We start from the raw sequence: 144,179 nt of genomic DNA, 5'->3' as shown, positions 1-144,179 counted from the left end.
TACAGGTATCCCCGAAAGTATCTGTTGGGTTGACACAGATCGAGACTGGGATTTGTCACTCTATATGACGGAGAGGTATCTCTGGGCCCACTCGGTAATGCATCATCATAATGAGCTCAATGTGACCAAGTGTTTGGTCATGAGATCATGCATTACGGTACGAGTAAAGTGACTTGCCGGTAACGAGATTGAACGAGGTATTGGGATACCAACGATCGAATCTCGGGCAAGTAACGTACCGATTGACAAAGGGAATAGTATACGGGATTACTTGAATCCTAGACATCGTGGTTCATCCGATGAGATCATCGAGGAGCATGTGGGAGGCAACATGGGTATCCAGATCCCGCTGTTGCTTATTGACCGGAGAGTCGTCTCGGTCATGTCTGCGTGTCTCCCGAACCCGTAGGGTCTACACACTTAAGGTTCAGTGACGCTAGGGTTGTAGAGATATTAGCATGCGGTAACCTGAAAGTTGTTCGGAGTCCCGGATGAGATCCCGGACGTCACGAGGAGTTCCGGAATGGTCCGGAGTGAAGAATTGTATATAGGAAGTCCAGTTTCGGCCACCGGGAATGTCTTGGGGGTCACCGGTATTGTACCGGTGTAACGCCCTCGATGCGGCTATATCTCCCACGTGTCGAAGCACGACTTAGAGGCATAACCGCATTGAAAGCAATGTTGCAAGTGAGGTAATCTTCACACAACCCATGTAATACATAAGGGAAAAGAGACATAGTTTGCTTACAATCGCCACTTCACACAATTACATGAATAAAGCATTACATCAAACAGATACAATCAAGGTCCGACTACGGAACCAAAATAAAAGAAGAACCCCAAATGCGACAAGGTCCCCGATCGACCCCAACTGGGCTGCACTACTGATCAAGTAGAACGAAACAACGTAAAGGACAAGATCTTCATCGAGCTCCTCCTGCGCTTGGTTGCGTCATCTGCACGGACTCATCGGCACCTGCAAGCTGGTTTTGGAAGTATCTGTGAGCCACAGGGACTCAGCAATCTTGCACCCTCGCGATCAAGACTATTTAAGCTTATGGGTAAGGTAAAGATATGAGGTGGAGCTGAAGCAAGCGACTAGCATATATGGTGGCTAACATACGCAAAAGAGAGCGAGAAGAGAAGGCAAAGCACGGTCGATAAAAGTATGATCAAGAAGTGATCCTAAAACAACCTACGTCGAGCATAACTCCAACACCGTGTTCACTTCCCGGGCTCCGCCGGAAAGAGACCATCACGGTTATACACGCGGTTGATGTATTTTAATTAAAGTCAACTTCAGGTTTTCTACAACCGGACATTAACAAATTCCCATCTGCCCATAACCGCGGGCACGGCTTTCGAAAGTTCAAGTCCCTGCAGGGGTGTCCCAACTTAGCCCATGACAAGCTCTCATGGTCAACGAAGGAATAGACCTCCTCCCGAGACATTCCGATCAGACTCGGTATCCCGGTTCTACAAGACATCGTCGACAATGGTAAAACAAGTCCAGCAAGACCGCCCGATGCACCGACATCCTGATAGGAGCTGCACATATCTCGTTCTCAGGGCAACACCGGATGAGCGCTCCGTACAACTAAAACCAGCCCTCAAGTTTCCCCGAGGTGGCGCTGCAAAGGACTCTAGTTCGGACCAACACTTAGACGAGCACTGGCCCGGGGGGGTTAAAATAAGATGACCCTCAGGATGCGTGACTTCCAAGGGAAAAGGCTAGGAGGCGAATGGTAAAACCATGGTAGGGCCTTGTTGGAGGAGTTTTATTCAAAGCGAACTGTCAAGGGGTTCCCATTATAAGCCAACCGCGTAAGGAATGCAAAATCCGGGAACATAAAACCGATATGACGAAAACTAGGGCGGCAAGAGTGGAACAAAACACCAGGCATAAGGCCGAGCCTTCCACCCTTTACCAAGTATATAGATGCATTAATTAAATAAGATATATAGTGATATCCCAACAAGTAAACATGTTCCAACAAGGAACAACATCTCCATGTTCCAACAGGGAACAAACTTCAATCTTCACCTGCAACTAACAACGCTATAAGAGGGGCTGAGCAAAGCGGTAACATAGCCAAACAACGGTTTTCTAGGACAAGGTGGGTTAGAGGCTTGGTTCAACAACATGGGAGGCATGATAAGCAAATGGTAGGCATCGCAACATAGGCATAGCAAAAGAGCGAGCAACTAGCAAGCAAAGATAGAAGTGATTTCGAGGGTATGGTCATCTTGCCTGAGATCCCGCAAGGAAGAAGAATGAGTCCATGAAGAAGAGAAACGGACGTTGACAAACGGGTCCTCACAAACGCGACGTTATCGGAACCAACCCGAAGAAGCAAACACCGGAAAAGAAGCACACAACATAGTAAACAACCAACACATGAACATGGTATGATATGCGGGATGCGGTATGCGATGCATATGCATGATTTGACATGGAATGCATGAACCTGGACTCAACTTGGAAATCCAAGTGTGCCACTGGAAATATGAGATGAAATCGCTTGAAAACGATATAAAGAACGCCGGAATCGGAGTTACGGTTTGGAAATGGCAAGCAATTCAAATATGGCCACGTTCTACGATTTACAACAAGTAGCCATCTAAATGCAACAAGATGAACATGCTACAACACCCAAACATGGCATCAAAATACTTGGCAGGAATCCATTCATGAAGCTTAACAAAAGTCTAGAACTGAGCTACGGCCAATTCATCCATTAACAGGTTCAAACAAGCATGGCAAAAATGCAATTGGTAAACAGATTTCAGACTTAGTGAAATTAACACTTGTCTGGAATCTCAGATCAGGTAGCACTCTTTGGAGCAACAAAAACTACATGCTATAGGACCCGCACATGGACAAGTAAAGCATGGCATGGAGCTAATCAAAGAGCTTAATAAAAGTCCCTTAGTGACCTTGAGCCAAAAGGGATCAGAAAATACAATTGCAAGCATGTGAACATGGCAAAAACATAATCACATCACAGACTTAGTGAAAACTGGAGCATGCTGAAAACAGATATCAAGTAGGCATGTTTACGAGCTCGATGCACTCACTACGGAGCAAGGCATGACAATCTAAGCATGCACCCATCAAGAATACACAAAATGCAAGCTAGACATGGCAAGAACAATAGCATAGCATGCACGGATCAACTACAACATCATCAGCAAAATCGCTAACAAGTAGATAATCTGCCCAGATTCACGAAATAGCAAAAGTAGAGCTCGATAGACGCAAGCTAGGGTGCTCCATAAATGCAAACAAAGACATGGATGGATAGAGCACTACAAGATTAACAAAACATCCTTACTGATCATCCTCAAAATAGGCACGGATCACTAGGAAACAACATGAACATATGGCATAATGAGATAAACAGGTCAAGGACTTAGTGGAAATGCTAAGTCCCTGAAATCAGCATTAACAAGTGCCTCACTTTGCAAGCTTGTGCTAGTCACCGCACACATCACAAAAATACATGGGTTGCACCTATGGAAAGATGGCAAAACCCTTAACAAAACATATGTAGAGCTCATGGGCATATCATGCACACAATAATCATGGCAAAAATGACAAATATCTAATTGGAGCAGCAGATCTGACAATTATCTCAAGTAGCACTCTTCTAACAGCATTTCGGGCATCAAGATGAACTCAAATGAAAATGATACACTGATATGAAATGATGTACTCTCTGAGACGAACATTTTGATATGCTATATGCATGAATCGGAGCTATGGATGCAAAGTTACGACCCGTCAAAGTAAGCAACAATAACTAGGGTTAGAGAAGAAAGTCAACCGTGAAGTGGATCTGGATCAGGATCCAGATCGGGCGCGTAATCCGAGGACGGCCGGAGTGCACTGTAGCTCGTCGGAGTTCGTGAGGGAAGTCGCCGAAGAAGTGGGGACGGCCGGATCCGGGGCCGGGCGACGGCGGCGATGGTGACGCGCGCAGGCGAGGCGGCGAGGAAGACGGCGCCGGCGGCGAGTGACAGCGACGGCGGCCGGCGAGCGGGCGGCAGCGGCGCAGCTCCGGCGGACGGCCGGCGGGTGCGGACTCGGCGGCGCGGCGCCGGCGAGAGGAGCGCGGGGCGGCGGTGGCCTCGGGCGCGGGCTCGGGCGCCTCAGGCGTGGCGGCGGACGGCTCGGGCCCGGGCGGGTCCGTGATGGGCCGCGGCGGGCCGCGCGGTGGCGGAGGCGCGGGGCAGGTGACGTGGCACGCGGGGGTTGGAGGAGAGCGGCGGTGGGGCGACGTGGCGGCGTCTTATTCGCCGGAGCGAGGTGGCTGGCGGCGGTGGATATGTCCGGTGCGGCGTGGACATGTCCGGTGGCGCGATGAGGAGGGAGATTAGGGTTTCGTCCGTGAAAATGAACGGGGTGCACATATTTATAGGTAGAGGGAGCTAGGAGAGTCCAAATGAGGTGCGGTTTTCGGCCACGCGATCGTGATCGAACGACCGAGATGATGGAGGAGGTTTGGGTGGGTTTTGGGCCAAATTTGAGGGGTGTTGGGCTGCAACACACACGAGGCCTTTTCGGTCCCTCGGTTAACCGTTGGAGTATCAAACGAAGTCCAAATGGTACGAAACTTGACAGGCGGTCTACCGGTAGTAAACCAAGGCCGCTTAGCAAGTCTCGGTCCAATCCGGAAATGTTTAACCCCCACACATGAAAAGAAGGTAGAAATGACCACCGGAGGAGAACGAAGCGCCGGAATGCAAAATGGACAACGGGGAAAAGCTCGGATGCATGAGACGAACAAGTATGCAAATGAAATGCAACTGATGACATGATAAGCAATGCTTGACACGCAAGCAATGACAAGGTAACAACAGCGAATAACTGGAGGACACCTGGCACAGCGGTCTGGGGCGTTACAACCGGGACCACCGGAAGGGTCCTGGGGGTCCACTGGGTGGGGCCACATATCCCCATGGGCTGAAGTGGGAGGGGAACCAGCCCCTGGTGGGCTGGTGCGCCCCCCATGGGCCTCCCCCTGCGCCTAGGGTTGGAAACCCTAGGGGTGGGGGGCGCCCCACCTGACTTGGGGGGCAAGTCCCCCCCTTGGCCGGCGCCCCCCCTTGGAGATGGGATCTCCTAGGGCCGGCGCCCCCCCTAGGGGCCCTATATATAGTGGAGGGGAGGGAGGGCAGCCGCACCCAAGTCCCTGGCGCCTCCCTCTCCCCTCGTAACACCTCTCCCTCTCGTTGGAGCTTGGCGAAGCCCTGCTGAGATCACCGCTGCTTCCACCACCACGCCGTCGTGCTGCTGGATCTCCATCAACCTCTCCTTCCCCTTGCTGGATCAAGAAGGAGGAGACGTCTTCCCCAACCGTACGTGTGTTGAACGCGGAGGTGCCGTCCGTTCGGCGCTCGGTCATCGGTGATTTGGATCACGACGAGTACGACTCCATCAACCCCATTCTCTTGAACGCTTCCACTCGCGATCTACAAGGGTATGTAGATGCGCTCCCCTCTCCCTCGTTGCTAGATGACTCCATAGATTGATCTTGGTGATGCGTAGAAAATTTTAAAATTCTACTACGTTCCCCAACAGTGTAAGCGCGTGAACCATGGCCGCGCGGTCGATCGAACAGTGCGTCACGGTGTCGCGCTCGAAGGACATCCATCGAACCTTTTTGTCTGTGTGAAAACAATCCTCGAATATTACTCAACTTTTTTTCTTGTGAAAGTTCTTGACGCTGCAATATTTCCATATATAGGAATTTAGCTCCAGTTCGTGTTTATTTGGATTTGGACGTTTTCGGTACGCGCTAGTTTTTTTAATAATGATTTTGTGTGTGTGACTGAGAGAGAACGTGTGTATCTGTCCATATGTGTGTTGTGGCGGAAGGGCAATGTGGAGACGATGTGCATGTGATACAGACATAGAGAGGTGTGAATGTGCAAATGATCATGCATGAGTGAGACATAGACAGATGCCGATACGTTGTGTATACATGAGAGAATGGTCTTCTAGTTTACTTGTGTGTGTGTGAGAGAGAGAGGGAGAGAGAGAGACAGAGAGAGGAGCATCCGTAACACAACAACCATCTCTCTCGATTCGTCCGTCCCTCGCACGGTCGCATGCAACACATGCATCAACGCGCAGATTTTGACACCCTCACCCGGCCCCTGCCGACCTCAAGGCCCGCACAATCTCTTCGTGAATACCCATTTCTCTCCTTAGGTTTGTTTTCTCTCAATATCTGACACACACACACACAGAGAGACACATGCAGCACAACACAGACACACACACACGCACAAACACTCCCCCGAGCACACAATTCATCCCCATCCAAGGTTATACGGCAACCACTCTCGCTTGTGCTTCTTTGCACCCCAACATGCACAACACCTCAATATTCATAGAGGGCATCGAGCATATCGAAGACGGCAACCACACCGCGCTAGAGAATGCGGGGTCATTTAGAAGCAGGGTGATGTGACGACGGCTGACTGACTCCTCCCCCCACCCTCTCTCTCTCTTGCACAAAATTACCAATCCCTCTCTCCCCCGCACAAAATTGTCAATCCCTCAACACATGAGATCCTTCCCCTCTCGTCCATGTTTTTCCATCTCTCTCATCAAACATGTTGTCTCTTCTCCTTCCACATATACATAATCCAGATGCACACGCATCTCATTTATATTACATGTATCCATCTTTCTCACAGACCTAACTTCTTCCCCTCTCTTTCTTTCACTATCTCTCTCTCTGTCTCGTTAGGTTTGTCTCCTACTCTCTCGTCCACATACATACAATCTTTCCCGCCCTATCTGCTCCATCTTCAAAAGCTCTCTCTGCACGTTTCATTCACACATTGGGATATGTCAAAATGTTGCTTATATAATGGCTGATGTAGAGTTATGGTTATTTTTGTTGCATCCTACAAAGTAATAACTATGAAATGCATTTAGATTCTCATTTAACTGGGATTATGTGAGTTTGAGCATGTTGTGAAGTAATATAGACCTTGTATACATCTTGGGATTCGATAATGATTGTAACTATTGAATTGTATAGACCATTACATTCGAAGTCAATAGCCTAATATATTTATTTCACAATTTCAACAAATGATTAGTTCATTACAAACTAAGAAAACAAATGTGTACTCCCTCCGTTTTTATTTAAGTCCGCGTATTAGCATTGTTAAAAGTAAAGTATTGTAAACTCTCAGAAAGCTTATAACAAAAAATATTAACATATACAATAACAAATAAATACCATTAGATTCATTATTGAATGTACTTTCACATCATACATATTTGTTATGGTAAATGTTTATATTTTTCTATAAACTTGGTCAAACTTTAGGAAGTTTGACTTCGGTCAAACCTAACATGCAGAGTTTACTACTGCTACTCGCTAGTTGCTTAACCGAATCACTCAACATGCCACACGGGGAGTCCAGTGTCACAAAATTTTGAGGTCGGCGGGAAAATCTCCCGTGACCCTGATTCGAGCAGTGGGAAGTTACCATCATAGCCTTCGAAACAGGCCTACTCGCTAGTAACTTCAGGTTCACCCTACCTAGCCAACCCCACCCCGGCACCCAGAGTAGTACACCAGAATACTCCCCATTTTCTATCCCCACCGTAAAATAGACTTCTCCAAGGCACCTCAGCCTTCGTGCTCCTCCCCTTTACATCTGCGCACTCGTCCACTGCAGCGCATCTGCCTCATCGATGACCTTGTACGCCGCACTGGAGCCGGTCCACCGTCGTCGTCGTACACGGAGCCTCTACCCCGGCATCGTCTTCCACAGTCTCGGATCTTCTTACCGGAAGCCGACGCCAAGCGCAGAAGTACCACCGTCGTGGACAATGAACTGACTCCCGTTGCCGACCATGACTCACTGAGGCCGCCGCGGCCATCGTTGTCCTCCTCGATTTGTAATGTGTGTATTGAATCACTTAGCAGTACATGTGCAGTTCCAATTTTGTTCATACCTACCCTTCAAATTTCCTGGGTGCTATTGTTCCCGTAAAAGTAATTGGTTATAGCCTCCATTGTCCAACAGAATATCAGCTTGTAATTGTGTGTCGCTCCTGTATCACACTGTGCTTGGGTAGGTTTTTCATCTGCAACCAGTAGTGTGGCAAATGATGGAAAGGTTTTTAGAACTAGCAAGATGCCCATGCGTTGCACGCATCAAGATGCATTTGTATGAGTAGTTTATATTGTGGGAGAAAAGGACGAATGAGGGAAGGCCTTATTTGCAAATCTGGAGAGGGGTATGGGTATCTTTTTGCAAAATTCCCATTTGTTTCCTTCCTATCTGTCAGATATAAATCGGATGACCTATATTGCAAGAAAAAAGTATAGGGAAAAAAAAGTAGACAGTAAAGGAAGTAGAGATAAATATTAAATATAAAATATAAAATAAATATAACAGTAGAGAAGAGAGTAGAGATAGCATGTTGAGATTTTTAAAGCGTCGCACGTTTGCGATTCTGTTGGGGATGCTCTAACATGGCAGACGAGTGCTTTAATGTTGCCCACAAGATGCGCGAGTATTACTAGTAGTTTATTTTTCTTCCCATGTTTAGATTTTAAAACCACGAGTGCAAACATGCAGAGGAGCAATGAAGACCAAACACGGGATATTCGGGACATCTTCAAGGAGCGTGGCAAGTTAAAGAGGAGCTGCACTAAACCTATAAAACGAGCTTTGGTAAGTAACACCCTGTCGGTGTCAAAACCGGTGGATCTCGGGTAGGGGGTCCCGAACTGTGCGTCTAAGGCGGATGGTAACAGGAGGCAGGGGACACGATGTTTTACCCAGGTTCGGGCCCTCTTGATGGAGGTAAAACCCTACGTCCTGCTTGATTATTCTTGATAATATGAGTAGTACAAGAGTTGATCTACCACGAGATCAGAGAGGCTAAACCCTAGAAGCTAGCCTATGGTATGATTGTATGTTGTCCTACAGACTAAAACCCTCCGGTTTATATAGACACCAGAGGGGGCTAGGGTTACACAGAGTCGGTTACAAGGAAGGAGATCTACATATCTGTATTGCCAAGCTTGCCTTCCACACCAAGGAGAGTCCCATCCGGACACGGGACGAAGTCTTCAATCTTGTACCTCCATAGTCCAACAGTCCGGCCAAAGGATATAATCCGGCTGTCCGGATACCCCCTAATCCAGGACTCCCTCAGTAGCCCCCGAACCAGGCTTCAATGACGTCAAGTCCGACACGCAGTATTGTCTTCGGCATTGCAAGGCGGGTTCCTCTCCAAATTTTTAATGTTTGTTAAGCAGTGTCCGACCCCATAAATGTTGGACCTCTTGGCTTCATGCGCCCAATAAGGGCTATCTCCACGCGTCGAATGAATATGAGGAGCCAGGGCGTTTTTACATTCACCCCCTAGCCAGATAAATAAATTGTCTATTAAAGGGATGGGGATTCTTAGATCCAATCCACATCATCCTCCCCCAGCGAGAATCCATCGGAGCGCGCTTCGGAAAAATCCACTCCAGCATGGCCGACCTTCACAGCTCCTCTTCCCGCCCCCGTAGCCCTAAGCCCGGTGATTGGGAGAGGTGTTCTGTCCCACATAGTCGATTAGTCGAACTGCAGACTAAGGGATTTCTCCCTCCAGCGTATATGGTTCCTGTCCGAGCCGGGCTTGCCACCTACAATGGCGGGGAGCAAGCGGAGAGCTTCCCCAGCCCCTCTACGGGGGAGCGGGTATGCCTTTTTCCTTACTTATTAAGGGGACTCGGATTTCCAATTCATCTGTTCCTCCGCGGGCTCCTGGAGTTTTACGGCCTCCAACTGCATAATTTCACCCTTGCTTCCATATTACACATCGCCAGCTATGTTGCCCTCTGCGAGTTATTCCTGGGCTGCGAGGCTCATTTCGAGCTGTGGAAAAGGTTATTTTGCCTCGTCCCCCGCACAAAGGAGGGGTCACTTTATCAAGTGGGCGGAGCCGAAATATGGCGCATCGCCGAAACCGGATACCTGTCCGGTACTCCGAATAAGACGTCCGAGGACTGGCCTTCGGAATGGTTTTATATGGAGGACGTCCCCCTTCCGGACCCTGTTCGGCGGGGTCTTCCTGAGTTCAACAATGCTCCTCTGAAGAAACGCCGAAGCTGGCGCCCACGGAGCCCCCAGGAGGAAGACAACGGAGAAGTCCTTTACCTGATGAACCGGATAAAAGCGATGGCTCAATCAAGATTGACAGAAATCAAGGTTATGTCAATATGCATAATGCGGGGAGTGCAGCCACTTCAATATCGAGGGTACTCCCTGTGGTGTTTTAATGGGGAAGATGATGCCACCCGTTGCGGGCGTAAGGGTCCGGACAACGCTGCTGCTTTAGCAAAAATCATGTCCGAGCTGTTCAAGGGAGAGGAAGAGGAGTTCATCCGCATCTAGCCACGGGATAGATTCTCCATGTACAACCCTCCAAGCTGGGTGAGTTATATCTCCTTACTCCCATTCTTCCCACATTCTTTGTCGTAGTACTCACCTTGCCATTTTACAGCAGGAACCGCGAAAAGCCATAAGGGAGGTTAACAGCCCGTCCCCACAACCAGAGGACCCTGACCGGGCCCTCGGTCCCGGACTCGAAGAATACCCGGACATATTCGTGGAGCTGATAGACCGGCAGTTCTATCAATTGAGCTGTGATGACGCCATGGTGGCCATCACAGCCGACTATCCCAGACCGCTCCCTGCGTCGCTCGTAAGAAAAACCAAAATCCCAACTCCAAAAACTAGGATCCCCTTTTAGATACTTCACCTACCATATACATATGGTGTTTTACAGGGAAGGCATTCGGGACGCCGTGTCGAACCCGCAGCAACTCGCCGACAAGAGGCACCGAGGCCGGGTAGGCCAAAAAGGAAGGCGGTCAGGACGGAGATGTCGGCGCAGAGTTATGAAAAAAACCCTGCTCCGTGGTTGTCGTCTTTCTCAAAATGTAATGATGTCCATGTTTCTTTAACAGAAAAACGATCCCCAGAATATGTCCGGTGAGGCTGCCGATCATGCTTCCACCAGTCGGGCTCCAGGACTAGACATAGAGGCGGAAGCCAACATGGGGCGGGTGCCGGATACTCCCCTACAGAGGATGCAGATAGACTATCCACTACAAATTCAGAAGTGGAGAGCGCCATGAATCATAGGCGTCGCCGGGCCGTACTCCGTGACGCTTGCTTCTCACCAGAGGCATTTGATGCCTTCAATTCAGGAGACGCGTACCTCCGTGCTGTTCAAAATGGTCTAGCCAGAGCCACGAACTAGTATGTAAGGGATGTACGGGTAAGAAAATCTGACGATTATATGTATCAGTAGCCCCTGAGACTTGAAACAGTTAGCAGAACTGATGTAAGGATCACCTGTTGTGCAGGTTCTTACAGAGAAGAATACTCGACTGTCACAGGAGCTGGAGGAATGCAAGACCCAACTTTGGGCCGCCGTTGCCGCATTGAAGGAACCTAAAAAGTTCCCAGCCGGTAACATTTCTTTCAAAGAATGATAGGTACCATATAGCATGCAGTGTGGCTGCAGATCTAACAATAGATATTGCAGATGAATCCAGAGAGAATCTGGAGGAGCAGCATGTCGTACGATAGCTAAAGGCTGGCGAACGCGTGCTGACTGAGGTCAGGCGGGAGAAAAACAATCTCCAAGACGCCAGTACCAAGCTGAGCGTGGAACTGAAGGATGTTCGAGCCGAGCTTGCGGACTCCGAGAAGGAGAATAAGCGGCTTCGATGCGGCATTTTCAGTAAGTGCTTGGATGAACCCTTAAAAGGGGGGCGATGGAGAAGCTGGCTAACAGAATTATGTCTACAGGTATGCTGACGGGTCATCCCGGGGAGGAGATGCCCGGGTCTGCGGGGGATCTTCTACCCGAGCTCTCACGACTGCACGAACAAGTTCGACAGGTGATGCAAGGTATTGCCCAGGCCTTGTGGCCATCCGTCTCCCTACCAGAAGGCATTGGAGAGCTTGCGGAGAATCTCAAGGGAGCACGGCGGCGCTTCCGATTATGGAAGATATCGGCCTGCCGTGCCAGGGAAGCCTGTGCCATGGTGAAGACGCGGTATACCAAAGCTGACCCAAACCACATGGCCGAGGTTGGACCTGTGGGGCCCGATGGGAAACAGATCCCCGTCAGCTTAGTGTATGGGCAAGTAGAATTAGCCGCAAAGTATTCCCAACAGGATTGTAGGCTAGACAGCCTGTTGGATGGCATAGAAGAGGAATTTAGTCAGTCTACATGACTATGTAATCAAAGTGACATGTATAATGCCTTCTAGCCGGATTGTAAACCATTTGTCATGGCGGACCTTTTCGCTTCAACCTCAGGACCCAATAGTCCGGAGTGTGTCCGAATACCCGCTCAGTTATATAAGAGCTGGGGGATGCGTGGAAACCAGGCATAGGGGTCATTAGTGCTTGAATAGACAAGTACCCAACTAGTTATGTTATATTACATGGGTAGTAAGAAACATCTTCCAGGGAGAATAGTTCTGTTAGGGGTTCCTTTCCCTGGGTACACATGCCCTAAAGTGCATGTCCGGACTGCGAGAGGAGACGCAGGCAAAAACATCTGGGGGCACATATGGAAAATAAATAAATAAAATCTTTTGTTCACCGACCGAATATTCCCTTAAGAACGCTAGCTTTCGGCTTCACCCAGTCTGAGGTACACATCCGGCTGACCCGACAATAATAATCGCAGAGGTGCTCCCCTTATGCCCTAGCCGAATTAACGGGAACGTAGGGCATAAATACAAGAGCCAGGCAACCCAGCTTGGCCAAAACTTAAGTCATATCGATGCATATAATGGTGAAGAAAAGGTACATGCGGAAGAATAAACACATGTGCGGGGCATGAAGCCCAGATAAAATATTAAGCTTCTTTGTAGGAAGTCCCCATGTACAATGAGCGCGGTTAGCGCGTCTATAGTGTGCAAGGGAGGGACAAGTTGGCCCTTGAAGGCCTTGAGAAAGAATAAATGGAAGAAAGAGAAAAAAGACAGATAATGTATATGCAAAAATGGATAGAGGAAAGAGATGAACATAGAGTCCGGCGCTAGGCGTAGAATCTTCGGAGTCTGGCTGCGTTCCATGGGTTCGGCTCAAGTCGATTATTCGATGCATCGCACAGACGGTATGCTCCACCGGTCAGAACTTGATCAATAATGAAGGGACCTTCCCATTTGGGCTCGAGCTTGGTTTTTTTCTTCTCCGGTAGGCGTAGAACTAACTCGCCAACGTTATAAGTTTTGGCCCGTACTTCTCTGCTTTGGTATCTGCGAGCCTGTTGCTGATAGAATGCGGAACGGGCTTTTGCCACGTCGCGCTCCTCCTCTAGGGTGCCCAGACTGTCCTGTCGATCGAGCCCGGCTTCTCTTTCTTCATACATGCGCACTCGAGGTGAGTCATGAATTATGTCGCAGGGCAGAACCACCTCTGCGCCGTACACCATAAAGAAGGGTGTGTATCCGGTAGTACGATTCGACGTGGTCCGCAGCCCCCAGAGTACGGAGTCGAGCTCCTCTACCCAGTGCGTGTTAGACTCCTTTAAGGACCGCACTAGTGTGGGTTTAATGCCTCTCATGATAATACCATTTGCTCGCTCAACTTGGCCATTGGTTTGTGGGTGATAGACTGAAGCATAATCGAGCTTGATGCCCATGTTGCTGCACCAGAGTTTTACCTCATCGGTCATGAAGTTCGTGCCGTTGTCAGTGATGATGCTGTGGGGGACGCCATAACGGTGTACAACCCCGGATATGAAGTCTATCACCGGTCCGGATTTGGCCATTTTAACAGTTTTGGCTTCTATCCATTTGGTGAATTTATCCACCATGACCAGTAAGTATTTTTTCTTTTGGGTTCCCCCTTTAAGGGGTCCAACCATGTCAAGCCCCCAAACCGCAAAGGGCCAGGTAATGGGGATTGTTTGGAGGGAGGTGGGTGGCATGTGGCTTTGGTTTGCAAAAAGCTGGCAACCGACGCAGCTTTGGACCAAGTCCTGTGCATCTGCCCGGGCCGTCGGCCAATAAAAACCTGTACGGAAGGCCTTGCTTACAAGGGCCCGGGATGCGGCGTGGTGGCCGCCGAGTCCGGCATGAATTTCTGCCAAAAGCTTCCGCCCTTCCTCTCTGGAGATGCACCTTTGAAGGATTCCGGTAGTACTTTTTTTATACAGGTCTCCCTCGTGGACCCTGTAGGCTTTAGATCGGCACACCATGCAGCGTGCCTCATTTTGGTCCTCGGGAAGTTCCTGCCTAGTTAGCTAGGCCAGGAATGGTTCTGTCCACGGGGCGATGATGGCCATTATTACATGGGCTGAAGGTGTTATTTCGGTGGCAGAGCCTCCGATTATGTCAGAGTGTTCGGTACCGGGTATTTTGTCCGTGTCCCGACTATTGTTACCGGTGTCCCCTTTCCATACCACGGATGGCTTAAACAACCTCTCCAAAAAGATCTTGGGGGGGATCGCATCGCGTTTTGCGCTGATGCGGGCGAGGATATCTGTCGCCTGATTGTTTTCCCAAGTCACATGGTGAAATTCGAGCCCCTCGAACCGAGCTGACATCTTTAGGACGGTGTTTCGATAGGCCGCCATCTTCGGATCCATGGCATTGAAGTCTCCATTTATTTGGGATATTGCGAGGTTCAAATCCCCACGCACCTCCAGGCGTTGAATGCCCATGGAAACTGCCATCCGAAGACCATGTAACAGGGCTTCGTATTCGGCTGCGTTGTTGGAGTCTGTATACAGTGTCTGCATTACGTATTGGACTATATCCCTGGTTGGGGACGTCAGGACGACGCCAGCCCCCAAACCAGCCAGCATTTTGGAGCCGTCGAAGTGCATGATCCAATTGGTGTATGTGTCGTACTCTTTAGGTAGTTCGGCTTCTATCCACTCGGCGACAAAGTCGGCCAATACTTGCGATTTAATGGCTCGCCGGGGTTTGTATGTTATGTCAAACGGGAGGAGCTCAATGGCCCATTTGGCAATCCGGCCCGTGGCGTCGCGGTTGTTTATAATATCATTAAGTGGCACTTGCGAGGCTACTGTAATCGAGCACTCTTGAAAGTAGTGTCGCAGCTTCCGGGATGCCATGAATACTGCATAGCTATCTTTTGATAATGTGGGTACCGTGACTTGCATGGAGTGAGGACAGTGGATACGTAATATACCGGCTTTTGAAGGGGGAATTTATATCCGTCCGCTTCTCGTTCGACGACGAGCACTGCGCTTACAACCTGATGAGTTGCCGCAATGTACAACAGCATTGGTTCGTTGATGTTTGGCGCGGCCAGGATTGGGTTGGTTGCTAGTATGGCTTTTATTTCTTCCAATCCGGCTGTGGCACCGTCCGTCCACTCGAAGTGTACGGTGCGCCGAAGGAGGCGATAAAGGAGTAATGCCTTTTCTCCTAAGTGGGAGATAAAGCGGCTTAGAGCCGCCTCACATCCAGTTAATTTCTGGATTTGTTTGAGGTCTGTTGTGGTAGACAACTGTGACAGAGCTCGGATTTGGCTGGATTAGCTTCAATTCCTCTACTGGAGACAATGAAGCCGAGGTGCTTTCCGGCCGGTACGCCGAAAACACATTTTTCCGGATTGAGCTTGATGTCGTATTTTCGGAGGTTGTCGAATGTGAGCCTCAAGTCGTCTATTAGAGAGTCGACGTGCTTGGTTTTGACGACCACATCATCTACGTATGCCTCTACTGTTTTGCCGATATGTTTCTCCAAACATGTCTGAATCATGCGCTGATATGTTGTGCCGGCGTTTTTGAGCCCGAAAGGCATTGTGTTGAAACAGAAGGGGCCGTATAGTGTGATAAGTGCCGTTGTGTCTTGGTCGAACTCCGACATCTTGATTTGGTGGTAGCCGGAGTATGCGCTGAGGAAACACAATGACTCGTGTCCTGCGGTAGCATCGATAATTTGATCAATGCGGGGGAGGGGGAAGGGATCCTTTGGGCAGGCCTTGTTGAGGTCCTTAAAATCGACACACAGGCGCTAGGATTTGTCCTTCTTTGGTACCATCACCAGGTTTGCTAGCTAGTCCAGGTGTTTTATTTCTCTAATGAATCCGGCCTCTAATAACTTGGCTAGTTCTTCTCCGATAGCTTGTCTCTTAGGTTCAGAGAAATGCCGAAGAGTCTGCTTGACCGGCTTCAATCCCTTTAGAATATTGAGGCTGTGCTCGGCCAGCCTGCGTGGGATTCCTGGCATGTCTGAGGGGTGCTAGGAGAATATGTCCCAACTCTCGCGCAGGAACTCTCGTAGTGCGGCGTCCACAGCGGGGTTTAGTTGTGCCCCGATGGAGGCTATTTTTGTAGGGTCCATTGGGTGGACATGGAATTTGACTATTTCATCCACTAGTTTAAAAGAGGTGGACTTGGATCTCTTGTCAAGTATCACGTCGTCCCTGTCCACTTTGGAGCGTAGCGCAGTTAACTCCTCGGCCGAAAGGGCTTTGGACAATGCCTCGAGGGCCAATGTGGCTGTTTTGTTTTCGGCGCGGAGTGCTGTGTACGGATCACTAGCGAGAGTGATGATTCCGTTGGGCCCGGGCATTTTGAGCTTGATGTACCCATAATGGGGTATGGCTTGGAAGATTGTGAACCCCTCCCATCCTAAAAGGGCGTGGTATCCACTACTGAACGGGGCCACTTGGAATGTAATTTCTTGGGACCTATAGTTCTTCGGCGTGCCGAATAACACATCTAGTGTGATTTTCCCGGCACAGCGTGCTTCCCGACTGGGGATGATTCCTCTGAAGGTTGTGCTGCTTTGCTCAATGCGGTTCCAGCCTATTTCCATTTTTTGAAGAGTTTCGTCATAAATGAGGTTCAATCCACTGCCGCCGTCCATGAGTACTTTGGTGAGTCAAAAGCCGTCCACAATTGGACTGAGGACCAGTGCAGCTAGTGCTCGGGCTGTTCGGAATTTAGGTTCGTTACTGGCATTAAAGGTAATAGCTGTGTCACTCCATGGACTCATTGCTGCCACGTGGCAGATTTCGGCGAGGCTGCGGAGTGTTCGCTTGTGCCTATTATTTGATGCGAAGGTTTCGAAGACTGATAATACCGTATTGTTATCCACGGGATGATGCTCTGTGGTATTTGGGATGAGAAGATTCTCACCACTTCTGGCCACCTGCCGGAGTACCCAACATGCTCGAAGGCTGTGTGTTGGTGTGGTATCCGCTGTACTATGAATTTTGCAGGGGCCGTTGAGCCATCCCTCCAATGCGGTTCCATGCCCTGTAGAGGGTTTTTGTTTCTTTGTAACTAACTCGGGTGTCTTATGATAGTGCACCCTTTTACTTAGGACTAGGTGTATATTCTGAGCCGGATTATCCCAAAATTTCGTTTTGGTTTTCCAGGCGCTTTCCATCGCACAGTACTTTCGTACTATGGATGCCAAGTCAGCGAAGCGTGATATGTCACGGCGACTTAAGGCATTGAGGATTCCCTTGTCCGTGCAATTATTGAAGAAAAATGAGACTGCGTCTTCCTCGCGATAGTCCTTAACCTTGTTCATCACAAGGAGGAATCTGGCCCAATAATGATGTATTGTTTCATGGGGCTCTTGACTGATGTGGGAAAGATCGTTTATGTCTGGGTGGGTGGGTGGATTTGAGTCCGAACCCCTACCTGATCTGAGACCCAGGGGCCGAGGAGTTTCCGTTCTTGGAAGTTCGGATTCCGGGATGTTGCCCGATAAGTCTGGCCCGCTACCTGACTCCAGGTTCAGGGCTTGGGTGATGTTCTCCCGTAAACGGGTATCCGGCTCGAAGAGTTCAGGAATCCAGACATAGTTTGTCCTCAAGATAGAGGAAGAATCGCCGCATTGTTCCTCCACCACCGCAATATGATGGGTGACCGGTGCAGAGTTAATCTCCCTTTGATCGGGTTTAAGCCCAATCCAATCATAGTTTGTAGCGACCCCCAGGGCGACGACATGATCCAAGAGCTCGTTTAGGGAAGAGAGCTCCATTGGATCCATCTGCTCAGAAAATTCCGAGCCGACATGGAGGTTGTTTTTGATGACCCGAGAAGTCATCATCGGTGCAGCGGCCGAACATGCAGTCATGATGAAACTGCCTAGCCGGAGAGTTTGGCTGACAGCGAGGGCTCCCTGGCGGTAATGCTATTTTAACAATGAGACGAGGCATCCTTCCTTACGGCGACGGCACAGTGGAACTCTCAATGAAAGCACCAATGTCGGTGTCAAAACCGGTGGATCTCGGGTAGGGGGTCCCGAACTGTGCATCTAAGGCGGATGGTAACAGGAGGCAGGGGCCACGATGTTTTACCCAGGTTCGGGCCCTCTTGATGGAGGTAAAACCCTACGTCCTGCTTGATTATTCTTGATAATATGATTAGTACAAGAGTTGATCTACCACGAGATCAGAGAGGCTAAACCCTAGAAGCTAGCCTATGGTATGATTGTATGTTGTCCTATGGAACAAAACCCTCCGGTTTATATAGACACCGAAGGGGGCTAGGGTTACACAGAGTCGGTTACAAGGAAGGAGATCTACATATCCGTATTGCCAAGCTTGCCTTCCACGCTAAGGAGAGTCCCATCCGGACATGGGACGAAGTCTTCAATCTTGTATCTCCATAGTACAACAGTCCGGCCAAAGGATATAATCTGGTTGTCCGGATACCCCCTAATCCAAGACTCCCTCACACCCTTTCAATTACTTTCGTGTAGCCTCCTGTTCTTCGATGTGTATATGTTGTAGTTTCTGTTTCTCTTAAGCATGGTTTTCTTCGATGTGTAATAAGAAGAGTCTTAATCGTCCTAATGCTTTCGGTTTTTAGCTTGATGTAGGAAGCGGGTGTTCTCAGCTTGTAGTCTGTTTTTATTTTTATTTTCCTTTTGAATTCACTTCTCTGAGTTCTGTTTATCTGGCTTCTACTAAATGGATCTAGGTTGCTCCGAGTATTGATCTAAAAAGAAGTAACTTCATGTCAGGATGCAGTTCCTGCGAGGAGGGAAGTATGGTCAACCTCGAGATCATGTTTCCAAAATGAGGCTGGATTACACACAAGGTGCCAGTTCCCTAATGATGCTGGATTAGACACAAGGTGCAAATTCCCAGATGATGCTGGATTAGACACAAGCCAGGTGGAGTCGTCAGCTGTTCGTGTCCTCGTGGCATTTGTAAAGGCTGAAAGAAAGCATGTAGCAGCCCTTGAGAATGTAGCTGAGCTCCTGAAGAAGAGAAAAGAGCAATCAGATGCTCTCTTCACCCAAGCCAAAGAAGAGATGGAAGAAGCCAGAAATAAGCTAGCAGAGGTAGAGCAGGCTAGGTGTCTCCTTCTATCTAACACTGTTGTCAATATAAAATTTCCTTCATAGTAGCTAGGTTCAAATGTTTATCCAGTCAGCATGCCTGTTGTGATGTCCGTGCATCTACTGATGTGGCACAAAATGTTTTTTTCAGGTCATGTAATAACAACAATTACTTTCCAAACAATAACAGACGAAGCATTGGACATGGTATAGTTCACTCGCAAGCCCGACATTCCAAGTTCAACTTCCACATCAAACTCATGTTCACAGATATCTGCACATTCATACATAATGTCCACAACCATGATTCACTTCAAAGCCAAAAAAATGTGAGTAGAGTTATAAATAAAGAAAATCCTCTACTAGTTCCTGCTACCAGTGCGAGCACAACAAGTCAAGATCATGCGTAAATTAATTATATTTTAGTCATTTTTTGTGTTCTAAAATGCCTGACGGCTCGTGGAAGGACGTGTTGCCGGCACACGCGCGGATTCAATGAAGGCAGGCGGGGCAGTCTTAAGCTGGTTGCACGCGGCGAGGAGGCGTGCTCAGCCGGGCCTGCAGCGAGTGCGGCCCTCTTGGCCGGCCCGCCCGTTCAATGCCTGCGCTATGAGAGGTCGCGTCCGTGTCAGGGCAATCACTCCCTCTAGTCCTTTTTTGTTTGGGTATAACAAAATCTCTTTTTCCATTCACATTTTACAAGTAAAATTCGTGGACAAACTTTGACCCAAAGTACGATGGGGACTAGTAAACCAGAATGGCGGTAGTAGTTTTTTTTAATCAAAGAAGGGTTTCCCCTTCCGATTTTCATTACTGAAAACCAGCATCTAAATCTAAACCATAGTATTTTCCCTAGAACTACCAGGTTCAACATCTCGCAACATAAACCCATACAACCTCCATCGCAAAAAAAACATACAACCATATGCCAAGGAGGTACGTAGTACTATGAATTCCATTTTCGCTCCATACCAATCGTTCTAAAAACTACTTACTACTTATAATGCGCCATTGAAAATCGGAACTCTTAACCCCGCTAAAAAACAATATTTTAAACGTGGCTACTCGATCTATGGCAGCTGGCGAGCCACTGCGCTCCAAGTCGTTCACCTGTGGTCCCGACCATCACCTCCTACGGATCAAATTATCACGCAAGCTGACTATTCCTACAAAGGTGCTCCACCACGTACCCGGTACCCGTGAATGCAGCAATCATGCACCTAGGGTTTTAGGGTTTATTTGTTAACGTTGCCTTTACGTAACACTCATGTGTGCGAGACAGCGAGAGGCCGACTGCGTGCGTGCACCTCTTCTCTTCGTATATGTACTCCACCGTTTGTCTGGTGTCCAAAAAATTATAATGACCACTAGCAATGTGCCAATGTGTTGCCACAAGATCAAAGTAGATTAATACATATTCACCGATTTGATAGAAAAAAAGTCTAGTTTTGAAATTATATCACTAAAAATATGTTATGTTTCACTCAAAATATATTCCTTTGCCGGTTTTTATGAGATAAGGGAGGAATGTTGTTGGTTTCAAGATTCTAGAAGTGGTATATGTCTAATTTTTACTCTTACTAGCAAGATGCCCGTGCGTTCCACGGAACATCAAGATCTTGTGGGAGAAAAGGATGAACGAGGGAAGGCCTTATCTGCAAATGTGGTGAAGACTGCGGGTAAATTGCCATATTTTCCTTCCTATCCGTCAGATATAAATCGGACGGCCTACATTGCAGGATGGCAGGCCCACCATCATCACCAACTCTATTTTTATCCCTACTCTTATAAAAAGAATTGTCAATGATGATCGTGTGCCTGCCATCCTGCAATATAGGCCATCCGATCCATATCTGACGGATAGGAAGGAAACTATGGCAATTTTGCAAAAAGATACCCACACCCCTCTCCACATTTGCAAATAAGGCCTTCCCTCGTTCATCCTTGTCCCCCACATGATAAACTACTCATACAAATGCATCTTGATGTTCCGTGCAACGCATGGGCATCTTGCTAGTTGTTGCAAAAAGCCCATGTGTGTGTGAGAGAGAGGGAGAGTGGAGGAGGACGGAGTGCATGTGTGACAAAGACACAAGGAGTGTGTGTGCGATAGGTATCAGCTTAAAATGAGGGGATAGTGTGTGTGTGTGTGTGCACGATCGAGAGGGCGTGTCTCAATAACGGAAGAAAAATCTACATAGATACAAGGAGCGGGAGAGAGACATGTATGAGATGGTGGAAGCACGAGTGTGCGGGTGTATAAACCTATCTAGAGGCTAGCTAGTCGATAAATGTTTGCGAGAGAAATACGAGTCGGGGTGCGAAAGCGAGAGTTTTGTGTGAGAGAGAGAGAGACGGTAGTCGGGAAGGGGAGTGGAAGCAGGAGTTGTGTGTGTGAGAGAGAGAGAGAGAGAGGAGACAGTAGTCGAGGTTGTTTGATCGATAAACAAATGAATAATGTCAGTTTGGGATGGAGACGAAAAGGAGACCACAACAAATGTTGTGTCTACAGGAGAGAGATAGAGTAATTTTAGTTGTATGAGTCATATGTAGAGACATATAGGGTGTGTGAGAGAATCCCATAGAGAGAAAGACAAAGTGAAATACGAGTGGAGACTGTGTGTGTGGCGGTGAAAAAGAAAGCTTAGGTACCGAGTGATACCAGAGAACAATAGAGATGTGAGAGATAATGAAACCGTGTAATGTATAATGATAAGGAGAGTGTGACACTTCTCAAGGGAGACGTCGAGAGACCATGTTTGCGAGGATAGGAGAAACATGAAGTGAGCGTGCGGGTGAGCTGGAGAAAAGAGAGTGATAGCTACCTGAAGGAGCATGCATGCGAGAGAGATGGGCGTGAAAGGAGTGAACAAAAAAGGGATTCATATATTTGAATTCTAGATGATGATACGTGTAATCCATACTCGAACCAAAATTGATCTATCAAACATGCATACTCATATGAATTCACGCACATCTATGTTATTTAATATGTAGATATTACTGATCCATACATTTTAGTAGCAAATTGTTGTATTTGTAAATCATATTATACATATAAAGGAGCAGAATTCTTTGTTGTTCTTTTGAAAGTATATATAAAAAATGATGTATATAGAATGTAATTCCAATTAAAAATGGATCCCGCCCGAAAAAAAATAGAATACAAACGGGATTCTAATTGAGTTGGCACGGTAAACGTGCACTCTGCAAAATTTGAACGAAGCAGGAAAAGTCGCAGTAACCGCCCGAAACGAAAATCTTTGAGATGGAAATCACTACTGCCTATCCCTGACACGCAAAGCCTATCTGCTAGATTTCTATAGGTTTCGATAGGGGTAGGTTTGTAATTTCACCCAAACGTGACATAATCGCCTCTCACCCGGATTCATACATGGTGGGCGCCAAAACACAGTGTGTCCTCATCCAAAATCGACTCCCTCCCCGACTCATATTCATACACGGTGGGCGCCAAAAACAAACTCTCGCCGGCAAATATTCAGTGTATGCGAGATTACCGTCCTATCCCCAACCGACTAATGTTGCTGTGATGTAGTAGAAATTTGAAACGGGGGCTAAGTTTGTAAATTTCCTCGCATTTGAGACAAGCGCGCGCTAAATACATGGTTCCCCCCTTCCCCTCTACCTCCCTTTTCCCCATTCGTACTCCGTGGGCGCCAAAACACCCTCTCCACCCAACCCTCCTCCGTCCGCTGCCGTCCGCCACCCCATCCACCGCCGTCCTCCTCCATAATGCCGGAGCTGATACCCTGACGCTGCCATCGATTTCAAGAGATCGACCTCTCTCATCCACGGCTTCGGACCGGGATCCTTGCATCCCGTCCTCTCACTTCATCCCCGCTGTCGTCCACCTTGTCGGCGCCGCTCCTACAACCGTCTCGTCCACCGTGCACCGCCGCCACCGTCTACCCTCCTAGATCTGCTTCCACGCTGCCGAAAGCCATCGCTACAGCAGCACCGTCAAATTCCCAGCAGATGCGTACATGGCGCCGCACCAGAGGCGGTACTCTTTCGTATCTGCTCAACTTATTTATCGGGGCAAGAAAATAGATCACCACTTCTTTACTCTGATTTCGTGTCTTGGCTGCGAAGTTGCCTTTGTCTGGTTTGCACCTTTAGATCTACCATGGCAGGCTCAACACTATACTCCCAATGCTTATGGTTTCCCCTTTTATATTCCACACTAGTTAAATCATAGTAGACTAAATTTCAAAATTGTGTCAGTCGATTTTTCAGAGCTTGCCGGAGTTCGCCGGTGCGATCGAAGGGGCTCGGGTGGTTGTGGGGCCTCGCTGAACGAAGAAAACTCGACGCGGGTGGGGGTTGGGGCGGGGGTGGGGGTGGGGGTGGCGGAGGAACACAGGCGGTGGGGGGCGGTGGTCCGGTCGGCAGCCCGTGGGGTGTTCTGTATGGGAAGAATCAGAGACGAGGAAGAAGAAGGGTTAGGAGACATAGGATCTTCATCCAGCCGCCTGAAATGGTCGAGGGACAGCTGGGAGTTGCATTCTTAATGCACTCTGGTTCATCACGTGTGGGCACTGCGCAACCAACATTTTATTATCCAAAATCTGCTTGCTCTTCTTTACCATGTTCCTCTTCCGTTCTTCTTTAATATGTACTCTCTCCGTTCCTAAATAGAAGTCCTTGTATAGATTCCACCATGGACTACATATGGAGCAAAATGAGTGAATCTACACTCTAAAATGTATCTGGATACATCTGTATGTGATCCATAGTGGAAATCTCTACCAAGGCTTATATTTTGGAACGGATGGAGTATGATAGTAGCACAGTATGTTCCTTATACTGAAGATGAGCAGGGACATTTGCAGTGTAGAGGTCTATACGGTCGGTTGTGATGGACACTTTGAGCCTCTTTGATTCATAGGATCTTGTAAACATAGGAATAAGATTTGTAGTGGCCTGCCCGCTTGAATCCTATAAGAATAGCAAGGAAATGCGGGGAGTTGTGTCGCCTTTGAGAGTTACACTGATATTAACAGTACCGCACCTTCACTTGAAGAGAGCTGGTATCCGAAGCCTTTCTAGCCGTACCGGCAATACTAGCACATATATTCCAGCAAGTTCCACTTTGCTGATTTTACTCTGATGCTTAAGGTTTTCCCGTTATATCTACACTATGATTTGTGTAGCTGCTTTGTGTCGCACTAGCAGCAGTCCACTCTTGAAGCTAAACACTGCAATGACTTACAAAATTGGCACCAAGGCATTGAGTGCCATTCTGGATGCAATGAAAATCATACGCTCCCCACATGTTGATTCTTGTTCAGAATATGATCCTAATGACTATTCTAACCTCGAGGAGTCAAAGGAAGATGGCCTGTCCTGTTCACACGTCAAGGTGCCTGTTCTAATTTGGCAATGTTTTATTGATTGCGGGTATATTGCATATGTTATCTTGCATTTCTTCTACTTTGTTGCACTGCCATCTGCTTAGTTTACTCATCATATATGTCAAGATGCCATGCCCATCCATTATCAATACATATTCCATCTGTCATCATACCATGTTTTTCCACTCAAATGCTATTCGTGTGCATCAGAAATCAAAAAGGAAGAGGGTGATTGCCAAACCTGAAGGAGCACCAGCAAAGTCCTTGAAAAACGTGGTGGTGCCGGAGAAATCAGAGAGCACCCCACTTATATTGGTTGTACAACCAGTGACACAAAACGTAGGACCGACTCCAGCAGACTGTACCCATACTTCACTGGCCACACCACTAACCCCACCACACAGGACTTGCACTCCAGCAAAAGGTATACCGATTTCATTTGACATAGCACCAGCTGTACCACAGAAAAATCCCACTCCAGCAAAAAGTACAGCAAGTCCACCGGCCAAAGACCTATCCCAACTGCAGAGACGGCCAATTCCTATAGATTGGAACCCCATTCCATTTATTCCCAGTTTAAAAGATAATGCTTTCAATGTTGTTAGGGACTACGTGCATATATTCCCATCATGGAAAGATTATTGTGAAGACAAACACCATTTTCACATCTTCCCATCCAACTTACGTGTAAGTGCTATTATTCATGGTTATTATTTTCCTGTTTTCTGCTGATTGAACACATCAATGATTTACATTACATTGTTGTAACTAGGCGTGGTTCAATCTGGATAGTCATGACGAGCAAAGCTTGCTTGTGCTTTTCAAGGAAGCATTGCAGCAATATCGGTGTTACTTGAGGAAATCACACTTTGATGGCAAGTCTATAAATGAATTTCTGGTGATGTCTCCTGTGCTAAATTTAGAAGACATTGTATGGAAAAACCTTGTTATGCACTGGTCTCATTCCCAGGATGAGGTACTGTCTATGAAATCACATGACAATTTGAACTTCTACTTTTCCGCATGTGCCTTACAGATTTTTTTGCAGGAAATCTGCTTGAAGAAGAATTCCGGTTTGACAAGAACGACAGGATATCGCAAATATGCTTCCGGCTGCTTTGCTCTTGTTAGTACCTGTTGTCCTGTATCACTGTAGTTGCATACATACCTAGTTCATTATGTGACAGCAGTATGCATGATAGCTTGCTTATCAATTGTTCGCTCCAAATTATCTGATCTGTATGAATGGTTACATTAGTGTAGAATATATCCAATGCCAATGTTTTTTTAGCTCTGTGTTGTTCTTGTAAGTACATGCTGTCCTTTATCAGTGTACTTATAATGATAGGTAGTTGTTCATGTACCATCACTCTGCAGCTTATTTTCCTTTGCCCTCCATTTTCTACACATCAGATCTATATTTACTCTTACCATAAGGTTGGTACTAAAGAAGTTCAGTTGTGCATTGCTCTTGGCTGTACCTTTTGCCTGTATCGTTGCACTTACATTTATAGCTACTTGGTTATGTAGCATCACTCTTCATCTTATCTTAAATATTCTCCATTTTTTCGTATATTATCACATCTATATTTACTCTTAACAAAATGTAGAATAAAGGCAATGCTTTTGAAGAAGATTCTGTGGTAAACTTCTTGAATTGCCCCCCCGTCAGCATGGACAAGGCCTTTATAGAGCCTGTCTTCACCAATAATGTAAGTTTGTCCATCTCAAGCCTTGAAACTTTGTTGTATATATTTGGTTAGGCATGACTGCAACAGCTATTTATTTTTGGTGTTTGCATCAAATTGCTTGTTTAAAGTTTATTATGTAGTTCATAAACAAAAGTTTGTCCTTTCTAAATTTAAGTTTTCAGTTGTACAACCAAGTTCCTTCTTCATACCATGTAAATTAAACTATACAGAGCAAGTGATCTTCTTTTGCACTGCATGTATGCTTTTGTTCTTCATCCGTAATCCAGTGGTGTGGTGAACCTACCCACTACAGTACAATGTCATATTCTGCAATGTCTTAACTATGAACAATGTCATATTCTGCAATGTCTTAACTATGAACAATGTCATATTCTGCAATGTCTTAACTATGAACAATGTCATATCATTCTACTATTATTTAAACCGTCTCTTTATTTGCCAATGTGAAATGGTATAAATTGACAGCACACTAACCATTGATACTTATGAGTTCTTGATCTGTAATCCAGTGGTGTCGTGAAGCTGCCAACTCCTTCACAATGTCATTTCCTGCCATGTCTTAACCTGAACAATACCATATTGTGTTAATGCAATTTTAAACTGTGTCACTTTATTCGTGAGTAAGAAATGCGATGAATTGTCAGCACTGATACTTTTATGTGCAAAACCTGTCATCTGGCTGCTTGTTTATCTTTCAGAGTGAGGAAGATATAAGTGTTGAACAAGCGCAGTCTCATCATCTTGCTCAGCTGCTTGCGCTGTAGCTCCCCAGCACGGCTAACCTTTCTTGAACTCTATTGAAGTGCTGTCGGTTTTGTATATTATTTTTTCGGCATGTTTATTTGCACTGGTGGCGATCTTTGATGTCCAATGTATGTAATCTGATGTCTTCTTGTGCTTTATTATCATAGTGGTGAACTTTGATGCCCAGTGGATGTAATATGCCGTAATTTCTTTATTGTATAGTCTAGGTTTTTTCTTATTCACGATGATGCAGTTATTTTACTGTATATATATATCCCGTATTCGCAGTAAACCGGCCATACCGTAAAATTACGGTACATAATCGGGCTGTCATGCAATCACGATGTAGGTTGGGCTTGAAACGTGCCGAACAGCTCACAGGCCGGCAGCAGCCCGAAATGAACCCCGACCCATGATTGTGTGAATCAAATCACGGGCTTTTAACAGGCCAAAATTGTCTCGGTCCTTGTTTGGCCCAATCAGATATCGGCTGCGAGCAGGCCGGATGTAAACCGGGCCGTAGTTAGGCCCAACTATATGACGGGTTTTTAACAGGCCGAAATTAATATAGGGCCGAAATGTTAAACGGGCCCTTAACATGCCAAAACTAATATCAGGCCGAATTACTAAGTGGGTGTTTAGCAAGTGGGACCAAAAGCAAAGTGTCCAGTTGACGGGCTGAATCTGATATGGGCCATAATTGAGCCCAAATCCTCTTAAAGGGCCGGACCTGATCTGGGCCGTAATTTGGCCCAGAACATGGTAGGCTTTTAACGGGCCGGATCTCATATGGGCCACTATTAGGAACGGAGCATGGCAGGCCATTAATGAACCGGGTCAAATATGGGCCGGCATTTGTCCCAAAACATGGTAGCTAGTTAATGGGCCGACCTACTAGGGTCCTCAAAATCTTGTGGGCCTACAGCTGTGCCGGCCCATTAATGTCGGCGAAATCTCGGGGGCCTTTAGCTGCGCCGGCCCATTATGATCCGCAAGAATCTTGTGGGCCTTTACCTGGGCCGGCCCATTATGGCCCAGAAAATCTTGTGGGCCTTTAGCTGGGCCAGCCCATTATGGTCCGCAAAATCTCGTGGGCCTTTAGCTGGGCCAGCCCATTATGGTCTGCAAAATCTTGTGGGCCTTCAATTGGGCCAGCCCATTTAAACTTGATGGGCCGGTCCACGTGTCAACATATCATAGGCGCGTCTTGCCCATTGGATGAGTGACACCTGTGCCAACGCGGACCTGACATGTGTCTCCTCCAGCCAATGATGATTTTACACGTGGAAAATCCCCATTGGTCGGGGCTGTTAATGGGTTATCGGATCCAAAACCCGACCCAATAGCTTAACGGCGTTCCGTTATGGTGGATGCCACGTGTCGGTCACCCTTGACGAAAGCACTTCTGTGTCGCGCGATTTATCGTCATGGAAGTGGACACTTCTGTGATGATAATTTTGGTAATGTCATGGAACACTTCTACGACAACACAGGTATGACTATCTTGATTCTGTCATAAAATCGTCATGGATGTACATGCATGACAGAAAACGCGACCTACTGTGACAAACACGTATCATCACGGAAGTGTATTTTTTTGTAGTGTAAACTGGCAGCCAGATGGAGGTGTGTGTGATATACAGCATACGGTTCACTCAGATGAACTGTTTGTGATTAGGCAACACAAAAGAAACGGTCAGGTAGATGAAGGTGTGTGCGATATACGACATGCGGTTCACTCGGATGAACTGTTTGCGTTGAGACATGAGAACAGAAACGGTTCAACTTAACAAGATGTGTGTGATACGCGGCAAACAGGTATGCAATCAAAAATGTGTGTGAAGACCAATAATAACATAGACGGTTGCTGATAATAAGACGTGTGTGTTGTGCGATGGGATTGCATACAGAACAACAACAACAACACACACACACACACACCCCACACACACACACTTATAAGGACATGCTTGCATAACCAAATTAAACATCCACTTACATAGGTGGCTACTACAACCATGGCATTTGCACACACCAAAGTAAACTATTACATGCATAATTACATAGGTGGCTACTACACACATGACATTTCCACACACCAATAAAGTAAACTATATATTACATGCATGATTAACTAACATAAACGATCATCTGACCATCATCTACTTCTTGTGACGCTACCTCTTCTTGTGGCTCGATCCGGGCTCATCGATTTTGGTAACGAGGCACTTCCTCATGTCAACGATCCGCCTGTGCATCTCGTAGCATGTGTACATGCTCTTGGGCACGAACCTGAGGTGAGGTTCATCCAGTTGCCGCATCCAGGCCCAGTGCCAGGATAGGGGACTTGTTCTCTGGGCATCCTGCTTCATATTTTCGTAGTAGGGGTCGATGATGGCCGAGGCGAGTTCGACCAGGGAGACCTTCTTCGTGATGCCCCAGACCCTGTAGTGGTCACGGATTTCGACAAGGTTCTTGCAGGCCAAGCCCGTAATACGGAGCACATTTACATCATCTTTGGTTTCCACAGTGGCGAACTTCTAGTCGGTGCTGTTGACAAACCTGTTGAAACGGTCGCAAGGCTCTGTGGCCATGCAGTAGTGGTACATGAGGACATGTGGGTGCACGCACAACTGGGCAACGGCAACCTTCTGATCTATGCAGGGACGACCGGCAGTGTACTGGAGGTCGATGCCAACCACCTTGTTGTAATGCCCATGATGCGGCTATATCTCCCATGTGTCGAGGCATGACTTAGAGGCATAACCGCATGGGGTTTTGTCGCAAGAAGGGTCATCTTCACAACATCGCACGTAATGAGCAAGAAAGGGATAAATAGAGTGGGATTACACTTTCCACGTCAAACAATATTCAAATAAGGCATACATCATCAGAGTACACTCATAGTCCGACTACGGACAACCAAATGAAAGAAGATAAACCCAACTGCTAGATCCCCGATCGTCCCAACTGGGCTCCACTACTAATCATCGGGAAAAAACACGTAGTAACAACCAAGGTCCTCGTCGAACTCCCACTTGAGTTCGGTAGCATCACCTTCACTCGAATCATCGACACCTGCAACTGTTTTGGAAGTATCCGTGAGTCACGAGGACTCAACAATCTCAATACCCACGAGATCAAGACTATTTAAGCTTGTGGGTAGGATGTGGTAATGAGGTGGAGTTGCAGAGAGCGCTAAGCAAATATGGTGGGTAACATACGCAAGTAAGAGTAAGATGAGAAGCTATGCAACAGTCGTGAATCTAGAAGTGATCCTGCAACTACTTATGAACAAAAATAACCCAAACCGTGTTCACTTCCCGGACATTGCCGAAAAGAGACCATCACGGCTACACACGCGGTTGATTCATTTTAATTAAGTCAAGTGTCAAGTTCTCTACAACCGGATATTAACAAATTTCCATCTGCCACATAACCGCGGGCACGACTCTCGAAAGTTTATACCCTGCAGTGGTGTCCCAACTTAGCCCATCACAAGCTCTCACGATCAATGAAGGATATTCCTTCTCCCGGAAAGACCAGACCAGTCTCGGAATCCCGGTTACAAGACATTTCAACAATGGTAAAACAAGACTAGCAAGACCGCCCGATGTGCCGACAAATCCCGATAGGAGTCGCACGTATCTCGTTCTCAGAGCACACCAGATGGGCAAGATGTTGGGTTAGTTGAGACCCTGGTTGCCCAGGGGGCGCCGGACATCGCCTAGTTCGGACCAACACTCAGAGGAGCACTTGCCTAGGGGGGGTTAAAATAAGGATGACCCTCGGGTTTGCAACCCCAAGGGAAAGTTATAGGTTGTTATGAAAATGTAAATCCAAGGTTGGGCCTTGCTGGAGGAGTTTTATTCAAAGAGAACAGTCAAGGGGGTTACATAACCCCAACCGCGTAAGGAACGCAAAATCAAGGAACATAACACCGGTATGAAGGAAAGTAGGCCGGCAAGAGTGAAAAAAATCGCCGAGCAAACAGCCAAGCCTTCCATCCTTTTGCCAAGTATATAGATGCATTAATTAAATAAGAGATATTGTGATCCCCAACATATCCATGTTCCAACATAGAACAACGTGCAAAGCACCTGCAACTAGCAACACTATAAGAGGGGCTGAGCAAAAGCGGTAACTTAGACAAACAACGGTTTGCTAGGAAGGTGGGTTAGAGGCTTGACATGGCAATATGGGAGGCATGGTAAACAAGTGGAAGGTAGTGCGACATAGCGATAGAACGAACAACTAGCAAGCAAAGATAGAAGTGATATCGAGGGTAATGGTTATCTTGCCTGCAAAATTCTCAGAGTTGTCGAAAGCTTTCTCCTCGTTAGCGTACTCAACAGGTTCCTCGTTCATGAACTCGTCTCCTGGCTCTACCGAAAGCAAGAATACAAGCAATGAAACAACAATCAATCAAGGTGCAATGCACAAGCAACATGATGCAAGACATGGCATGACATGCAAGGTATGATGTGTAATGCATATGGGTACTCCTGGAAGGAAAAGGAAGGTCAAGGCATCCACTTGGAAAACCAAGTATGCCGCTGGAATGAGGTGATTTCGATCTAAATCGATATAAGAATCACCGGAAACGGTTGCACGGTTTGCAAATGACAAGCAAAACAAGAATGTTGCAAATCTGCGATTAATAACATCATAGCAATTCAAATGCAACAAGAAACTATGCTACAACACTCCAAGAAGACAACAAAGCACATGGAATTAAAGTACACATGAAACTCTACAAATCATGAACACTGAGCTCCTGCTAGAACTCACTAGAACAGGCTCAAAATAGCATGGAAACATGCAAATGATATCAGCTTCACACACTTAGAGAAAATACTAAACATGTCAAGAACCGCATCATATAGCAATGTTTAGAGCTAGCAAACAAGATGGTGCAGGAACATATCATGGCAAACAAAGGAATGGCATGCTATTACTAAAGGCATAGAACAAAAGTCCCTTAATGATCTATAACCAAAGATGCACAGAAAATATGGTAGCACCCAAGCAAACATGGAAAGTTGTATGAACAGTTTCAGACTTAGAAGAAAAACAGAGCATGGCAGAAACAGATTCATGATAGCAACTTTGCAAGCTCATGCCACTCACTACAAAGCATTTCATGGCATCACAAGGTAACCAACAGTAAGTCGACATGTATGTGAAGCTAAACATGGCAAAAGAAAGTTCATAGGGTACATGTATCACTAGAAACACAGATGGCAAAACTGATCATCATGTTAACAATCTGCCAGGAATAATATTTAGGAAAAGTAGAGCATGGAAAAGACATGCTACACTACTCCCTAATTGCAACAAGAGGAATGAATAGATAGACCAATACCACATATTCCAAACACTCTTACTGATCTACCTCAAAATGTGCATGAATCTCATGGTAGAAACAAGTTTACATAGCATCAAAATGTAACAGGAAATGACTTAGCAAATATTCTAAGTGTCTGAAATAAGGAACATCACATAGCCTACTTTGCATGCTTATTCTAGTCACCACATAGCTCACAAAAATACAAGGCTTACACCTATGTAAATATGGCATGATGGAGCTCATAAAACATGTAGACATCATGCTCATAAGATGCACAGACAGAGTGCAACGAAAATGACAATTCATCAAGTTCTGTTAAATTCCAGCAGACAACATCATATAGAACTTTTGCAATGATGATTTGGGCATAAATATGGATAGTAACATGCATTAGAATGACACTAGCATGAAGAGTATCATGAGATGAACATTTTGATACATCGTATGCATAAAACAGAGCTACGGTCATGGAGATATAGCATGATGAACAAGTGCATATGATGTTGAAAACTGCCCAGGACTTGGAGAAAAATGAGGTCAACCTCCGAATTAGGGTTTTGACCACAGACTTAGAGGATCATCGGAGCTCGCCGGAACATGGACGGGGAACGACGGCCGAAGCTTGGGAGGGTCGCCGAAGCTCGGGTTCGGCCGGATCTGACGGGGAGGAGGTCGGTGGAGTGGACGGCGGCAGCGATGCGGAGGGGCGGTGTGGCGGCTCCTCACGCGCGGGAGGCGGAGCGGGCCGGGGAGGGCCCGACCCGGGCCCGCGGAGGAGGCGGCTAAGTGGGCGCGGGGCGCTGGCGACGTGGCGGCGTGTGGTTGGCGGAGGCACGCGGCGGGGTGACATGGCACGCGCCGATTGGCCGGAACGACGTGTCCAGTGGACACGTTCGGCGGCAATTTTGTCCAGCGGCGCGATGGGATGAATGGTTAGGGTTTCATGTGAGATTTTCGGGGGGAGAGACATATTTATAGGTAGGGGGAGCTTGGAGTGTCCAAATGGGGTGTGGTTTTTGCCCACACGATCATGATCCAACAACGGAGAGCACGGAGGGGGTTAAGATGGGTTAGTGGTTTGTTTTGGAGGGGTGTTGGGCTGCAATAAGAGAGGGGGTTTTACAGTTACCCGGTTAACCGTTGGGGCATCAAACGACCTCCAAATGGAATGGAATTTGACAGGCAGCCTATCGGAGATGTGCAAAGGCCACTCAACAATTCTCGATCCATCCCTAGAATGTTTTTCTCCTGCTCACAAAATGAGATTTGAGGGGTGAAATGGGTGCATGTGGGAGTGTCGGATTGCGAAACGGATAACTGGGAAAATGGCCAGCTGCATGAGACGAACACGAATGCAAATGAGATGGACATGATGACATGAGATGAGAATCATGACATGAACAAAATGTAAAAGGAAGACAAAAACCCAACCACGAAGGAAATATCATATCACATAGCCGGAAATGGCAAGAGTTAGAGTTACAATTATGGAAAGTTACATCCGGGGTGTTACAACACTACACCACTACAAGAGGATCTCATCCCGAGATCTAGGACTGAAAGAACTCCGGATATTCGGAACGGAGGTGATCCTCGCATTTCCAGGTGGCTTCCCAGTCGGATTGGTGCGACCACTTAACTTTTAGGAATTTCATTGACAAATTTTCTTGGAGGTCAATCTCTTCGAAGTTGATAGTGCGCTCAGGCATCTTGAAGCACTTGCGAAGCTGTGACACGTGAAGCACATCGTGCACATTTGCGAAGTTGGACGGAAGCTCCAGTTGATAGGCGAGGTTGCCTCTTTTGCCAATGATCTTGAAAGGGCCCACGTATCTCGGGGTAAGCTTCCCTTTGATACCGAAGCGTCAAGTACCTTTCATTGGAGAGACGCGGAGGTAGACATGTTCTCCGATCTCGAAAGCCAAGTCACAGTGCTTGCTATCATAGTAAATCTTCTGGAGCGATTGCGCGGCTTTGAGGTTTTCACGGATGACTTTACACCTTTCTTCAGCTTCTGTTATCAAGTCGTTTCCAAGAAGTTGGCTTTCACCAGTCTCTGACCGATTGAGAGGAGTGCGACACTTTCTGCCATATAGAATTTCGAATTGGGCCATGCCCGAACTTGCTTGGAAGCTGTTGTTGTAGGAGAACTCAGCATATGGAAGACAATCTTACCACTTCATACCAAAAGAGATGACACAAGCCATGAGCATGTCTTCAAGGATTTGATTGACTCGCTCGACTTGCCCACTTGTTTGAGGATGGAAAGTTGTACTAAAGTGAATGTTGGTGCCCATGGCCTTGTGAAAGGAGTCCCAGAACATAGAAGTGAAAATGCTTCCATGATCTGAAGATGTCATTTGCGGAATAGCGTGCAAGGAGACAATACTGGAGGTGTATAGCTCTGCCAACTAAGCTGCCATGATAGATTCCTTGATTGGAAGGAAATGAGCCAATTTTTTAAGCTTGTCAATGACAATGAAAGTAGCATCATTCACACGCTTGGACTTGGGAAATCCAGTGATGAAGTCCATTTCAATATGATCAAACTTCCATTATGGAATTGCAAGAGGTTGGAGGACACCAAATGGTCATTGGTGTTCTGCTTTCACCCTTCGGCAGACGTTACATTCATTCACGAATTAAGCAATTTATCGCTTCATTTGAGTTGGGAACTGCCTGGATGAATGGATAGAAGAGAATTGTGCGCTTCATTCATTATGACCTTCCTTAGATCACCTTTAGGAACCACAATCCGGTCCTCGAAGAATAAATTGTCTTTGTCATCAATGTGGTAGCACTTGTATTTCGGTAGGCCCTTGGCAATACCATGTTTCACCTTCTTCACCATGGTGTCAAGGAGTTGTGCCTCATGAATTTGGTCTTCCAAAATTGGAGTGACTTGAAGGTTGGCAAGAAATCCTTGAGGAACAACTTGGAGGTTGAGCTTGCGGAAAGCTTCACAAAGATCTGGTTGCGATGGCTTGAGAATTAAGCTGTTGCAATAAGCCTTCCTGCTCAAAGCATCTGCAATCACATTCGCCTTGCCTGGAGTATATTCAATACTTGGATTATACTCTTGAATCATTTTAACCAAACGAGTTTGCCTGAGGTTGTGGTTGTGTTGAGTGAAGATATACTTGAGGCTCTTGTGATCTGTGAAAATGTCCACTTGCCTTCCCAAAAAGAGATGTCTCGATGTTATTAATGCATGGACAACTGCTGCCAACTCAAGATCGTGAGTGAGGTAGTTCTTTTCGTTGGGCTTCAAGTGACGAGAGGTATAAGCCACAACTTTGTTCTCTTGCATGAACACAGCGCCGAGACCTTGCAAAGAGGCATCACAAAAAAATTCGAATGGCTTGGATTCGTCAGGAGGAGTTAAGACAGGAGCTGAGACTAGCTTCTCTATGAGAGTGTTGAAAGCAACGTCACACTCAAGAGTCCAGAAATACTTAACATGCTTTTGGAGGAGGTTGGAAAGAGGCTTGGCAATCTTTGAGAAATTCTCAACGAATCTTCGGCAATAGCTTGCAAGTCCAAGAAAACTGCGGAGCTGCTTGACATTCTAAGGAGGCTCCCAATTCACAATTGCAGAAACCTTCTCTAGATTAAAAGCAATGCCCTTGGCGGAGATGATGTGGCCAAGGTAAAGAACTTCATCAAGCCAAAACTCACATTTGGAAAACTTCGCATAAAATTGATACTCTCTGAGCTTGTCGAGCACCAATCGCAAATGTTTGGCATGATCCTTCTTATTCTTGGAGAAGACCAAGATATCATCGAGATACACCAGGACGAATTCATTTGTGTAGGGGTTGAAGATGAAGTTCATCATGCGAGAGAACGTTGGAGGAGCATTGACAAGGCCGAAAGACATGACAGTATATTCATAAGAACCAAAGCTTGTTCGGAATGTTGTCTTGGGGACATCTTGTTCACGAATGGGAATCTGATGATAACCCATACTGAGGTCAAGCTTGGAGAATACTTTTGCACCTTTAAGTTGCTCGAATAGATCATTGATGTTGGGAAGTGGATACTTGTTCTTGATTGTCTTCTTGTTCAATGGACGGTAATCGACACAAAGTCGGTCCGTGCCATCCTTCTTCAAGACAAAAAGAACACTACAACCCCACGGAGATGAACTCGGTCTGATCAAACCCAGACGCTCTTGTTCATCGAGCTGTTTCTTCAATTCCTTGAGCTCCTTTGGTCCATGCTTGTATGGACACTTGCAAACAGGTTTAGTACCAGGCTCAAGATCGATAACCAATTCAACTAGCCGGTGAGGAGGCATTCCCGGAAGCTCTTCTGGAAAGACATCTTTGTACTCACAAACAACTGGAATCTGAGAAATTGCATCTAACTCTCCCTTCTCATTGAGAGAAAACAATCTAATGGTTTCATCCTGAGTGGCATAGATGATCACATCCTCAGAAGAGTGTGTCAATTAAATCTCCCTGACAGCATAATCAAGTTGAGCCTTGTGCTTAGGAAGCCAGTCCATCCCAAGAATTAGATCAATATCAGAGTCGCCAAGAACCATTGGAGAAGACAGAAATTTATAGTTGCCCATCTTGATGGAAACATCGAGAACCATCATTTTGGTATTCATGAACAAACCCGGAGAGGAAACGACTATTGGCTTAGGAAGATCGACAATATGAAAATTGTGCATGGATGCAAAAGGTCTTGATATGAATGAAATATATGCACTAGTATCAAATAAAACTTTTGAAGGAATATCATTAACTGGAAGATTACCCATGATCACTTCTGAAGAATCCTCTGCTTGAGCTGCGTTCATCATGTTCACCCTTGCAGACCTGGGATTATGCTTGACCACTGAAGAAAATATTCCCTAGAGGCAATAATAAAGTTGTTATTTATATTTCCTTATATCATGACAAATGTTTATTATTCATGCTAGAATTGTATTAACCGGAAACTTAGTACATGTGTGAATATATTGACAAATAGAGTGTCACTAGTTTGCCTCTACTTGACTAGCTCATTGAATCAATGGTGGTTATGTTTCCTAACCATAGACATGAGTTGTAATTTGATTAACGGTATCACATCATTAGAGAATTATGTGACTGACTTGACCCATCCGTTATCTTAGCACGATGATCGTTTAGTTTGTTGCTATGGCTTTCTCGATAACTATACATGTTCGTATGACTATGAGATCATGCATCTCCCGAATACCGAAGGAACACTTTGTGTTCTACCAAATGTCACAACGTAACTGGGTGATTATAAAGGTGCTCTACAGGTGTCTCCGATGGTGTTTGTTGAGTTGGCATGGATCAAGATTAGGATTTGTCACTCCGATTGTCGGAGAGGTATCTCTGGGCCCTCTCGGTAATGTACATCACAATAAGCCTTGCAAGCAATGTACCTAATGAGTTAGTTACGGGATGTAGCATTATGGAACAAGTAAAGAGACTTTACAATACAAGATTGAACTAGGTATTGAGATAGCGACGATCGAACCTCGGGCAAGTAACATACCGATGACAAAAAGGAACAACGTATACCGTTATGCAGTTTGACCGATAAAGATCTTCGTAGAATATGTAGGAGCCAATATGAGCATCCAGGTTCCTCTATTGGTTATTGATCGGAGACATGTCTCGGTCATGTGTACATAGTTCTCGAACCTGTAGGCTCCGCATGCTAAATGTTCGGTGACGATCGGTATTACGAGTTTACGTGTTTTGATGTACCAAAGGTAGTTCGGAATCCCGGATTTGATCACAGACATGACGAGGAGTCTCGAAATGGTCAAGACATAAAGATCGATATATTGGACCAATATGTTTAGACACCAGAAGGGTTCCGAGTGAAGTTCAGGCATATACCGGAGTACAGGGGGTTACCGGAACTCCCCGGGTAGTTTAATGGGCCTTATGGGCCTTAGTGGAAAGAGAATTGGGGCTCCTAGGGCAGGTCGCGTGCCCCTCCCCCTCTGGTCCGAATTGTACTAGGAAGGGGGGGCCTTTCCTTCTCCCTCTTTCCTCCTTCCTTCTCCTACTCCTACTACATGGAAAGGGAGGAATCGTACTCCCGGTGGGAGTAGGACTCCCCACGGGGCGCGCCATAGGAGGGCCGGCCCTCCCCCTCCTCCACTCATTTATATAGGGGGGAGGGGGCACCCCATAGACACACAAGTTGGTCATTGATCTTTTAGCCGTGTGCGGTGCCCCCTCCACCATAATCCACCTCGGTAATATCGTAGCAGTGCTTAGGCGAAGCCATGTTCCGGTAGCAACATCATCACTGTCATCACGCTGTCGTGCTGACGAAACTCTCCCTTGAAGCTCTACTGGATCGTGAGTTCGCGGGACGTCACTGAGCTGAACATGTGCAAATCGCGGAGGTGCCGTATCTTCGGTACTAGACCGGTCGATCATGAAGACGTACGACTACATCAACCGCGTTGTCATAACGCTTCCGCTTATGGTCTACGAGGGTACATCGACGATACTCTCCCCTCTCATTGATATGCACCACCATGATCTTGCGTGTGTGTAGGATTTTTTTTGAAATTACCACATTACCCAAAAACCACTGCATTGCTTGAAGACCTCACAGGAGGAGGAGACGGAAGGTGCCTTTGGTTGAAGCACTTGTTTGCATAGTGACCTTTCTGCTAACACTTGTTGCAAGTAACTTCTGAGAGAGGACGATGATAAGGAGCACTTGACCTTGGAGCTTGAGTCTGAGACTTGTTCTGATAGCCTGGGTTGGGTGGGTGGGAAGATCCATGGCCACCTTTGTTCTTCTGCTGGTAAGGCTGACGAAACGGAGGAGGAAGCGAGAACTTCTGTTGCTTAGCTACCACTCATGAGGAAGAAGAAGACTGAACTTCATCCCTGATTCTCTTCTTAGAAGCCTCACACTTGAGCTGAGCACCTTCTTGCTTGAGGGACATGTTATAGAATTGATCAAACATAGTAGGCCAAGAGCTAACTGCAAATCTTCTCTGACGCCACCCCTGAAGTGATAGATCATGCTCTTTTCATCAGGAACATCCTGCCTTGCGAAGCAAGCAAGTTTATGAAAGTGGATGATGTATTGGTACACGGACATGCTTCCTTGCTTGAGATTGCGGAACTCCTCACGCTTGCTCTCAGCAACACTTGCAGGAATGTGGTGAGCTTTGAAATCCCGGCAGAAATCATCCCAGGTAATCACTCAACCTCCTCTGGAATCTTTGTATTGTTGATACCAATCAGCAGCTTGGTCCTTGAGTTGAAACGAAGCAAACTTGACAAAGTCCTCAGGCTTGACATTGCTACATCCAAATGCTTGCAGATGTCCATGAGCCAATCATCAGCGTCCGTGGCCTCGACATAGTTGGTGAAAGACTTTGGCTGATTTGCAAGGAACTGGTTGAGGGTAGCAAACTGAGCCTGATTGTTGAACTGCCCTTGACCTTGATTTCCTTGGTTGCCTTGCCCTTGGTTGCGCTGTTGCAAGAGTTGCAAAAGCATCTAGGTGTTGGCCTTGGTGGCTGCCATGACTGCGTGCCATGCCTCCGGAGGCAGAGGTGGAGGTGGAGGGTTTGCCTGACTCCCTTCATTGCGTTTCGGATTCAGACGCGTTGGAGGAGCCATCCTGAAGAGGGTGACATTTGTTAGAATCTTGATAGACAGATAGACAAGCTGAATCAACGGATAGAAATTGCAACATATAGTCTTCACAATAAACATCCGAACATAGCTTGAACGAATGAACTCCAAAGTTAACATCGAACAAACGAATGAACATTGCAGGGCATACGGTTTAGTTCAATTAACTATATGCAATGAGGAGGAACAAAAGAAACGGGCAGCCAGATGGAGGTGTGTGCGATATACAGCATGCGGTTCACTCGGATGACTGTTTGTGATTAGGCAACACAAAAGAAATGGTCATCCAGATGAAGGTGTGTCCGATATACGGCATGCGGTTCACTTGGATGAACTGTTTGTGTTGAGACATGAGAACAGAAACGGTTCAACTTACCAAGATGTGTGTGATACGCAACACACAGGTCTATAATCAGAAATGTGTGTGAAGACCGATAATAAGACAAACGGTTGCTACTAATAAGATGTGTGTGTTGAGCGATGGGATTGCATACAGAATAGCAAGTGTGTGTGTATATATATATATATTATATATATATATACACACACACATACACACACACTTATATGGACATGCTTGCATAACCAAATTAAGCATCCACTTACATAGGTGGCTACTACAACCATGGCATTTGCACACACCAAAGTAAACTATTACATGCCTAATTACATAGGTGGCTACTACACACATGACATTTCCACACACCAATAAAGTAAACTATATATTATACGCATGATTAACTAGCAGAAACGATCATCTGATCATCATCTACTTCTGCTGACGCTTGCTCTGCTTGTGGCTCGATTCGGGCTTGTCGATTTTGGTAACGAGGCACTTCCTCTTGTCAACGATCCGCCTGTGCATCTCATAGCATGTGTACATGCTCTTGGCCGCGAACCTGAGGTGAGTTTTATCCAGTTGCCACATCCAGGCCCTGTGCCAGGATAGGGGACTTGTTCTCTAGGCATCCTGCTTCATCTTTTTGTAGTAGGGGTCGATGATGGCCGAGGCAAGTTCGACCAGGGAGTCCTTCTTCATGCTGCCCAGACCCTGTAGTGGTCACGGATTTCGACAAGGTTCTTGCAGGCCAAGCCCATAACACTAAGGGCATTTACATCGTCCTTAGTTTCCACTGTGGCGAACTTTTAGTCAGTGTTGTTGACAAACCTGTTGAAACGGTCGCAAAGCTCTATGGCCATGCAATAGTGGTAGATGAGGACATGATGGCGCACACACAACTGGGTGACGGAAACCTTCTGATATATGCCGGGACGACCAGCGATGTACTGGAGGTAGATGCCGACCACCTTGTACCTGTCTCCCGCAAGCAACTGCTCAACGATGTTGATGTAGTCATCCACCACGTCCGAGTGGATGGTGTACACCACCGAGAGATCCGTCTCCCTCGTGTGGGTCTCCACTCTATGCTTCCCGAACTCCGTTGGAGCACCTCTGGACATCCCGTCTCTATGTGTCTTCGTGGGTGTGCTTGTTGTGTTGTGGGGCGTGATCGAAAGGTTGAAGAGACTAAGGTTATAATGGCCATGGGAATTAAAGGGGAAGCCGGACGGCCAGGAATATCGGCAGGTCCTGATGGCAGTTCTAATTTGCAGCGCGTAACTCCATCGTGCCGCACGTAACTACATCGCGAGGCAACGCGCGTGGCGCAACCGCATGCATACGCCCTCCCCCCCCACCCCCCGACGTGATCGTGCGCACGCCCAACCGTTGGCAGAGCGTGCGTGGAGGGACATGAGCAGAGCACTCCGCGGTTACCTCAACGAAGAGAAATCATATATATATATATATATATGACAACACTATTCTAATCCTGGGATTAGAATAACTATTCTGATCATGGTCCGCTATATAGAGGGGCGCGGAGGTCCTACCGAACTCCCGAAGTCGCGGAGAAAAGAAAAAAGAAAAATGCCACACCTAGCCCACTCGTCCACCTTGTAACGCCCGGATAATCTTGCTACAGTAATCCCACGCTAATCATGGCACGTCATCCCGATTACTGTTGCTAACCTCGCAACGATCCGAAACCGTTCAAATTCAAATTCAAATTACAATTAACAATAAAAGTTTTCAAAAATTAAAACAAAAATGTTCGGGGGTTGCAGAATATTGCACTGGTAATTATAGTGTAGTCAACACATTTTAAGAACTGCCTAAGTATTTTAGAATGAATTAAAAACAAAAGAGAAAATAAATAAAAGAAAAAGACAAAACCTAACAAAAAAAAAGAGGGGCAACCCACTGGGCTCCGGCCCAGCAGGCCACCAGGCCAGCCGACCGGCCCACCCCGTTCCCACATAACCCCCCCGGAACCCTAGCCCGACCCCCACTTCCCCCCCCCCCCACTCCGAAAATATCTCCCTCCCCCCCCATCTCTCCCGATTGGATCGGGAGGAGACGGCCACCCCGACGCCGTCGTTGCCGGCCCCGCCGATCGCCTCCTCGTCCTCCTCCTCGCCGGTCTTCCCCGACCGCCCCCGAGCCCGCTGCCCCGTTGCCCTACTCCCCCTCCTCCCCGTGAGCTTCCCCCTTCGCCCTCCTCTCCCCCTAGGTCGCCTCGGGCGTCGCCGCACGATGCGCTCCGGCGCCACCGTCGCCGCGCCGGGCCATCTCGCCCCCGGCCCCTCACCGCTTCCTGTGCGGCTCCCCTGCCGCTGCTCTACCTCCCCCCCCTGCGCACGCGCCGCATCGCCCGCGCCCCGCGCGTGGACTCGCCCGCTCTGCTTCCCCCGCTCGGCTCCACCACGACCTTGCTCCGCGCTGCTCCTCCTCCTCCCCCCCTGCTCGACGCGCCACCGCGCGCGCCCGGCGCTCGTCGCCGTGGCCACCGTGCGCGTGCGCCCCGTGCACGCCTCGCCGTCCCGCTCGTCGCGCCCGACCCTCCTCTTGTCGTGCTGCCGCGGCTCCGCCGCCCCCCCAACCACGCTGCTGGCCCGCGCCGCGGCCAACCCCTCTCCGTCGACGCCCCGGCTCCGGCCGCTCCGGCCGCCGCGGCCGACGACTCCCCTGGCCGGTGCCCTGCTGCGTTGGGTCAGGGGCTCGGCCCGCTAACGGGCGCCCCGTGGCTCCTGCACCCGCGCGCCCATGCGCCCGCACCCGTTAAGGCCCCCTGGGGCCACTGACAGAGGGGGCCCACGCCCCAGAACGCTTTATTAAAAAAAAAGGAATTAAAATTAATAGTAATAAAAATAATTAATTAATTAATTAATTAATTAAGGAATTAATTAAGTTAATTAATCATAATTAGATTAATCAAATTAACTAATTAGTCTAATTGAACTGTGATTAGTTTAGCTAAAACCTAATTAACCTAAACAGTGTATGACAGGTGGGTCCCACTGGACCCACATGTCAGTTTGACCCAGTCAACTCTGTTGACTGCTGACGTCAGCATGACATCAATGCTGATGTCATTAATTTATTTTCGAATTAATTTAGTTAATTAATTAAATTCCAGAAATTAATAAAATCTTTAGAAAATCATATCTTTTAATCCGTAACTCGGATTAAAATAATTTCAACATGAAAGTTGCTCAGAACGACGAGACGAAGCCGGATACGCAGCCCGTTCGTCCACCACACCTCCCTAACCTATCGAACTCGCAACTTTCCCCCCCTCCGGCTCCTGTGCCCGAAAACGCGAAACACCGGGGATACTTTCCCGGATTTTATCCCCCTTCACCGGTATCACCTGTTACCGCGTTAGGGCACCTCTAACGTCGTTACTTGTCATGTCATGCATCACTATGCATATGCTTGCTTATATATTTATTGTTTTCCCCCCCCTCTTCTCTCGATAGACACCGAGACCGACGCCGCTACTACCCAGTACGACTACGGAGTTGACGATCCCTCTCTCTTGCCAGAGCAACCAGGCAAGCCCCCCTTTGATCACCAGATACCGCCTACTCTTCTCTATACTGCTTGCATTAGAGTAGTGTAGCATGTTACTGCTTCTCGTTAATCCTATACTGATGCATAGCCTGTCCTTGCTACTACTGTTGTTACCTTTACCTGCAAACCTAATGCTTAGTATAGGATGCTAGTTTATCATCAGTGGCCCTACATTCTTGTCCGTCTGCCATGCTATACTATTGGGCCGTGATCACTCGGGAGGTGATCACGGGTATATACTATATACTTTAAACATGATACATGTGGTGACCAAAGTCGGGTTGGCTCGAGGAGTACCCGCGAGTGATTCACGGATTGGGGGCTGAAAGGACCTTTGTCCCGACGGCCCTCTGTGTGGATCTTTGTGGCGGAGCGACAGGGCAGGTTCCGACCACCTAGGAGAGAGGTGGGCTTGGCCCTGTTCGGCGTTCGCGGACACTTAACACGCTTAACGAGATCTGGGTATTTGATCTGAGTCTGGCCATTTGGTCTATACGCACTAACCATCTACGCGGGAGTAGTTATGGGTATCCCGACGTCGTGGTATCAGCCGAAGCTTTCGTGACGTCAGCGACTGAGTGGCGCGCGCCGGATTGGACTGGAAAGCCACTAGGCTAGGTCTGCTTCCGGCCGCGTACGCAACGTGCAGGTGTGCAAAGGGCGATGGGCCCAGACCCCTGCGCCATAGGATTTAGACCGGCGTGCTGACCTCTCTGTTGTGCCTAGGTAGGGCTGCGACGTGTTGATCTTCCGAGGCCGGGCATGACCCAGGAAAGTGTGTCCGGCCAAATGGGATCGAGCGTGTTGGGGTATGTGGTGCACCCCTGCAGGGAAGTTTATCTATTCGAATAGCCGTGTCCCTCGGTAAAAGGACGACCCGGAGTTGTACCTTGACCTTATGACAACTAGAACCGGATACTTAATAAAACACACCCTTCCAAGTGCCAGATACAACCGGTGATCGCTCTCTCACAGGGCGACGAGGGGAGGATCATCGGTTAGGATTATGCTATATGATGCTACTTGGAGGACTTCAGTCTACTCTCTTCTACATGCTGCAAGACGAAGGCTCCCAGAAGCGTAGTCTTCGACAGGATTAGCTATCCCCCTCTTATTCCGGCTTTCTGCAATTCAGTCCACTTATAATAGCCTTATCCCAGTTGATACCATTGCATACATATGTAGTGTAGCTCCTTGCTTGCGAGTACTTTGGATGAGTACTCACGGTTGCTTTCTCCTTCTTTTCCCTCTATCCCTTCTACCTGGTTGTCGCAACCAGATGTCGGAGCCGAGGAGCCAGATGCCACCGTCGACGACGACTCCTGCTACACCGGAGGTGCCTACTACTACGTGTTGCCCGCTGACGACGACCAGGAGTAGCTTAGGAGGATTCCCAGGCAGGAGGCCTGCGCCTCTTTCGATCTGTATCCCAGTTTGTGCTAGCCATCTTATGGCAACTTGTTTAACTTATGTCTGTACTCAGATATTGTTGCTTCCGCTGACCCGTCTGTGATCGAGCTCTTGTATTCGAGCCCTCGAGGCCCCTGGCTTGTAATATGATGCTTGTATGACTTATTTTATTTGTAGAGTTGTGTTGTGATATCTTCCCGTGAGTCCCTGATCTTGATCGTACACGTTTGCGTGTATGATTAGTGTACGGTCAAGCCGGGGCGTCACAAGTTGGTATCAGAGCCGACTGCCTGTGGGAATCCCCCCTTCCACACTCCTTGGCCGAAGTCGAGTCTAGACATTGCAAAAACTTTTACTAACTAGGCTGTGTGCCTTACGGGCCCACGTCGCCATCGGGTGATATTAGGATCTTTTACTCCTCGATCCTTACTCTGGGACTCTGATCTCTCTTCTACTCGGGTTAAACGAATTTATTAACTCTGACACTAGGATCCCGTTACGACATTCACCCCAAAGTTGGATAAGCCCTAGTTATTCTTTAGAGTAGTATTTGAACATTGTCCACCTTGTCATTTGACTCCTGTGAAAACATCTTTGTTTTCAGATGGAACCCACGAGGCAGGTCGTGCGCCACACGACGGCCATTGGTGCCTCAGGATCACCTGCTGTGTTGGTTGAGATGATGACCTATCTGGGTTATCGCTGGCACCCTGAGTACACCGTCTATGAGGAGTACCAGGGCTTTAACCAGGAGCAGTACCGTGCCACCGTCCACCTCTACTCCCGGGATTATGACTCCACTACTGTGCTGCACACCGCTTATGGTGTTGGAGTGACCATCGATATGGCAGTTCACGATGCTGCCTATGCTGCTCTGACACGCCTTCGTAGGGAGTACCGGGAGTTGGACACCTCCCCCTTTAGGCACATTGCTATCGCATCTGATATTGGTGCGGAGGGCTACTACACTGCTGCCTACTCCACTGTCACCCGCGAGCCCTTCCACCATCAGAACTTTGTTCTGTATGCTGATGGTCTGGATCGAGCTAACTGAGCTCTTCGCCACGAGTTGTACACCACTCGTCAGCACCTCTACCGTGCTTTGACGATGTTACACCCCTTTGTTGGATCTGGGGAGCTGCCGCGTTCTGCTATCTACCCCGCCAGGACCGTGATGCCTCAGGGTGTCGGTTGGCCAGAGGTGGGAGGCTACTCTCCCGCACTTGGCCCTCTTCTGCCACCTGAGCGGCGGGTTCAGCACCAGAGCCCCCGCGGACCCCAGGTTGCCGACGTGGTGTACCCGCTGCCACACTACCAGCTTTCAGGCTACACCTACCTCCACAGTACCGCGTGGGACTGATGTAGACTTGCTTGTTACTGTTAGTTGCATTCGCCGCGAGCCTGCGTGCCGCCTATGATGTCTTAGACTTTGTACCGAACTCTGTGTAACGAGCTCTATGCATGGTCTCTTTTGTAAGATATGCCGACTACTATGTAGTATCTATCGTACTGCTTTCGTTGTGCATGTTTCTTCATGAATGATTCTTGTGCTTGCAAATTTCTAAATGCTGAACTACCCCTGTTATATATTAGCAGGATGGTTAGACCAGGTGGTCGTGGTCGTGGTGGCAACCCCCCACCACCGCCTGAGTACATGGCTGGGATGATGCAACAGTTTGAGCTGAATCGTCAGTTCATGGAGAATATTATGGCTCAGTTCCCTCGCCCCAATATGAACCAGCAGCCAACCCAAGTGACTCTGCAGGATTTCATGCGCCTCAACCCAACCGTGTACCGTAGCTCAATTCAGCCTCTGGATGCTGATGACTGGCTCCGTGACATCACCTATGAGATGGAGTCTGCTGATGTAGTCCCTGCCAGCTATGTCACCTTTGCTTCATTCTTCCTGAAAGGACCCGCAGCTCAATGGTGGGACAGCCACAGGCGTACCCTGCCAGCTGGGACAATCATCACCTGGCCAGACTTCCAAGCTGCCTTCCGGGCTCGCTTCATTCCTCAAGGAGTCATGGACCGGAAGAAGCGTGAGTTCCGCAACCTCACCCAAGGCAACAAAACTGTGGAAGCTTATCAACGGGAGTTTCTGGACTTGTCCCGCTATGCTGAAGAGGACATTGCAACTGATGCACGCAGACAGGAAAAGTTCCGGGATGGCCTTCAAGCTGACATCAAACTCGCACTTCTAGTGCATGACTTTGCTGATTTCTCCACTCTGGTGAACAAAGCCATCAATGTCGAAACTGGTCTGCAGGAATACCAGAGCTCTCACAGGCGCAGCCGTGACACGGGCTCATCTTCGGGTCCGTCCTCGCAGAAGCGCAAGATATGGATTCCCAACAGCGTGTACCAGCCTAATACACCTGCCCCAAGGCAGTCCTATGCTGCACCTCGTCTGCCTACTGCTCCAGCTAGGCAGCCAAGGCTTCCAGCTCCACCACCCCAAGCTCCTGTTCCTACTCCCGAGAATGGTTTGTGCTTCAGGTGTGGACAACCAGGGCACCGTGCTAGGGAATGCAACCAGAAACAGAATCAACTGGCCCTTCCAGCAACTGGCCGTGGAAACAACCAGCCCCGCAACAACAATGCCAAGTCTTATGGTCGCGTTCATGCCAACCATGTTGATCTGAACGAAGCCCAAGACCAGCCTGCTACCGTGATGGGTACACTCCTCGTAAACTCAGTACCTGCATCTGTTTTATTCGATTCAGGAGCATCGCATTCATTCATGTCAGAAGATTTTGCATACAAGCATGACATTAAATGTGAGGAGATGAACACTTCGGTATTGGTAAAAACCGCCGTGGGACAATGTCAAACCTCATTGGTTGGCATCGATGTCCCCGTGGAAATCGAAGGGCTGGAATTCTATGCCTCTCCCATTATCTTGAAGTCGTCTAACATAGACCTCATTCTGGGAATGGATTGGTTGAAAGCGCATACTGCTTCTATAGTTTGCGCCACTAAGGTCGTCCATCTGCTACACCCTTCTGACGAAATAATAGCTTACCAAGCTCATCTAGTTCAGAACGCCGAGGCACGACTTTATGCCTTGAATGCGTTGAACGCTGCACCACTCGAGGGCATTGAAAACATTCTCGTCGTTCGTGAATTCCAAGATGTCTTCCCAGAAGAACTTCCAGGGATTCCCCCTGCTAGAGCTGTCGAATTCATCATCGACTTGAAACCCGGCACCACCCCTATAGCTAAACGACCCTATAAGATGCCGCCGCATGAACTCATTGAGCTTAAGGAGGAAATCCACAAATCTCTTGTCAAAGGTTTCATTCGCCCAAGTTGCTCTCCTTGGGGAGCACCTTCTCTCTTTGTTAAGAAGAAGGATGGGACAAACCGATTAGTCCAAGACTACCGTCCTATAAACCAAGCTACCATTCAGAATAAATACCCACTTCCTCGGATCAATGATCTTTATGATCAGCTGGCTGGCTCATCAGTGTTCTCCAAACTCGACTTGAGGTTAGGTTACCACCAGATCCGTGTTCGTGAAGAGGACATTCCAAAAACCGCCTTCGTTACTCGGTATGGATCATACGAGTACACCGTCATGTCATTCGGCTTAACGAATGCTCCAGCCACCTTCTCTCGTCTGATGAATTATATATTCATGGATTACCTCGACAAGTTCGTCGTGGTTTATTTGGACGATATCCTTGTATTTTCCAAGAACAAGGAGGAGCATGCTGAACATCTTCGTCTTGTGCTGGAAAAACTTCGAGAACATCAGCTGTATGCTAAGTATTCCAAGTGTGAATTCTGGCTCCCCGAAGTAACCTATCTTGGGCATGTCATCTCCAAGGATGGTATTGCCGTCAACCCTGAACGAGTTCAGGCTATTCTCGATTGGACTCCTCCTAAGAATGTGAAGCAAGTCCGAAGTTTTCTCGGTCTCGCCAGCTATTGCCGTCGATTCGTCGAGAACTTCTCCAAGATTGCCAGGCCTCTGACTAGTTTATTGCATAAGGGTGTCAAGTTCGACTGGACAAACAAGTGTCAGGAAAGTTTCCAGGCGCTCAAAGACAAATTGACTTCTGCCCCCGTGCTTGCACCACCTGATACTAAGAAGGACTTCGTCATTTACTGCGACGCTTCCCGTCAAGGATTAGGCTGTGTCCTAATGCAAGAGCGCAGAGTGATTGCTTATGCCTCTCGTCAACTGCGCCCTCATGAAGCAAACTACCCAGTTCACGACCTCGAGCTTGCTGCTGTCATTCATGCACTGAAGCAGTGGCGACATTACCTTCTCGGTAATCGTTGCGAGATCTTCACCGACCATCAAAGTCTGAAGTATCTGTTTACTCAGCCAGATTTAAATCTACGTCAGCAAAGATGGATTGAGACTGTTGCAGACTTTGACGTGGGTATATCCTATACCCCCGGCAAGGCTAATGTAATGGCTGACGCCTTGAGCCGCAAGTATTACTGTAACCACCTCCAGGCTCACAAAGTTCACCCATCGCTTGTTGAAGAATTTAGAAGGCTGAACCTCCATATTGTTCCTCCGGGATCACTCGCTCCCCCTCCCGAAGGTTTCCCCAAACAGAACCTCCATGTTGTTTCCAAGGGTTCTCTCAATACCCTGGTTGCGAAACCAGATCTTGTGGACACCATCAAATGGATACAGAAGTGTGACGATGAAGTCCTCAAGATTAAGCGCGACCTCAAAAGGGGAAAGCTCTCATTCTTCACGATCGCCGACGATGGCGCCTTGTATTTCAAAGGCCGCTTAGTGGTACCATGTTCGAAGAAAAACCTGGATAAGACTATAAGGGTTATGCAAGAAGCCCATGATACGCCTCTGTCCATCCATCCTGGTAGTACAAAGATGTACCAGGATATTCGTCAAAGATTCTGGTGGTCTAATATGAAGCAGGACATTGCTCGTTATGTTGCTGAATGTGACGTTTGTCGCCGAATCAAAGCAGAGCATCAAAGGCCTGCTGGAACTCTGCAACCTATCTCTATTCCTGAATGGAAATGGGACCATGTTGAGATGGACTTCGTCACTGGTTTTCCCAAATCGCAGAAAGGTAATGATGCTATTCTTGTCGTCATTGACCGGCTTTCCAAAGTTGCCCATTTTCTGGCGGTCAAAGAGACAATCACGGCTAGTCAGCTTGCTACTCTCTACATGGCCAGAATTGTTTCACTTCACGGTATCCCACTGGTTATCAGTTCAGACCGTGGCAGCTTATTCACTTCAAGGTTTTGGGCAAGTTTCCAAGAAGCTATGGGGACTCATCTGTCGTTCAGTACTGCGTTCCATCCTCAGTCACAAGGGCAAGTTGAACGTGTCAACCAAGTTCTCGAAGACATGCTTCGAGCTTGTGTAATCTCATTCGGCAAGAAATGGGAGGAATCTCTTCCCTATGCCGAGTTCTCTTATAATAATAGCTATCAAGCTAGTCTGAAGATGTCCCCCTTCGAAGTGCTTTATGGACGGAAGTGTCGAACCCCTCTGAACTGGTCAGAAACTGGGGAACGCCCACTCTTCGGTCCGGATATTATCCAACAGGCCGAAGAACAAGTTCGCATTATTCGCGAGCATCTCAAGACTGCTCAGTCACGTCAGAAAAGTCAGTATGACCGTCATCACCAAGACATGGTCTATCAACCTGGCGAAAAGGCTTATCTTCGAGTTACACCAATGAAGGGTGCTCACCGCTTCGGGATCAAGGGCAAGCTAGCTCCCCGCTATATTGGCCCATTCACTATTCTGGAAAGGCGTGGAAAAGTGGCATATCAACTGGAGCTTCCGCCGAACCTTTCTCAGGTTCACGATGTGTTCCACGTGTCACAACTCCGACGCTGTTTCAAGGACCCAATCCGAGCAGTGGATCATGAAGTGCTCGAATTGCAACAGGACCTCTCCTATAAGGAGCATCCGGTCCGCATTCTCGACCAAGCTGAACGCCGCACACGCCAGAAGGCGATCAAGTTCCTCAAGGTCCAGTGGTCGAATCACTCTGAGGACGAAGCTACCTGGGAACGCGAGGATCGCCTGCGTGATGAATACCCCGCACTGTTTCCTTCTACCTCCTAAATCTCGGGACGAGATTTCTTGTAGTGGAGGAGATTTGTAACGCCCGGATAATCTTGCTACAGTAATCCCACGCTAATCATGGCACGTCATCCCGATTACTGTTGCTAACCTCGCAACGATCCGAAACCGTTCAAATTCAAATTCAAATTACAATTAACAATAAAAGTTTTCAAAAATTAAAACAAAAATGTTCGGGGGTTGCAGAATATTGCACTGGTAATTATAGTGTAGTCAACACATTTTAAGAACTGCCTAAGTATTTTAGAATGAATTAAAAACAAAAGAGAAAATAAATAAAAGAAAAAGACAAAACCTAACAAAAAAAAAGAGGGGCAACCCACTGGGCTCCGGCCCAGCAGGCCACCAGGCCAGCCGACCGGCCCACCCCGTTCCCACATAACCCCCCCGGAACCCTAGCCCGACCCCCACTTCCCCCCCCCCACTCCGAAAATATCTCCCTCCCCCCCCATCTCTCCCGATTGGATCGGGAGGAGACGGCCACCCCGACGCCGTCGTTGCCGGCCCCGCCGATCGCCTCCTCGTCCTCCTCCTCGCCGGTCTTCCCCGACCGCCCCCGAGCCCGCTGCCCCGTTGCCCTACTCCCCCTCCTCCCCGTGAGCTTCCCCCTTCGCCCTCCTCTCCCCCTAGGTCGCCTCGGGCGTCGCCGCACGATGCGCTCCGGCGCCACCGTCGCCGCGCCGGGCCATCTCGCCCCCGGCCCCTCACCGCTTCCTGTGCGGCTCCCCTGCCGCTGCTCTACCTCCCCCCCCCCCTGCGCACGCGCCGCATCGCCCGCGCCCCGCGCGTGGACTCGCCCGCTCTGCTTCCCCCGCTCGGCTCCACCACGACCTTGCTCCGCGCTGCTCCTCCTCCTCCCCCCCTGCTCGACGCGCCACCGCGCGCGCCCGGCGCTCGTCGCCGTGGCCACCGTGCGCGTGCGCCCCGTGCACGCCTCGCCGTCCCGCTCGTCGCGCCCGACCCTCCTCTTGTCGTGCTGCCGCGGCTCCGCCGCCCCCCCAACCACGCTGCTGGCCCGCGCCGCGGCCAACCCCTCTCCGTCGACGCCCCGGCTCCGGCCGCTCCGGCCGCCGCGGCCGACGACTCCCCTGGCCGGTGCCCTGCTGCGTTGGGTCAGGGGCTCGGCCCGCTAACGGGCGCCCCGTGGCTCCTGCACCCGCGCGCCCATGCGCCCGCACCCGTTAAGGCCCCCTGGGGCCACTGACAGAGGGGGCCCACGCCCCAGAACGCTTTATTAAAAAAAAAGGAATTAAAATTAATAGTAATAAAAATAATTAATTAATTAATTAATTAATTAAGGAATTAATTAAGTTAATTAATCATAATTAGATTAATCAAATTAACTAATTAGTCTAATTGAACTGTGATTAGTTTAGCTAAAACCTAATTAACCTAAACAGTGTATGACAGGTGGGTCCCACTGGACCCACATGTCAGTTTGACCCAGTCAACTCTGTTGACTGCTGACGTCAGCATGACATCAATGCTGATGTCATTAATTTATTTTCGAATTAATTTAGTTAATTAATTAAATTCCAGAAATTAATAAAATCTTTAGAAAATCATATCTTTTAATCCGTAACTCGGATTAAAATAATTTCAACATGAAAGTTGCTCAGAACGACGAGACGAAGCCGGATACGCAGCCCGTTCGTCCACCACACCTCCCTAACCTATCGAACTCGCAACTTTCCCCCCCTCCGGCTCCTGTGCCCGAAAACGCGAAACACCGGGGATACTTTCCCGGATTTTATCCCCCTTCACCGGTATCACCTGTTACCGCGTTAGGGCACCTCTAACGTCGTTACTTGTCATGTCATGCATCACTATGCATATGCTTGCTTATATATTTATTGTTTTCCCCCCCCTCTTCTCTCGATAGACACCGAGACCGACGCCGCTACTACCCAGTACGACTACGGAGTTGACGATCCCTCTCTCTTGCCAGAGCAACCAGGCAAGCCCCCCTTTGATCACCAGATACCGCCTACTCTTCTCTATACTGCTTGCATTAGAGTAGTGTAGCATGTTACTGCTTCTCGTTAATCCTATACTGATGCATAGCCTGTCCTTGCTACTACTGTTGTTACCTTTACCTGCAAACCTAATGCTTAGTATAGGATGCTAGTTTATCATCAGTGGCCCTACATTCTTGTCCGTCTGCCATGCTATACTATTGGGCCGTGATCACTCGGGAGGTGATCACGGGTATATACTATATACTTTAAACATGATACATGTGGTGACCAAAGTCGGGTTGGCTCGAGGAGTACCCGCGAGTGATTCACGGATTGGGGGCTGAAAGGACCTTTGTCCCGACGGCCCTCTGTGTGGATCTTTGTGGCGGAGCGACAGGGCAGGTTCCGACCACCTAGGAGAGAGGTGGGCTTGGCCCTGTTCGGCGTTCGCGGACACTTAACACGCTTAACGAGATCTGGGTATTTGATCTGAGTCTGGCCATTTGGTCTATACGCACTAACCATCTACGCGGGAGTAGTTATGGGTATCCCGACGTCGTGGTATCAGCCGAAGCTTTCGTGACGTCAGCGACTGAGTGGCGCGCGCCGGATTGGACTGGAAAGCCACTAGGCTAGGTCTGCTTCCGGCCGCGTACGCAACGTGCAGGTGTGCAAAGGGCGATGGGCCCAGACCCCTGCGCCATAGGATTTAGACCGGCGTGCTGACCTCTCTGTTGTGCCTAGGTAGGGCTGCGACGTGTTGATCTTCCGAGGCCGGGCATGACCCAGGAAAGTGTGTCCGGCCAAATGGGATCGAGCGTGTTGGGGTATGTGGTGCACCCCTGCAGGGAAGTTTATCTATTCGAATAGCCGTGTCCCTCGGTAAAAGGACGACCCGGAGTTGTACCTTGACCTTATGACAACTAGAACCGGATACTTAATAAAACACACCCTTCCAAGTGCCAGATACAACCGGTGATCGCTCTCTCACAGGGCGACGAGGGGAGGATCATCGGTTAGGATTATGCTATATGATGCTACTTGGAGGACTTCAGTCTACTCTCTTCTACATGCTGCAAGACGAAGGCTCCCAGAAGCGTAGTCTTCGACAGGATTAGCTATCCCCCTCTTATTCCGGCTTTCTGCAATTCAGTCCACTTATAATAGCCTTATCCCAGTTGATACCATTGCATACATATGTAGTGTAGCTCCTTGCTTGCGAGTACTTTGGATGAGTACTCACGGTTGCTTTCTCCTTCTTTTCCCTCTATCCCTTCTACCTGGTTGTCGCAACCAGATGTCGGAGCCGAGGAGCCAGATGCCACCGTCGACGACGACTCCTGCTACACCGGAGGTGCCTACTACTACGTGTTGCCCGCTGACGACGACCAGGAGTAGCTTAGGAGGATTCCCAGGCAGGAGGCCTGCGCCTCTTTCGATCTGTATCCCAGTTTGTGCTAGCCATCTTATGGCAACTTGTTTAACTTATGTCTGTACTCAGATATTGTTGCTTCCGCTGACCCGTCTGTGATCGAGCTCTTGTATTCGAGCCCTCGAGGCCCCTGGCTTGTAATATGATGCTTGTATGACTTATTTTATTTGTAGAGTTGTGTTGTGATATCTTCCCGTGAGTCCCTGATCTTGATCGTACACGTTTGCGTGTATGATTAGTGTACGGTCAAGCCGGGGCGTCACACACCTCCTCCTCCCCGACCCCGATCCAGCGTCGTCGACCTCTCGCCCCCTGCCACAACCGCCGCGCCGCCGGCCCGCTTCCGACCACTGCCGCGGCACCATCCCACCTAACGCGCCGCCGTCCCGGCACCTCGCCGCCTCCCCTCGACGCGCCTCCATCCACACTTGCCCCGTCCACCCACTACCCCGCGCAGCGGCGTGCACCACGACCCCCGTAACCCACCCCCGCCGGCGTTGGCTAGCTCCCACCCGCACCGCCGCCTGCAACCATCCGAGCCCCAGCTGTCCGCAGCCCTGAACTTCCTCTCGGACCCTCCCGATCTGTGCCACTTGCGTCGCCGTGTCGCAGCGCATCCCAGCCCACGCGACCTACGCCGGTGCACGTCGCCGCAACTCCTGCCGTCACACCATCGTCATGCGTCCTCCCTAGCCACCGTGCGGCCCCGCGCCACCAGCAATCCACCTTCCCTCACACCGAACTGGATCCGGCGAGGTCAACGCTCTCTGACGCGCCTCCACTGCCGCCAACCACCACTCGCCTCCGTCGATTTGGCTGCTACCTCCCGCCGCCAGCCTTTATCCCCTCGTGGCTGTCCCCGGCGAGGCTCCCCCGCCACCAACACTGCCCCTCCTAGCTTCTCCCCCGTCTCCTTCCATCTTCCGCTGCGCGTGATGGACGCCATGGCAGGGAACGTGAGCTCGCTGGATTCGTTGCCCGTACATTTATTTGAACTAGCGATTCCTTGCCCGTATAGCCGCAGTATCCAGGACATTCAACTTCGCCGCCTCATGCCGTGCAACTTCGCCGCGTCTTGCAACTTGCTCCACTTCGAGGCGCCATGCTTGTGGTAGTGGCCTCATTTGATGTCTGAAGTTGGATCCTTCCAACCTGTCTTAAAAAATGTATCCAAGGCAAAGCGTCATTTCCTTCCCCCTTTCCTGTTTTGTATTGTTCTAAATTTGATGTCTGAAGTTCAGCTGTACTGTCCCCCCTGTCCAGTTTGTGTATCTGCTCCATTTTTTGTAGCTGTTGTAGGTTGCAGCACCCGTCGTCAAAATCGAACTTAGCCCCATGTCGTGTGCCAAATCATGTAGCTGACTATGAAGCTTTGCCTCCCTGCTACTGCTACATCGACAATTTGGCATGAAATTCAACAACTTTAGCTAGAGTTTAGATAATCGAATGACAGAAGTTGCTCTAGAAACTAGGGTAGTATACTGCAGGCTTCAGAATGTAGATAACCGAATGTTCATACAGTCAAACCTATAAGTATACTTCAGAGTCAGAGTGTAGGTTATATGAAGATATTCAGAAGTTCACTATATGAAGATATTCAGAAGTATTATTACTAAAAAGATTAGTGTGTTTGGTGCGTGTGTGCTGAGTGTGATGTCTCTTGTGCGTGGGCGCTCACTATATGGGTGTTCGTATGTTCTGATGTGTATTCGAGCTCATATATGTGCGCTCTGTTTTTTCTTACCATTCATGTGTGCGCTCCGGTGTGTGAGCTTTGGCTTCTGAAAAAAGCATTCTGAAGAAACTAGTGCTACTGTTAGTTGACCATCCATATATTCCTTCAGCTCAGTAAAATAGTTGGTCTAGAAACTGGTGCTACTGTTAGTTACTTTTACACAATTCTCTAGTAGTTGGTTAGCCTAAATCAGTAGGCATCAAGCTCAAAGATTGTGAAACTGAAACTCTGCACACTAGTCTAGCAGACAACAAGAGATGCTCTAACTGAAAATCTGAAACTCGATTGTGTCGCGAGTGCCTAACCATGTTCATCGATGCAGCTCTGATCACAGACTCTTTATTTTTCCTTGTGAAATCAATGCAGGTGTGGCCATCCGGTCGCGAGAGATGTGTGGAGCGCTGCAGTCCGCTCGTCGTTGACCCCGTGTTTGCCAACGGCCGAGATTATTGTTGCGTGTGGACTGCAGCGACGACCAAATCCGACCTTCACCAGCATCACCATTCTTCCTTCTCCTGTTCACCAACGTGCACCGCCATCAGCTTGTGACGTTCCACCTGCTAATGTAAAAGACAAAAAGATTTGTACAAGAGATGTTAATGTAGTACTTCTCATGGGCAAAAGTTTATCAAAGTTCTCGCAATTTTTTTTGTAAAAAGTATAGAAATTCATGGAAGATCGATTTGTGTATGCTTGTGACACCGAAACCTTTTTCAGTTGTCATCCAAAAATGTGGATATGTGTTGCGCACGTGTGTGTGTAGTACACCGAAGTGAAAAAGACTATTTTCTGTCATGTAGATAAAAGAAAGAACATAGAAAATTTAAAAATGTGGATACACACATTTCCTATGTATGTGCAAAGAACAAGAAAAATGCATAATTTTTCCTTCTTTATTTTCCTCTTTGTGATTGTGTGCTCTCCCTGTGTTTTTACAAAATGTCCACAATGAAAGAAAATGTGCCATCTTCCCTGTGTGGTCTGCGCATTTGGTTGCTTCACAAAAAAAGTCAGTGAAGTTTAAGTATTATTGCTGCTGAATTCAAAAATAAAAGAACGAGGAATGCCCAAAGTTTGGTGCTTTCGTCAACACCAGCGGTTCATAAAAAAGATGCTCAAGAGGAATGATAAAAATATTAGTTGATATGACAACCTCTTCAAGTCCAAAAATGAAAACCAACAAAGTTCAACAAAAAACCCACTAATCCTAGAGTTCAAAAAAAAACTAGTGAACATTCATGACATATGTGTAGAAGTTCAGAGGGAGCTATGAGAGAAACTCAGAGAATAAAACATATTTAGGCACAAAAAAGAACAAAATTGTTTATTTCATGTAACAAAAACTTTAATAATTCAAGGGGGGGTTAAAGTCGAGACTCAAGAGACGGGATGTCCAGAGGAGAAAAATCAACGGTGTAGACTTGAGTACTTCATGGTGGAAAAACCAACAAGAATCAAGAAAAAATTCTGATTTTCTCGTTACTAGAGAATAAAACCAAGAAGTTCAATTAGAAAAGTCGGAGGAGTTTGATATTTATAATGGATTTTTCTAGTTACTAAAGAATAATACCAATAAGTTCAAGTTGAAATAACGAAGAATTTTGATGTTCCTAACAAAACTTCAATTTTCACATTTCTAAAGATACACAAAGAAGTTCAAATAAAAAAAGTTAGAGCGGTTCGATGTCCATAAAAACTTAGATTTTTTTCCGTTAGTAAAGCCAAACAGACAGCAATTCAAATTGATAAATGCCCGAAGTTCACGTACTGCATGATGTGCATTTCACATGAGAAAAAAAGAATAAAAAGCCAAAGTCTAAATATTTAGTTTCTCGAAGTTCAAGTGGTCTGCCCGGGAAAGTTCAAAAAAGGATTTTCCCCATTACTAACAAATAAAACTAAGAAGTTCAAATTTAAAAAATGGTGGAGTTCGATGTCTATAAAAAATGCAGATTTTTCTCGTAATTCTTCCCGTTACTAACGAAAAAACCAAGAAGTCCATTTCAAAAATATCCAAGAAGTTGTACGATGTTTATTACAAAATTAGGATTTTTTTCGTTACAAATGAATAACACCAAGAAGTCCAATTTTAAAAAATATGATAGTTCAATGTATATGAAAAACTCAATTTTTCCTCGATACGAAATAATAAACCAAGAAGTTCAATTTAAAAAAATGGAGCAGTTCAATATTTGTCACAAAAACTTAAAATTTTCCCACTGCTAACGATAAACCAAGAAGTTCAGTTCGAAATAACAAAGAAGTTCTATAATGTTTATTACAATACTAAGATTTTTTCCGTATAAAAATCGAATACAATTCTTTACTCAAAAATATGAAAAGGGGAAGTTCAAATTGAAATAACAGAGAAGTTCGGAGTTTATTGAAACCTAGGATTTACCTATTCAAAAAATAAAAAACACAACGACATTTTTTGCACTTTTAAAAACAACTCATAAACGAAAAAAGGTTGCTAGAAGTTCAAGTGCTCGATGAGTAAAAGTTCAAAAAAAATCTTGCAAGAGAGGTTCACCGTGTATTTTGATGTCCAAAATACATAAAAAAAATATATGTTGTTTTTTATGTTTTAAAATAATTCTCTCAAACCATAGATAAGTTCAAAGTGATAACAACCGGAAGTTCATGTACTACATGATGTGTATTTCATATAAGAAAAATACAATAAAGTGAAACAGAGTGAAGTTCAACTACTTCACGCACTGCAAAAAATAGCACGTCAAAAACAGAGTGAGGTTCAAACAGACATGCTCCAGAAGTTCAACTACTTCATGCAGTGCGTTTCCGTTCGCGATGAAGGCAGAAATCATGATCTCGTCATTTTCTAATTTACTTCAAAACGGCAGGAATATCATTTGTGTAAGTTCAAGTCCTCGGTCGGAGAAAGTTAAAAAATATGTTGTGAGAGAGGTTTGTACAAAGAGAATATCATTTGTGTAACACTGACGAAATTGATGGGAAAATTAAAAACAAAAATACGTCACAGAAGTTCAACGTGAAAACAGCACGAAGTTCGACTACTATAGTGAATGAATTTGAGATGAAAAACTTTTAAAATTGTTGTGAGTATGAAAAAATGATCAACACGGGAAAGTTGCGTGTTTACAACAGTTTTCCATCGGTATATCACTTGCTTAATTCCGGTGAGTGGATGGAGAGCTACGAGCAGTGGATGGAGAGCTATGAGCAAAAAAATCACGTGAAAAACAGAGTGAAGTTCAGGTACACGCGCCGAGAAGTTCAGGTTCTTCACAAGGTGCATTTTCGAAGATTCTGTTTCGCGATAAAGGCAGAACGAATGATCTCGCCATTTTCGAAATTACTTGAAAACGGTCAGGATTCAGAGAAAACCATCAACATGAAAAAGTTTCTCATTTTACGTAGCTTTTCAGCGGTATATTATTTGCCCCATTCCGATAAAGTTTGTAGAAATTACGGCAAAAATACGTTTTTATCCATTTTCAAAACTGACATAAAATCGTAATGAATTAGGAGAAACAATATATACAAAAAAGTTTCGCATTTCTTCAAGCTTTCCAACGCCATATCATTTGTTGTATTTGGACGTACGGTTAAAAAATTAGCTCGAAAATACGAACTCGGTGGAACTTGTACCGTTTCTAAATTACTTTTAAACCATTCAAAATTAGAAAAAACTTTTAACATAAAAAAGTAGCGCATTTTCATAAGATTTCCAACGCAATATTATTTGCCTCAATTGGATTAGCCGTTTAGAAATGGCGTCGAAAATATGAACTCGGGTGTTCGGTTTGCGAAATTTTATGATTTTCCGAATTACTCTTTAACCGTAGGGAATTAGAGAAAACTTTCAACATGTGGAAGGAGCGGTTTTGCAGCAGCTTTCCAAGGCCATATTATTTGCCTCATTCCGATAAACGGTTTAAAAATGGGATCGAAAATAGGATTCACGTTTTTTATATGAAGAAAAAACGGTTTTCAAAACTGCTCTTAAACCGCTTATATTTTGCCAAAAATTTAACTTGGGTCATGATACTGATGACCATAGCTATCCAACGGTATATCGCAAGCCCCATTTGGACACCTTTTAGCTGAAGTTCAACCTAGTACTCGCGGAAGGTCAGGCGCGTTACTCGGGAAGTTCATGTTGTGATCAGAATATTATTCTGATCCTGTGATCAGAATAGTGTTTATGTATGTGTGTGTGTGTGTGTATAGCAGTTGAACATGCAAGGAAAAGCTATCCACAAGCCGAGCGCGCCAACGGACGCGAGCAGAGCGCGCCAACGGACGCGAGCAGAGCGCGCCAATGGACGTGAGTAGAGCGCGCCAACGGACGCGAGCAAAGCGCGCTGCGGCGCCTAACGACGGGATAGACCTTCATTCAAGCCAATGAAAATAAGACTGGATCGTACATGTCTGTATTGAGCAAAGGGATCGCACATGTCTATATTGACTGGAACGAGAATGCAATAGCAAAATAAGAATTAAGGCCACGATTATGCGATCGCAGTGGTGGTTAAAGGAGGCAAGAAGAAAGATGCATCCATCAACGTACAACCTCCTCCTCTTCAACTCCGCGCACCGGCCGGGCCACCGACCGACAGCTAAGGAGTGGTGGCTTTTGTGGCGAGGTCAAGGTGCTTCTCAGCAAAGGCATCCAAGGCTTCCAGCCAACTGAAGAAGGCCAACATCGTAGCGTCCTCACTGGACTTGTAGATACCTATCTACATGATTCGCTCGTACAATGGGTATGTAGGTCGATGGTTTCTTGGAGTGTGAGGCGCCTCGCGGCGTGCGCAACCTGCAGGTGGACATTCTTCGTGGCGTCGGCGGGCAGTCGCAGGGCTACCAGTGCTTGAAAGAGGTTCCGACCATGGAGGCCGATTAGGGTGGCAGGCAATGAGGAGCCCGGGCGTGCAGGCTGGAGGAGTACGACAATGTAGTCCGCGAGCTTCTTGACGACAGTGAACCTGTTGGTGGTGCAAACGATCATCTGGTGCAACTGAGAGTTGTAGCTACCGTTGACGGCGGCCATCCACTAGCCGGTCGCCAACACCATATGGAGAGGAACCACGGTACCATGCCGCAGGCCGGCGTCATGGACCATCTGGCACAGCAGCTAGCTGCTCGCGCGCATCGCCGCCATGGGTCTGGAGTGGGCACTTCTGCGCTTATTAGTGTAGGTGCTTAGGCAAATGCTTAGCTAGGTGGTATGATGTGGTAGATGCATTGGAATGGAGGGGCACCTTTATATGAGTGCAAACTGCCTTGCATTCACATCGTGTTGCCTCTTTTCCCGGTCCTCCCATTACTTCCCTCATGCATTCACATGATGCTAATTGAAAGAGGATGCATCATTGGCCATTCAACATTTCGGGAACCGCTACCCTCTCCCTCGTCTGCATTAAAGCCGTATCGAGAACTGCGCCGCCCGCTGTCAAATCGAATAGTACTACGCCACCCGCTGCACGCCTGGCTGAACACGCCTCCTCGCCTCCATCTATGCTTAATTACTGAATTAAGCAAAAATTAGATACTGCTAGTGATTTTTAGCTTCATATTTTGAAAAATTGCAGTGTTACAAGGTTGGCAAATGGCAATGTTACTAGATCAACAAATGTCAATCTTTCTAGTTTGACAAATGGCAACATACCCAATATGACAGATGCAAATCGCACCAAATTGTTTGTAAGTGGTTCACATCTATCATCCAAAAGAACTGTTTGTGTTCAAGAGATGCACAAATCCTGCTCTCACTTTGCATACGGGTGTTCCATCTGAAACCATCATGCTTGTTGTGAGAAACTCTGGTTTGTGAGAAGCATATACCCAAACATCCCCAGATGAGACAAAAAAATTTACCACGACATGTTGATGCCGCTCCATGAAGCATGCCAAGTTTCATAAATTTCAGACGAGTTTTGGATTTACTAGATTTTAAAAACCAGGTATCTCAATGTTTGCGGCTGAGTGACGGTGGCAGGGTGTTTGACAGTCATTCCCATTTCTTGCATGGGACCTAACCATGCACCCAAGGACAAAGACTTGATTTTCAACCAATTTATATGCACTCGAGCATGTGCATGTAGTTGAAATTTGAATTATGCACATAAATGCATTGAAAAATCACTTCATGTATAAAAATGTCCAAACGAACCCCGAAAAATCACAAAAAATAACGAAACACTCCTATTATTTCTATCTTGACACTAGAAAAAATTTGAAAGCAATAAGAGGCAATGGATATCGTTTCGCCCCCAAAGTTGGGGCATTCCCTACCGAAACCATCATGCTTGCTGTGAGAAGCTCTAGTTTGTGAGAAGCATATACGCAAACCTGCCCCAAATGGGACAAAAAATTTACCACGGCATGTTGATGCCGCTCCATGATAGCATGCCAAGTTTCAAGAATTTCGGACAAGTTTTGGATTTACTAGAATTTAAAAACCAGGTATCTCAATGTTTGCGGCCGAATGACGGTGGCAGGGTGTTTGACATTCATTCCCATTTCTTGCATGGGACTTAAGCATGCAACCAAGGACAAAGATTTTATTTTTCGACCAATTTATATGCACTGGAGCATTTTCATGTAGTTAAAATTTGAATTATGCACATAAATACATTGAAAACTCACTTAATGCATAAAAATGTCCAAACGAACCCCGAAAAATCACAAAAAATAACACAACACTCCTGTTGTTCTATGTTGACACGAGAAAAAAATTGAAAGCAATAAGAGGCAACGGATATTGTTTCGCCCCCAAAGGTGGGGCGTTCCCTACCGAAACCATCATGCTTGTTGTGAGAAGCTCTGGTTTGTGAGAAGCATTTAACCAAACCTGCCCCACATGGGACAAAAAATTTAACATGGCATGTTGATGCCGCTCCATGATAGCATGCCAAGTTTCATGAATTTCAAACGAGTTTTGGATTTACTATAATTTAAAAACCAGGTATCTCTATGTTTGCAGCCGAGTGACGGTGGCAGGCTGTTTGCCATTAATTCCCATTTCTTGCATGGGACCTAAGCATGCACCGAATGACAAAGATTTGAATTTTCAACAAATTTATATGCACTGGAGCATGTGCATGTAGTTCAAATTTGTATTATGCACATAAATGCATTGAAAAATCACGTAATGCATAAAAATGTCCAAACGAACCCCAAAAATCACAAAAAATAACACAACACTCCTGTCGTTCTATGTTGACACGTGAAATTTTTGAAGCAATGAGAGGCAATGGATATCGTTTTGCCCCCAAAGTTGGGGCATTCCCTACCGAAACCATCATGCTTGTTGTGAGAAGCTCGAGTTTGTCAGAAGCATATACCCAAACCTGCACCAAATAGCACGTAATGTTTACCACAACATGTTGATGCCGCTCCATGATTGCATTCCAAGTTTCATGAATTTCAGAGGAGTTTTGGATTTACTAGAATTTAACAACTAGATATCTCAATCTTTGCGGACGAGTAACGGTGGCTGGGTGTTAGACATTCATTCCCATTTCTTGCATGGGACCTAAGCATGCACCCAAGGACAAAGATTTGATTTTTCAACCAATTTATATGCACTAGAGCATGTGCATGTAGTTCAAATTTGAAATATGCACATAAGTGCATTGAAAACTCACTTAATGCCCAAAAATGTCCAAACGAACCCCGAAAAATCACAAAAAATAACACAACACTCCTGTTGTTCTATGTTGACATGAGAAAAAATTGAAAGCAATAAGAGGCAATGTATATCGTTTCGCCCCCAAAGTTGGGGTGTTCCCTACCGAAAACATCATGCTTGCTGTGAGTAGGTCTGGTTTGTGAGAAGCATATACCCAAACCTGCCCCAAATGGGACAAAAAGCTTACCATGACAAGTTGATGCCGCTCCATGGTAGCATGCCATGTTTCATGAATTTCAGACGTGTTTTGGATTTACTAGAATTTAAAAACCATGTATCTCAATGTTTGCGGCTAAGTGACGGTGGCAGGGTATTTGACATTCATTCCCATTTCTTGCATCGGACCTAAGCATGCACCCAAGGACTAAGATTTGATTTTTCAAACAATTTATATGCACTGGAGCATGTGCATGTAGTTCAAATTTGAATTATGCACATAAATACATTGAAAACTCACTTAATGCATAAAAATGTCCAACGAACACTGAAAAATCACAAAAAAAACACAACACTCCTGTTGTTCTATGTTGACACGAGAAAAAAAAATTGAAAGCAATAAGAGGCAATGGATATTGTTTCGCCCCCAAAGTTGGGGCGTTCCCTACCGAAACCATCATGCTTGTTGTGAGAAGCTTTGGTTTTTGAGAAGCATATATCCAAACCTACCCCAAATGGGATAAAACATTTACCACAGCATGTTGATGCCACTCCATGATAGCATGCCAAGTTTCATGAATTTCAGACGACTTTTGTATCTACTAGAATTTAAAAACCAGGTATCTCAATGTTTGCGGCCGAGTGACGGTGGCAGGGTGTTTGACATTAATTCCCATTTCTTGCATGGGACCTAAGCATGCACCCAAGGACAAAGATTTGAAGTTTCAACCAATTTATATGCACTGGAGCATGTGCATGTAGTTCAAATTTGTATTATGCACATAAATGCATTGAAAACTGACTTAATGCATAAAAATGTCCAAACGAACCCCAAAAATTACAAAAAATAACACAACACTCCTGTCGTTCCATGTTGACACGAGAAAGAATTTGAAGCAATAAGTGGCAATGGATATCGTTTCACCCCCAAATTTGGGCATTCCCTAACGAAACCATCATGCTTGTTGTGAGAAGCTCTGGTTTGTCAGAAGCATATACCCAAACCTGCCCCAAATAGGACGAAATATTTACCACGGCACGTTGATGCCGCTCCATGATAGCATGCCAAGTTTCATCAATTTCAGAGGAGTTTTGGATTTATAAGAATTTAACAACCAGGTATCTCAATGTTTGCGGCCAAGTGACGGTGGCAGGGTGCTTGACATTTATTCCCATTTCTTGCATGGGACCTAAGCATGCACCCAAGGAGAAAGATTTGATTTTCCAACCAATTTATTTGCACTCGAGCATGTGCATGTTGTTCAAATTTGATATATGCACATAAGTGCATTGAAAACTCACTTAATGTATAAAAATGTCCAAATGAACCCCGAAAAATCAGAAAAAATAACACACCACTCTTTTTGTTCTATGTTGACAAGAGAAAAAAATTGAGAGCAATAAGAGGCAATGGATATCGTTTCGCCCCCAAAGTTAGGGCGTTCCATACCGAAACCATCATGCTTGCTGTGAGAAGGTCTAGTTTGTGAGAAGCATATACCCAAACCAGCCCCAAATGCGACAAAAAATTGACCACAGCAAGTTGATGCCGCTCCATGATAGCATGCCATGTTTGATGAATTTTAGACGAGTTTTGGATTTACTAGAAATTAAAAACCAGGTATCTCAATGTTTGCGGCTGAGTGACGGTGGCAGGGTGTTTGACAATCATTCCCATTTCTTGCATGGGACCTAAGCATGCATCCAAGGACACATATTTGATTTCTCCACCTATTTATATGCATGGGAGCATGTGCATGTAGTTCAAATTTGAATTATGCACATAAATGCATTGAAAACTCACTTAATGCATAAAAATGGCCAAACGAACCCCGAAAAATCAAAAAAATAACACAACACTCATTTTGTTCTATGTTGACACGAGAAAAAATTTGAAAGTAATAAGAGGCAATGGATATCATTTCGCCCCCAAAATTGGGGCGTTTCCTACCGAAACTATCATGCTTGTTGTGAGAAGCTCTAGTTTGTGAGAAGCGTATACCCAAACCTGCCCCAAATGGGACAAAAAATTTACCATGCCATGTTGATATCGCTCCATGATAGCATGCCAAGTTTCATGATTTTCAGATGAGTTTTGGATTTACTAGAATTTAAAAACCAGGTATCTCAATGTTTGCAGCTGAGTAACGGTGGCAGGGTGTTTGACATTCATTCCCATTTCTTGCATGGGACCTAAGCATGCATCCAAGGACAAAGATTTGATTTTTCAACCAATTTATATGCATGGGAGCATGTGCATGTAGTTCAAATTTGAAGTATGCACATAAATGCATTGAAAACTCACTTAATGCATAAAAATGTCCAAACGAACCCCGAAAAATCACAAAAAATAACACAACACTCGTCTTGTTCTAAGTTGTCATGAGAAAAAATTTGACATGAGAAAAAATTTGAATGTAATAAGAGGCAATTTTTATGCATGGGACCTAATTATGCATCCAAGGACAAAGATTTGATTTTTCAACCAATTTATATGCACGGGAGGAGGTGCATGTAGTTCAAATTCGAAGTATGCACATAAATGCATTGAAAACTCACTTAATGCATAAAAATGTCCAAACGAACCCCGAAAAATCACAAAAAATAACACAACACTTCTCTTGTTCTAAGTTGACATGAGAAAAAATTTGAAAGTAATAAGAGGCAATGGATATTGTTTCGCCCCCAAATTTGGGGCGTTTCCTACCGAAACTATGATGCTTGTTGTGAGAAGCTCTAGTTTGTGAGAAGCGTATACCCAAACCTGCCTGAAATGGGACAAAAAATTTACAACGCCATGTTGATGCCGCTCCATGATAGAATGCCAAGTTTCATGATTTTCAGATGTGTTTTGGATTTACTAGAATTTAAAAACCAGGTATCTCAATGTTTGCGGCAGAGTGACGGTGTCAGGGTGTTTGACATTCATTCCCAATTCTTGCTTGGAACCTAAGCATGCATCCAAGGACACAGATTTGATTTTTCCACCTATTTATATGCACGGGAGGATGTGCATGTAGTTCAAATTTGAAGTATGCACATAAATGCATTGAAAACTCACTTAATGCATAAAAGTGTCCAAACGAACCCCGAAAAATCAAAAAAAATAACACAACACTTCTCTTGTTCTAAGTTCACATGAGAAAATATTTGAAAGTAATAAGAGGCAATGGATATCGTTTTGCCCCCAAAGTTGGGGTGTTTCCTACCGAAACTATCATGCTTGTTGTGACAAGCTCTGGTTTGTGAGAAGCGTATACCCAAGCCTACCCCAAATGGGACAAAACATTTACCACGCCATGCTGATGCCCTCCATGATAGCATGCCAAGTTTCATGATTTTCAGATGAGTTTTGGATTTACTAGAATTTAAAAACCAGGTATCTCAATGTTTGCGGCTGAGTGACGGTGGCAGGGTGTTTGACATTCATTCCCATTTCTTGCATGGGACCTAAGCATGCATCCAAGGACACATATTTGATTTTTCCACCTATTTATATGCATGGGAGCATGTGCATGTAGTTCAAATTTGAAGTATGCACATAAATGCATTGAAAACTCACTTAATGCATAAAAATGTCCAAACGAACCCCGAAAAATCACAAAAAATAACACAACACTCCTCTTGTACTAAGTTTTCATGAGAAAAAATTTGAAAGCAATGAGAGGCAATGGATATTGTTTCGCCCCAAAGTTGGGGCATTCCCTACCGAAACCATCATGCTTGTTGTGAGAAGCTCTGGTTTGTGAGAAGCATATACTCAAACTTGCCCCAAATGGGGCAAAAAATTTACCACGGCAAGTTGATGCCGCTCCATGATAGCATGCCATGTTTCATGAATTTTAGACGAGTTTTGGATTTACTACAATTTAAAAACCAGGTATCTCAATGTTTGCGGCTGAGTGACGGGGGCAGGGTGTTTGACATTCATTCCCATTTCTTGCATGGGACCTAAGCATGCATCCAAGGAAAAAGATTTGATTTTTAAACCTAGTTATATGTTCAGGAGCATGTGCTTGTAGTCCAAATTTGAATTATGCACATAAATGCATCGAAAACTCACTTAATGCATAAAATGTCCAAACGAACCCCGAAAAATCATAAAAAATAACACAACACTCCTGTTGTTCTATGCTGACATGAGAAAAAAAATTGAAAGTAATAAGAGGCAATGGATATCATTTCGCCCCCAAAGTTGGGGCGTTCCCTACCGAAACCATCATGCTTGTTCTGAGAAGCTCTATTTGTGAGAAGGGTATACCCAAACCTGCCCCAAATGGGACAAAAAAATTACCATTCCATGTTGATGCCGCTCCATGATAGCTTGCCAAGTTTCATGAATTTCGGATGAGTTTTGGATTTACTACAATTGAAAAACTAGGTATCTCAATGTTTGCGGCTGAGTGACGGTGGCAGGGTGTTTGACATTCATTCCCATTTCTTGCATGGGACCTAAGCATGCATCCAAGGACAAAGATTTGATTTTTCAACCAATTTATATGCACGAGAGGATGTGCATGTAGTTCAACTTTGAAGTATGCACATAAATGCCCTGAAAACTCACTTAATGCATAAAACTGTCCAAACGAACCCCGAAAAGTCACAAAAAATAACACAACACTTCTCTTGTTCTAAGTTGACATGAGAAAAAATTTGAAAGTAATAAGAGGCAATGGATATCGTTTCGCCCCCAAAGTTGGGGCGTTTCCTACCGAAACTATCATGCTTGTTGTGAGAAGCTCTAGTTTTTGAGAAGCGTATACCCAAACCTGCCCCAAATGGGATAAAAAATTTACCACGCCATGTTGATGCCGCTCCATGATAGTATGCCAAGTTTCATGATTTTCAGATGAGTTTTGGATTTACTAGAATTTCAAAACCAGGTATCTCAATGTTTGCGGCTGAGTGACGGTGGCAGGGTGTTTGACATTCATTCCCATTTCTTGCATGGGACGTAAGCATGCATCCAAGGACAAAGATTTGATTTTTCAACCAATTTATATGCACGGGAGGATGTGCATGTAGTTCAAATTTGAAGTATGCACATAAATGCATTGAAAACTCACTTAATGCATAAAAAAGTCCAAACGAACCCCGAAAAATCACAAAAAATAACACAACACTTCTCTTGTTCTAAGTTGACATGAGAAAGAATTTGAAAGCAATAAGAGGCAATGGATATTGTTTCGCCCCCAAAGTTGGGGCATTCCCTACCGAAACCATCATGCTTGTTGTGAGAAGCTTTGGTTTGTGAGAAGCGTATACTCAAACCTGCCCCAAATGGGAGAAAAAAATTTACCACGGGAAGTTGATGCCGCTCCCAGATTGCATGCCATGTTTCATGAATTTCAGACGAGTTTTGGATTTACTAGAATTTAAAAACCAGGTATCTCAATGTTTGCGGCTGAGTGACGGTGGCAGGGTGTTTGACATTCATTCCCATTTCTTGCATGGGCCCTAAGCATGCATCCAAGGACACATATTTGATTTTTCCACCTATTTATATGATCGGGAGCATGTGCTTGTAGTTCAAATTTGAATTATGCACATAAATGCATTGAAAACTCACTTAATGCATAAAAATGTCCAAACGAACCACAAAAAATCACAAAAAATAACACAACACTCCTTTTGTTCTATGTTGACGCAAGAAAAAATTTGAAAGTAATAAGAGGCAATGGATATCATTTCGCCCCCAAAGTTGGGGCGTTTCCTACCGAAACCATCATGCTTGTTGTGAGAAGCTCTGGATTGTGAGAAGCGTATACCCAAACCTGCCCCAAATGGGACAAAATTTACCACGCCATGTTGATGCCGCTCCATGATAGCATGCCAAGTTTCATGATTTTTAGATGAGTTTTGGATTTACTAGAATTTAAAAACCAGGTATCTCAATGTTTGTGGCTGAGTGACGGTGGCAGGGTGTTTGACAATCATTCCCATTTCTTGCATGGGACCTAAGCATGCATCCAAGGACAAAGATTTGATTTTGCAACCAATTTATATGAACAGGAGCATGTGCATGGAGTTCAAATTTGAAGTATGCACATAAATGCATTGAAAACTCACTTAATGCATAAAAATGTCCAATCGAACCCCGAAAAATCACAAAAACTAACACAACACTCCTCTTGTTCTAAGTTGACATGAGAAAAAATTTCAAAGCAATGAGAGGCAATGGATATCGTTTCGCCCCCAAAGTTGGGTCATTCCCTACCGAAAGCATCATGCTTGTTGTGAGAAGCGTATACCCAAACCTGCCCCAAATGGGACAAAATTTACCACGCCATGTTGATGCCGCTCCATGAAAGCATGCCAAGTTTCATGAATTTCAGACGAGTTTTGTGTTTACTAGAATTTAAAAACCAGGTATCTCAATGTTTGCGGCTGAGTGGCGGTGGCAGGGTGTTTGACATTCATTCCCATTTCTTGCATTGGACCTAAGCATGCATCCAAGGACAAAGATTTGATTTTTCAACCTAGTTATATGCTCGGGAGCATGTGCTTGTAGTTCAAATTTGAATTATACACATAAATGCATTGAAAACTCACTTAATGCATAAAAATGTCCAAACGAACCCCAAAAAATCATTAAAAAATATCACAACACTCCTGTTGTTCTGTGTTGACATGAGAAAAAAATTTGAAAGTAATAAGAGGCAATGGATATCATTTCGCCCCCAAAGTTGGGACGTTCCCTACCGAAACCATCATACTTGTTCTGAGAAGCTCTATTTGTGCGAAGCGTATACCCAAACCTGCCCCAAATGGGACAAAAAATTTACCATTCCATCTTTGTGCCGCTCCATGATAGCTTGCCAACTTTCATGAATATCAGATGAGTTTTGGATTTACTAGAATTTAAAAACCAGGTTTCTCAATGTTTGCGGCCGAGTGACGGTGGCAGGGTGTTTGACATTCATTCCCATTTCGTGCATGGGACCTAGGCATGCATCCAAGTACAAAGATTTAATTTTTCAACCAATTTATATGCACGAGAGCATGTGCATGTAGTTCAAATTTGAAGTATGCACATAAATGCACTGAAAACTCACTTAATGCATAAAAATGTCCAAACGAACATCGAAAATTCACAAAAAATAACACAACACTACTGTTGTTCTATGTTGACACGAGAAAAAAATTGAAAGCAATAAGAGGCAATGGATATCTTTTCGCCCCCAAAGTTGGTTCGTTCCCTACCGAAACCATCATGCTTGTTGTGAGAAGCTCTGGTTTGTGAGAAGCATATGCCCAAACCCGCCCCAAGTGGAACAAAAAAATTACCACGGCATGTTGATGCCGTTCCATGATAGCATGCCAAGTTTCATGAATTTCAGATGAGTTTTGGATTTACTAGAATTTAAAAACCAGGTATCTCAATGTTTGCAGCCGACTGACGGTGGCAGGGTGTTTGACATTCATTCCCATTTTGTGCATGGGACCTAAGCATGCACCCAAGGACAAAGATTTGATTTTTTTCAACATTTAATTTGTACTAGAGCATGTGCATGTTGTTCAAATTTTAAATATGCACATAAGTGCATTGAAAACTCACTTAATGTATAAAAATGTCCAAACGAACCCCGAAAAATCACAAAAAATAACACAACACTCCTATTATTCTATGTTGACAAGAGAAAAAAATTGAAAGCAATAAGAGGAAATGGATATCGTTTTGCCCCAAAGTTGGGCCATTCCTTACCGAAACCATCATGCTTGCTGTGAGAAGGTCTAGTTTGTGAGAAGCATATACCCAAACCTGCAATTGCGAATGGGACAAAAAATTTACCATGAGAAGTTGATGCCGCTCCATGATGGCATACCATGTTTCATGAATTTCAGGCGTGTTTTTGATTTACTAGAAATTAAAAACCATGTATCTCAATGTTTGCGGCTGAGTGACGGTGGCAGGGTGTTTGACATTCATTGCCATTTCTTGCATGGGACCTAAGCATGCATCCAAGGACAGAGATTTGATTTTTCCACCTATTTATATGCACGGGAGCATGTGCATGTATTTCAAATTTGAATTATGCACATAAATGCATTGAAAACTCACTTAATGCATAAAAATGTCCAAACGAACCCCGAAAAATCACAAAAAATAACACAACACTCTTGTTGTTCTATGTTGACACGAGAAAAAATTTGAAAGCAATTATGCACATAAATGCATTGACAAAGATTTACCATGCCATGTTGATGCCCCTCCATGATAGCATGCCAAGTTTCATGAATTTCAGATGAGCTTTGGATTTACTAGAATTTAAACCAGGTTTCTCAATGTTTGCGACCGAGTGACGGTGGCAGGGTGTTTGACATTCATTCCCATTTCTTGGATGGGACCTAGGCATGCATCCAAGGACAAAGATTTGATTTTTCAACCAATTTATATGCATGAGAGCATGTGCATGTAGTTCAAATTTGAAGTATGCACATAAATGCATGGAAAACTCACTTAATGCATAAAAATGTCCAAACGAACAGCGAAAATTCACAGAAAATGACACAACACTCCTGTTCTTCTATGTTGACACGAGAAAAAAATTGAAAGCAATAAGAGGCAATGGATATCATTTCGAACCTAGAGGTGGGGCGTTCCCTATCGAAACCATAATGCTTGTTGTGAGAAGATATAGTTTGTGAGAAGCATATACCCAAACCTGCCCCAAATGGGACAAAAAAATTACCACAGCATGTTGATGCCGTTCCATGATAGCATGCCAAGTTTCATGAATTTCAGATGAGTTTTGGATTTACTAGAATTTAAAAACCAGGTATCTCAATGTTTGCGGCGGAGTGATGGTGGCAGGGTGTTCGACATTGATTCCCATTTCTTGCATGGGACCTAAGCATGCACCCAAGCTCAAAGATTTGATTTTTCTACTAATTTATATGCACGGGAGCATGTGCATGTAGTACAAATTGGAATTATGCACATAAATGCATTGAAAACTCACTTAATTCATTAGGATGTCCAAACGAACCCCGAAAAATCACAAAAAATAACACAGCACTCTTGTTGTTCTATGTTGACACGAGAAAAAATTGAAAGAAATAAGAGGCTATGGATATTGTTTCGACCCCAAAGTTGGTGCGTTCCCTACCGAAACCATCATGCTTGTCGTGAGAAGCTCTGGTTCATGTGAAGCATATACCCAAACCTGTCCCAAATGGGACAAAAAAATTACCACGACATGTTGATGCTGCTGCATGATAGCATGCCAAGTTTCATGAATGAGTTTTGGATTTACTAGAATTTGAAAACCAGGTATCTCAATGTTTGCGGCCGTGTGACGGTGGCAGTGTGTTTGACATTCATTCCCATTTCTTGCATGGGACCTAAGCATGCATCCAAGGGCAAAGATTTAATTTTACAACCTATTTATATGCAATGGAGCATGTGCATGTAGTTCAAATTTGAATTATGCACATAAATGCATTGAAAACTCACTTAACGCATAAAAATGTCCAAGCGAACCCCGAAAACTCACAAAAATAACACAACACCCCTGTTGTTCTATGTTGACACGATAAAAAATTTGAAAGCAATAATACGCATTGAATATCAGTTCACCCCCAAAGTTGGGGCGTTACGCACCAAAACTATCATGGTTGTTGTGAGAAGCTCTGGTTTGTGAGAAGCATAAACCCAAACCTGCCCCAAATGGGACAAAAAATTTACCACGACATGTTGATGACGCTGCATGATAGCATGCCAAGTTTCATGAATTTCAGTCGAGTTTTGGACTTACTAGAATTTAAAACTAGGTATCTCAATGTTTGCGGCCGAGTGATGGTGGCAGGAAGTTTGACATTCATTCCAATTTCTTGCATGGGACCTAAGCATGCACCCAAGGTCAAAGATTTGATTTTCAACCTATTTATATACACGGGAGCATGTGCATGTAGTACATATTTGAATTATGCACATAAATGCATTGAAAACTCACTTAATGCATTAAGATGTCCAAAGGAACGCCGAAAAATCACAAAAAATAACACAGCACTCTTGTTGTTCTATGTTGACACGAGAAAAAAATTGAAAGCAATAAGAGGCAATGGATATTGTTTCGACCCCAAAGTTGGTGTGTTCCCTATCGAAACCATCATGCTTGTCATGTGAAGCTCTGGTTTGTGAGAAGCATATACCCAAACCTGCCCCAAATGGGACAAAAAATTTACCATGACATGTTGATGCCGCTCCATGAAAGCATGCCAAGTTTCATGAATTTCCGACGAGTTTTGGATTTACTAGAATTTAAAACCCAGGTATCTCAATGTTTGCAGCCGACTGACGGTGGCAGTGTGTTTGACATGCATTCCCATTTTTCCTGTGTGACTTAAGCATGCACCCAAGGACAAATATTTTATTTTTCAACCAATTTATATGCACGGGAGCATGTGCATGTAGTTCAAATTTGAATTATGCACATAACTGCATTGAAAACTAACTTAACGCATAAAAATGTCGAAACGAACATCAAAAGATCACAAAAAATAACACAACACTCCATTGTTCTATGTTGACACGAGAAAAAATTTGAAAGCAATAAGAGGCATCGAATATTGTTTCGCCCCCAAAGTTGGGGCGTTGCCTACCGAAACCATCATGCTTGTTATGAGAAGCTCTAGTTTGTCAGAAGCATATACCCAAACCTGCCGCAAATAGGATGTAATATTTACCACGGCATGTTGATGCCGCTCCATGATACCATGCCAAGTTTCATGAATTTCAGACGAGTTTTGGATTTACTAGAATTTAAAAACCAGGTATCTCAACGTTTGCGGCCGAGTGACGGTGGCAGGGTGTTTGACACTCATTCCCATTTCTTGCATGGGACCTAAGCATGCACCCAAGGTCAAAGTTTTGATTTTTCAACCAATTTATATGCACGGGAACATGTGCATGTAGTACAAATTTGAATTATGCACATAAACGCATTGAAAACTCACTTAATGCATTAAAATGTCCAAACGAACACCGAAAGATCACAAAAAATAACACAACACTCCTGTTGTTCTATGTTGACACGAGAAAAATTTTGAAAGCAATAAGAGGCCACGGATATCGTTTCGCCCCCAAAGTTGGGGTGTTCCCTACCGAAACCATCATGCTTGTTGTGAGAAGCTCTGGTTTGTGAGAAGCTTATACCCAAACCTGCCCGAAATGGGACAAAATATTTACCACGGCATGTTGGTGCTGCTCCATGGTAGCATGTCAAGTTCCATGAATTTCAGACGAGTTTTGGATTTACAAGAATTTAAATGCCAGGTATCTCAATGTTTGTGGCCCAGTGACGGTGGCATGATGTTTGACATTCATTCCCATTTCTTGCATGGGACCTAAGCATGAACCCAAGGACAAAGATTTGATTTTTCAACCAATTTAGATGCACGCGAGCATGTGCATGTAGTACAAGTTTGAATTATGCACATAAATGCATTGAAAACTCACTTAATGCATTAAGATGTCCTAACGAACCCCGAAAAATCACAAAAAATAACACAGCACTCTTGTTGTTCTGTGATGACATGAGAAAAAAATTGAAAGCAATAAGAGGCAATGGATATTGTTTCGCCCCCAAAGTTGCTGCGTTCCCTACCGAAACCATCATGCTTGTCGTGAGAAGCTCTGGTTTGTGAGAAGCATATACCCAAACCTGCCCCAAATGGGACAAAAAATTTACCACGACATGTTGATGCCACTCCATGAAAGCATGCCAAGTTTCATGAATTTCAGACGAGTTTTGGATTTACTAGAATTTAAAAACCAGGTATCTCAATGTTTGCAGCCGACTGACGGTGGCAGGGTGCTTGACATGCATTCCCATTTTTCTGTGGGACTTAAGCATGCACCCAAGGACAAATATTTTATTTTTCAACCAATTTATATGCACGGGAGAATGTGCATGTAGTTCAAATTTCAATTCTGCACATAACTACATTGAAAACTCACTTAACGCATAAAAATGTCCAAACGAACATCAAAAGATCACAAAAATAACACAACACTCCTGTTGTTCTATGTTGACACGAGAAAAATTTGAAAGCAATAAGAGGCATCGAATATCGTTTCGCCCCCAAAGTTGGGGCGTTGCCTACCGAAACCATCATGCTTGTTATGAGAAGCTCTAGTTTGTCAGAAGCATATACCCAAACCTGCCCCAAATAGGACAAAAAATTTACGAACGAACATCAAAAGATCACAAAAAATAACACAGCACTCTTGTTGTTCTATGTTGACACGAGAAAAAAATTGAAAGCAATAAGAGGCAATGGATATTGTTTCGCCCCCAAAGTTGCTGCGTTCCCTACCGAAACCATCATGCTTGTCGTGAGAAGCTTTGGTTTGTGAGAAGCATATACCCAAACCTGCCCCAAATGGGACAAAAAATTTACCACGACATGTTGATGCCGCTCCATGAAAGCATGCCAAGTTTCATGAATTTCAGACGAGTTTTGGATTTACTAGAATTTACAAACCAGGTATCTCAATGTTTGCAGCCGACTGACGGTGGCAGGGTGCTTGACATGCATTCCCATTTTTCTGTGGGACTTAAGCATGCACCCAAGGACAAATATTTTATTTTTCAACCAATTTATATGCACGGGAGAATGTGCATGTAGTTCAAATTTCAATTCTGCACATAACTACATTGAAAACTCAATTAACGCATAAAAATGTCCAAACGAACATCAAAAGATCACAAAAAATAACACAACACTCCTGTTGTTCTATGTTGACACGAGAAAAAATTTGAAAGCAATAAGAGGCATCGAATATCGTTTCGCCCCCAAAGTTGGGGCGTTGCCTACCGAAACCATCATGCTTGTTATGAGAAGCTCTAGTTTGTCAGAAGCATATACCCAAACCTGCCCCAAATAGGACAAAAAATTTACAAACGAACATCAAAAGATCAGAAAAAATAACACAGCACTCTTGTTGTTCTATGTTGACACGAGAAAAAAATTGAAAGCAATAAGAGGCAATGGATATTGTTTCGCCCCCAAAGTTGGTGCGTTCCCTATCGAAATCATCATGCTTGTTGTGAGAAGCTCTGGTTTGTGAGAAGCATATACCCAAACCTGCCCCAAATGTCCAAACGAACATCAAAAGATCACAAGAAATAACACAACACTCTTGTTGTTCTATGTTGACATGAGAAAAAAAAAATTGAAAGCAATAAGAGGCAATGGATATTGTTTCGCCCCCAAAGTTGGTGCGTTCCATATCGAAATCATCATGCTTGTTGTGAGAAGCTCTGGTTTGTGAGAAGCATATACCCAAACCTGCCCCAAATGGGACAAAAATTTACCATGACATGTTGATGCCGCTCCATGAAAGCATGCGAAGTTTCATGAATTTCAGCCGAGTTTTGGATTTTCTAGAATTTAAAAACCAGGTATCTCAATGTTTGCAGCCGACTGACGGTGGCAGGGTGATTGACATTCATTCCCATTTTTTCTGTTGGACTTAAGCATGCACCCAAGGAAAAATATTTTATTTTTCATCCAATTTATATGCACGGGAGCATGTGCATGTAGTTCAAATTTGAATTCTGCACATAACTGCATTGAAAGCTCACTTAACGCATAAAAATGTCCAAACAAACACCGAAAGATCACAAAAAATAACACAACACTCCTGTTGTTCTATGTTGACACGAGAAAATATTTGAAAGCAATAAGAGGCATTGAATATCGTTTCGCCCCCAAAGTTGGGGCGTTGCCTACCGAAACCATCATGCTTGTTATGAGAAGCTCTAGTTTGTCACAAGCATATACCCAAACCTGCCCCAAATAGGACGTAATATTTACCATGGCATGTTGATGCCGCTCCATGATAGCATGCCAAGTTTCATGAATTTCAGACGAGTTTTGGATTTACTTGAATTTAAAAACCAGGTATCTCAATGTTTGCAGCCGAGTGACAGTGGCAGGGTGTTTGACATTCATTCCCATTTCTTGCATGGGACCTAAGAATGCACCCAAGGTCAAAGTTTTGATTTTTCAACCAATTTATATGCAAGGGAACATGTGCATGTAGTACAAATTTGAATTATGCACATAAATGCTTTGAAAACTCACTTAATGCATTAAAATGTCCAAACGAACACCGAAAGATCACAAAAAATAACACAACACTCCTGTTGTTCTATGTTGACACGAGAAAATTTTTGAAAGCAATAAGAGGCCATGGATACCGTTTCGCCCCCAAAGTTGGGGTGTTCCCTACCGAAACCATCATGCTTGTTGTGAGAAGCTCTGGTTTGTGAGAAGCTTATACCCAAACCTGCCCGAAATGGGACGAAAAATTTACCACGGCATGTTGGTGCCCCTCATGGTAGCATGCCAAGGTCCATGAATTTCAAACGAGTTTTGGATTTACTAGAATTTGAATGCCAGGTATCTCAATGTTTGTGGCCGAGTGATGGTGGCATGGTGTTTGACATTCATTCCCATTTCTTCCATGGGACCTAAGCATGCACCCAAGGACAAAGATTTGATTTTTCAACCAATTTATATGCACGCGAGCATGTGCATGTAGTACAAATTTGAATTATGCACATAAATGCATTGAAAACTCACTTAATGCATTAAGATGTCCAAACGAACCCCGAAAAATCACAAAAAATAACACAGCACTCTTGTTGTTCTATGTTGACACGAGAAACAAATTGAAAGCAATAAGAGGCAATGGATATTGTTTCCCCCCAAAGTTGGTGCGTTCCCTACCGAAACCATCATGCTTGTTGTGAGAAGCTCTGGTTTGTGAGAAGCATATACCCAAACCTACCCCAAATGGGACAAAAAATTTACCACGCCATGTTGATGTCGCTCCATGAAAGCATGCCAAGTTTCATGAATTTCAGACAAGTTTTGGATTTACTAGAATTTAAAAACCAGGTATCTCAATGTTTGCGGCAGAGTGACGGTGGCAGTGTTTTTGACATTCATTCCCATTTCTTGCATGGGACCTAAGCATGCATCCAAGGACAAAGATTTGATTTTTCAACCTTTTTATATGCAATGGAGCATGTGCATGTAGTTCAAATTTGAATTATGCACATAAATGCATTGAAAACTCACTTAATGCATAAAAATGTCCAAGCAAACCCCGAAAAATCACAAAAATAACATAACACTCCTATTGTTCTATGTTGACACGAGAAAAAGTTTGAAAGCAATAAGAGGCAATAGATATCGTTTCGCCCTCAAAGTTGGGGTGTTCCCTACCGAAACCATCATGCTTGTTGTGAGAAGCTCTGTTTGTGAGAAGCGTATGCCCAAACCTGCCCCAAATGGGACAAAAAATTTACCACGCCAGGTTGATGCCGCTCCATGATAGCATGCCAAGTTACATGAATTTCAGATGAGTTTTGGATTTACTAGAATTTAAAAACCAGGTTTCTCAATGTTTGCGGCCGAGTAACGGTGGCAAGGTGTTTGACATTCATTCCCGTTTCTTGCATGGGACCTAGGCATGCATCGAAGGACAAAGATTTGATTTTTCAACCACTTTATATGCATGAGAGCATGTGCATGTAGTTCAAATTTGAATTATGCACATAAATGCATTGAAAACTCACTTAGTGCATAAAAATGTCCAAACGAACAGTGAAAAATCAAAAAAAATAACACAACACTCATGTTGTTCTATGTTGACACGAGAAAAATTTTGAAAGCAATAAGAGGCAATGCATATCGTTTCACCCCTAGAGTTGGGGCGTTCCCTATCGAAACCACAATGATTGTTGTGAGAAGCTCTGTTTATGAGAAGCATATACCCAAACATGCCCCAAATGGGACAAAAAATTACCACGGGATGTTGATGCTGCTCCATGATAGCATACCAAGTTTCATGAATTTCAGACGAGTTTTGGATTTACTAGAATTTAAATTCCAGGTATCTCCATGTTTGCGGCCGACTAACGGTGACAGGGTGTTTGACATTCATTCCCATTTCTTGCATGGGACCTAAGCATGCACCCAAGGACAAATATTTTATTTTTCAACCAATTTATGTGCACGGGAGCATGTGCATGTAGTTCAAATTTGAATTATGCACATAAATGCATTGAAAACTCACTTAATGCATTAAAATGTCCAAAAGAACCCCGAAAAATCACAAAAAATAACACAACACTCCTGTTGTTCTATGTTGACACGAAAAAAAATTTGAAAGCAATAAGAGGCAATGGATATCGTTTCGCCCCCAAAGTTGGGGCGTTCCCTACCGAAACCATCATGCTTGTTGTGAGAAGCTCTGTTTTGTGAGAAGCTTATACCCAAACCTGCCCCAAATGGGACAAAAAATTTACCACGGCATGTTGATGCCGCTCCATGATAGCATGGCAAGTTTCATGAATTTCCAATGAGTTTTGGATTTACTAGAATTTAAAAACCAGGTATCTCAATGTTTCCAGCCGACTGACGATGGCAGGGTGTTTGACATTCATTCCCATTTCTTGCATGGGACCTAAGCATGCACCCAAGGACAAATATTTTATTTTTCAACCAATTTATGTGCACGGGAGCATGTGCGTGTAGATCAAATTTGAATTCTGCACATAGCTGCACTGAATCACTTAACGCATAAAAATGTCCAAACAAACACCGAAAGATCACAAAAAATAACACAACACTCCTGTTGTTCTATGTTGACATGAGGAAAATTTTGAAAGCAATAAGAGGCAATGCATATCGTTTCGCCCCCAAAGTTGGGGTGTTCCCTACCAAAACCATCATGCTTGTTGCGAGAAGCTCTGGTTTGAGAGAAGCATATACCCAGACCTGTCCCAAATGGGACAAAGATTTGATTTTTCAACTTATTTATATGCATGGGAGCATGTGCATGTAGTTCAAATTTGAATTATGCATATAAATGCATTGAAAACTCACTTAATGCATAAAAATGTCCAAACGAACCCCGAAAAATCACAAAAAATAACACAACACTCCTGCTGTTCTATGTTGACACGAGAAAAATTTTGAAAGCAACAAGAGGCAATGGATATCGTTTTGCCCCTAGAGTTGGGGCGTTCCCTATCGAAACCATCATGCTTGTTGTGAGAAGCTCTGGTTTGTGAGAAGCATATACCCAAACCTACCCCAAATGGGACTAAAAATTTACCACGGCATGTTGATGCCACTCCATGATAGCATGGCAAGTTTCATGAATTTCAAACGAGTTTTGGATTTACTAGAATTTAAAAGCCAGGTATCTCAATGTTTGTAGCCGACTGACGGTGGCAGGGTGTTTGACATTCATTCCCATTTCTTGCATGGGACCTAAGCATGCACCCAAGGAGAATTATTAGTAACGTCGAACTTTAGGAATGCAATCCGGGGAAGATGGGGCCAACCAATTCCAGTTAGGAACGTCAACCTTGAAGTAGGTTCTTGCACAGAAACAGGCACCACATAATCACTTGGTCGAGTTCGATGAGTTATCAAGAACTTGTATCTATCTCTATCATACTGGATTTGAGTATTGAGTATAGACATAGAATACACTAGGTTCTCTCTCAAATTGTTAAGAATGTGAAAACGATTTGATGCGTTAGAAGGCGCACCTCCAGGAGGACTATTATCACTACCATTGGGGCCGCCTCCTCCACTCGGAGGAATCGAACGGTCATAATTACTGTCACTAGATCCACTTTCAGAACCTTTATTGACTTTCTTTCCTTTATTCACTTTTCCTTTCTTTCCAGAACCTTTATCGACTTTTCCTTTCTTTCCGGAACCTTTATTGACTTCAACATTTTCTTGATTTCCTTTGACTTTATCTTGATCAGATTGAGTAGGAGGATTAGACGATGGGAACTTATTATTCGACGAATCTTTAGGGTCTCTGGGAAGCGAATCAGAACTGTTACATGAGGAAATGTCATTGAACTCGTCGTAAACTCGATTCAGAAATGCAGTTAGATAGGATCTCATAATATATCTACTATTCATAGAAATATGGATTTCATCCATTCTCAGATTTCGATTGGAGGATTTTCCTGATATCAGGACCTAGTTCAAAACACTGATATCCTAGTTATCAACACCATGGTTGTAGGAAAGAGATTTCCCACCTCTAGTGAATATTCGTATCTAGAGACATGATAACCGTGGGCTTAGAGAACAAACTACACCGCCTCTATATAGGTAGATAGAGAATGCGAACGGGTTTACAAAGCTTGAAGAGGAGAAAGGTGGATAACCTTTATAGATCAGGATAACCTTTCACATTTTCCTACAAATAGGATATTTACACCATGACCGAAATATAGCACCTAAGAAGTATGTTCTGCCAAATGAATAGACGTATATGAAATGAAAAGAGAATGAATTTCTCAATGTTCCGTCGATAGACGGGTGCTGCAATTAGCAAACAGAGTACGACTACTACTAGGCTCCAGTGTATTCCAGAGGTGGTATAGTTGGTGACCAACCTACACTAATGTTGAGATAGTACCATGGATGTGATAGTAATACCTAGCTCATATTGTAACCGTCGTTTTAGGCCATGGAAACCCAATGCCAACACTGAAAGTAGTAAACCCACCTGTTATAGGATCCGTAACATCTACTACTGTTATATGAAGCAAATACCCTATGTTGTGAGGTAGGGAATCTATTGCGTTTATTCGAAGGCATCCAACCTATAGAAAACCTAAATGCAACCACCTCCAAATCGAAACTCTTATCCAATCCAGTGAGGAGGCAACCTGCAGCCATCACCATTCTAACATACAAATGGAATGGAAACAGGGTTGGATAACTATCCGGATCTACTCCCCAAACTCACATCCCATTATCTCACCAGCGAGGGGGCTTCGAACAATGATCATGAATTCATATACGATTCGATAGGTTCCGAATCTGAAGGATGTTTCTCATCCAACGCTTATTTATCACCCTCTTTCTTATTACTACTCCTACTTCCATCATTCTTAGCAGATCGACCTCCTTTCTTATTAGAAGATTGCACATCATTATTACCTCCTTTCTTCTTATCACGCCCTTTCTTATTAGCTCCTTTCTTTTCCCCCGGATCTGTCACTTCCAAATCATTATTACCTCATTTCTTCTTATCACTTCCATTCTTCTTATCACTTCCTTTCTTATTAGTTCCTTTCTTATTAGTTCCTTTCTTATTAGTTCCCTTCTTTTCCCCCAGATCTTTCACTTCTATAGAATCACTCTCATCAACACGATCATCCTCGCAAGTCTTACCCTTATTCAATCCTTCTCGGATTACCCTGCTTAGTTCAGCCGCATCCTTCAGCCTTTTATTATCTTCCTACAGCTGTAATATTAGACTGCCAGTAGGCTGATCTTTCAACATTTTGAACAAGTCTTCACTCATAAATACGTATGGCTTTGTGTCGACCCACACACCCTTTTTAAAGACGAGTACCCTTTTAGCCCCTCCCAATCTCATTGTTATTTGGCTCATACGTTTCCGTATGACTAGATTTTTCCAATACACTAAAAAGTTCTTTTCATAATTGATCACCCATTCAGAGTGAACATTATTTAACAAGTTCACAAAGTGACTTTTTTCAACCACACCAGACGGTGCACCCTTATACTTTTTGACATCTTTACCCCCTTCGACCTCCAAGAAGTAGCTTTTAGGAGCAGTAAAAATCGCACGCCTAATAAGGCCGTGTTCTAGCTTAAACTTACCAAGCTCTCTATCTGATATCATAGATTCGGGAAGAGGATTCTCTAAAACTACAGAGTCTGTGTCCGTATAGAGGCAGTCATCCCGTGACACAAATTGGTCCATATATATACGGCGTAACTCGTAATGCATGCTGATATCTGAGGACACGTGTTCACCGGCGGTTTCCATCCATCGCTCTCATCGTATACGTCCTCTTTATAAGTGATTAAATTATACTCTCCCAGTTCGAGTACATCGATCACTTTACCCTTTTTCTTATGCATAAACACTTGACTTGTAACCTTAGAGCAAAGGACAGCCTTAGTGCTTTCGGTCTTTATACCCAAACGACCGTACACACTGTTCATGCTCAACTTGTGTATATAGCTTTTGGCTCCTAATTGTTTATCTCTAGCATCTAATCTCCTTGAATACATATCATCTATGAATTCCACAAATGGACTATCAATAGGCTCAAACAAGTACCCACAGCACGGCGTAACATCATACCCTAATTTGACAGCATGCTTTAATTCTTCACTAAAGTAACACCCATACACGTACCCAACTCCGAATTTCAGAGCCTTCCCATCAAGGTCTCTAAATGGGAGAAAAGGACGCTTTACATGCTTAAGTATATACACCAACGCTTGTATAAAGCCAAACAAATCGTCCAATTTCTTGTTACAGAAATTGTCATGCCACACCCCCTTCCCGCCGGGCATTTTACATGTTTTCATTATATACGAATATAACGAATTGGCATCGTAATAATACAAATTCTCCCTGTAAGGCTTGTACACATCTACATGCCCACCATAGTATGCCCGCCTAATGAATGCGTCTTCTTTCTTAGTTGGAATGTACAACTTCCATCTCTTATTGTCATGATACCTCATTCGCCATATGGTAAAGGCCATAGCCGCAATGGTAGTTTTATCAACTATGTCAACTTTGTAGTACTCAAAAAAGATCTATTGCGCCCTGACCATGATATGACCTAAAAGCTCGACGTCATGTTTCAAATACTTGAGATAATCCACTGCATTTTCGACAATCGTTTCAAGGGTGACGTTTGTGTGATGGATCGTACGCTTACTCACCATCACACAAACGTCCCTAAACCTCAGTAATCCTTTCTAGATGATGCATTTCCCTTCTTATTTATCGATGTATTCATCTGAGGCCACAGGCAGGTATATATCTACGAGTGGTTTATATAAAGGAGGGTCCTGATAAGAATGATGTTTGGAAAAGGCGAAACAAGTTGTGTTGACTGAGGCTCAGAATACATTCTTGCACCACTCCTTTCAAACACACATACCCTTTCTTCTCACAAATGTGAAATTCCGGAACTCTGTGTGTAATTGTTGCAACAATGATAGGGAGTCTGCCGAGGGATCCCCGGTAGGTTCCAGTCTCTCTTTATACTGCGACTGGAGCAAGGCGTAATGGGCTGTGTGGTATGTTGATCAAGGAGGTGCCGCATTGGCTGTAGCTGCAAGAGGTCTTGAGACAGAAATTATGCCATTATTACTTCTTTCATTTAAAAGCTCGAGTCGGTTCTATCTAGCTAAGTTATTCAATAAAGTAGATCGAAGTGTGTGATGCTTGTGAGTTTGGCAACTACTATATACAATATTTATAACAATACTTGATACTTGATTTATGACTTCCTCTACCTAGACCCACACCTACTTTGAATTTAACTTAACAGAGCGGCGGATCCAATAAAAAGGGACATTCCAATCGTACTTAACAGAATAAATAGTTGTATGGCATTCGAACCCCACCTTCATGGTTGTATTCTAATTAGCTGGAAATGTATGACCTAAGCTTCTCAACAGGCATTCACTCAATAGAGCACTTAATGAGTTTTCTAATGGCTTGAAAGACTACTATGTTTCTTTTAAGCTTAGTTGCAAAAGAAAAGCAAAGGGGAATGCGGGTCCATTTCGTAATGCTTACGGTGATAAAGAAAAGTAACTCCCATCTGCGTGAGAGGCATCGCTACCGGGCCGGGCCTCGATTCCTTTCCTTGTCTCCATTCTGATTGATTCGCTTCTTCACGCAAGCACTTGGTTCGCCCCTTACTATAACCATCCCACTCAACCTTTTACACCGATGTTTCGTACTCTCTCGACCAGGTCATCATAAGAAATACTGCCAAATCTTTCCGAAGTGAGAGAAGGAGGGAAGGCGCGCTATTGGCTTTCACTATAAGCATACTATTTCACTATATGATAAGTTGGTAGATCTACTAGATTCTCTTGGCGGCTTCCCTGACTAGAGAAGTGATCTTTGCAAACTTCAGGGAGTTCGGTGCTGGATTCAAATCTACGGGGTGCATGATGTTCCCTACCGAAACCATCATGCTTGTTGTGAGGAGCTCTGGTTTGGGAGAAGCATATACCGAAACCTGTCCCAAATGGGACAAAAAAATTACCACGACATGTTGATGCCACTGCATGATAGCATGCCAAGTTTCATGAATTTCAGATGAGTTTTGGATTTACTAGAATTTAGAAACAAGGTATCTCAATGTTTGTGGCCGAGTGACGGTGGCAGGGTGTTTAACATTCATTCCCATTTCTTGCATGGGACCTAAGCATGCACCCAAGGTCAAAGAATTGATTTTTCAACCAATTTATATGCACGGGAGTATGTGCATGTAGTACGAGTTTGAATTATGCACATAAATGCATTGAAAACTCACTTAATGCATAAAATTGTCCAAACAAACCCTGAAAAATCACAAAAAATAACACAACACTCCTTTTGTTCTATGTTGACACGAGAAATAGTTTGAAAGAAATGAGGCAATAGATATCGTTTCGCCCTCAAAGTTGGGGTGTTCCCTACCGAAACCGTCATGCTTGTTGTGACAAGCTCTGTTTGTGAGAAGCTTATACCCAAACCTACCCCAAATGGGACAAAAAATTTGCCATGGCATGTTGATGCCGCTCCATGACAGCATGCCAAGTTCCATGAATTTCAGACGAGTTCTGGATTTACTAGAATTTTAAAGCCAGGTATCTCAATTTTTGCGGCTGAGTGACGGTGGCATGGTGTTTGACATTCATTCCCATTTCTTGCATGGGACCTAAGCATTCACCCAAGGACAAAGATTTGATTTTTCAACCAATTTATATGCACACGATCATGTGCATGTAAATCAAATTTGAATTATTCACATAAACGCACTGAAAACTCACCTAATGCATAAAAATGTCCAAACGAACCCCGAAAAATGACAAAAAATAACACAACACTCTTGCTGTTCTATGTTGACACGAGAATTTTTTTGAAAGCAATCAGAGGCAATGGATATTGTTTCGCCCCCCAAGTTGGGGTGTTCCCTACCGAAACCATCATGCTTGTTGTGAGAAGCTCTGGTTTGGGAGAAGCGTATACCCAAACCTGCCCCAAATGGGACAAAAAATTTAACATGGCATGTTGATGCTGCTCCATGATAGCATGCCAAGTTTCATGAATTTCAAATGAGTTTTCGATTTACTAGAATTTAAACGCCGGGTATCTCAATGTTTGCGGCCGAGTGACGGTGGCATGGTGTTTGACATTCATTCCCATTTCTTGCATGGGACCTAAGCGTGCACCCAAGGACAAAGATTTGATTTTTCAACCAATTTATATGCACGGGAGCATGTGCATGTAGTTCAAATTTGAATTATGCACATAAATGCATTGAAAACTCACTTAATGCATAAAAATGTCCAAACGAACCCCGAAAAATCACAAAAAATAACACAACACTCCTGTTGTTCTATGTTGACAGGAGAAAATTTTTGAAAGCAACAAGAGGCAATGGATATCATTTCGCCCCTAGAGTTGGGGCGTTCCCTATCGAAACCATCATGCTTGTTGTGAGAAGCTCTGGTTTGTGAGAAGCATATACCCAAACCTACCCCAAATGGGAATAAAAATTTACCACGGCATGTTGATGCCGCTCCATGATAGCATGGCAAGTTTCATGAATTTCAAAGGAGTTTTGGATTTACTAGAATTTAAAAGCCATGTATCTCAATGTTTGCAGCCGACTGACGGTGGCAGGGTGTTTGACATTCATTCCCATTTCTTGCATGGGACCTAAGCATGCACCCTAGGAGAAATATTTTATTTTTCAACTAATTTATGTTCACGGGAGCATGTGCATGTATATCAAATTTGAATTATGCACATAAATGCATTGAAAACTCACTTAACACATAAAAATGTCCAAACAAACACCGAAAGATCACAAAAAAATAACACAACACTCCTGTTGTTCTATGTTGACACGAGAAATTTTTTGAAAGCAATAAGAGGCAATGGATATTGTTTCACCCCCAAAGTAGGGGTGTTCCCTACCGAAACCATCATGCTTATTGTGAGAAGCTCTAGTTTGTGAGAAGCTTATACCCAAACCTGCCCCAAATGGGACAAAAATTTTACCACGGCATGTTGATGCTGCTCCATGATAGCATGCCAAGTTCCATGAATTTCAGACGAGTTTTGGATTTACTAGAATTTAAATGCCAGGTATCTCAATGTTTGTGGCTGAGTGACGGTGGCATGGTGTTTGACATTCATTCCCATTTCTTGCATGGGACCCAAGCATGCACCCAAGGACAAAGATTTGTTTTTTCAACCAATTTATATGCACGCGAGCATGTGCATGTAGTTCAAATTTGAATTATTCACATAGATGCACTGAAACCTCACTTAATGCATACAAATGTCCAAACGAACCCGGAAAAATGACAGAAAATAACACAACACTCCTGTTGTTCTATGTTGACACGAGAAATATTTTGAAAGCAATCAGAGGCAATGGATATCATTTCGCCTCAAAGTTGGGGTGTTCCCTACCGAAACCATCATGCTTGTTGTGAGAAGCTATGGTTTGTGAGAAGCATATACCCAAACCTGTCCCAAATGGGACAAAAAATTACCACGACATGTTGATGCCACTTCATGATAGCATGCCAAGTTTCATGAATTTCAGACGAGTTTTGGATTTAGTAGAATTTAAAAACCACGTAACTCAATGTTTGCGGCCGAGTGACAGTGGCAGGGTGTTTGACATTCATTCCCATTTCTTGCATGGGACCTAAGCATGCACCAATGTTTTATATGCACGGGAGCATGTGCATGTAGTACAAATTTGAATTATGCACATAAATGCATTGAAAACACACTTAATGCATAAAATTGTCCAAACAGACCCCGAAAAATCACAAAAAATAACACAACACTCCTGTTGTTCTATGTTGACACGAGAAAAAGTTTGAAAGAAATAAGAGAGAATAGATATCGTTTCTGTGACGCCCCGAGACCGATGTGCCCTGTGCCGTCCAGTTATTCATTGTTGTTGCCTTGTCATTGCTTGCGTGTCATGCATTGCATATCATGTCATCATGTGCATTTCTTTTGCATACGTGTTCGTCTCATGCATCCGAGCATTTTCCCCGTTGTCCGTTTTGCATTCCGGCATTTCGTTCTCCTCCGGTGGCAATTTCTACCTTTCTTTCATGTGTGGGGATTAAACATTTCCGGATTGGACCGAGACTTGTCATGCGGCCTTGGTTTACTACCGGTAGCCCGCCTGTCAAGTTTCGTACCATTTGGACTTCGTTTGATGCTCCAACGGTTAACCGAGGGACCGAAAAGGCCTCGTGTGTGTTGCAGCCCAACACCCTTCCAAAGTGGCCAAAAACCCTCCATCATCACGTTCGTTCGATCACGATCGCGTGGCCGAAAACCGCACCTCATTTGGACTCTCCTAGCTCCCTCTACCTATAAATATGTGCACCCTGTTCATTTTCACGGACGAAACCCTAATCTCCCTCCTCGTCGCGCCACCGGACATGTCCGCCGCCGCACTGCCATGTCGCTCAACCAATAGGAGTGCGCCACGTCATCACCGCCGCCTCCCTCCTCCACTCGCGCGCCGCCAGGTGGCGCTGCCTCCGTCCTCCACCGCGCGGCCCGGGGAAGCCCATCGCGGGCCCGCCCGGGCCCGGATTCCACCGCCGCCCCGCGTCCGAGGCGCCCCGCCACCGCCGCCAGGTGTTCCGCCGCACCGCCCTCGCCGGTGTGGCCCGTCGCCACCGCACCCCGCCGGCCCTGCCCCGACGGATCCGCGCCGCCGCTTCGGTTCGTCACCGGCGTCGCCATACTCGTCGCCGGGCCGGTCGCCTTCCGCCGCCGCCTTGCGCGCCGCGCTCCGGTCGCTGCTCCACCCCGCCGCTCGCCGCCTTCGTCGCGCCTCCCGGCCGCCTCTCCTCGCCGCTCCGTGCTCCGGCAGCTCGCCGATCTTCCTCGCCAGAGCCCATCCCGGCCGGATCTACTCCGGTGGATGAGATCCACAGGGAGTTGGACCAAACGCTGCGCGCCCGCGTCCTGGATCTCGTCGTCCCGGATCTCCTCGTCCGCCCGTTGACTTTTCACGGAGAGGTCCAAATTCCACTAAGTCCCCGAAATTCCCAGATCCATATGCTCATGTTCATCGCATCGTAACTTTGCATCCACAACTCCGTTTTGCGCATATAGCATATCAAAATGTTCGTCTCAGAGAGTACATCATTTCATCTCATTGCATCATTTTTATTTGAGCTCATCTTGATGCCCTAAATGCTGTTAGAAGAGTGCTACTTGAGATAATTGTCAGATCTGCTGCTCCATTTAGATATTTGTCATTTTTTCCATGATTGTTGTGTGCATGATATGCCCATGAGCTCTACATATGTTTTGTTAAGGGTTTTGCCATATATCCAGAGGTGCAACCCATGTATTTTTGTGATGTGTGTGGTGACTAGCACAAGCTTGCAAAGTGAGGCACTTGGTAATGCTGATTTCAGGGACTTAGCAATTCCACTAAGTCCTTGATCTGTTTTTCTCATGATGCCATATGTTCATGTTGTTTCCTAGTGATCCGTGCCTCTTTTGAGGATGATCAGTAAGGATGTTTTGTTAACCTTGTAGTGCTCTATCCATCCATGTCTTTTTTTGCAATTATGGAGCACCCTAGCTTGAGTCAATTGAGCTCTACTTTTGCTACTTCGTGAATCTGGGCAGATTGTCTACTTCTTAGCGATTTTGCCGAGGATGTTGTAGTTGATCTGTGCATGCTATGTTATTATTGTTGCCATGTCTAGCTTGTATTTTGTGTATTCTTGATGGGTGTATTCTTAGATTGCCATGCCTTGCTCTGTAGTGAGTGCATCGAGCTCGTAAACATGCCTACTTGATATCTGTTTTCAGCATGCTCCAGTTTTCACAGTCTGAGAACTGATTATGCTTTTGCCATGTTCACATGCTTGCAAATGTATTTTATGATCCCTTTTGGCTCAAGGTCACTAAGGGACTTTTGTTAAGCTCTTTGAGTAGCTCCATGCCATGCTTTACTTTGCCATGGTCAGGTCCTGTAGCATATAGTTTTCATGCTCCGAAGAGTGCTATCTGATCTGAAATTTCAGACAAGTGTTAATTTCACTGTCTGAAATCTGTTTACCATATGAATTTTTGCCATGCTTGTTTGAACCTGTTAATTGATGAATTGGCCGTAGCTCAGTGCTAGTCTTTTGTTAAGCATCTTGAATGGATCCCTGCCATGTATTTTGTTGTCATGTTTGGATGTTGTAGCATGTTCATCTTGTTGCATTTAGATGGCTACTTGCTGTAAATCGCAGAACGTGGTCATATTTGAATCGCTTGCCATTTCCAAACCGTAACTCCGATTCCGGTGATCTTTATATCGTTTTCGAGCGATTTCATCTCACCTTTCCAGTGGCACAATTGGATTTCCATGTTAAGGCCAGTTTCATGCATTCCTTGTCCAATCATGCATATGCATCGCATTCCGCATCTCGCATATCATACCATGTTCATGTGTTAGTTGTTTACTATGTTGTGTGCTTCTTTCCGGTGTTGCTTCTTCGGGTTGGTTCCGATAACGTCACGTTTGTGAGGATCCGTTCGACTTCATCCATTTATCTTCTTCATGGACTCGTTCTTCTTTCTTGCGGGATTTCAGGCAAGATGATCACACCCTCGAAATCACTTCTATCTTTGCTTGCTAGTTGCTCGCTCTTTTGCTATGCCTATGCTGCGATACCTACCACTTGCTTATCATGCCTCCCATATTGTTGAACCAAGCCTCTAACCCACCTTGTCCTAGCAAACCGTTGTTTGGCTATGTTACCGCTTTGCTCAGCCCCTCTTATAGCGTTGTTAGTTGCAGGTGAAGATTGAAGTTTGTTCCTTGTTGGAACATGGAGATGTTGTTCCTTGTTGGAACATGTTTTTTACTTGTTGGGATACCACAATATATCTTATTTAATTAATGCATCTATATACTTGGTAAAGGGTGGAAGGCTCGGCCTTATGCCTAGTGTTTTGTTCCACTCTTGTCGCCCTAGTTTCCGTCATATCGGTGTTATGTTCCCGGATTTTGCGTTCCTTATGCGGTTGGGTTATAATGGGAACCCCTTGACAGTTCGCTTTGAATAAAACTCCTCCAGCAAGGCCCAACCTTGGTTTTACCATTCGCCTCCTAGCCTTTTCTTTCCCTTGGGTTCTGCAGACTCAAGGGTCATCTTTATTTAAACCCCCGGGCCAGTGCTCCTCTGAGTGTTGGTCCAACCTAGAGCACCGTGTAGGGCCATCCCTTGGCAACTTGGGTTACGTCGGCTCCTATACGCTTAGTTTATCCGGTGTGCCCTAAGAACGAGATATGTGCAGCTCCTATCGGGATTTGTCGGCACAGCGGGTGGTCTTGCTGGACTTGTTTTACCATTGTCGAGGATGTCTTGTAGAACCGAGATACTGAGTCTGATCGGAATGTCTCGGGAGGAGGTCTATTCCTTCGTTGACCGTGAGAGCTTGTCATGGGCTAAGTTGGGACACCCCTACAGGGATTTGAACTTTCAAAAGCCGTACCCGCGGTTATGGGCAGATGGGAATTTGTTAATGTCCGGTTGTAGAAAACCTGAAGTTGACCTTAATTAAAATACATCAACCGCGTGTGTAACCGTGATGGTCTCTTTCCGGCGGAGTCCGGGAAGTGAACACGGTGTTGGAGTTATGTTTGGCGTAGGTTGTTCTAGGATCACTTCTTGATCACAGTTTATCGACCGTGCTTTGCCTTCTCTTCTCGCTCTCTTTTGAGTATGTTAGCCACCATATATGCTAGTCGCTTGCTGCAGCTCCACCTCATACCTGTTACCTTACCCATAAGTTTAAATAGTCTTGATCGCGAGGGTGCGAGATTGCTGAGTCCCCGTGGCTCACAGTTACTTCCAAAACCAGCTTGCAGGTGCCGATGAGTCCGTGCAGACGACGCAACCAAGCTCAGGAGGAGCTCGATGAAGATCTTGTCCTTTGTGTTGTTTCGTTCTAGTTGTTCAGTAGTGGAGCCCAGTTGGGGTCGATCGGGGACCTTGTCGCATTTGGGGTTCTTCTTTTATTTTGGTTCTGTAGTCGGACCTTGATTGTATTTGGATGATGTAATGCTTTATTCATGTATTTATGTGAAGTGGCGATTGTAAGCCAACTATGTATCTTTTTCCCCTATTGTATTACATGGGTGGTGTGAAGATTACCTCACTTGCGACATTGCTTTCAACGCGGTTATGCCTCTAAGTCGTGCTTCGACATGTGGGAGATATAGCCGCATCGAGGGCGTTACAGTTTCGCCCTCAAAGTTGGGGTGTTCCCTACTGAAACCATCATGCTTGTTGTGACAAGCTCTGTTTGTGAGAATCTTATACCCAAACCTGCCCCAAATGGGACAAAAAAAATACCACAGCATGCTGATGCCGCTGCATGATAGCATGCCAAGTTTCATGAATTTCAGACGAGTTTTGGATTTACTAGAATTTTAATGCCGGGTATCTCAATGTTTGCGGCTGAGTGACGGTGGCATGGTGTTTGACATTCATCCCATATCTTGCATGGGACCGAAGCAAGCACCCCAGGACAAAGATTTGATTTTTCAACCAATTTGTATGCACGCGAGCATGTGCATGTAGTTCAAATTTGAATTATTCACATAAATGCACTGAAAACTCACATAATGCATAAAAATGCCAAACGAACCCCGAAAAATGACAAAAAATAACACAACACTCCTGTTGTTCTATGTTGACACGAGAAATATTTTGAAAGCAATCAGAGGCAATGGATATCGTTTCGCCCCCAAAGTTGGGGTGTTCCCTACCGAAACCATCATGCTTGTTGTGAGAAGCTCTGGTTTGGGAGAAGCATATACCGAAACCTGTCCCAAATGGGACAAAAAAATTACCACGACATGTTGATGCCGCTGCATGATAGCATGCCAAGTTTCATGAATTTCAGATGAGTTTTGGATTTACTAGAATTTAAAAACAAGGTATCTCAATGTTTGTGGCCAAGTGACGGTGGCAGGGTGTTTAACATTCATTCCGATTTCTTGCATGGGACCTAAACATGCACCCAAAGTCAAAGATTTGATTTTTCAACCAAGTTATAGGCACGGGAGCATGTGCATGTAGTATGAATTTGAATTATGCACATAAATGCATTGAAAACTCACTTAATGCATAAAATTGTCCAAATGAACCCTGAAAAATCACAAAAAATAACACAACACTCCTTTTGTTCTATGTTGACACGAGAAAAAGTTTGAAAGCAATGAGGCAATAGATATCGTTTCGCCCTCAAAGTTGGGGTGTTCCCTACCGAAACCGTCATGCTTGTTGTGACAAGCTCTGTTTGTGAGAAGCTTATACCCAAACCTGCCCCAAATGGGACAAAAAATTTGCCATGGCATGTTGATGCCGCTCCATGACAGCATGCCAAGTTCCATGAATTTCAGACGAGTTTTGGATTTACTAGAATTTTAATGCCATGTATCTCAATGTTTGCGGCTGAGTGACGGTGGCATGGTGTTTGACATTCATTCCCATTTCTTGCATGGGACGTAAGCATGCACCCAAGGACAAAGATTTGATTTTTCAACCAATTTATATGCACGCGAGCATGTGCATGTAAATCAAATTTGAATTATTCACATAAACGCACTGAAAACTCGCCTAATGCATAAAAATGTCCAAACGAACCCCGAAAAATGACAAAAAATAACACAACACTCTTGTTGTTCTATGTTGACACGAGAAAATTTTGGAAAGCAATCAGAGGCAATGGATATTGTTTCGCCCCCCAAGTTGGGGTGTGCCCTACCGAAACCATTATGCTTGTTGTGAGAAGCTCTGGTTTGGGTGAAGCGTATACCCAAATCTGCCCCAAATGGGACAAAAAATTTACCATGGCATGTTGATGCCGCTCCATGATAGCATGCCAAGTTTCATGAATTTCAGATGAGTTTTGGATTTACTAGAATTTAAACGCCGTGTATCTCAATGTTTGCGGCCGAGTGACAATGGCATGGTGTTTGACATTCATTCCCATTTCTTGCATGGGACCTAAGCGTGCATCCAAAGACAAAGATTTGATTTTTCAACCAATTTATATGCACGGGATCATGTGCATGTAGTTCAAATTTTAATTATGCACATAAATGCATTGAAAACTCACTTAATGCATAAAAATGTCCAAACGAACCCCAAAAAATCACAAAAAATAACACAACACTCCTGTTGTTCTATGTTGACACGATAAAATTTTTGAAAGCAACAAGAGGCAATGGATATCGTTTCGCCCCTAGAGTTGGGGCGTTCCCTATTGAAACCATCATGCTTGTTGTGAGAAGCTCTGGTTTGTGAGAAGCATATACCCAAACCTACCCCAAATGGGACTAAAAATTTACCACGGCATGTTGATGCCGCTCCATGATAGCATGGCAAGTTTCATGAATTTCAAACGAGTTTTGGATTTACTAGAATTTAAAAGCCAGGTATCTCAATGTTTGCAGCCGACTGACGGTGGCTGGGTGTTTGACATTCATTCCCATTTCTTGCATGGGACCTAAGCATGCACCCAAGGAGAAATATTAGTAATGTCAAACTTCAGGAATGCAATGCGGGGCAGATGGGGCCAACCAATTCCAGTTAGGAACGTCAACCTTCAAGTAGGTTCTTGTACAGAAACAGGCACCACATAATCACTTGGTCGAGTTCGATGAGTTATCAAGAACTTGTATCTATCTCTATCATACTGGATTTGAGTATTGAGTATAGACATAGAATACACTAGGTTCTCTCTCAAATTGTTAAGAATGTGAAAACGATTTGATGTGTTAGAAGGCGCACCTCCAGGAGGACTATTATCACTACCATTGGGGCCGCCTCCTCCACTCGGAGGAATCGAACAGTCATAATTACTATCACTAGATCCACTTTCAGAACCTTTATTGACTTTCTTTCCTTTATTCACTTTTCCTTTCTTTCCAGAACCTTTATCGACTTTTCCTTTCTTTCCGGAACCTTTATTGACTTCAACATTCTCTTGATTTCCTTTGACTTTATCTTGATCAGATTGAGTAGGAGGATTAGACGATGGGAACTTATTCTTCGACGAATCTTTAGGGTCTCTGGGAAGCGAATCAGAACTGTTACATGAGAAAATGTCGTTGAACTCGTCGTAAACTCGATTCAGAAATGCAGTTAGATAGGATGTCATAATATATCTACTATTCATAGAAATATGGATTTCATCCATTCTAGGATTTCGATTGGAGGATTTTCCTGATATCAGGACCTAGTTCAAAACACTGATATCCTAGTTATCAACACCATGGTTGTAGGAAAGAGATTTCCCACCTCTAGTGAATATTCGTATCTAGAGACATGATAACCGTGGGCTTAGAGAACAAACTACACCGCCTCTATATAGGTAGATAGAGAATGCGAACGGGTTTACAAAGCTTGAAGAGGAGAAAGGTGGATAACCTTTATAGATCAGGATAACCTTTCACATTTTCCTACAAATAGGATATTTACACCACGACCTAAATATAGCACCTAAGAAGTATGTTCTGCCAAATGAATAGACGTATATGAAATGAAAAGAGAATGAATTTCTCAATGTTTCGTTGATAGACGGGTGCTGCAATTAGCAAACAGAGTACGACTACTACTAGGCTCCAGTGTATTCCAGAGGTGGTATAGTTGGTGACCAACCTACACTAATGTTGAGATAGTACCACGGATGTGATAGTAATACCTAGCTCATATTGTAACCCTCGTTTTAGGCCATGGAAACCCAGTGCCAACACTGAAAGCAGTAAACCCACCTGTTATAGGATCCGTAACATCTACTACTGTTATATGAAGCAAATACCCTATGTTGTGAGGTAGGGAATCTATTGCGTTTATTCGAAGGCATCCAACCTATAGCAAACCTAAATGCAACCACCTCCAAATCGAAACTCTTATCCAATCCAGTGAGGAGGCAACCTGCAGGCATCACCATTCTAATATACAAATGGAATGGAAACAGGGTTGGATTACTATCTGGATTACTCCCCAAACTCACATCCCATTATCTCACCAGTGAGTGGGCTTCGAACAATGATCATGAATTCATATACGATTCGATAGGTTCCGAATCTGAAGGATGTTTCTCATCCAACGCTTATTTATCACCCTCTTTCTTATTACTACTCCTACTTCCATCATTCTTAGCAGATCGACCTCCTTTCTTATTAGAAGATTGCACATCGTTATTACCTCCTTTCTTCTTATCACTCCCTTTCTTATTAGCTCCTTTTTTCCCCCGGATCTGTCACTTCCAAATCATTATTACCTCCTTTCTTCTTATCACTTCCATTCTTCTTATCACTTCCTTTCTTATTAGCTCCTTTCTTATTAGTTCCTTTCTTATTAGTTCCCTTCTTTTCCCCCAGATCTTTCACTTCTATAGAATCACTCTCATCAACACGATCATCCTCGCAAGTCTTACCCTTATTCAATCCTTCTCGGATTACCCTGCTTAGTTCAGCCGCATCCTTCAGCCTTTTATTATCTTCCTACAGCTGTAATATTAGACTGCCAGTAGGCTGATCTTTCAACATTTTGAACAAGTCTTCACTCATAAATACGTATGGCTTTGTGTCGACCCACACACCCTTTTTAAAGATGAGTACCCTTTTAGCCCCTCCCAATCTCATTGTTATTTGGCTCATACGTTTCCGTATGACTAGATTTTTCCAATCCACTAAAAAGTTCTTTTCATAATTGATCACCCATTCAGAGTGAACATTATTTAACAAGTTGACGAAGTGACTTTTTTCAACCACACCAGACGGTGCACCCTTATACTTTTTGACATCTTTACCTCCTTCGATCTCCAAGAAGTAGCTTTTAGGAGCAGTAAAAATCGCACGCCTAATAAGGCCGTGTTCTAGCTTAAACTTACCAAGCTCTCTATCTGATATCATAGATTCAGGAAGAGGATTCTCTAAAACTACAGAGTCTGTGTCCGTATAGAGGCAGTCATCCCGTGACACAAATTGGTCCATATATATACGGCATAACTCATAATGCATGCTGATATCTGAGGACACGTGTTCACCGGCGGTTTCCATCCATCGCTCTCATCGTATACGTCCTCTTTATAAGTGATTAAATTATACTCTCCCAGTTCGAGTACATCGATCACTTTACCCTTTTTCTTATGCATAAACACTTGACTTGTAACCTTAGAGCAAAGGACAGCCTTAGTGCTTTCGGTCTTTATACCCAAACGACCGTACACACTGTTCATGCTCAACTTGTGTATATAGCTTTTGGCTCCTAATTGTTTATCTCTAGCATCTAATCTCCTTGAATACATATCATCTATGAATTCCGCAAATGGACTATCAATAGGCTCAAACAAGTACCCACAGCACGGCGTAACATCATACCCTAATTTGACAGCATGCTTTAATTCTTCACTAAAGTAACACCCATACACGTACCCAACTCCGAATTTCAGAGCCTTCCCATCAAGGTCTCTAAATGGGAGAAAAGGACGCTTTACATGCTTAAGTATATACACCAACGCTTGTATAAAGCCAAACAAATCTTCCAATTTCTTGTTACAGAAATTGTCATGCCACACCCCCTTCCTGCCGGGCATTTTACATGTTTTCATTATATACGAATATAACGAATTGGCATCGTAATAATACAAATTCTCCCCGTAAGGCTTGTACACATCTACATGCCCACCATAGTATGCCCGCCTAATGAATGCGTCTTCTTCCTTAGTTGGAATGTACAACTTCCATCTCTTATTGTCATGATACCTCATTCGCCATATGGTAAAGGCCATAGCCGCAATGGTAGATTTATCAACTATGTCAACTTTGTAGTACTCAAAAAAGATCTATTGCGCCCTGACCATGATATGACCTAAAAGCTCGACGTCATGTTTCAAATACTTGAGATAATCCACTGCATTTTCGACAATCGTTTCAAGGGTGACGTTTGTGTGATGGATCGTACGCTTACTCACCATCACACAAACGTCCCTAAACCTCAGTAATCCTTTCTAGATGATGCATTTCCCTTCTTATTTATCGATGTATTCATCTGAGGCCACAGACAGGTATATATCTACGAGTGGTTTATATAAAGGAGGGTCTTGATAAGAATGATGTTTGGAAAAGGCGAAACAAGTTGTGTTGACTGAGGCTCAGAATACGTTCTTGCACCACTCCTTTCAAACACACATACCCTTTCTTCTCACAAATGTGAAATTCCGGAACTCTGTGTGTAATTGTTGCAACAATGATAGGGACTCTGCCGAGGGATCCCCGGTAGGTTCCAGTCTCTCTTTATACTGCGACTGGAGCAAGGCGTAATGGGCTGTGTGGTATGTTGATCAAGGAGGTGCTGCATTGGCTGTAGCTGCAAGAGGTCTTGAGACAGAAATTATGCCATTATTACTTCTTTCATTTAAAAGCTCGAGTCGGTTCTATCTAGCTAAGTTATTCAATAAAGTAGATCGAAGTGTGTGATGCTTGTGAGTTTCGCAACTACTATATACGATATTTATAACAATACTTGATACTTGATTTATGACTTCCTCTACCTAGACCCACACCTACTTTGAATTTAACTTAACAGAGCGGCGGATCCAATAAAAAGGGACATTCCAATCGTACTTAACAGAATAAATAGTTGTATGGCATTCGAACCCCACCTTCATGGTTGTATTCTAATTAGCTGGAAATGTATGACCTAAGCTTCTCAACAGGCATTCACTCAACAGAGCACTTAATGAGTTTTCTAATGGCTTGAAAGACTACTATGTTTCTTTTAAGCTTAGTTGCAAAAGAAAAGCAAAGGGGAATGCGGGTCCATTTCGTAACGCTTACGGTGATAAAGAAAAGTAACTCCCATCCGTGTGAGAGGCATCGCTACCGGGCGGGCCTCGATTCCTTTCCTTGTCTCCATTCTGATTGATTCGCTTCTTCGCGCAAGCACTTGGTTCGCCCCTTACTATAACCATCCCACTCAATCTTTTACACCGATGTTTCGTACTCTCTCGACCAGGTCATCATAAGAAAATACTGCCAAATCTTTCCGAAATGAGAGAAGGAGGGAAGGCGCGCTATTGGCTTTCACTATAAGCATACTATTTCACTATATGATAAGTTGGTAGATCTACTAGATTCTCTTGGCGGCTTCCCTGACTAGAGAAGTGATCTTTGCAAACTTCAGGGAGTTCGGTGCTGGATTCAAATCTACGGGGTGCATGCTGTTCCCTACCGAAACCATCATGCTTGTTGTGAGAAGCTCTGGTTTGGGAGAAGCATATACCGAAACCTGTCCCAAATGGGACAAAAAAATTACCATGACATGTTGATGCCGTTGCATGATAGCATGCCAAGTTTCATGAATTTCAGACGAGTTTTGGATTTACTAGAATTTAAAAACAAGGTATCTCAATGTTTGTGGCCGAGTGACGGTGGCAGGGTGTTTAACATTCATTCCCATTTCTTGCATGGGACCTAAGCATGCACACAAGGTCAAAGATTTGATTTTTCAACCAATTTATATGCATGGGAGCATGTACATGTAGTACGAATTTGAATTATGCACATAAATGCATTGAAAACTCACTTAATGCATAAAATTGTCCAAACGAACCCTGAAAAATGACAAAAAATAACACAACACTCCTTTTGTTCTATGTTGACATGAGAAAAAGTTTGAAAGCAATGAGCCAATAGATATCATTTCGCCCTCAAAGTTGGGGTGTTCCCTACCGAAATCGTCATGCTTGTTGTGACAAGTTCTGTTTGTGAGAAGCTTATACCCAAACGTGCCCCAAATGGGACAAAAAATTTACCATGGCATGTTGATGCCGCTCCATGACAGCATGCCAAGTTCCATGAATTTCAGACGAGTTTTGGATTTACTAGAATTTTAATGCCAAGTATCTCAATGTTTGCGGCTGAGTGACGGTGGCATGGTGTTTGACATTCATTCCCATTTCTTGCATGGGACCTAAGCATGCACCCGAGGATAAAGATTTGATTTTTCAACCAATTTATATGCACACGAGCATGTGCATGTAAATCAAATTTGAATTATTCATATAAACACACTAAAAACTCACCTAATGCACAAGAATGTCCAAAGGAACCCCGAAAATGACAAAAAATAACACAACACTCTTGCTGTTCTATGTTGACACGAGAAATTTTTTGAAAGCAATCAGAGGCAATGGATATTGTTTCGCCCCCCAAGTTGGGGTGTTCCCTACCGAAACCATCATGCTTGTTGTGAGAAGCTCTGGTTTGGGAGAAGCGTATACCCAAACCTGCCCCAAATGGGATAAAAAATTTACCATGGCATGTTGATGCCGCTCCATCATAGCATGCCAAGTTTCATGAACTTCAGATGAGTTTTGGATTTACTAGATTTTAAAAGCCAGGTATCTCAATGTTTGCGGCCGAGTGACGGTGGCATGGCGTTTGACATTCATTCCCATTTCTTGCATGGGACCTAAGCGTGCACCCAAGGACAAAGATTTGATTTTTCAAGCAATTTATATGCACGAGAGCATGTGCATGTAGTTCAAATTTGAATTATGCACATAAATGCATTGAAAACTCACTTAATGCATAAAAATGTCCAAACAAACCCCGAAAAATCACAAAAAATAACACAACACTCCTGCTGTTCTATGTTGACACGAGAAAACCTTTGAAAGCAACAAGAGGCAATGGATATCGTTTCGCCCCTAGAGTTGGGGCGTTCCCTATCGAAACCATCATGCTTGTTGTGAGAAGTTCTGGATTGTGAGAAGCATATACCCAAACCTACCCCAAATGGGACTAAAAATTTACGACGGCATGTTGATGCCGCTCCATGATAGCATGGCAAGTTTCATGAATTTCAAACGAGTTTTGGATTTACTAGAATTTAAAAGCCAGGTACCTCAATGTTTGCAGCCGACTGACGGTGGCAGGGTGTTTGACATTCATTCCCATTTCTTGCATGGGACCTAAGCATGCACACAAGGACAAAGATTTGTTTTTTCAACCAATTTATATGCACGCGAGCATGTGCATGTAGTTCAAATTTGAATTATTCACATAAATGCACTGAAAACTCACTTAATGCATACAAATGTCCAAACGAACCCCGAAAAATGACAGAAAATAACACAACACTCCTGCTGTTCTATGTTGACACAAGAAATATTTTGAAAGCAATCAGAGGCAACGGATATCATTTCGCCCTCAAAGTTGGGGTGTTCCCTACCGAAACCATCATGCTTGTTGTGAGAAGCTATGGTTTGTGAGAAGCATATACCCAAACCTGTCCCAAATGGGACAAAAAAATTACCACGACATGTTGATGCCACTTCATGATAGCATGCCAAGTTTCATGAATTTCAGAAGAGTTTTGGATTTAGTAGAATTTAAAAACCACGTAACTCAATGTTTGCGGCCGAGTGACGGTGGCAGGGTGTTTGACATTTATTACCATTTCTTGCATGGGACCTAAGCATGCACCCATGGTTTTATATGCACGGGAGCATGTGCATGTAGTACAAATTTGAATTATGCACATAAATGCATTGAAAACACACTTAATGCATAAAATTGTCCAAACGGACCCCGAAAAATCACAAAAAATAACACAACACTCCTGTTGTTCTATGTTGACACGAGAAAAAGTTTGAAAGAAATAAGAGAGAATAGATATCGTTTCGCCCTCAAAGTTGGGGTGTTCCCTACCGAAACCATCATGCTTGTTGTGACAAGCTCTGTTTGTGAGAACCTTATAGCCAAACCTGCCCCAAATGGGACAAAAAATTTACCACAGCATGTTGATGCCGCTGCATGATAGCACGCCAAGTTTCATGAATTTCAGACGAGTTTTGGATTTACTAGAATTTTAATGCCAGGTGTCTCAATGTTTGCGGCTGAGTGACGGTGGCATGGTGTTTGATATTCATTCCCATTTCTTGCATGGGACCTAAGAAAGCACCTAAGGACAAAGATTTGATTTTTCAACCAATTTATATGCACGCGAGCATGTGCATGTAGTTCAAATTTGAATTATTCACAAAATAAATGCAGTAAAAACTCACATAATGCATAAAAATGTCCAAACGAACCCGGGAAAATGAAAAGAAATAACACAACACTCCTGTTGTTCTATGTTGACACGAGAAATATTTTGAAAGCAATCAGAGGCAATGGATATTGTTTCGCCCCCAAAGTTGGGGTGTTCCCTACCGAAACCGTCATGCTTGTTGTGAGAAGCTCTGGTTTGGGAGAAGCATATACCGAAGCCTGTCCCAAATGGGACAAAAAAATTACCACGACATGTTGATGCCGCTTCATGATAGCATGCCAAGTTGCATGAATTTCAGACGAGTTTTGGATTTACTAGAATTTAAAAACAAGGTATCTCAATGTTTGTGGCTGAGTGACGGTGGCAGGGTGTTTAACATTCATTTCCATTTCTTGCATGGGACCTAAACATGCACCCAAGGTCAAAGATTTGATTTTTCAACCAATTTATATGCACGGGAGCATGTGCATATAGTACGAATTTGAATTATGCACATAAATGCATTGAAAACTCACTTAATGCATAAAATTGTCCAAACGAACCCTTAAAAATCACAAGAAATAACACAACACTCCTTTTATTCTATGTTGACACGAGAAAAAGTTTGAAACCAATGAGGCAATAGATATCGTTTCGCCCTCAAAGTTGGCGTGTTCCCTACCGAAACCGTCATGCTTGTTGTGACAAGCTCTGTTTGTGAGAAGCTTATACCCAAACCTGCCCCAAATGGGACAAAAAATTTGCCATGGCATGTTGATGCCGCTCCATGACAGCATGCCAAGTTCCATGAATTTCAGACGAGTTTTGGATTTACTAGAATTTTAATGCCAGGTATCTCAATGTTTGCGGCTGACTGACGGTGGCATGGTGTTTGACATTCATTCCCATTTCTTGCATGGGACTTAAGCATGCACCCAAGGACAAAGATTTGATTTTTCAACCAATTTATATGCACGCGAGCATGTGCATGTAAATCAAATTTGAATTATTCACATAAACGCACTGAAAACTCACCTAATGCATAAAAATGTCCAAACGAACCCCGAAAAATGACAAAAAATAACACAACACTCTTGCTGTTCTATGTTGACACGAGAAATTTTTTGAAAGCAATCAGAGGCAATGGATATTGTTTCGCCCCCCAAGTTGGGGTGTCCCCTACCGAAACCATCATGCTTGTTGTGAGAAGCTCTGGTTTGGGAGAAGCATATACCCAAACCTGCCCCAAATGGGACAAAAAAATATGACGACATGTTGATATTGTTGCATGATAGCATGCCAAGTTTCATGAATTTCAGACGAGTTTTGTATTTACTAGAATTTAAAAACCAGGTATCTCAATGTTTGCGGCCGAGTGACGGTGGCAGGGTGTTTGACATTCATTCCCATTTCTTGCATGGGACCTAAGCATGCACCCAAGGTCAAATATTTGATCTTTCAACCAATTTATATGCATGGGAGCATGTGGATGAATTATGCACATAAATGCATTGAAAACTCACTTAATGTTAAAAAAATGTCCAAACGAACCCCGAAAAATGACAAAAAATAGCACAACACTCCTGTTGTTCTATGTTGACAGGAGAAAATTTTTGAAAGCAACAAGAGGCAATGGATATCATTTCGCCCCTAGAGTTGGGGCGTTCCCTATCGAAACCATCATGCTTGTTGTGAGAAGCTCTGGTTTGTGAGAAGCATATACCCAAACTTACCCCAAATGGGAATAAAAATTTACCACGGCATGTTGATGCCGCTCCATGATAGCATGGCAAGTTTCATGAATTTCAAAGGAGTTTTGGATTTACTAGAATTTAAAAGCCATGTATCTCAATGTTTGCAGCCGACTGACGGTGGCAGGGTGTTTGACATTCATTCCCATTTCTTGCATGGGACCTAAGCATGCACCCTAGGAGAAATATTTTATTTTTCAACTAATTTATGTTCACGGGAGCATGTGCATGTATATCAACTTTGAATTATGCACATAAATGCATTGAAAACTCACTTAACACATAAAAATGTCCAAACAAACACCGAAAGATCACAAAAAAATAACACAACACTCCTGTTGTTCTATGTTGACACGAGAAATTTTTTGAAAGCAATAAGAGGCAATGGATATTGTTTCACCCCCAAAGTAGGGGTGTTCCCTACCGAAACCATCATGCTTATTGTGAGAAGCTCTAGTTTGTGAGAAGCTTATACCCAAACCTGCCCCAAATGGGACAAAAATTTTACGACGGCATGTTGATGCTGCTCCATGATAGCATGCCAAGTTCCATGAATTTCAGACGAGTTTTGGATTTACTAGAATTTAAATGCCAGGTATCTCAATGTTTGCGGCTGAGTGACGGTGGCATGGTGTTTGACATTCATTCCCATTTCTTGCATGGGACCCAAGCATGCACCCAAGGACAAAGATTTGTTTTTTCAACCAATTTATATGCACGCGAGCATGTGCATGTAGTTCAAATTTGAATTATTCACATAGATGCACTGAAAACTCACTTAATGCATACAAATGTCCAAACGAACCCCGAAAAATGACAGTAAATAACACAACACTCCTGTTGTTCTATGTTGACACGAGAAATATTTTGAAAGCAATCAGAGGCAATGGATATCATTTCGCCCTCAAAGTTGGGGTGTTCCCTACCGAAACCATCATGCTTGTTGTGAGAAGCTATGGTTTGTGAGAAGCATATACCCAAACCTGTCCCAAATGGGACAAAAAAATTACCACGACATGTTGATGCCACTTCATGATAGCATGCCAAGTTTCATGAATTTTAGACGAGTTTTGGATTTAGTAGAATTTAAAAACCACGTAACTCAATGTTTGCGGCCGAGTGACAGTGGCAGGGTGTTTGACATTCATTCCCATTTCTTGCATGGGACCTAAGCATGCACCAATGTTTTATATGCACGGGAGCATGTGCATGTAGTACAAATTTGAATTATGCACATAAATGCATTGAAAACACGATTAATGCATAAAATTGTCCAAACAGACCCCGAAAAATCACAAAAAATAACACAACACTCCTGTTGTTCTATGTTGACACGAGAAAAAGTTTGAAAGAAATAAGAGAGAATAGATATCGTTTCTGTGACGCCCCGAGACCGATGTGCCCTGTGCCGTCCAGTTATTCGTTGTTGTTGCCTTGTCATTGCTTGCGTGTCATGCATTGCATATCATGTCATCATGTGCATTTCTTTTGCATACGTGTTCGTCTCATGCATCCGAGCATTTTCCCCGTTGTCCGTTTTGCATTCCGGCATTTCGTTCTCCTCCGGTGGCAATTTCTACCTTTCTTTCATGTGTGGGGATTAAACATTTCCGGATTGGACCGAGACTTGTCATGCGGCCTTGGTTTACTACCGGTAGCCCGCCTGTCAAGTTTCGTACCATTTGGACTTCGTTTGATGCTCCAACGGTTAACCGAGGGACCGAAAAGGCCTCGTGTGTGTTGCAGCCCAACACCCTTCCAAAGTGGCCAAAAACCCTCCATCATCACGGTCGTTCGATCACAATCGCGTGGCCGAAAACCGCACCTCATTTGGACTCTCCTAGCTCCCTCTACCTATAAATATGTGTACCCCGTTCATTTTCACGGACGAAACCCTAATCTCCCTCCTCGTCGCGCCACCGGACATGTCCGCGCCGCACCGGACATGTCCGCCGCCGCACTGCCATGTCGCTCAACCAATAGGAGTGCGCCATGTCATCACCGCCGCCTCCCTCCTCCACTCGCGCGCCGCCAGGTGGCGCTGCCTCCGTCCTCCACCGCGCGGCCCGGGGAAGCCCATCGCGGGCCCGCCCGGGCCCGGATTCCGCCGCCGCCCCGCGTCCGTGGCGCCCCGCCACCGCCGCCAGGTGTTCCGCCGCACCGCCCTCGCCGGTGTGGCCCGCCGCCACCGCACCCCGCCGGCCCTGCCCCGACGGATCCGCGCCGCCGCTTCGGTTCGTCACCGGCGTCGCCATACTCGTCGCCGGGCCGGTCGCCTTCCGCCGCCGCCTCGCGCGCCGCGCTCCGATCGCTGCTCCACCCCGCCGCTCGCCGCCTTCGTCGCGCCTCCCGGCCGCCTCTCCTCGCCGCTGCGTGCTCCGGCAGCTCGCCGATCTTCCTCGCCGGAGCCCATCCCGGCCGGATCTACTCCGGTGGATGAGATCCACAGGGAGTTGGACCAAACGCTGCGCGCCCGCGTCCTGGATCTCGTCGTCCCGGATCTCCTCGTCCGCCCGTTGACTTTTCACGGAGAGGTCCAAATTCCACTAAGTCCCCGAAATTCCCAGATCCATATGCTCATGTTCATCGCATCGTAACTTTGCATCCACAACTCCGTTTTGCGCATATAGCATATCAAAATGTTCGTCTCAGAGAGTACATCATTTCATCTCATTGCATCATTTTTATTTGAGCTCATCTTGATGCCCTAAATGCTGTTAGAAGAGTGCTACTTGAGATAATTGTCAGATCTGCTGCTCCATTTAGATATTTGTCATTTTTTCCATGATTGTTGTGTGCATGATATGCCCATGAGCTCTACATATGTTTTGTTAAGGGTTTTGCCATATATCCAGAGGTGCAACCCATGTATTTTTGTGATGTGTGTGGTGACTAGCACAAGCTTGCAAAGTGAGGCACTTGGTAATGCTGATTTCAGGGACTTAGCAATTCCACTAAGTCCTTGATCTGTTTTTCTCATGATGCCATATGTTCATGTTGTTTCCTAGTGATCCGTGCCTCTTTTGAGGATGATCAGTAAGGATGTTTTGTTAACCTTGTAGTGCTCTATCCATCCATGTCTTTTTTTGCAATTATGGAGCACCCTAGCTTGAGTCAATTGAGCTCTACTTTTGCTACTTCGTGAATCTGGGCAGATTGTCTACTTCTTAGCGATTTTGCCGAGGATGTTGTAGTTGATCTGTGCATGCTATGTTATTATTGTTGCCATGTCTAGCTTGTATTTTGTGTATTCTTGATAGGTGTATTCTTAGATTGCCATGCCTTGCTCTGTAGTGAGTGCATCGAGCTCGTAAACATGCCTACTTGATATCTGTTTTCAGCATGCTCCAGTTTTCACAGTCTGAGAACTGATTATGCTTTTGCCATGTTCACATGCTTGCAAATGTATTTTATGATCCCTTTTGGCTCAAGGTCACTAAGGGACTTTTGTTAAGCTCTTTGAGTAGCTCCATGCCATGCTTTACTTTGCCATGGTCAGGTCCTGTAGCATATAGTTTTCATGCTCCGAAGAGTGCTATCTGATCTGAAATTTCAGACAAGTGTTAATTTCACTGTCTGAAATCTGTTTACCATATGAATTTTTGCCATGCTTGTTTGAACCTGTTAATTGATGAATTGGCCGTAGCTCAGTGCTAGTCTTTTGTTAAGCATCTTGAATGGATCCCTGCCATGTATTTTGTTGTCATGTTTGGATGTTGTAGCATGTTCATCTTGTTGCATTTAGATGGCTACTTGCTGTAAATCGCAGAACGTGGTCATATTTGAATCGCTTGCCATTTCCAAACCGTAACTCCGATTCCGGTGATCTTTATATCGTTTTCGAGCGATTTCATCTCACCTTTCCAGTGGCACAATTGGATTTCCATGTTAAGGCCAGTTTCATGCATTCCTTGTCCAATCATGCATATGCATCGCATTCCGCATCTCGCATATCATACCATGTTCATGTGTTAGTTGTTTACTATGTTGTGTGCTTCTTTCCGGTGTTGCTTCTTCGGGTTGGTTCCGATAACGTCACGTTTGTGAGGATCCGTTCGACTTCATCCATTTATCTTCTTCATGGACTCGTTCTTCTTTCTTGCGGGATTTCAGGCAAGATGATCACACCCTCGAAATCACTTCTATCTTTGCTTGCTAGTTGCTCGCTCTTTTGCTATGCCTATGCTGCGATACCTACCACTTGCTTATCATGCCTCCCATATTGTTGAACCAAGCCTCTAACCCACCTTGTCCTAGCAAACCGTTGTTTGGCTATGTTACCGCTTTGCTCAGCCCCTCTTATAGCGTTGTTAGTTGCAGGTGAAGATTGAAGTTTGTTCCTTGTTGGAACATGGAGATGTTGTTCCTTGTTGGAACATGTTTTTTACTTGTTGGGATACCACAATATATCTTATTTAATTAATGCATCTATATACTTGGTAAAGGGTGGAAGGCTCGGCCTTATGCCTAGTGTTTTGTTCCACTCTTGTCGCCCTAGTTTCCGTCATATCGGTGTTATGTTCCCGGATTTTGCGTTCCTTATGCGGTTGGGTTATAATGGGAACCCCTTGACAGTTCGCTTTGAATAAAACTCCTCCAGCAAGGCCCAACCTTGGTTTTACCATTCGCCTCCTAGCCTTTTCTTTCCCTTGGGTTCTGCAGACTCAAGGGTCATCTTTATTTAAACCCCCGGGCCAGTGCTCCTCTGAGTGTTGGTCCAACCTAGAGCACCGTGTAGGGCCATCCCTTGGAAACTTGGGTTACGTCGGCTCCTATACGCTTAGTTTATCCGGTGTGCCCTAAGAACGAGATATGTGCAGCTCCTATCGGGATTTGTCGGCACAGCGGGTGGTCTTGCTGGACTTGTTTTACCATTGTCGAGGATGTCTTGTAGAACCGAGATACCGAGTCTGATCGGAATGTCTCGGGAGGAGGTCTATTCCTTCGTTGACCGTGAGAGCTTGTCATGGGCTAAGTTGGGACACCCCTACAGGGATTTGAACTTTCAAAAGCCGTACCCGCGGTTATGGGCAGATGGGAATTTGTTAATGTCCGGTTGTAGAAAACCTGAAGTTGACCTTAATTAAAATACATCAACCGCGTGTGTAACCGTGATGGTCTCTTTCCGGCGGAGTCCGGGAAGTGAACACGGTGTTGGAGTTATGTTTGGCGTAGGTTGTTCTAGGATCACTTCTTGATCACAGTTTATCGACCGTGCTTTGCCTTCTCTTCTCGCTCTCTTTTGAGTATGTTAGCCACCATATATGCTAGTCGCTTGCTGCAGCTCCACCTCATACCTGTTACCTTACCCATAAGTTTAAATAGTCTTGATCGCGAGGGTGCGAGATTGCTGAGTCCCCGTGGCTCACAGTTACTTCCAAAACCAGCTTGCAGGTGCCGATGAGTCCGTGCAGACGACGCAACCAAGCTCAGGAGGAGCTCGATGAAGATCTTGTCCTTTGTGTTGTTTCGTTCTAGTTGTTCAGTAGTGGAGCCCAGTTGGGGTCGATCGGGGACCTTGTCGCATTTGGGGTTCTTCTTTTATTTTGGTTCTGTAGTCGGACCTTGATTGTATTTGGATGATGTAATGCTTTATTCATGTATTTATGTGAAGTGGCGATTGTAAGCCAACTATGTATCTTTTTCCCCTATTGTATTACATGGGTGGTGTGAAGATTACCTCACTTGCGACATTGCTTTCAACGCGGTTATGCCTCTAAGTCGTGCTTCGACATGTGGGAGATATAGCCGCATCGAGGGCGTTACAGTTTCGCCCTCAAAGTTGGGGTGTTCCCTACCGAAACCATCATGCTTGTTGTGACAAGCTCTGTTTGTGAGAATCTTATACCCAAACCTGCCCCAAATGGGACAAAAAAAATACCACAGCATGCTGATGCCGCTGCATGATAGCATGCCAAGTTTCATGAATTTCAGACGAGTTTTGGATTTACTAGAATTTTAATGCCGGGTATCTCAATGTTTGCGGCTGAGTGACGGTGGCATGGTGTTTGACATTCATCCCATTTCTTGCATGGGACCGAAGCAAGCACCCCAGGACAAAGATTTGATTTTTCAACCAATTTATATGCACGCGAGCATGTGCATGTAGTTCAAATTTGAATTATTCACATAAATGCACTGAAAACTCACATAATGCATAAAAATGCCAAACGAACCCCGAAAAATGACAAAAAATAACACAACACTCCTGTTGTTCTATGTTGACACGAGAAATATTTTGAAAGCAATCAGAGGCAATGGATATCGTTTCGCCCCCAAAGTTGGGGTGTTCCCTACCGAAACCATCATGCTTGTTGTGAGAAGCTCTGGTTTGGGAGAAGCATATACCGAAACCTGTCCCAAATGGGACAAAAAAATTACCACGACATGTTGATGCCGCTGCATGATAGCATGCCAAGTTTCATGAATTTCAGATGAGTTTTGGATTTACTAGAATTTAAAAACAAGGTATCTCAATGTTTGTGGCCAAGTGACGGTGGCAGGGTGTTTAACATTCATTCCGATTTCTTGCATGGGACCTAAACATGCACCCAAGGTCAAAGATTTGATTTTTCAACCAAGTTATAGGCACGGGAGCATGTGCATGTAGTATGAATTTGAATTATGCACATAAATGCATTGAAAACTCACTTAATGCATAAAATTGTCCAAATGAACCCTGAAAAATCACAAAAAATAACACAACACTCCTTTTGTTCTATGTTGACACGAGAAAAAGTTTGAAAGCAATGAGGCAATAGATATCGTTTCGCCCTCAAAGTTGGGGTGTTCCCTACCGAAACCGTCATGCTTGTTGTGACAAGCTCTGTTTGTGAGAAGCTTATACCCAAACCTGCCCCAAATGGGACAAAAAATTTGCCATGGCATGTTGATGCCGCTCCATGACAGCATGCCAAGTTCCATGAATTTCAGACGAGTTTTGGATTTACTAGAATTTTAATGCCAGGTATCTCAATGTTTGCGGCTGAGTGACGGTGGCATGGTGTTTGACATTCATTCCCATTTCTTGCATGGGACGTAAGCATGCACCCAAGGACAAAGATTTGATTTTTCAACCAATTTATATGCACGCGAGCATGTGCATGTAAATCAAATTTGAATTATTCACATAAACGCACTGAAAACTCGCCTAATGCATAAAAATGTCCAAACGAACCGCGAAAAATGACAAAAAATAACACAACACTCTTGCTGTTCTATGTTGACACGAGAAAATTTTGGAAAGCAATCAGAGGCAATGGATATTGTTTCGCCCCCCAAGTTGGGGTGTGCCCTACCGAAACCATTATGCTTGTTGTGAGAAGCTCTGGTTTGGGAGAAGCGTATACCCAAACCTGGCCCAAATGGGACAAAAAATTTACCATGGCATGTTGATGCCGCTCCATGATAGCATGCCAAGTTTCATGAATTTCAGATGAGTTTTGGATTTACTAGAATTTAAACGCCGTGTATCTCAATGTTTGCGGCCGAGTGACAATGGCATGGTGTTTGACATTCATTCCCATTTCTTGCATGGGACCTAAGCGTGCACCCAAGGACAAAGATTTGATTTTTCAACCAATTTATATGCACGGGAGCATGTGCATGTAGTTCAAATTTGAATTATGCACATAAATGCATTGAAAACTCACTTAATGCATAAAAATGTCCAAACGAACCCCAAAAAATCACAAAAAATAACACAACACTCCTGTTGTTCTATGTTGACATGATAAATTTTTTGAAAGCAACAAGAGGCAATGGATATGGTTTCGCCCCTAGAGTTGGGGCGTTCCCTATCGAAACCATCATGCTTGTTGTGAGAAGCTCTGGTTTGTGAGAAGCATATACCCAAACCTATCCCAAATGGGACTAAAAATTTACCACGGCATGTTGATGCCGCTCCATGATAGCATGGCAAGTTTCATGAATTTCAAACGAGTTTTGGATTTACTAGAATTTAAAAGCCAGGTATCTCAATGTTTGCAGCCGACTGACGGTGGCTGGGTGTTTGACATTCATTCCCATTTCTTGCATGGGACCTAAGCATGCACCCAAGGAGAAATATTAGTAATGTCAAACTTCAGGAATGCAATGCGGGGAAGATGGGGCCAACCAATTCCAGTTAGGAACGTCAACCTTCAAGTAGGTTCTTGTACAGAAACAGGCACCACATAATCACTTGGTCGAGTTCGATGAGTTATCAAGAACTTGTATCTATCTCTATCATACTGGATTTGAGTATTGAGTATAGACATAGAATACACTAGGTTCTCTCTCAAATTGTTAAGAATGTGAAAACGATTTGATGTGTTAGAAGGCGCACCTCCAGGAGGACTATTATCACTACCATTGGGGCCGCCTCCTCCACTCGGAGGAATCGAACAGTCATAATTACTATCACTAGATCCACTTTCAGAACCTTTATTGACTTTCTTTCCTTTATTCACTTTTCCTTTCTTTCCAGAACCTTTATCGACTTTTCCTTTCTTTCCGGAACCTTTATTGACTTCAACATTCTCTTGATTTCCTTTGACTTTATCTTGATCAGATTGAGTAGGAGGATTAGACGATGGGAACTTATTCTTCGACGAATCTTTAGGGTCTCTGGGAAGCGAATCAGAACTGTTACATGAGAAAATGTCGTTGAACTCGTCGTAAACTCGATTCAGAAATGCAGTTAGATAGGATGTCATAATATATCTACTATTCATAGAAATATGGATTTCATCCATTCTAGGATTTCGATTGGAGGATTTTCCTGATATCAGGACCTAGTTCAAAACACTGATATCCTAGTTATCAACACCATGGTTGTAGGAAAGAGATTTCCCACCTCTAGTGAATATTCGTATCTAGAGACATGATAACCGTGGGCTTAGAGAACAAACTACACCGCCTCTATATAGGTAGATAGAGAATGTGAACGGGTTTACAAAGCTTGAAGAGGAGAAAGGTGGATAACCTTTATAGATCAGGATAACCTTTCACATTTTCCTACAAATAGGATATTTACACCACGACCTAAATATAGCACCTAAGAAGTATGTTCTGCCAAATGAATAGACGTATATGAAATGAAAAGAGAATGAATTTCTCAATGTTCCGTTGATAGACGGGTGCTGCAATTAGCAAACAGAGTACGACTACTACTAGGCTCCAGTGTATTCCAGAGGTGGTATAGTTGGTGACCAACCTACACTAATGTTGAGATAGTACCACGGATGTGATAGTAATACCTAGCTCATATTGTAACCCTCGTTTTAGGCCATGGAAACCCAGTGCCAACACTGAAAGCAGTAAACCCACCTGTTATAGGATCCGTAACATCTACTACTGTTATATGAAGCAAATACCCTATGTTGTGAGGTAGGGAATCTATTGCGTTTATTCGAAGGCATCCAACCTATAGCAAACCTAAATGCAACCACCTCCAAATCGAAACTCTTATCCAATCCAGTGAGGAGGCAACCTGCAGGCATCACCATTCTAATATACAAATGGAATGGAAACAGGGTTGGATTACTATCTGGATTACTCCCCAAACTCACATCCCATTATCTCACCAGTGAGTGGGCTTCGAACAATGATCATGAATTCATATACGATTCGATAGGTTCCGAATCTGAAGGATGTTTCTCATCCAACGCTTATTTATCACCCTCTTTCTTATTACTACTCCTACTTCCATCATTCTTAGCAGATCGACCTCCTTTCTTATTAGAAGATTGCACATCGTTATTACCTCCTTTCTTCTTATCACTCCCTTTCTTATTAGCTCCTTTCTTTTCCCCCGGATCTGTCACTTCCAAATCATTATTACCTCCTTTCTTCTTATCACTTCCATTCTTCTTATCACTTCCTTTCTTATTAGCTCCTTTCTTATTAGTTCCTTTCTTATTAGTTCCCTTCTTTTCCCCCAGATCTTTCACTTCTATAGAATCACTCTCATCAACACGATCATCCTCGCAAGTCTTACCCTTATTCAATCCTTCTCGGATTACCCTGCTTAGTTCAGCCGCATCCTTCAGCCTTTTATTATCTTCCTACAGCTGTAATATTAGACTGCCAGTAGGCTGATCTTTCAACATTTTGAACAAGTCTTCACTCATAAATACGTATGGCTTTGTGTCGACCCACACACCCTTTTTAAAGATGAGTACCCTTTTAGCCCCTCCCAATCTCATTGTTATTTGGCTCATACGTTTCCGTATGACTAGATTTTGCCAATCCACTAAAAAGTTCTTTTCATAATTGATCACCCATTCAGAGTGAACATTATTTAACAAGTTGACGAAGTGACTTTTTTCAACCACACCAGACGGTGCACCCTTATACTTTTTGACATCTTTACCTCCTTCGATCTCCAAGAAGTAGCTTTTAGGAGCAGTAAAAATCGCACGCCTAATAAGGCCGTGTTCTAGCTTAAACTTACCAAGCTCTCTATCTGATATCATAGATTCAGGAAGAGGATTCTCTAAAACTACAGAGTATGTGTCCGTATAGAGGCAGTCATCCCGTGACACAAATTGGTCCATATATATACGGCGTAACTCGTAATGCATGCTGATATCTGAGGACACGTGTTCACCGGCGGTTTCCATCCATCGCTCTCATCGTATACGTCCTCTTTATAAGTGATTAAATTATACTCTCCCAGTTCGAGTACATCGATCACTTTACCCTTTTTCTTATGCATAAACACTTGACTTGTAACCTTAGAGCAAAGGACAGCCTTAGTGCTTTCGGTCTTTATACCCAAACGACCGTACACACTGTTCATGCTCAACTTGTGTATATAGCTTTTGGCTCCTAATTGTTTATCTCTAGCATCTAATCTCCTTGAATACATATCATCTATGAATTCCGCAAATGGACTATCAATAGGCTCAAACAAGTACCCACAGCACGGCGTAACATCATACCCTAATTTGACAGCATGCTTTAATTCTTCACTAAAGTAACACCCATACACGTACCTGTGACGCCCGGATAATCAAGCTATAGTAACCCTCTAGTAATGATGCCTTGTCACCACTGTTACTGTTGTTAATCTCGCGTTAGATCGAAACCGGTTCGAATTCAAAATTCAAAATGAGGGAAACAATAAAAGTTTTCAAACTTTAAAACTAAAATGTTAAAAATGGGACAACTAAATCCTAGGTAATAATGGTGCAGAAACCACACTTGTATAAAATGCGTGAATACTCAAAAATGAATAAAACAACAGCAAAATAAATTAATTAAATGCCTTTTGTATTTTGTAAAATATTAAACTATTTTATTTAGCTGTCCAAATTAATGTGGCAGTGGCATATTTGGTAATGTCAAATACAGTGCCATTTTGGTATTCCGCTAACACAAGAATAAATTGAAACTAAAAGAAAAAATTACAGGAAATATGAATAAAAGGTAAAGGCAAAACAGAAAACAAAACAAAAGAAAGGGCCCCCCCCCAATGGGCCAGGCCCAGCTGTCCACTGCGCCGACCGGCCCACCGGCCCAGCCGCCCACCCATAAGCTCCCCCCGGGGTCAAACCCTAGCGCACACCCCCCCACGATCCCCCCCACGACCCCCCCCTCTCCCTCGTCTCCTCCCTCTGCCCCTCCCCCGATCCAGATCGGGATCGGGCAGCGCCCAGCCCCGTGCACCTCCTGCCTCCCGCCCCGTCGCCCGCTCTCCGACTCCTCCCACACAGCGCCCCCCCTCGACACGAGCTGGATCGGGGGCTGGATCCCGCGCCACCCCGAGCCCCGACGACCGCACCCCGTCCGCTGTCGCTCGAAGGCCTCCTCGACTCGCCGGACCGCTCCGCCATCGCCGGAGCCCTACCCCGCCGGACTGCATCCCCTGCGCCGCGTCGTCTCCGCCCGCCTCCTCGCCCCCTGTTGCCCCTGACCCTACAGATCCACGGTGAGGCCCCCGGCCTCTCTTCCTCCCGGCTCCTCGCGTCGTCCCGCAGCCGTGCACGAGCACCACCGCGTCGGCCATGCCGTCGCCCGCGTCCCTGGCCACCCGACTGCGCGCCAGGCCAAGCCCCCTCCTCCCCGCGCACGCCTCGTGCCCTGCGCGCGCGGCAGCCCAGGCCCGGCTCGCCGTGCCGTCGCTCCCCGCTGTCCCCGCGCATGCCTTTCCGCTCACCGGCTCCTGTCCGCTGCGCCTGGCAGCGCTCGCCTGGGCCGCCCCTTGCCACGCCCAGCCCCTCACCGCTGCCGCCCTGGAACCCCCTTTGCTCGCCGTGGCCTACACCTCTGCCGGCCCCGCCTCGCTATGCCGTCGTGCTCCGGTGGCCTCGCCCCGTCGCCCTTGGTTGGGCTCGGCCTCGAGCGGGTGGCGCCCGCCACCGCTAACTCAGCGCCCGTTAACCACCCCCTGTGCCTATGACAAGGGGGCCCCGCACCAGAACGATAAAAAAAAGAACTTAAAAATAAATAATTAACTAAATAAGTAAATAAAAATGTTAATTAATTAATTGACTTAATTAACTTAATTAATCCTGTTGAATTAAACTAATTAAACATTAGATACCTAATTAACTAATTAAACTGATTAATAGATTAATTAGGTTATTGTAACTATGACATACGGGACCCACCTGCAGGGTTGACCTAGTCAACCTTTGGTCCTGCTGACATCATGCTGATGTCACGCTGACATCATAATTGCAATTTCTAAATTAATTTAATTATGCTAATTTCTAGAAAATGATTTAAAATCCTTAAAAATTAATATAAAATAATCCGTAGCTCGGATGAAAATACTTTGTACATGAAAGTTGCTCAGAACGACGAGACGAATCCGGATACGCAGCCTGTTCGTCCACCGCACATCCCTAGCATAGCAAACACGCAACTTGCCCCCTCCGGTTCGTCTGTCCGAAAACGCGAAACACCGGGGATACTTTCCCGGATGTCATCCCCCTTCACCGGTATCACCTACTACCGCGTTAGGGCACCTCTAACGCCGTTACTTGTCATGTCATGCATCACTATGCATATGCTTGCATTATATTTATTGTTTCTTCCCCCTCTTCTATCGCTAGACACCGAGACCGACGCCGCTGCTACCCAGTACGACTGCGGAGTTGACGACCCCTCTCTCTTGCCGGAGCAACCAGGCAAGCCCCCCCTTTGATCACCAGATATCGCCTACTCTTCTCTATACTGCTTGCATTAGAGTAGTGTAGCATGTTACTGCTTCCCGTTAATCCTATACTGATGCATAGCCTGTCCTTGCTACTACTGCTGTTACCTTTACCTGCAATCCTAATGCTTAGTATAGGATGCTAGTATTTTCATCAGTGGCCCTACATCCTTGTCCGTCTGCCATGCTATACTATCGGGCCGTGATCACTCGGGAGTTGATCACGGGAATATACTATATGCTTTATACATGATACACGTGGTGACTAAAGACGGGTCGGCTTGTGGAGCACCCGCGAGTGATTCACGGATTGGGGGCTGAAAGGACCTTTGTCCCAACGGCCCTCTGTGTGGATCTTTGAGGCGGAGCGACAGGGCAGGTTCCGACCACCTAGGAGAGAGGTGGGCCTGGCCCTGGTCGGCGTTCGCGGATACTTAACACGCTTAACGAGATCTGGGTATTTGATCTGAGTCTGGCCATTTGGTCTATACGCACTAACCATCTATGCGGGAGTAGTTATGGGTATCCCGGCGTCGTGGTATCAGCCGAAGCCTTCGTGATGTCAGCGACTGAGTGGCACGCGCCGGATTGGATTGGAAGGCCACTAGGCTAGGTCTGCTTTCGGCCGCGTTCGCAACATGCAGGTGTGCTATGGGCGATGGGCCCAGACCCCTGTGCGCTTAGGTTTAGACCGGCGTGCTGACCTCTCTGTTGTGCCTAGGTGGGGCTGCGACGTGTTGATCTTCCAAGGCCGGGCATGACCCAGGAAAGTGTGTCCGGCCAAATGGGATCGAGCGTGTTGGGGTATGTGGTGCACCCCTGCAGGGAAGTTAATCTATTCGAATAGCCGTGATCTTCGGTAATAGGACGACTTGGAGTTTTATCTTGACCTTATGACAACTAGAACCGGATACTTAATAAAACACACCCTTCCAAGTGCCAGATACAACCGGTGGTCGCTCTCTCACAGGGCGACGAGGGGAGGATCATCGGTTAGGATTATGCTATGCGATGCGGCTTGGAGGACTTCAGTCTACTCTCTTCTACATGATGCAAGACGGAGGCTGCCAGAAGCGTAGTCTTCGAAAGGATTAGCTATCCCCCTCTTATTCTGGCTTTCTGCAGTTCAATCCACCGATATGGCCCTTTACACATTTACCCATGCATATGTAGTGTAGCTTCTTGCTTGCGAGTACTTTGGATGAGTACTCACGGTTGCTTTCTCCTTCTTTCCCTCTATCCCTTCTACCTGGTTGTCGCAACCAGATGTTGGAGCCCAGGAGCCAGACGCCACCGTCGACGACGACCCCTACTACACCGGAGGTGCCTACTACTACGTGATGCCCGCTGACGACGACCAGGAGTAGTTAGGAGGATCCCAGGCAGGAGGCCTGCGCCTCTTTCGATCTGTATCCCAGTTTGTGCTAGCCTTCTTAAGGCAAACTTGCTTAACTTATGTCTGTACTCAGATATTGTTGCTACCGCTGACTCGTCTATGATCGAGTTCTTGTATTCGAGCCCTCGAGGCCCCTGGCTTGTAATATGATGCTTGTATGACTTATTTTATTTGTAGAGTTGTGTTGTGATATCTTCCCGTGAGTCCCTGATCTTGATCGTACACGTTTGCGTGTATGATTAGTGTACGATTAAATCGGGGGCGTCACAGTACCCAACTCCGAATTTCAGAGCCTTCCCATTAAGGTCTCTAAATGGGAGAAAAGGACGCTTTACATGCTTAAGTATATACACCAACGCTTGTATAAAGCCAAACAAATCTTCCAATTTCTTGTTACAGAAATTGTCATGCCACACCCCCTTCCTGCCGGGCATTTTACATGTTTTCATTATATACGAATATAACGAATTGGCATCGTAATAATACAAATTCTCCCCGTAAGGCTTGTACACATCTACATGCCCACCATAGTATGCCCGCCTAATGAATGCGTCTTCTTCCTTAGTTGGAATGTACAACTTCCATCTCTTATTGTCATGATACCTCATTCGCCATATGGTAAAGGCCATAGCCGCAATGGTAGTTTTATCAACTATGTCAACTTTGTAGTACTCAAAAAAGATCTATTGCGCCCTGACCATGATATGACCTAAAAGCTCGACGTCATGTTTCAAATACTTGAGATAATCCACTGCATTTTCGACAATCGTTTCAAGGGTGACGTTTGTGTGATGGATCGTACGCTTACTCACCATCACACAAACGTCCCTAAACCTCAGTAATCCTTTCTAGATGATGCATTTCCCTTCTTATTTATCGATGTATTCATCTGAGGCCACAGGCAGGTATATATCTACGAGTGGTTTATATAAAGGAGGGTCCTGATAAGAATGATGTTTGGAAAAGGCGAAACAAGTTGTGTTGACTGAGGCTCAGAATACATTCTTGCACCACTCCTTTCAAACACACATACCCTTTCTTCTCACAAATGTGAAATTCCGGAACTCTGTGTGTAATTGTTGCAACAACGATAGGGAGTCTGCCGAGGGATCCCCGGTAGGTTCCAGTCTCTCTTTATACTGCGACTGGAGCAAGGCGTAATGGGCTGTGTGGTATGTTGATCAAGGAGGTGCTGCATTGGCTGTAGCTGCAAGAGGTCTTGAGACAGAAATTATGCCATTATTACTTCTTTCATTTAAAAGCTCGAGTCGGTTCTATCTAGCTAAGTTATTCAATAAAGTAGATCGAAGTGTGTGATGCTTGTGAGTTTCGCAACTACTATATACGATATTTATAACAATACTTGATACTTGATTTATGACTTCCTCTACCTAGACCCACACCTACTTTGAATTTAACTTAACAGAGCGGCGGATCCAATAAAAAGGGACATTCCAATCGTACTTAACAGAATAAATAGTTGTATGGCATTCGAACCCCACCTTCATGGTTGTATTCTAATTAGCTGGAAATGTATGACCTAAGCTTCTCAACAGGCATTCACTCAACAGAGCACTTAATGAGTTTTCTAATGGCTTGAAAGACTACTATGTTTCTTTTAAGCTTAGTTGCAAAAGAAAAGCAAAGGGGAATGCGGGTCCATTTCGTAACGCTTACGGTGATAAAGAAAAGTAACTCCCATCCGTATGAGAGGCATCGCTACCAGGCGGGCCTCGATTCCTTTCCTTGTCTCCATTCTGATTGATTCGCTTCTTCGTGCAAGCACTTGGTTCGCCCCTTACTATAACCATCCCACTCAATCTTTTACACCGATGTTTCGTACTCTCTCGACCAGGTCATCATAAGAAAATACTGCCAATTCTTTCCGAAATGAGAGAAGGAGGGAAGGCGCGCTATTGGCTTTCACTATAAGCGTACTATTTCACTATATGATAAGTTGGTAGATCTACCAGATTCTCTTGGCTTGGTAGGTATGGCTTCCCTGACTAGAGAAGTGATCTTTGCAAACTTCAGGGAGTTCGGTGCTGGATTCAAATCTACGGGGTGCATGCTGTTCCCTACCGAAACCATCATGCTTGTTGTGAGAAGCTCTGGTTTGGGAGAAGCATATACCGAAACCTGTCCCAAATGGGACAAAAAAATTACCACGACATGTTGATGCCGTTGCATGATAGCATGCCAAGTTTCATGAATTTCAGACGAGTTTTGGATTTACTAGAATTTAAAAACAAGGTATCTCAATGTTTGTGGCCGAGTGACGGTGGCAGGGTGTTTAACATTCATTCCCATTTCTTGCATGGGACCTAAGCATGCACCCAAGGTCAAAGATTTGATTTTTCAACCAATTTATATGCATGGGAGCATGTACATGTAGTACGAATTTGAATTATGCACATAAATGCATTGAAAACTCACTTAATGCATAAAATTGTCCAAACGAACCCTGAAAAATGACAAAAAATAACACAACACTCCTTTTGTTCTATGTTGACATGAGAAAGAGTTTGAAAGCAATGAGGCAATAGATATCATTTCGCCCTCAAAGTTGGGGTGTTCCCTACCGAAATCGTCATGCTTGTTGTGACAAGTTCTGTTTGTGAGAAGCTTATACCCAAACCTGCCCCAAATGGGACAAAAAATTTACCATGGCATGTTGATGCCGCTCCATGACAGCATGCCAAGTTCCATGAATTTCAGACGAGTTTTGGATTTACTAGAATTTTAATGCCAAGTATCTCAATGTTTGTGGCTGATTGACGGTGGCATGGTGTTTGACATTCATTCCCATTTCTTGCATGGGACCTAAGCATGCACCCGAGGATAAAGATTTGATTTTTCAACCAATTTATATGCACGCGAGCATGTGCATGTAAATCAAATTTGAATTATTCATATAAACGCACTAAAAACTCACCTAATGCACAAGAATGTCCAAAGGAACCCCGAAAATGACAAAAAATAACACAACACTCTTGCTGTTCTATGTTGACACGAGAAATTTTTTGAAAGCAATCAGAGGCAATGGATATTGTTTCGCCCCCCAAGTTGGGGTGTTCCCTACCGAAACCATCATGCTTGTTGTGAGAAGCTCTGGTTTGGGAGAAGCGTATACCCAAACCTGCCCCAAATGGGATAAAAAATTTACCATGGCATGTTGATGCCGCTCCATCATAGCATGCCAAGTTTCATGAACTTCAGATGAGTTTTGGATTTACTAGATTTTAAAAGCCAGGTATCTCAATGTTTGCGGCCGAGTGACGGTGGCATGGCGTTTGACATTCATTCCCATTTCTTGCATGGGACCTAAGCGTGCACCCAAGGACAAAGATTTGATTTTTCAAGCAATTTATATGCACGAGAGCATGTGCATGTAGTTCAAATTTGAATTATGCACATAAATGCATTGAAAACTCACTTAATGCATAAAAATGTCCAAACGAACCCCGAAAAATCACAAAAAATAACACAACACTCCTGCTGTTCTATGTTGACACGAGAAAACCTTTGAAAGCAACAAGAGGCAATGGATATCGTTTCGCCCCTAGAGTTGGGGCGTTCCCTATCGAAACCATCATGCTTGTTGTGAGAAGTTCTGGATTGTGAGAAGCATATACCCAAACCTACCCCAAATGGGACTAAAAATTTACCACGGCATGTTGATGCCGCTCCATGATAGCATGGCAAGTTTCATGATTTTCAAACGAGTTTTGGATTTACTAGAATTTAAAAGCCAGGTACCTCAATGTTTGCAGCCGACTGACGGTGGCAGGGTGTTTGACATTCATTCTCATTTCTTGCATGGGACCTAAGCATACACCCAAGGAGAAATATTTTATTTTTCAACTAATTTATGTTCACGGGAGCATGTGCATGTATATCAAATTTGAATTATGCACATAAATGCATTGAAAACTCACTTAACGCATAAAAATGTCCAAACAAACATCGAAAGATCACAAAAAATAACACAACACTCCTGATGTTCTATCTTGACACGAGAAAAATTTTGAAAGCAATAAGAGGCAATGGATATTCTTTCACCCCCAAAGTTGGGGTGTTCCCTACTGAAACCATCATGCTTATTGTGAGAAGCTCTGGTTTGTGAGAAGCTTATACCCAACCTGCCCCAAATGGGACAAAAAATTTACCACGGCATGTTGATGCCGCTCCATGATAGCATGCCAAGTTCATTCCCACGGCATTTTGGATTTACTAGAATTTAAATGCCAGGTATCTCAATGTTTGTGGCTGAGTTTCGGTGGCATTGTGTTTGACATTCATTCCCATTTCTTGCATGGGACCTAAGCATGCACACAAGGACAAAGATTTGTTTCTTCAACCAATTTATATGCACGCGAGCATGTGCATGTAGTTCAAATTTGAATTATTCACATAAATGCACTGAAAACTCACTTAATGCATACAAATGTCCAAACGAACCCCGAAAAATGACAGAAAATAACACAACACTCCTGCTGTTCTATGTTGACACAAGAAATATTTTGAAAGCAAGCAGAGGCAACGGATATCATTTCGCCCTCAAAGTTGGGGTGTTCCCTACCGAAACCATCATGCTTGTTGTGAGAAGCTATGGTTTGTGAGAAGCATATACCCAAACCTGTCCCAAATGGGACAAAAAAATTACCACGACATGCTGATGCCACTTCATGATAGCATGCCAAGTTTCATGAATTTCAGAAGAGTTTTGGATTTAGTAGAATTTAAAAACCACGTAACTCAATGTTTGCGGCCGAGTGACGGTGGCAGGGTGTTTGACATTTATTACCATTTCTTGCATGGGACCTAAGCATGCACCCATGGTTTTATATGCACGGGAGCATGTGCATGTAGTACAAATTTGAATTATGCACATAAATGCATTGAAAACACACTTAATGCATAAAATTGTCCAAACGGACCCCGAAAAATCACAAAAAATAACACAACACTCCTGTTGTTCTATGTTGACACGAGAAAAAGTTTGAAAGAAATAAGAGAGAATAGATATCGTTTCGCCCTCAAAGTTGGGGTGTTCCCTACCGAAACCATCATGCTTGTTGTGACAAGCTCTGTTTGTGAGAACCTTATAGCCAAACCTGCCCCAAATGGGACAAAAAATTTACCACAGCATGTTGATGCCGCTGCATGATAGCACGCCAAGTTTCATGAATTTCAGACGAGTTTTGGATTTACTAGAATTTTAATGCCAGGTATCTCAATGTTTGCGGCTGAGTGACGGTGGCATGGTGTTTGACATTCATTCCCATTTCTTGCATGGGACCTAAGAAAGCACCTAAGGACAAAGATTTGATTTTTCAACCAATTTATATGCACGCGAGCATGTGCATGTAGTTCAAATTTGAATTATTCACATAAATAAATGCACTAAAAACTCACATAATGCATAAAAATGTCCAAACGAACCCCGGAAAATGAAAAGAAATAACACAACACTCCTGTTGTTCTATGTTGACACGAGAAATATTTTGAAAGCAATCAGAGGCAATGGATATTGTTTCGCCCCCAAAGTTGGGGTGTTCCCTACCGAAACCGTCATGCTTGTTGTGAGAAGCTCTGGTTTGGGAGAAGCATATACCGAAGCCTGTCCCAAATGGGACAAAAAAATTACCACGACATGTTGATGCCGCTTCATGATAGCATGCCAAGTTTCATGAATTTCAGACGAGTTTTGGATTTACTAGAATTTAAAAACAAGGTATCTCAATGTTTGTGGCTGAGTGACGGTGGCAGGGTGTTTAACATTCATTCCCATTTCTTGCATGGGACCTAAACATGCACCCAAGGTCAAAGATTTGATTTTTCAACCAATTTATATGCACGGGAGCATGTGCATATAGTACGAATTTGAATTATGCACATAAATGCATTGAAAACTCACTTAATGCATAAAATTGTCCAAACGAACCCTTAAAAATCACAAGAAATAACACAACACTCCTTTTATTCTATGTTGACACGAGAAAAAGTTTGAAAGCAATGAGGCAATAGATATCGTTTCGCCCTCAAAGTTGGGGTGTTCCCTACCGAAACCGTCATGCTTGTTGTGACAAGCTCTGTTTGTGAGAAGCTTATACCCAAACCTGCCCCAAATGGGACAAAAAATTTGCCATGGCATGTTGATGCCGCTCCATGACAGCATGCCAAGTTCCATGAATTTCAGACGAGTTTTGGATTTACTAGAATTTTAATGCCAGGTATCTCAATGTTTGCGGCTGACTGACGGTGGCATGGTGTTTGACATTCATTCCCATTTCTTGCATGGGACCTAAGCATGCACCCAAGGACAAAGATTTGATTTTTCAACCAATTTATATGCACGCGAGCATGTGCATGTAAATCAAATTTGAATTATTCACATAAACGCACTGAAAACTCACCTAATGCATAAAAATGTCCAAACGAACCCCGAAAAATGACAAAAAATAACACAACACTCTTGCTGTTCTATGTTGACACGAGAAATTTTTTGAAAGCAATCAGAGGCAATGGATATTGTTTCGCCCCCCAAGTTGGGGTGTCCCCTACCGAAACCATCATGCTTGTTGTGAGAAGCTCTGGTTTGGGAGAAGCATATACCCAAACCTGCCCCAAATGGGACAAAAAAAATACGATGACATGTTGATATTGTTGCATGATAGCATGCCAAGTTTCATGAATTTCAGACGAGTTTTGTATTTACTAGAATTTAAAAACCAGGTATCTCAATGTTTGCGGCCGAGTGACGGTGGCAGGGTGTTTGACATTCATTCCCATTTCTTGCATGGGACCTAAGCATGCACCCAAGGTCAAAGATTTGATCTTTCAACCAATTTATATGCATGGGAGCATGTGGATGAATTATGCACATAAATGCATTGAAAACTCACTTAATGTTAAAAAAATGTCCAAACGAACCCCGAAAAATCACAAAAAATAACACAACACTCATGTTGTTCTATTTTGACATGAGAAAAAATTTGAAAGTAATAAGAGGCAATGGATATCGTTTCGGACCCGAAGTTGGGGCGTTCCCTACCGAAACCATCATGCTTGTTGTGAGAAGCATATACCCAAACCTGCCCCAAATGGGACAAAAACATTACCACACCATGTTGATGCCGCTCCATGATAGCATGCCAAGTTTCATGAATTTCAGATGAGTTTTGGATTTACTAGAATTTAAAAACCAGGTATCTCAATATTTGCAGCCGAGTGACGGTGGCAGGGTATCTGACATTCATTCCCATTTCTTGCATGGTACTTAGGCATGAATCCAAGGACAAAGGTTTGATTTTTCAGCCAATTTATATGCACGAGAGCATGTGCATGTAGTTCAAATTTGAAGTATGCACATAAATGCATTGAAACTCAATTAATGCATAAAAATGTCCAAACGAACAGTGAAAAATCACAAAAAATAACACAACACTCCTGTTGTTCTATGTTGACATGAGAAAAAATTTGAAAGCAACAAGTGGCAATGGATATCGTTTCTCCCCTAGTGTTGGGGCGTTCCCTATCGAAACCATATTGCTTATTGTGAGAAGCTCTGGTTTGTGAGAAGCATATACCCAAACCTGCCCCAAATGGGACAAAAAATTTACCACGGCATGTTGATGCCGCTCCATGATAGCATGCCAAGTTTCATGAATTTCAGACGAGTTTTGGATTTACTAGAATTTTAAAACCAGGTATCTCAATGTCTGCGGCCGAGTGACGGTAGCAGGGTGTTTGACATTCATTTCCATTTCTTGCATGGGACCTAAGCATGCACCCAAGGACAAATATTTGATTTTTCAACCAATTTATATGCACTGGAGCATGTGCACGTAGTTCAAATTTGTATTATGCACATAAATCCATTGAAAACTCACTTAATGCATAAAAATGTCCAAACAAACCCTGAATAATTCCAATTCTTTTATGATCACTACAGATAAAAAGGTATAGCAATTCAAACACCGTCCATGGCCGTTGTGACCCCAATTTGTAATTCAAATCAAGACGAAAAATCCACATAGTTTATTATAACCAAGCGTGTGAGATGCAGCACAAAATATCTTGGAGCACTGTCGGAGTATAGTACGCATACAGCTTACGCGAGAAGGTGCGACGGCTACAGTCCACAAGCTGCTCTGAATGAGGTACCTTGTTTGATGACACTTCGCATGCCCATTTTTTGCCTGAAGCGATTCCAAATTTGCGGCTTCCGCGGAAATATCTACCTCCCCGCCCCCTCCGACATACCAAAAGCCACATTTCCCCTGTTTCTGCCTTCCTTTCCAAGTTAAAACCTTCACTCCTTGCTTGCAGTGCCGCCACCTCCTAGCCGGCGACCCTCCTTCACGCTGCTCGGTCTCGCCTATCCAAGGAGGTAATCCACACTTGACCCCATCCTCCTCCTCCTTCCACATCCCACATGCCCCAACCGCTGGTCCGAGCGCGATACCTTCCACCGAAATCACCGACCCTCCACCAAATAAGCGCCAGCCTAAGCCATGGTGCACGCAGTATAGCCAGGACCTCAAGGAGCATTTGGCAGCGAAGAAGCAAATCGCGGCCGCACGTGCAGATGAGGTCATGATGGCTGCCATTCGTGCCGACCCCTAGATCTTAGAGGAGCACCTCGCCGTTGAGGCCACCGTTGAAGCCTCGCGCGCCGACGTCGTGACGTGGTTGGCTTCTTTAAACAGCAGTTCATGGCGTTTTCTCGAGGCCACCGTTGGTGCCTTCGAAGAAGACTACGAGGTGTTTTCTCAGCGTGCATGTGCTTACCTCATCTCGAGTGCTAGCAGGTTGGTGCGCAGAGCGGCTCAGGCGACTCACCACTACAACAAGAGCACCCATGATGCGGAGGCTTCGCCCTCTTCCATGTCCAAGGAGCCAATCTTCATCGATATCTCCGACAATGAGGAGTAGCCTGTCTTATTAGCTCACTATAAGGACCCATGTTCAGTTTGCTAGCTACTGCCTTTCCTTAACAAATTCTACTGAATTGTGCTATCTACTTTTACCATGCAATCTTCTGCTATAGTATATATGTTCTATATGTCGTGCAATGTGGTGTTCAGTTAACTGCTTGGTTCAATTCTACAAATGTGATGTTCAATTCTTCAGGGTGCAATATTTCCAAGTTGTTAAGCATGCTTGGTTTGGTTAACTATCTAATCTTTTATTAAAAGTATGTTATATTGTGCAATGCGATGCTCAGTTAACGTTTGGTTCATTTGTTGTGGTGTTCAGTTAACTACTTGGTTCAATTCTGCAATGCGATGTTCAATTGTTGTGCTTGCAATCTCTTATCTTTACCTAATAATAAAGCATCTACTTCCCCGTCGTCGCACTTTTGCAAAAATACCCTTCTCTTTTTTGGAAATTGAACCCGCACTTCCATCATAAGTCAGCCCCAAACCGCCATAGAGGAGAGGCAAAAAAACAGCGCCCAGCACGACCCTGCCTCCTCAATCCCATCTGCACGTCCATCCCACCGCGCCCCTCCCCAAATGGTGGCGATGATGGAGGGCGCCGCCTAGCTCCTGACCGACGGACTGGCCAGCTCCCCACTCCTCGGGGAAGAGAGGAAGAAAGGAGAAGGAGGAGGGTCACAAGGTGAGGGAGGCAGTCGGTGGTGGCGGCTCCGGTGAGCCGCCGGCACGCAGGGAGGCGAGCTCCTGTTGAGGCGGCGGGGCTCAGTGCAGGCTGGTTCCTCGAGATCAAGCCCTTCCTCATCTTCCTCTCATTCGCTTGGATCCTTCCCTCACGATTGGTTCCCAAGCATCTCCATCGCCATGGACGGCCTGCACAATGCCGACGCCTGCATCTCTCCTGGAGGGCCATGTCGCCTTCTTCTCTTGTTAAGAAAGATTGGTTCTTCGGTGCGTTTTGCTGGGTGGGCGGCCTCACTGAATTGGTTGCCTCTATTTTTTTTTCATTTGTCATCGAATGTCCACCGATGGAGACAAGCACCCTCTGGATCACCAAGCTCTGTTCAGACCAAAAGATAAGCGCAGGTAAGTACAATTCACAATAATCTACAAGTGTATATCATCGATCAGTATATGTTTATCATTGCCAAGTAAGTAGATATATTACTGCAAATTGCCAAATGGATAAAGCAATATCTCAATGGTTTTGCCACCGCCGGTTGTTGGATTCATCAGACCTGCCTTTCAGATTTGGCAATGGATTTAGGATTATTGATGGCCTAGACGCTGAACAATAAACGAAGGAGTCAGAGGTAGCTTGGTAAAACTCATGCCTGCACATGGAGCAGTCCTGAATGGTTCACACATAAATACAAGCTAGCTACGATGGGAACCAGCTGGATCGATTTCACCCGCTCGCTACAGACGCATGTACGTGAATTCTCAAGGAGCGCTGACCTCGGTGTCGAGAACTCGGGGCTCAGACAACCACACCGAGCCGCATCCCCGGCAGCAGATCCACGCGGCCCCGTCAAGCAGCCGTCAGCCACCGCTGCCGCGCCTCCGCCACAGCCCCAGTCCGCCCCCGCGCGCAGGCCCGGTCACCAGGAACCAATACGTAGCCGAGCCGCAACTGGCCGACGAAAGTTCGGAGGAGTTAAGAGAGGAGGGAAGAGAGAAGGGGAACGTGGCGCCGTGGACTAGAGCACGGTCGCGTGGGTGTGTGTGTGGCTTGCAGGGAGAACAAGAGATGTGGATAAGGCACACAGTGGGAGATAGCTCTCGTTGTGGATTGCTTTTTTAGTTGGCTGCACCGAGTACCGACCAGAAGCTACTAGATGTTGCTATACGTGCCAGCACCGATTGCATTTTATTTTTCTTCCAAACGAGCACCGATATAATAATTGGCTACTGTTGTTTGTTGTTACTGTTATAGTTTAATTTCCATGCCTACCACATCTTATAAATACATCATGTGATATACAATAATTAAAAGTGAGTAAAATATTTGAATAAATAGTTCTTAAGGGAGAAGATATTTGGAGCTCAACAGGACTTGACAATCAAGATATTCCCCAACTCTGGATATTACCGACATCATTGGTGAGACAGAAAGGAGAGAGAGGGATGGATGAAGAGTAGAGAGAATGTGGCCATGATGCATCTTGAAGTTTACCTTTTTTGTAGACAATCCAATTGAAATTTATCTGTGATGGGGAACACATAAAAGCTTGCTTTTTTTATGGTGATGTTGGCCAAGTTCAAATAATGCAAAAGAAAAGAAACAAAATATAATCTTGCAAATCAAATAACCAATATTTTCTAAAATAATAATTAACATAATAGAAACGTCTTTCTTTCGAATATTAACAAAAAATTGTATATAAACAATCCCAATTCAATGCACCATTACTCTTTCGCCCAAAAAATTCTTTTGAAAATTCTAAGAAAAACTTTTGAATTAGTTATTAAACCCTTGAATAGTATACAACAATTCCACCATTTGTATATGTGGCTAGAAACAAATACAACATTCCACTTCCAGCCGATGACAGTGCGCTGAAGGAGGCGCCATCCAAGGACCTCCCTACGACTTTCTCAACTTTATATTGCTGGTATGGGCATCGAGTGTGTGTGTGTTTTTTAAATTGCATACTAAAAATAAATGCAACATAATTTAGATTATAATTATGTATATTTGGAACAAGCATTAGGAACCGCTGAAACTAGCCGAGAAGGTTTCAGGAAGAGCTCGCAAGGTTAATACACTGGCGGGGTCGGCCGACAGATGACGCAAACACTTCAATAAGATCGAGCGAGCGGGTAAGCTTAGTCGTGTGGAACACTTCGAAGGCCATGGGCGGTAAGGACAATAAGTATCATTACAAATGGGCCAGTGTTGAAACAAAGGGCGTGAGCTTGTGGGGATCTTTAGTCATCCTTCCGGTGGGAAGGACATATTTCATGCTCCCAAAAGCGATAATCAGTTTAAACTTATTATTGACGCTTATTAGAAATGGATATAAGAAATAGTGAGTAATGACACGCAGAGCAGGTTTGGTAATTTTTATTTCGCTTGTTGCAACGCACGGTCATTTGTACTAGTTGTATACCATGTGAGGAATAAATCGAATTTCGCTACACTTAATAGATGAGAAACGTATACAAGTGCTATATTTCCTAGTTCTTAATCATGCTTTGTTTGGCTAAATGGGTTTTCCATGTGGCTTGAATTAATCTGATGAATCTGCAATGTGCTTATTTTTCATTAACATATTTTACTGATAGCATGTGAACCCTTATTTAACCTGATGACTAACTATCTTATATGTGTTGCAGGGAAACAATGGGAAGCACTGAGGTTTAGAAGATGGTACTAATTATTATACCTTGCCTTTTTGTATTCCTTTGCCCTGTTTCCAATATAGAGAAGATATTTATGCACACCCTTGTTTTCAGGCTTCACTGATGATTACCACTCAAACCACCTCTGTGGTCAGGAGGCGAGGAATGTTTTCATACAAGACTCATGGTTCAATATTGAAGTGTTCCTGAAGAGGTCGAAGGATGGACGGTCAATCATCCACAGGCACTGGCCTAAAGTTGCAAAGACCTTCAACATGAATGAAGGCTCAATATTCGGCTTCCGCTTTAGCAGTTTTCCAGATGAGATGCATCTCTCTATGTACCGTCTATGATGCTAATTTCGAAAGGTCTTAGATGTTGCATGTGAAACTTGCTGGTGGTGCAGTTGTGTAATGGGGTGGCTGAGTGCTGAAGCTATATCATGTTGTACTATGATGTATTTCAATTATGAAATCCTGCTTCCTTAATATGGAAATGGAATATATTATGTGCTTAATATGAATGTCAATTAGATTAGTAAATGGATATTAATAATAGGGAAATTAGCCCACTAATTGGCCAATTAGCTTCCGAATTGGGTTTTCCTATTGCAAACGGTTAATGAGAAAACACCGTGGGCGATGACCTTGGGCAACGCACACCGTTTCTAGGAATAAACCGTGTTGGATCAATGAACAATCACACACGACATTCTCTTGAAAACTGTTTGCTTTACGCCGCCTTGGGTAAACGTTTTCCTTGGAGTGACTATGTGGGATGTATATACGAACAGAAACATTTAGAGGTGACTGACTATGTGGGATGTACTTATGAATGGAAACAATTTAAACTGTATAATTGTATTTTTTTAGCACTACTGTACGTATTTCTGTATTTGAGTGCTCGCCGGTCGCACATGACCTCATTTTGCCGAGTGTGTGTGCCAAGACGGCATATCCCCGACGGTTTCTGGGTCATATGGGAAGGACCCCCCTATCGCCCACACTCACTTGGCGACCGTTCCGAATGTCATCGCGGAAAGGGGTTAAAAACCGTTTGTTTAGGACCGACGTGTACCAGTGTATGAATTGCTGAAGATGCGTCAGATCCTGAGCGTTTGTTGACTCTCTAAGAGAATCAATGTAGTAAACTGTGTTTTTGTGTGGAACAATGAATACCAATATCCAGTGATCGCTACATATTAAGAAAGCCATGAATTTACGAATTATGTCGAAATCTGGACAATCAGTGTATGCGTGGTTGTTTACTTGACTTACTGTTCATGATATGGCCACAAAAATGATTCTGCATGGGACGTGTTTTCGAAGAAACAAACGACTGTGTTAATGGCCCGATCCCGTAGGTCCTTACCATCTAATCTTGTGCCATTTGCTAATGTAGGATCTATGAAATACACACTCTCCCTTTTTCTTCTCTGCGTGTTCAATCCCCTGAGAGGAACAAAATGCAGTTAGCTGTTTATCATTTACAACCTTGTATGGAGAAGTTGATCATCGTTTGTTAAGTACTTACTAAATTAGGCATCTAACAAGAGTGGCATCGAGCTCGTAGAAGTTGAAGAAGAGATGCAAATCCTCGAAACTCACATTGATGGAACCAACATCGTGTCGGAAATGATCTCTGTTGTAGTGGACTAGCAAACCATGAAGACCTGCTGACATTTGATCCATGCAATATTCTTGTAACTCGTGGCAACTGGTGTTGCACTCATCAAAGTATTCGCCAACAAGAGATGGCAGGGCATGGATGTAATGGCATGCTTCAAGTACGTCTACTTTACTTTTAGCAAGCAACAAATCCACTTCTTCATCATCCATGCCGTCAAAAATAATATTACTCCCTGATTCGAATAACCTATTGTTAATTTGGTTCTAGGCGATTAGTGCTTTAAGTAAGAGGCAATCATTCTCTTTCCACTTCGATCTCGTGACGCGCTTCCTTGCGGGTGCAGTCTTTTTGGCCACTTCCTTCTTGGTACTTGAAGCCTTTCTCGCAGAACGTCTGGTTGGCTGCAAGGTAGACTGCCGAGCAGATAGTGAGGCTTTGACGGACTGCTTAGCAGATGGTTTATCTATGTCGGACCGCTGAGCTAGCGGTGCTTCTATGACGGACAACTGGGCTATAGGAGCAGAGGCATCGGATTGCTGACCATGCGTTGAAGCTACGTCGGGTTTCTTCGTAGGTGGTGCCAACTTGTCGGTGTGCTGAGGAGGCTGTGCCAAAGCGTTGGTGTAGGATTGAGAAGAGGTGTCTAGAGGGGGGTGATTAGACCTTCAACAAGGAAAAGTAGTAGTTTTTTATTTCTTTAAGTTAAGGTGGAGTTTTAGCACAAGTTTAAACATTCACAATACGTATCAAGCAAGCATGGCAAGAGTATATGAGCAGCGGAAAATAAAGCATGCAACTTGCAAGAAAGTAAAGGGATGGGATTGGAGTGTGCAAACGCAAATGGAGACACGGAGATTTTTGGCGTGGTTCCAATAGGTGGTACTATCGTACATCCATGTTGATGGAGACTTCAACTCACGAAGGCTAAAGGTTGTGCAAGTCCACGGAGGGCTCCACCAATGAACGGTCCATGAAGAAACAACCTTGTCTATCCCACCATGGCCATCGCCCACGAAGGACTTGCCTCACTTGGGTAGATCTTCATGAAGTAGGCTATCTCGTGGCGCTTGCAAACTCCTTGGTTCAACTCCACAATTTTGACGGAGGCTCCCAAGTGACACCTAACCATTCTAGGAGACACCACTCTCCAAAAGGTAATAGATGGTGTGTTGATGATGAACTCCTTTCTCTTGTGCTTCACATGATAGTCTCCCCAACACTCAACTCTCTCTCAGAAATTTCGATATGGTGGAAAGATGATTTGAGTGGAAAGCAACTTGGGGAAGGCTAGAGATCGATATTCTTGTGATTGGATTGGAATATCTTGGTCTCAACACATGAGTAGATGGTTCTCTCTTAGAAAATGAATGCTGGAAATGTAGGCACATTCTGATGGCTCTCTCCGCGAATGGAGGATTGGTGGAGGGCTATATATAGCCTCCACACAAAATCTAGCAGTTACACACAATTGACCAAACTCGGTGGGACCGAATCAAAAAACTCGGTCAGACCGATTTAGTTCAAAATGTGAACGTTAGGCTTTTTGGTGGGACTAATATGATCAACTCGATGGGACCGGTGTGCTAGGGTTAGGGTAAAACCTCAACTCAGTTTGACCGATTACACAAACTCGGTGAGATCAATTTTGGTAATAAGCAAAACAGAGAGTTGGTGAAGCAAACTCGGTGGGACCGATTGTATATCTTGGTGAGACCAAAATAGTTGCAACATGCAACAGAGAGTTTGTAAGCTCATCTCGGTGAGACCGAGATCCCATCGGTGAGACCGAATTGATTAGGGTTTCTGGCCGTGGATATGTCAAGTGAACTCGGTGGCGCCGGATAGATCAAATCAGTGGGGCCGAGTTTGACTTTAGGTTTAGGACATATGTAGAAATGAGAAAGTGGTTGAGGGCTTTGGAGCATATCACTAAGCACTTTGAGCAAGCAAGCCATTAAGCAACACCTCATCCCCTTTTAATAGTATTGGCTTTCCTATGGATTCAATGTGATCTTGGATCACTAAAATGAAATGTAGTGTCTTGAGCTTTTGCCAATCCTTGTCCTTAGCTTCTTGAGGCTTTGTTTGGTAGAAGTGGATTTGGGAGGTTTTGGGAGGGGGGATTTCAAAGGATTGGGTGAATCCCTTCCTTCCACCCAATCCCCTCAAAACCCCTTGAATCCCCACATCCCCTCCGTCCACAATGCTCTTTGTTTAAAATTTCTGTTTGTTAGGCTCGGTTTTCATATTGATATAACATGGTGTAGAACATTTAAAAATCAAATCTTTACAATGTAACTTCTAACTCCCCTTATATCCTGCTACAGAATTGTAAAGGTCACCTAATAAAAATGAACAAAGTTGCTATAGGGGAATTATTTAGTAGCAGTTTTTCCCAACAGCAACATAATTTTGGATGACTTGAAATCAACATCTCATAATAGAAACAACATAATTTGTCATAACAGCATGACTTCGAATCCCAAATCCCAGCAATCATAATAGCATGATCTTTCGCAGCAACAACAGTTCATCATAGCCACAACATAATTTTGCAACAAAGACTACTTCTGTAATAGATCAAGATTAGTTATAATTTTGCGGAAAAATACATCCATGTTTTGGTGTCATGATCATATAGCTTTGATAACATGAGAGAAATCTATCCATCCAGCTTGCCTATTGTTGCTTCTTGTGGTGCTTGAGAACCTAATGAAACAAAAAGAGATGAATATTAGAGTGCCTGCAGAAAAACGGTTATAGCAAATAGCTTTGCTAGATGAACATTACTTCTATTTATAGAGGGAGTAATACATATAAAAGCATAATAGTAGATTTCGTCAAATATTGCCGGAACAGACTTAGCATAGTACATGCAAAGCGAGCATCCATAATCATTCAGCAATACTGAACAAGCTGTGGCCCTACTACTTGTGAATAACAAAATACAAATGCAGAAATAAGGCAGTATTTAGTTTAGATAAGTAGAAAATCTAGTGTTGGTAAGATGATCACTGATATTGTTATAAGATCTTCTCAGTTAGAAGATTCAAGTCTACATTACCCTCCAACGTATAAACCGGATATGTTGTTATGTTAGCTCCACCAACTTGCTCTAGTACAAAGATATGCCACCAAGATAAATTGGATTTTCTCAGCCCATCAACTGCTCTAACGGTTCAGTTAGCTCCATCATATAATTAATTAAGCTTCATTCCTTGGTGGTACTACTACATGTTACAAATTATGATCATAAGTTGTTACTACTAGATAGCCATATATTTAATTTAGCCAACATTTTCTACTATGAAATATATGCACCAGCCAGCAATTTAGTAAATCAGTTCTATCATCTAAGTCAGCTCTAGACTGAAGAATTGCAGCATCTACTACAAGAACTAAGAACATAATGAATTGTATATCTAGTTCGGTGCAAGAAATCTTACCTTAGATAAATCGAGGCAACTCTACCATTTCGCTTCGAAGGAACACTGCGGCACTCTCTGTAATCTGAGAGAAGAGCCAATGTTGACACTTGCCACAAATTAAACTAGAACCAAAATAACATCCCTAGTCAATATTCAGTGCAAATGGCTAGTGTACTTACGATTTTGATACAAGGATTATAACATGGGTTGTTAAACATAAACGACTGCTTGGTCTGGAAAAATAAATGTCGATTATATTACTAGCCTAAATGGATTTTGGGTAGTATATATATGTTATTCAACTCTATATAACACTAATCAAATAACCATGGCCAGTCTAAAATTAAATGAACTATACATACCACCAAAACATGATTTTCTCTAAAATATTCCAAGAACTAAATGATCTGAAAACACAGAAGCGACCAGGAGCCTTGTATTAATACTTCTTACAAGGAAAAAAATAAGAAGACGCTACTATATAGTACCTCTTGCACAAAGCAATCAGCGACAAGAGCTAAGCTAGTTGAGTTGATCATGAAACGACATATATATACCTAGAAATCAGCGAACACATCAATTCATCACCAAGCTTAGCTACCTCTAGGCCTTGATGGAAAAAAGCTGGATCTGCAGACATATATTCTGTAAGTTGTTGTATATATTTCTCAGAGACAATTCTGAAGTATGGCTAGTACATACAATTTTGGTACATGGTATAATTACTGAAGCTGCAGACATGTACATGTAAAAAATTTCCTCCTAAAATGTAGTGCAAATGGTCAAGGGTAGTTTTCTCAGAGCCACATCAATTGTATCTTCTTTTTTTGGCAAGACAAGGCAAAATCATATTGTAACACCCACAATGCGGCTATATCTCCCGCGTGTCGGGGCACGACTTAGAGGCATAGCCGCATGGTAGGTTTGTCGCATGAGGGGCAATCTTCACGCAATCCCATGTGCTGAATAAGAAAGGGATAAAGATTTGGCTTACAATCGCCACTTCACACAATACAAGTTAAACATACATCATCCAAGGTACAATCAAAGGTCCGACTATGGAACCAAAATAAAGAAAGAGAACCCCAAATGCTAGATCCCCGATCGTCCCAACAGGGCTCCTCCACTGATCATCCGAAAAAGAAACATAGTAACGGCCCGAATCCTCGTCGAACTCCCACTTGAGTTCGGTAGCATCCCCTGCACTGGCATCATCGGCACCTGCATCTGTTTGGATGTATATGTGAGTCACGAGGACTCAGCAATCTCACACCCGTGAGATCAAGACTATTTAAGCTTATGGGTAGGATAGGGTAATGAGATGGAGCTGCAACAAGCACTAAGAATATATGGTGGCTAACATACACAAATAAGAGCGAGAAGAGAAGCAACGCAGCGGTCGAGAAGCTCAAAGTGATCAAGAAGTGATCCTGAAACTACTTACGTTCAAGCATAACACAAGAACCGTGTTCACTTCCCGGATTCCGCCGAAAAGAGACCATCACGGCTACCCACTCGGTTGATGAATTTTAATTAAGTTAACTGTCAAGTTCTCTTCAACCGGATATTAACAATTCCTATCTGCCACATAACCGCGGGCACGGCTTTCGAAATTTCAAACCTTGCAGGGGTGTCCCAACTTAGCTCACAAGCTCTCACAGTCAATGAAGGATATTCCTTCTCCTGGGAAGACCCAATCAGTCTCAGAATCCCGGTTACAAGACATTTCAACAATGGTAAAACAAGATCAGCAAGACCGGCCGGTGCGCTGACATCCCGATAGGAGTTGCACATATCTCGTACTCAGGCCAACACCGGATGAACACTACGTACAGCTAAAACCATCCCTCAAATTTCCCCGAGGTGGCGCCGCAAGTGGATTTGGTTCGGACCAACACTTAGAGAAGCACTGGCCCGGGGGCTTAAAATAAAGATAACCCTCGGGAGCGCGACTCCCAAGGGAAAAGTAGGTAGTGGTGAGGCAAATGGTAAAACCAAGGTTGGGCCTTGCTTGAGGGGTTTTATTCAAATCGAACTGTTAAGGGGTTCCCATAACACCCAACCGCGTAAGGAACGCAAAATCAAGGAACTTAACACCGGTATGATGGAACTAGGGCGGCAAGAGTGGAACAAAACACCAGGCATAATGCCGAGCCTTCCACCCTCTACCAAGTATATAGATGCATTAAAGTAAATAAGAGATAATAATGATATCCCAACAATTTCCATGTTCCAACATGGAACAAACTTCATCTTCACCTGCAACTAGCAGCGCTATAAGAGGGGCTGACCAAAAGCGGTAACATAGCCAAACAACGGTTTGCTTGGAAAGGTGGGTTAGAGTCTTGACATGGCAATATGGGAGGCATAATAAAGCAAGTGGTAGGTAGCGAGGCATGACAATAGAGAGATCAACTACCAAGCAAAGATAGAAGTGATTTCGAGGGTGTGGTCATCTTGCCTAAGATCCCGCAAGGAAGAAGAACGAGTCCATGAAGAAGGCAAACAGACGTAGTCGAACGAATCCTCACAACTCCAGAACGAAAATGAAGCTAACGAGAGAAGCAACCCGGAAAGAAGCAAATAACATAGTAAACAACCATCACATAAGCATGGCATGATGCACAAACAAGTATGATGCATGTCCGGTTTAATGAAACATGGCATGGCAAAGTGCACAAGCAAAACTACAAGTTAAGTGGAGCTCAATATGCAATGAGTTGCATATTGACGAAACACCACGTGACTTATTTAGTTCACTGTCCTTTATGTACCCAACAATATTAAATGTTATTAAACATGGCAAGAGGTGAAGCATATGAAAACTACCTATCTAGGCAAGTTTAAATGAGGCCGGAACAACAAACAACAAGTCCGAAAACTCCTCATGTGCATATTGTAGTTTTGGTAATTTTCTGCCCTAAACCATATTTTAGAGTTTTTAAACATGCAAAGTAAAGCCACCATGTTAAACTAGGCATTTTTCTACCCCATTTACATATAAAGTTTATTAAATTCGGAGCTACGGTTAATTAGTTATGAATTAAAGCATTTTAACATGGCATTAAAGCAAATTAATGCAAACAACAAGTTTAACATTTTAAACATGGATGAAAGTTGGATATTATTAATCTAGACAAAATTCTAAACATTTTACATATATAATTTGTTTTAATATGATCCACTGTTTGTGAGTTATAAAATGCATGATGCTTGGGGGTTTTTCTGTAAATTTGCAGTCCCCGGATAAATACTAAAATGAACGGAACTAAAAAAACGATGCGGGATGAATCTGGCTGGCCCAACAGAAACAGGCGTTGGGGAAGGCAGCTCACCCAGCAGGCTTGGCCCAGATCTATGGAGAGGGAGAGGCCGGCAGGGGCGCGCTGGGCCGACCTGCTTGGTTTGATCGGGGAAGGGTCAACGCGGTCGTTCACTCTCTTGATGGAAGCAGGGGACGCAGCGCCAGGGGCTACGAGGCAGGGGAACTTGGCGGCGCCAGGCGACGGGGATCCGGTTGAGGACGGAGTTCTTCGGCGAGGCATTAGATCCGGGCTCCTACGAGGGAGCGATGGAGATGGCGGGGCCCCGGGGCTAGGGGTTCAGGTCTGCACGGGGTCGGAGGAGGACGGAACCACCATGACTGCTCCAAGGTGCGGCGGTGCTGGAGGCAGGCTTGCGGGGTGGGCGAAGGAGCGGCTCCACAACGGCTGGAGACGGACTTGGCGAGGCAGGGACGCGCCACGGCCGGTCAACAAAGTTGGGGTCATGGGTCGAAGTGGCTGCCTCCGTTCCAGGAAGACGAGTGGTGGTGATGTTGGTGCTTCCGGCGATGGTGGGATGACCATCGGAGGCGGCGCGAGGTCGAGGGGAACTGATTCCTGATGCTGGGAGGCGGATCCGGTCCCCGGAGATGGGTCTAGACGTTGGTGCCGGACGAGGTCGAGCTCCGGGTGCCATGGCGTCATTGTTCCTGTCAACAAGAGGGGAAAAGGAGGGGGTCAGCGAGGGGAATGGAGATCAGAGGGAAGAGGGAGAGGCCTGGGCGCCTGGGGAAGAAGCACAAGAGCTCGAGATCGAGGCTCCTGCTCGATCTGGAGCTTGGCGCGAGGATGGATCGAGAGGAGGAGGTGGGATGGTATGGTGCTGAAAACGAGGGAGGAAGGAGGCGCGGGTTGGCTCGGGATGGATCCCCATGAAGATGTGGCGGCGGCGGGGTAAGGGACAAATGTCCTAGATTTTAGGATTAGACTAGATTAGGACTAGGGGTTTTTATATAGGGAAAGGAAGGGGTATTTGGGTCATCCGATTAAAATCGTACGGTTGAGATAAAAAACTAGGGGAGTCCAAAAGAAAAACTGAAGATGTTTAAGGGACATTTGGGGATGATCCGAATCCAACGGTGACGACTGCCCGGGTCGGGTCCGGGACAGCTTTCGGACGCGCGCGCGAGGAGGGTCGCGGGCTGACGGGAGAGGTTAGGTTGGGCCTGGCGGTAGGTAGTGGACTTGGTAGACTGTCTAGGGAGGAAAGAGAGGGAAGCCCGGCCATAATTTTCGGAGACCGAAAACGTCCGATGATTTGACCAACTATATTGTCGCTATAATTATCCGTCGGGGCATCAAACGGACTCCGAATGCGATGAAACTTGGCAGGCGGCCTACTAACAACATAAAAACACCGCATGCCAACTTCCATCCCATTCCGAGAACATTTTCTGGCCACTTATAAAATATTATTTAGAGGTGCCGCGGGCGCGTGCAAGTGTGTCTGGGCTCAGAACGGACAATGGACGTAACTAGGGGAACCCGTACAGATGCAAGTTTTGAAAACATGAGGATGCAATTCACATGATGACATGGCAAGATGCAACACACAAGAAAATGACATGGCAAAGACAACGAATAACTGGAAGACACCTGGCTCATCGGTCTTGGGGCGTCACACATATAACCATCCAAACTCATCAAGCACATCCACAGGATGTCTTATATAACTATTAAAATGATTCAACACAAATTCGGAGTAGCTGATATGATTTCATTAACATTAAGATGGACCAATTGTATCACCCCAATTAGATCTAACTTTGATTCAATTGTGACCCTAAACCATTGACAAGCAGCGGCCAGGACCAACAGAACGATGTAAACTAGCACACATGGTGCACAACAGGTGTGGCTGAACCGAACTGAACTGAGGAGTGGAGGAAGATGGGCCTGGACAAGAACAGCAGGAACGTGGAATTTAGGAGTAACTGAGGCGTAAGATGGGGCCATGCATGTCGAACCAAGGAGCAAGAAGGTTGCGGCCATGGCCCTAGGGTTTGCAGGGGAGGGGATGGAGGAGTGGAGGATATGGGATGAATCACCTGGGGAAGATAGGTTGTCGAAGGAAGACGCCGGCGTTGAAGCTCCAGCAACAGCTAGGGCGCTGAGCATTGAAGATCCGGCGACACGCATCAAGGAGGCGACGGTGGGCTCCTCCTCTCTCCTGTCTCTGCATCTCGCACAATCCGTTCCGAGCAGGTGCCCTCGAGGCTCAGTAGCTGTGTGGATAGAGGGGGATTGACGGGGTTCGAGAGGGTTTGGTCCGTTAAACATTGTGTACCAAACAGGCGGACGAGGATTTTAGAGGTTTTTGGTCCCCTCATGGATTTTCCCGTGAAATCCCCTCCAACCCTCATGTATCAAACGAGGCCTGAAGGGGTTCCACATCCTCTTGTCCATGCCACTCCCTATAGAACTCATCTGAAATACAGTAGATGAAAATATTAGTCCAACAAGAGATATGTTGATATTAACTACCAAAATCACCCAGGGAGCACTTGTGCTTTCAATCTCCCCCTTTTTTGTAATTGATGACAACATACATCAAAGCTTTAGATAGAGATATGAAGAATAATAAGTAAAGCTTTGGAAAGACATGTAAGATGCATAGGCTCCCGTTACATGTATGCAATCATGTGAATATGAATATAGGAGCATGTGAATGCATAATCATGATAGAGCAAGCAATGAGTTACATGTATCTTGGCTATATGCATTAGAGTAAATGATGTGAATATAGGAAATGTACCTCCATGTCCATGATTTCTTCTTGCAAACAGTATGTACAGTAGCAAGAAATCATCATGTACATGAGTGTGATGCATATACTTACCTTGTGGTCTTGAGCTGGCTTTGGAGGAGGTGAACTAGATAAAACATAGTTAGATAACACAAGAACACCTACTAAGCAATCCAAGAACAGAAAACCACAAGAGCACCAAGATTGGGATGACATGTAGAGAGTGAGTACTAGGTACTCTATTGGATATAGACATGTCCCCAAAGAGTAAAGATATGCAATGAATTCGAAGATTTCCTTCCCTTAGATGTCTTTCTCCCCCTGAATCTTATATTGGATAATGGGAGAAGATAGGGCAAAAGAAAAGTAGGACAAAATCAATCATTAACATATACATGTCTTGTCCCCTCTTAAAGAAATGTGAATTGTCTCCTCTTTGAATACCAAGAATCTAGGAATACTAAGAAATCTTTCCTTCCCATAGGGTCTCTCTCTCCCCTTGATGTGATTAAGCTTTAATGTGATCTCTCTCTCCCCCTTTGACATCAATTTCCAAGAAGGGATCTTCTAGGGTGTGAGTCGAATAGTTTGGTCCTTGAGTCACATGACAAAGCAACATGTAATGTAAGATGCTGGTAGAGGACAAGAATCATTTAGAGGAGCTGGAATAAGTATGCAGGATGCAAATGGCGAAGTGTTTTCTCAGCATTTAAATCGGTCACACCGAGTCATTTTCTTCGGTGACACCG

This window comes from Triticum urartu, chromosome 4A (assembly GCF_056163025.1).
Source record: "Triticum urartu cultivar PI428250 chromosome 4A, HENAU_Tu73, whole genome shotgun sequence".
Lineage (NCBI taxonomy): Eukaryota > Viridiplantae > Streptophyta > Magnoliopsida > Poales > Poaceae > Triticum > Triticum urartu.
This window is presented reverse-complemented; position numbering follows the sequence as displayed.